This window comes from Garra rufa, chromosome 3 (assembly GCF_049309525.1).
Source record: "Garra rufa chromosome 3, GarRuf1.0, whole genome shotgun sequence".
Classification (NCBI taxonomy): Eukaryota; Metazoa; Chordata; class Actinopteri; order Cypriniformes; family Cyprinidae; genus Garra; species Garra rufa.
In genome coordinates, this window is record NC_133363.1 from 3475943 (window position 1) to 3620121 (window position 144179).

The following is a 144179-nucleotide window of genomic DNA, read 5'->3' on the forward strand; positions in this document are numbered from 1 at the left end:
AATTTTTGATTAGTAATATGCATTGTTAAGAACTTAATTTGGACAACTTTAAAGGTGATTTTCTCAGTATTTTGATTTGTTTGCACCCTCAGATTCAAGATTTTCAAATAGATGTATCTCGGCCAAATATTGTCCTATCCTAACAAACCATACATCAATAGAAAGCTTATTCATTGAGCTTTCATATGATGTATATATCTCAGTTTTGTAAAATTTAACCTTATGACTGGTTTTGTGGTCCAGGGTCACATATAGTATATTATTTCTGTAAGTATGCTAAAGTGAGCTTCTTTTTCACAAGGGTTACCAGTCATTGCATGCAAACTTTTTTTTAAATGCAACTACAAAACTGCACAGAGAACATAATGAAATTATTAAGTCTGATATTAGCAAAGTCTCATACCGTTAGCTGGAAGACATCCATGAACACGGAGTGGCCTTTCTGAGTTTTCTCGTTGATGCTGACAGGTGACCAAACCCAGTAGAGGTAGGTACCGTCCGAACAGAGACGCAGACTGGTCAAGCAGCTGCCCACTGGGAAATGATGAAGCGGCATCGCTACTATTTGAGAAACCTACAACAGAGAGAAACCTGGAGTTAGAAGCTTTCACAAATAAAGCCTAGTTACTATCCAACATCATGTCATGACAGTAGGGCTGGGCCGATAAACGATATCATATCGAATCGCGATAAAATTTATGTTACTAACGATGATAAGCTCTAGACATTTTTTGCTCGATATGGATTAATCTAAGAGCCAATCACACAGCAGAAATATGCGACAGCGGCCAATCAGCGTGCAGCATGCGTGTGCACGTCAAAGTACAAAGTTCATTTCCTACCGCACTTTGCGAAGCAACCTTACACCAGGACGACAAAAAAAGAGAGTGGAAGCAGCGACGAAAGAGAAACTAACTCGAGTTATTATCCAAAGATGTCGAAGTTGTCGACAAAAAAAGGTAGCACGAATTCCGTAAGTGGTTTGGCTATCTGAAAAGTGACTCTCAGCTCAGCTGAGAGTTTGGCGCGATTGTTAAAACTGAAACCGAAAGCAAAAAACGCACGCGCATTCAAAAGCAATTTTAATCCCCCTTGTTTAGAGAGTGACTCCGCAATGCGCGCAAATTAGGCTACATGACATATCTAGGCTGTTATCAGCATGTAGACTATGATAGGTTGTGTATGTCTATAGCTCTGTATCATGCTTGAAACATTCCGTCTCTATTTGCACTTTGAATAATGAGAGAGTAGCCTACTTTGATTATGGCTGAATTGTCTGCACTTATTACGATTAGGAAAGAGCTGTGTCGTATTTTTTTGTTATTTATACTGTAGATTGTTTCAAAATGCAGTGGTTGCCTCTAATTTAAATAGCTCAACCTATAATAGAGAAAATGAACAATTGTGTTTATAATAATAAAGAAATAAATAAATGTGTTACAAATTATGTTTTTACAATAATTTTATGTTCACATTTTGTACATTTACTCTCATTTACCATACTCTGTCACCACTTTTATTTTATTTTTTCATTTATTTTAGTGAGTTATTTTAATTTTTAAGGCCAAATCTGTAATCTGCTTTTGTTAAAAAAACTATACTTAAAAATGTAATTTAATGAATCCTTCAATTTTTGTGGCTTTAGTCATTGTTGGGATACCATTTTAAAGCTGGCAACATCAACAGCTTATATCGAAATATATATCGTTATCGTTCAATATGTGAAAAAATTACATTTTTGCCATATCGCCCAGCCCTACATGACAGACATTTTTTTTTTTTGGGTAACTGTCCAGGGTTAACTTTACTCTGTCCATTCAAAGATTACACCAGTAATGTTTATTTATTTTCATAGTCACGTTACATGATTTTGCTGATTTGCATGTGATATTAGGTTTTTATGGAAAAGCGAAGGCGCACTACTGGTAAGGGGGGTGGAATGGGGTGCGATGACCATTTCATCTTGATTACTGCATTTTCATGATCGTTTGAAGCAGAAATCGAAACCGAATTTACTTTAATTGCGCAGCCCTAATAAATACAATGTTCAAAAAATTTCTAAAGCTACAATTTATAATGTCTACTCAGGGCTCAACATGCATCTCATGCAGTCTCAGCATGGGGCCAGCATGCGAGACGCTCGGGACAGTAGACAGGATCGTCACTGCCTTGTCACCAGAGTATGTGAGCGGAGTGGAGCGGCAACAATTTCCCCTCCGTGCTCTGCGCATTTAATAATCGCTCCGCTGCAGCTCCGCTCCGGGTTCACAATTGCCCGCTCCTGCTCCACTTCTCCCTCACTGATATCAGAAACACTGCTCTGCATCAAAAAAAAAAATTCTGAAATAATGTTTGAAATATAACGGTCCTGTTCATAGCATGTATTAAAATAAAAAATACTAAAATAAAATAACAGGAGAGTTTGGGACACTAGTGTGCAAACTTTGAATCTAGTGAAATGATTCGAGTCACTTGCTTTATTCCTGAACCATGCGTTCGAACGAATCAAATGAATGATACGATTCAGTAATTTCAGTTTCTTGCCGCCACCTGCTGGCAGATCCTTTCAATTATTGAAATCTTAAATAGCAACCTCTCAGGGATTCACTCCACCAACACTTATTCATCAGCATTGAAGGGCCTGAGTTGGACCATTTCAGTGGCCAGAAAGTAGTTGAAAGGTGGCGCTCTCAGACAGAAAGGGCTCTGAGAGTATCGCTCTAGAACAGAGACAATATTTCTGATCTTCTGATCAAGACCAGGAACAATCCATCACAATAAAACTTTTAACATAAATTCTTTCCTTAATAACTCTCTGTGTACTAATATTCCTTTAATAGGAGTCTTCTATACATTTAATGCATAGTTAACTGGTAATCTGGGACCATCGACCTGGACAGACTGTTGTGCAGAAATTTAGTTACATCACAATTATAATTTCTTAAATTGTCAATTGTATTTAAAGAAAAGTTATGCTGAATAAAAAGTGTATGTATAGTTGTTTTTGGCTTTTGACACATTATTTAAAATATGTGGCTAAGAAATAACTATTAACTTTTTTTTTTTGGTGGGGCGAGTAAAAATTTTGTCAGGGGAAGTAAAAATCGGAACCACTGAGAAAAAGAAGAAAAGTAGAAAAAATCCTTAGCGTTGAACCCTGCTACTTGATACTTTCTCATTTAACACAAAATAGCTTTAAACAATCTTTTGTGGGTATTTTCACAGTCAAATTTTTTTTGCGATTAATTTGATTAATGAATCAACACACCATGTAAATAATTAGATAAAAACATTTTTAATTTAAAATGTAAAATTTAAACAGCCCTAAATATAACACTTATCTGTAATGTCAATTTGACAGTGCACTGTGAAGGCTGATGGTCATACCTGCAGTGTGAAGGGGTCGATGACCTGGCACAGCTGATGAGGTTTGGTGTCAAAAGAGGCCGGACGGTGGAGCAAAAAGCCACTACTGTGTGCCACCCACCCTGCTTCCAGTTCCTCATTCCGACAGTACACAAAACCCCTGGGAAGAAGAGCAGAGGAAAGAATTTCAGGGATTTCCCAGGACTGTCAAAAACGAGTGGAGTTGAGTATTTTTAGCAGCGGTGCTTTTAAATGGAGATGCTACTAACTATTAAACAAATACATCAAATATGGGTTAAAGGCAGGGTTAGCCATTTTAGAGAGGACAGCAATAGCAAGCTAGCTTTGAAAGCATAAGATCCCATTTTCCCAAGCCATGCCTCCTCCAAAACACATGAAACCCACACAGGCTTATAAAGACGTCAGGTTTTAAATGCTCTAGCTCTTCCAGCTCCTATCCAGCACTGTCATGGATAACTAAAATAAACCATTAAAAATGATTTGCATTAACAAATAAAAAAAAATATGTGATCCTGGAAGACAAAACCAGTCATAAGGGTCATTTTTTTTTAAACTAAGATTTATGCATCATCTGAAAGCTGAAGCAATTAATACTAATGTATATTTCCAGTGATTTGTTGAAAATCACCTTTAAGGTTGTCCAAATGAAGTTCTTAGCAATGCATATTACTAATCAAAAACTAGGTTTTGGTATATTTACAGTAGGAAATGTACAAAATATCTTCATGGAACATGATCCACGAAAGAAAAATCGATCATTTTGACCCCATACAATGTATTTTTGGCTACTGCTACAAATGGTATTTTTTTCCATGGACACATTTATAATTATATGAAAAAAATAATCTAAATAGAAATATTTTTTTTTAAAAGCACATATCAAAGTTAAAAAAAAAAAAAAAAAAACTGAGAATATAAAAACTAAAGGTAATTGAAATAATATGACAACAATACTACTACTTTAGTCCATTACATTTGCTAAGTTCTGGTCAGTTAATAATGCACAAAATCCACTCTCCAAAAACTACAGAATGTACTCACCCCCTTGTCATCCTAGATGTTCATGTCTTTCTTTCTTAGAAATTTCAATTTTTTCCTCCATATAATGGATTTATTTGGTGACCAGAGTTTGAACTTCCAAAATGCAGTTTAAATGTGGCTTTAAACTATCCCAAATGTGGTTGTAAATGATCCCAGCTGAGGAAAGGGTCTTATCTAGCAAAACGATTGGTTGTTTTCAAAAAAAAAAAAATAATAATAATAAATTCTATAATTTTTTTAAGTCAAACACTCGTCTTGTCTTGCTCTCCCTGAACTCTGTTTTCCGGTTCAAGGCAGTTAGGTTATGTCAAAAAACTCCCTACTCATGTTTTCCCTCAAGTTCAAAATCATCGCCGTTTTTCTTTTTTGTTTAGGGTGTTTTATCTTTTTTAGCGATGTTTTGAAATTATTTTTGAAGTTAAGGGAGAAAATACCACGGGAGTTTTTCGACATACCCTAACTGTCTTAAGCCAGAATATGGGTGAATGACGTGACTTTTTTATTTTTGTGTCCATATTAAATTTAATTAAATTTAAAAGGGTTAAAATTTCAAAATAAATGTGAAAAATGTTTGCATACATTCTCTTTTTGTGGACCATGTCTAAATTTTCTGGTTTTAATATATTTTCAAATAATATTTGGAGGACGATAGCAAAAATGTCAATGTGGTGTAACCGTAAAAACTTAGTAGCAAACAACTGATCTTGTTTAAAAAAGCTGAAATTCTCAATAAAACACTAGATCAGCTGCTTTGGCATAATCTTACATTAGTACCATTTAATAGCAAATAAAAGTAAACGGAGCACTATCGTTCTGAATATTATAATTCATTTGGGGAATTACGCGAGTCAAGTCCAATTCCTGAAGTGCCAATGTGGTGTAACCACCATTCAAGAAGCCATTTGAGATCATGTGACAGGAAATTAGATCACAGAGAAGGACCTCTGGTGATACTAACTGCTGCATGCAAAGGTTAGTAACTCTCTTTAAAATGTGAGTTCAGGGAGAGCAAGACAAGATGAGCATTTGAGGTTAAAAAGTATATCAATTGTATTTTTTAATGAAAATAACCAATAGTTTCACTAGATAAGACCCTTTTTGCTCGGCTGGGATCGTTTACAACCGCATTTAGGATCGTTTAAAGCTGCATTTAAACTGCATTTTGAAAGTTCAAACTCAGAGGCACCATAGAAGTCAACTATATGGACAAAAATCCTGAAATGTTTTCCTCAAAAAACATTATTTCTTCACGACTGAAGAAAGAAAAACATGAACATCTTGCATGACATTATCTATATTTTTTTTTTTTCTGGAAGTGAACTACTCCTTTAATAGAGCTGTATAGATTACAGCCAAGTGAATGCTATATATCAAATTATAGATTAAGAAATTGATTCAGATGGTACACTTTTTTGATATTTAATTAAATTATAAATTAAATTATAATTCAGATACCTTACAGTAGCTTTGGTCCTGAAATCCTTATCAATTAAATATTTATATACAAACTTTCTACAAAAAATTTCTAAGTGGTTTAACTGTTACAAACATCCAGGTCTCCCCTATTACAATGACATTTTTTTTTAAGCAAAATATGATTTATTTTCAACATGTCCAACACTTCTTTGTGAGATTCACCCATAAGATTGAGGAAGTGCCACAAGAAGTTGACATTTAAGAGAGGAAAGAAACACTGACGTTTCAAAATTTCACAGGGTCCGAACGTCTAACAAACATAGTTGCTCACAGAGCAGATATGAGAAAGACAGCAGAACAATGCAGGAGCTGTAGAAAGAGCACAATACTGCCCTCCAAAGGCAAAGCACAGTAACTACACATTTGGTCAAAATTTAGTTAAGGCTTAAAATGGACTTTGTGACAACTGTTTTGTCTCATGGCAAAGTCTCCTGGTTCAATTTTGTCCCGTTTCAGAAAAACAAGAGTGTTGTTTCAGAGAAACGAGAGTGTTTGAATAGCTGTCAAAAAACTTTAAAGGCATTTTTCTCAGTTTCAGTTTTTTACGTAGTTACTGCACTTTGCCTTTGGAAGGCAGAATAGTAGCCTGAAGGTTACTGGTACAAACAGAAGAGCAGGGCAGGAGGTGAAGTGCTGGTTATGTCGTTTTAGAGTTACCTCAGTGTCCCATGCTGCCCTGAGCCCAGCTTGCTTAAGCCCTTCCCAAAAGAGTTTGTCGTGTAGAGATAGAAACCATCTGTAGCCAGGCTGCGGCCCAGGTCTGTGTCTGAGACGGGCAAACAGAGAGAAAAAGATGACAGAGAACGTCTGAGGAGGCAAAAGACAGCAGCGCTGAGAGATGCACCAGAAATTCATTTTGAAAGGGAAAATTACTTAAGGTCTACAGCAAAATAGGAGCAAGGATTGTGCTGGTATGCTTAGGGTCCTATTAGATCCGTTTTATATTTTCCCAAATCCCCCTTTTTAAAAAAGCATTTTAATTTTTATTGATTTAATTTTAATGGTAAACTAAATAGTAACCATAAATCATGTCTAATATAATTGAACAAGAATGAATTAAAATTAAACCAATTTTTAGCCTATGAAATGTGTTTTATTTTTTCCCCAAATTCAGTTTTATTTTTTTACTTTCTTACTTTTTATTTTTGGTTTAAGAATTTAGTTAAACAAACCAAAAATAAAAACTGAAAAATAAGAAAGTAAAAAATAAAACTGAACTTGGGGAAAAATGTAACTTTTAATAAATTCTTGTTCAATTGTATTAGACATGCTTTATGATTACTTTTTAGTTTACCATAAAAATGCGTGAAACAAAGTAACAGAAAAATTAAATTTTAATAAATGGAAACTAAAAACTAAAGCAACAAACAAAAAAAACCTAATATTCCATGACCTGCACAAAATAAAATTCCCTGACTTTCAATGTCTGGAATAAGCCTTTTAAAATTCCATGATATATTCTGGAAATTCCATTATCTGTGGGAACCCTGTTTAATAGTCTGTTTGCAGATTATTATTTACATGCACTGCTCCATATCACCATGCAGTGACATTTTGGAAAAGTGTGTGCCTTCAACTCTGTTACAGCGATTGCTCAACTTTCTTAACACAGGCAGAAAAATGTGTTTATAACAATAGTATATACAGTCATTTATCCCTCACCTTTACTCTCTGCTCCAGCGGCGCTGCTCTCTGGTGTGGGCAGCATGTCCTCAAAGCCCCATGACACACTGTGTTTCCCCCCTAACAAACAGGACGGTGAACCTGGACCTCCCTCTAGAAGCAGCAGTCTGCGAATGAGAGGATATTATGCATTTCTGAGCAGCACATCAGCATATTAGAATGATTTCTGAAGGATCATGTGACACTGAAGACTGGAGTAATAATGCTGAAAATTCAGCTTTGATCACAGGAATAAATGACATTTTAAAATATATTCACATAGAAAATAGTTATTTGATATTGCAATAATATTTCACAATATTACAGTTTTCCTGTCCTTTTTGATCAAATAAATGCAGCCCTGGAGAGCTACTTTCATTTCTGTTTCCAGCCAAAAAGTCAAAAAATTCTTAAATCAAGAAGGATTTTCAGAAAAAAACAAGTCAAAATGAAGTGTGTTTTTGATTGAAACAAGCAAAATAATCTGCCAATGGGGTAAGAAAAATAACCCTGTTTTCTGTTTGAAATCAGATTTTTTATTTTTTTTTTCTTACCCCACTGGCACATTATTTTGCTTGTTCTAAGCAAAAACTCACTTAATTTAGGATTTTTACTCGTCTAGAAAATCCTTCTTGATTTAAGAATTTTTAGATATTTTGGCTGGAAACAAGACAAAAATCTAAGTAAGAAAAAAAATTTTTGCAGTGTGGCCGGTATAAACAGTCACATGACCAAAGTTTAATTTCTGTTTGCAGCTCTGAAAAATCAAGTCAATAAATCTACAGAAAAAGCAGCCAGTAAAACCTTTTATCATCCAGATACAACTCTTTCTAGTAAGGTTACAGTTTTAAAACTGGTTAATAATTGCCACCCTGTTTATTCTGTAGCATTCATAAAAGTTAACAGTTAACAGAAGCAGTGTATTTTTTTCTCTTCACAAACTGTAACAGTAGGACACATCTCACCTGTAGAGAACATCCGCCACTGGAAGCTGACCCAAGTCTGTCTGTTTCTGCAGGAGGTGGACAGTGTGAATGAACGTTTTGAGGGAACCCCTGCGAACACAGACAGAACAACAGTTTTTTGAGTTTCTTCTGCCACAGTGATACATATGGCAATGAAATCAAGAAACTCTTCCCTAGACATATCAGATCAAAAGCGGTGGAAGGAGAAGCACTGAGACACTTCAGTAAAGTGCCGTGTGTCTCAGCTTACCACTCGTGATTGACTGGATAAACTGATTGTTTAAAAGGCCCAAAATGCATTGAGAGTGCCATAGCTAACAACTGGGGCAAATGTACTGAGGGAGATTTAACTAAAAGATATCAACGTTTTCCAGTTTTGGCCCCCCAGACAAAATTTTCAGAAATGCTATGTTTAAATATGAAAATCAAGCATTAATAATTAAATATGAATGGAAATCAGAACACTGGATGAAGTCAGGCTCAAAAATCTTGTATTATTTTGCATGACACATTAAGGTTTTTACAAAGGGGATTTTGGGTCCATTTTTATCACTCTATAAACCAAAAACTTCACCTTGTTTTTAGAAATTAAACAATGTAAATCAGGTCAAATAAACCACTCTGTAAGAACCTTCAGAATAAAGACAGGAATAAAACTGAAGCAAAACTCACAGGTTTAAAGATACAAATTTTAATTCAAATCTAAAAGAGTTATAAATAAACACTAAAATGTGCATTTTGTATGTTTTCTTTCCACTAGTGTGAAAGAAGACATGTTAGGAAAGTAAAATAGCTAGTGATGCATCAAAAATGTGGCATAGTTTCGTAGGGCTGAAGTCATTGACCAAAATGTGACTTAATTAGCATTTATCTGATGGTGTCTATTTCATGCACACAACATGTAGTAACTACAAAATGTAAACTTTTTTATTTTACTCAATAGAACTCAATATCAATCTTTTAGTCTATGCTATTTCTGTTGTATCATCTGCCATCCAATAATTGCAATAAGCAAAGTGCTTTTGACTTTTAATATGAAACAAAGTAACTTCGTCCATTTTATCATGAAGTACAAAAAATGAATGCACTTTAGTTGCTCTTCAATGTGGCATGACAGATCATGGTAGCACCTCATTTCAAACAGCAAGTGAACTGATCATATCTTGCTCTTTACTGCAAGTTATAGCACAAATTAAGCATGAATGAAAATCAGAAAGTGTTAAAAGATAATGCCCAGGACAATGTCCATAAAAGAGCTTGTAAACAGCTTGTAAATGTCTTATTACCTCAGGAAAGATATTCAATGTCCATAAACATTGCAGGAGCATTTCGCTAAATATATGCACTATATTTTATTGTATTTTTACTCAACATGTAGTCTTCATTATGCAACGTATGCTTGAATAAATCTGTTATGAAAACAAGTTTTATTGTTTGAATGTTTATGTTTCAACAACAGAATGAAGTAGAAACAATTCTGTCATTAAAAAGTTTACATGAAATGGCATGGATAGTTTGTATTTGAGTGTTAAAAAGGGCCCAAAATACATTAAGAGTGCCATAGTTAACAACTAGGACGACTGTACTGAGAGAGATTAAAAAATAATAATAATAATAATAACTAAAAGATATCAATTCAAACAGCACATGAACTGATCATATCTTCCTCTTTACTGCAAGTTATAGCACAAAATAAACATGAATGAACATCAGAAAAGGTTAAAAGATAAGTTACAACTTGCCGAAACGTATCATATCTCATGTAATTGCTCAACAGTGTTTCAAGCTCAAAAAAAACTTCAATAAAACAGCTTGTAAATATCACATTTACCTCATTCAATGTATATAAATGCACTAGTCTGATAAAAAAAAAGAATATTAAAAAGAGGAGCATTTCACTAAATATATACACTATATTTATTCATTAAATTTTTACTCAATGTAGTCTTCATTATGTAACATATGCTTGAATAAATCTGTTATGAAAACAAGTTTTATTGTTTAAATGTTCATGTTTCAACAACAAAATGAAACAATTCTGTCATTATAAAGCTAAATAAAAATGGCTTGTTCAGTTTGTATTTGAGTGTTGATTCATTAAATAAATGCGATTAATTAATTGATTATTAAATACAATTTATTTTCAGTTTTGGTTTTCAGCTAGGGCTGTGCAATTAATCGAAATTCAGTTTAGTTTTCGATTTCGGCGTCAAACGATCATGAAAATGCAGTAATCGAGATAAAAGGTTTATTGCATCCCATTCCACCCTCTTTCCAGAGACGGAGCAGAACATGGACATGTAAAGTTATCTTTTAACTCAAGGTGCGCAGCTAAACGGTCAAATACACGCAAAAAATATAACGTTTTTCAAAATAAGGCGCTTGGTGATTATTCATGTAAACCCTTGTCAGTTCTGTCTTAAATGATCATAAACAGTTAAGAATGAAAATACGTGTGTAACAGTATATTGGATGCGTGTGGCTCTTAAAGCAGCAACAAATAATATTCCTTCTGCCGTCTCTGTGCTTAATATTAATAAAACGTAAAAATACAAAGAGAAAAATCACTCACTGCTCTTGAATGAAGGACTTTTGTAATTTTAATTAAGAAACAAATTATGTTTAATTATTACAGTGAAGACATTCTTTTATTTTACATTCGAATAATTACATTCAATTTCTGTAGTATTGTTAGACTACTTTAGACTTACATAAAGGTTTTCAGTATTTTCTTTAAAAAACATTTTTTTTTCTTTTTTTTAATGTTGTATTGCTATCTTTAAATTAATCACTACTATAAAGTTGTGGACCCAGTCATAATCGTGTTAAAAAATTGTAATTACAATATTGACCAAAAAATGATTAGGTCTGCTCGATTTTGGCAAAAATCATAATCACGATTATTTTGGTCAATATTGTAATCATTGTTATTTAAACGATTATGACAGGGTCCAAAACTCTATATAGTGATTCATTTAAAGATAGCAATACAGTGAGAAAAAAAAGATTAAAAAAAAAAAACTGCTTTTAAAAACTACTAAATATAAATGCAAATCTAAAGTAGTCTAACAATACTACAGAAATTGAATGTAATTATTTGAAAGTAAAATAAAACAGGGTCTTCACTGTAATAGTTTAACATGCTTTGTTTCTTATTAAAACTACAAACGTCCTTCATTCAAGAGCATTGAGTGAGTGATTTTTCTCTTTGTATTTTTACGTTTTATTCATATTAGGCACAGAGACAGCAGAAGGAATATTATGTGTTGCCGCTGTACCACACGGGTCCGATATACTGTTACACACGTATCTTCATTCTTAACTGTTTATGATCATTTAAGACAGAACTGACGAGAGTTTACATGAATAATCACCAAGCGCCTCATTTTGAAATGTTGTTGTTTATGTGCACCTTGAGCTAAAAGATAACTTTAAATGTCCGTGTTCTGCTCCGTCTCTGAGCGCAAACACAGAACAGCGCAAGTTTTCTTATGTGTTATTAAAAACACAACATCGAAGATACATTAATAAATCAAGCATGTCCCATTTTATGAAAGTCACGTTACATGATTTTGCTGATTTGCATGTGAAATTAGGCTTTTGTGGAGGAGCGAAGCGCACCAGTGGAAAGGGGGCGGCATGGGGCGCAATAATCGTTTGATTTCGATTACTGCATTTTCATGACCGTTTGAAGCAGAAACTGAAACCGAATTTCGATTAATTGAACAGCCCTACTCATGATTATAATTTTTGTCAAAATCAAGCAGCCCTATTTCCAGCTACATCAAAACTTTATTTATTTATTTTATTTATTTTTTATATTCCTTCTGCCGTCTCTGTGCTTAATATTAATAAAACGTAAAAAATACAAAGAGAAAAATCACTCACTGCTCTTGAATAAAGGACTTTTGTAATTTTAATAAGAAACAAAACATGTTTAATTATTACAGTGAAGACGCTCTTTTATTTTACATTCAAATAATTACATTCAATTTCTGTAGAATTGTTAGACTACTTTAGACGTACATAAAGGTTTTCAGTATTTTCTTTAAAAAAAAAAAAATTAATCACTAATATAAAGTTGTGGACCCAGTCATAATAGTGTTAAAAAATCGTAATTACAATATTGACCAAAAAATGAATATGATTATAATTTTTGTCAAAATCAAGCAGCCCTATTTCCAGCTACATCAAAACTTTTATTTTGGTCTCTGTGTTTCGTTAAAAAAATATTTTCAGTGCATCACTAAAAAAAAAAAAAAAGCTTTGAATGTTAAAACTGGCCTGTGCATGAAGTAACAAAGATTTTACAAACCATTGCAAAGTGACTAAAGGCTAAAAACAAACTCACCTTGCACACGACAGAGCCACAAGTGCAGCTGCTGCGTTCTGCCTCTGCTGTTGGGTCAGTAGTGGCCTCGCCTGGGCCGTTCCCTCCGGCTCACTTTTCTCCTCCAACCAGGAGCAAAGCAACCTCTCCAGGCCATTAAGGCAGTCTGCAGGCTCCTTGCCCAGGCTGAGCGGCTGGCAGTCGCGCAGACACGCGAGCAGGACCTCGGCCGTGACCCCACAGAGAGCGGGGTCGTGCCGAGTTTGCGACTGCAGTAGCGGAAAGACCAACAGGAGGCCGACACGTGAGGTAAACGGTGCCTGGTCGGAGCCGGCGGGCATCGGAGAGTGGTGAGGATGGTGGTGATGTTGAGGTTGCAGGAAGCCCTGTCGCTTAAGCAGGGCCAGCGTCTCGTCGTCGGTCCCTCCGGCGCTCCCCGGGACGACCCCGTCGTGCTCCTGCTGCTCCTCCAGGGCCAGCTGTCGCTGAGCCCCCCACAGTCCACGCAGCGCATTGAGACGGTACTCCAAAAGTCGCGTGTAAGCGTTGCTCTGGTTTCCACAGACGGCTCGCAGGCGCTCTGCAAGCTCCACCGGGTTCTTGGTCTCGAATGTCAAGATCTGCAGGAGCACAGAAAAAAACATGAAGCATATTTTGGCACAAGACCCTCATCAGGTTAATCTAAAGGTTCCCTCATTAGGTTTTTTGCTTTACCTAACATGTCAAGTAGACAATTTAAAATAAAACATTTAATAATTCAGTAATCAGAAGACTTATTTATTAACTATTATTCTTGGCCAAAATAAATATAATGGGGCTGTCAAATCGATTAGTGCATCCAAATTTGTGTGTGACGTATAAGGATTTGACAGGCCAATTTTAAAATACAAAAAATAATATCTATTGTAATTGTTCAAACAATAGAAATGTTGTGTACACATAAATACAAATTATTAAAAAAATAAAATTTAAAAATCCAAATAAATTCAAAATTTTAAATTAAGTGATGTTTGTGATTTTTCAACTAGTGGTCGAACCACATGATATTTGGTCACACCACATGAAATTTTTAATTCAGTCAAAATTTACCAGCAAAGAATTGGCCACCTAAACAAAACAACCTAGCTCGCCACAAAAGGTCACTATGAAATTTATAATAAAAATAAATACTTTTTTTTGTTGAGGTCATACCACATGATATCCAAATGTGGTAACTACATACCAGACGTTGAAAAGTTTTTTTTTTTTTTTCAAATTTGAAAGGAGTTAAAAACCTGGTTGATGCTTCCCTTTTTTTTTTTTTGCTTGCTGCATCCATGGATCCTTGGCAAATTGGTATATGATGCAACATCCTATCTTTGAATTGATTTCAACATAAAAGTCCCAAAATGGTAGTTTCTTGATAGTCGCACCACATGATATTTTATGTTTCGCATTTTTACAGGATACACATACATACACATATATATATATATATATATATATATATATATATATATATATATATATATAAAATAATGCTGTAATATTTTAATTGTTATACAGCATAGATAAAATAAAAAAATGTGACACTCCGTAGTACTTTAATAAAACAGATGCTCACCATGTTCAGAAATTCTTTTAAAAATAAATTGCATAAATCATGTTATGCAGATTTAAAAGGAAAAAAACATGAATTAAAGTATACACACGCACTAGTGGTGGGCAATACTTTATCACAACAAATTATATCACTATATCTCACAACACAATTCTATGGAACAAGTCAAACTAAAATCTCTCATACAGCATAACAGCAGACCTATGACAAATTATTTTATTTTTTTTACTTAATGAATATATTTATTTAACACCATGTTAGCACCAAGGCTATTTGCTAAGGCTAAACTATTAAAGACATCGTTTTATCTACGAGCCTTTTATCTTTCTGCTCAAAAGTTTCTTTAATTCAAGCAGTTGGGATTTGCCTTTTCTAGATCTGCATTTCCATTTGAATCTTCTCTATTAGATAATCTGCCCAATTTTCAAGTTGTGGCTCGTATACTGAAAACCTTCTTAGTAACTATATATAATTACATGATATAAATGCGTAATTAATCAAGCTATTTGCTCAGCGTGTGACAAAAGGGCCTGGTTCTCCTGGATTAAGTTACAAAAACTACACTAAACTTGCTTAATTTCAAGACGGACATTTCTGAAAGTAATGAGTCAGAATTCTATTCTGTTACTGAGATCTGACTCATTACGTTCAGTGATGCACAGCAGAAAATAGCGCATCTTTCCCTTTGCGAACCGCACACAAAAGGAACCAGTTTAGTCTCACAAAAGGAGTCAGTTTAGCATCTCAAAATTCAACATTTTTCAACTCAATTGCATAATATTTGTTTCACATTATTGTTTAAGGGCATTCTGACTTCACCCAATGATATAAGATTTATTGTGTAGACATTTTTTCAGTAACAAGTCTGTGTTTTAGTATTGTGACATCTTCATGTCTGAATAGAAGGAAATTGCATAATATACTGTATAATCGCCATTTCTAATCAAACTTTAAACTCATGTCACCTTATTCTTTCTAAAATGAACTTTTGTAGATTAGATTCAATGCTGCTACCTGTGTGGGTTTTTTTCACCTGTAGAATTTCACTTGAGGATTCAACAGACAGATGTTTTAACAACTCAGATAATATAACTGCTATTCATCAAGCTGTATGTGATCAAAATAACAGACTGGAAGTGCACAGTGACATTTGTATGGCAAACACTGAAACAGCAAGACAGCAACAAACGAGAGGAAAAACAACCAGATGGATCTAAAGGAGGAGACGGTGGTTCTGGAGATGTTTCTCAGATGGGCATGGTTCGTACTGGGAGGTTTGTAGTCTTGCTACAGTATTCAGTGCCACAAAAAAACAAAACAACAAATTAAAAATAACAATAACTACCAGGTAAAAAAACTGTGCAAAACCGCCTTCCAATTTACAAATGAGAAACTCTGATATACTTGTGACCGAGTTGTGACAATATATAATATGGATAATATCATATAATATATATGTGACCCTGAACCACAAAACTAGTCTTAAGTAGGACGGGTATATTATATTTATATATTTATATAATATATAAATACATTGTACGGGTCAAAATTATATATATATTAAAAAAAAAAAATTATGTCAGGTAAAGATCAAGTTCCATGCACAAAAATATATTTTCTACCGCAAATAAATCAAAACTTAATATTTGAATAGTAATATGCATTTGCTAAGGACTTCATATGGACAACTTTGAAGGCAATTTTCTCAATATTTAAATTTTTTTGCACCCTCAGATTGTAGATTTTCAAATAGTTGTATCTCAGCCAAGTATTTTCCTATTTCCTAACACACCATATATCAATCCAAAAATTATTTATTCAGCTTTTAGATTTATAAGTCTCAATTTCCAAAACAATGTACCTTTATGACTGGTGTTGTGGTTATATATAAAGATCAGTCCTAGGAAAGCAAGCGTGTAGCGAATGTTGTTTATTATATTGTTTATTATTAAAGTGCAATGGTCTGAACATTAAAATGTGTAAATGTACCGCTGTAAAAAACTTTACTTGCATTTTTACAACACTGTAAATGTGTCCCATCATGCAACCAGAAAGAAAGGAAAAGCATGATGTAAGTAGACCAGTAGACCAGTGGTCAAGTGCAATAACCACAAGTGTGGTATTGGGACAAGCCCTGACAGTAGATGCATCTCAATTCGTGTACTATTCTATTCTATCTTGTAGTAAGAATAGTGTGCACACACTGAAAAATCTAAAAAAGAAAAAGTGCACTTTAAACACCTGGATGGTGGCAAAAAAAACAAAGTGTGCACCAGACACTAGAACAGCTACTTCAAAACTGAAGGTCAGGTTCAAACAATGTGAAAAAAATAATAATAATAATAAATAAATAAATAAATAAATAAATAAATAAAAGGTAAAAATAAAATAAATTACAGATGGAAAACAATTAGTCACGATTAATTAAATAAAAATAAAAGTTTATGTTTGCATACTATGCGTGTGTTTGTGAGTAATGAGGGATAACCTCCCCAAAAAATATGTCTTCAAAGAAAAACTAATTTGTACAAATGTATTTAATATGTTTCTTTTTTTTATTATTTAAAAGACGTAATCAAGTATTTAAAAAAAGAGTTGGATAATAATTAGTCGTGATTAATCAATTAAGAATAAAAGTTTATGTTTCCATACTATATATGTGTGTGTAGTGTGTATGTTTATTATGTGTGTGTATATATATATATATATATATATATATATATATATATATAAACAAATATTTGTATGTAAATTCTTGTATATAAATTATAATATATATAAATATAAATATTTTACATATAAATCTAACATAATGTTCCTTGATATACACACACATGTATGTGTGTTTAATTATAGATACATAATAAACATACACACTACACACATATAGAGTATGCAAACATAAATTGTATTTAGAATCAAATAACCGCGACTAGTCATTTTTCAGCTCTAAATTATATAATAAACAGACTAATATTTGATTAAACCAAATAAGCACATAAATTAGTAATTTAGTAAATAAATAAATATCAAATAGCATAGTACTATAATCAGTAATAATGTAAATGTAATATTTTCAAAATAATATTGAATGAATTTTCACTATAAATTGGGTCTTTATGCAAGAAACTATATAGAGATCTTTTACATTTTAGAACGAGGGACTCTTGTACAAGGACGATCATATTTACGGACCTGTGGACATCTAAAAGACTAAAATCTCTGCGATGGAGCACATAGTGTGTATTTAGGACTAGATATTAAAATATAGTATATATATTAAGATATTAAAGGAAACATCTGTGTCTGAATCATAAGTTCATATTTGTCCAACAGAAATAGCAAGCCATTCTGGTTTCTATGGTATACTCGTTTCAGCATACTATTTAGGGCACACTCATTCTAATCTCGGATATCATTTAGGGTGGATAGCTTGCGAATTGGGACACATAGATACCAACCTAACAACGCCCTTTAGCCGTGACTATATGCCTATAAGCGCAGTTTAACATGGCTGTACATATTTCATAACTCTGTTGAGGAAAATCACATTGTGTGGTTAGGACAACATTAGTGTTAGAGCATTTAGCTTACTATAATAGTAAATATTACGGCAGGCGTGCTGAGGTAAATATCACTATATGCTGTCGTTTATGTTTGACGTTCTAAATCTAAATTCTAACTTACATCTATTGTCTTAAACATCTGTGGTTTCCACCTTAAATTGTAACATGAATCCCACGGACAGGTCAATAGCTGCCTGCCACACGCCAGTGAGAGATTCAACTCCTACTAACGTTAGCCTGTCTGTCTGTGCTATGCTAACGCGTCAAACACCAGAGACGCACAAAAACACTGTGGCTGTCTCTATATATAACATATACATGTACATTAACAACATTAACCTTCGTTAGCATTAAGGCAAATCGACTGCCCGTTTGTAGCAATAATAATATTCGATACTGCTCATATCGGGCTTCATAACAGAGCATGTTTACATCTACTAACATCAACAGAATGAGACGAGATGTCATTTAACACTCGTTGAAACGACTAAGTGCTTCATTTACTTTAATAAGCACAACTGGAAGCTTTTATTATTAGCATGCTGCTATCTGACAAGGCTGTTTTGGCCGAACCTCATCCAGTCCCAGCCGAGCCAAACCGAGCCGAGTTAGTTAACTTTGGTGTTAAGCTAATTAAGTTCACATCTAATGCCGCTAATCGCAAAACAGAGGGTGGTGTAAATGAAAGACATATAATAAATGCACACCTCTTGCTCGGATTCCCCTTGTTCAGACACTCCGATTTCGCTGGGCAGCTCTGCCAGGTCCGTGACCCGAATTAGTCCATCGTGAAGGAAAATAGTCTCTTCCTTCACTGACAGCCACTGGGAAGAATCCACAGCACCTGATCCCATCTCTTTCCCCTCCGAGGAAAAAAGGCAAAGTGGTCAAACATCAAATGCGACGTACTCCGGGATCTGGATCAGCTCGAGCCGGCGACAGATCTCCTGCTGCCTGCAAAACGCATCATCATTGAGCGCTCGCTCGGTCGGTCTCTCGGTCGGTGGGGCGCAGATGTACGACGCCCATGCGAGGCCTCCTGGCTTTCGCTTGAACGCTGCGGATCGATTCGCCAGCCTCTCAGCTCAATAGGCTCCAGTGTTTTCGGAAAGGTGGGCGTGACACAGGGACAAATTTCGCTCTTTCTAAACTTGACACAATTGCGCAGTTCCTCAATTGATAGTCGCGTGCACTGCGCTGACTCCAACGGAATTAACGGCCGTTCAGCGGCATAAACGGTTTCCAGCTGTCAGTCAGACGCCATGCTAAACCAAATTCAGTTACACTGCAGTGTAAGATAAAACTGATTTAATGAAGTGCTTTCAATTATTTGTATATTCAAAATTATATTTAAAACCCAACAGGTAAAATCCAAAGCATAAATGTTGGATGTTTGGATAGGTGCTCCCCTTCTTTTAAAGTCCCCATGAAATCAAAATCGAAGGCTTTTGGCTTTTAGTATAAATATGTTTGCCTTTTAAGCTAGTGTGTTTCAAAACAATTGCTGTGCTCCAATTCACAAACTATCCGTCCTAAATAGTAAAAAAGTAGAATTAGTATGCCCTAAATTGTAGTATGTTTAAAAAAAGTACTCCAAAGTTTCCCGGATGGTCACTCACACGCATGTTGCGTCCCAATTTGCAAAGTATGTACTCTTTTTGTGAAGAAAAAGTACATACTTTTGAGTATGTTGCAGAATTGTAGGCAAGCTTTGGGACATACTCACTGATCTATATAATGTTCTCTATTATAGATACGTGGACATACTACTTCGTCTTTAACGGACGAATCCTGTCACTGTTTAAACCGCCCTGTCAGTTAACATCATCTACATTTCGTTTAATTTGATTTCCTACCGTTTTAGAGAGAAATGAAGAGGCACTTTCTTTTACGAGTCTTTCTCTGCTCGTGTTTGCATAATGATGCATTTATACGTTAATGACCAAACCTATCATTATAAAAGTTCATAATGTTGCTGCACATGAAATATAATGCGGATAACATTAAATACATATTTTTATTAGGTTACACATTGATTATTTATTACTTAAACCCTTTCTCTGCCTGTCCGTTGGTCGCGCATATCCGCCATGTTTGTAGTTTTTTAACACTTTTTATGCGTGTTTGTAGTTCTAATCGAATCCTCGTTCACCGCGCAATGTGTTGTGGGCAATATTAGCCGTTCTGAAGTTAAGTAGTAGACCATCCGGGAAACTTTGGAATACTTTTTTAAACATACTACGATTTGGGACATACTCTATTTTCGAATATTATTTAGGACGGATAGTATGCGAATTGGGACGCAGCAGTCCTCTAACGGCTAATATTGCCCACAACACATTGCGCGGTGAATGAGGTTTCGATTGGAACTACAAACACACATAAAAAGTGTTAAAAAACTACAAACATGGCGGATATGCGCGACCAACGGACAGATTTTTTTTTTATTCCTCTTTCAAAAACAAACATACAAATATTCTTAATATCAGCAACAGTGGGGGATACATCATGGAGGGTAAACATTCTACATTTTACAAAAAAAATTATATATATATATATTAGACACGTTTTTATACATTTCTTGTTTCTAGTAATTGAAATCAATGAGTCATAAAATATATTAAGGTCTTTACCAAAAAAAAAAAAATAATAATTATATTCGCGTGCACCGCACTGACTCCAACGGAATTAACGGCCGTTCAGCAGCATAAACCGCTTTTAGTGCATACACAAGGTCTTGCATAGATGAACCCTAAAGTATACTTCAGTTTTTTTTATGCATATACTAAGCGTGCAGGGCGCATGAAGCCCAAAAAGTACTGCATACGCAAGCTAGGTATGCATACAGTGCACTAAACCCAAAATATAGTTCTGTTTTACACTTAACCAAGGGTATGTGTACAGTGCACACAAAAACCGAAATACTATTCATGCGAATGCTACGGCATGTGTACAGTGCACATGAAGTTCAATATACTTTGCAATTATGCTACAGATATGCATAGTGTGCATAAAGTCCAAAGTTACTTTAGTTTTTATGCAAAACTAGGGCATATGTACAGTGCGCTTGAAGCCCAAATCATACTTAGTTTTTTATGCATACACTAGAGTATGCATACAGTGCCTGTGAAGCCCAAAGTACTGTATACTTCCGTTTTACACATGCATCGTGCATGAAACCGAATGTATAAAGTGTGCTTCAATTTTCATGCATGTAAGATTAAAGTATGTTTCAGTTTCATGTGTATGCCAGGCTATGCTTATAGTGCATGTGAAGCCTGAAACAGTTTTTAAGCAATCCTAGGGCATGTATATAATGTGCGTACAGTCCAAAGTAGCATATATCTTGGTTTTTCTGTGTACGTTAGGGCATGAGCACAGTGTGCGTAAATCCCAATGCATAATATGGGCTTTACCATAAGACTATGTCATTATCTAGTGGGATTTGACCTAGGCCAAGGTGTTTCTGATTAGCATGGCCTCATATTACACCATATGGCTGCAAAGAGCATCTTTCTTGATTTACTGATAAACCTCTTAGAACTCAGATTACCAGTGCTTATTTTGCATCTCAAGAAATGCAAAAAGGGATGTCTCATTTAGACCCTTTTATAACATCCACTAAATTTTTTTTTACTTACATTTTACTTAAAAATTACAGTCCTTTGAAACTTCTAGTTTTTGTATTATCAAGACAGGACATACCATGGATGATAGAAGAAACATCTAAAATATTATTCATCCACTCTTAGAAAAAAGGGTACAAAAGCTGTCACTGGGGTGGTACATTTTCAAAAGGTACTCTTTTGTAATTTTTAGGTACTAAGATGTATTCACTAAGAAGTACAAGGGTGTATCTTTGTATTTTTTTTTCTGACATATTGTGACTAAATCAAGTTATTGTTTACATTACATTAAAGGGATAGTCTTGAAGGGATAGTCCAACCAAAAATGAAAATTGTTTTGTTATTTTCAAAAAAGTGTTTTTGCGAATGTGAGCATTTTATGTGACCAGTTGATTCAGGGACAAAAAAGAGAGATGAAAAAGATTTATGCGTTTTATCCTTCATGATTGATTTTCCTAATAGGTTGCAGGTCTTTTTTGGGAAGGATCATTCTCACTGAGAACATTTTGACTGAAAAAACAGTGAACTGATGAGATTTTTCAATTTTCCCACACTATCCTCCCTGAAGGAAAACATGCACGGACTAAAAGCCACATAATTACCAAAGCATATAATGAGTTATTAAAGCATTAGAAACTAAAAGGATTAATTTCAAAATAATTCTGTTGGTTTTGTTTTAAAATGTTTGATTTGAAAGACATTTCCGTTGACATTTTATAAGTAAAGCAGATATTGATTTGGGCCACTATTTGATGTAAAATCTTGTTCCTGAAGCAGACCATTGGAGAGCCACCAATATAAATCTTAATTTAAAGTCATCAAGTCGCTGTAAGAAGAACCACGTTCGACTAGACAGCTTTTTCTTGGATGTTTTGACATGAATGGAATGGGTTTGCTAAATCAAATTAGGGTTAAGTGGTTTAAAAGCTGAAAAAGATGATGTAGATGATTCTGGGGCTGTAATACATTTTGTAAGCTCATTCTACAACAGTAAAGGAATGAAGCTGATCATTGAACGTAATACTGTTGTGCTATCATCTGCTGCTGTCTGTGAGAAAATCCATCTGGCGAGAACTTCAAATGAACAAAGTGTTTATCCTGCTGGATGAGTAATACCAAGCATACCGCAGTAAATTGCAGCAACACTTATTTCCTGACACTTCAGGCGAGGATTACGCTTATAGTCTAGTTTACGCCAAGTTTCTGTCAGACAGCATATCAAAAGTATCAAATATTTGAGCAAAAGGAATTGCTGCAAGGCTGTTAAATGTTACCTCAAATGGTGCTGGAGATGTGACAGCAACGTCTTGGATGTTTCATAAATGTATGTCCCTGTTTGATATTAATGCCAATCGGAATTATTTTTGTTTCATATCAACTATATAACAATAATTCATTAAAAATGAACCTTTATAAGAGATCTAAACCCCAGATAAATGTTGACATCAATTGAATACAGTGTATTCACACTGCAAAAATGCTTTTCTTACTTAGATTTTTTTGTCTTTTTTCCAATCAAGAAGGATTTTCTAGATGAGTAAAAATTATTTTCTTGTTTTCAGAAAAAACAAGCCAAAATTAAGTTATTTTTTCTTAGAACAAGCTAAATAATCTGCCAGTGGGGTAAGAAAAAAAAATCTTATTTCAAACAGAAAACAAGATTATTTTTCTTACCCCGTTGGCAGATTATTTTGCTTGTTTCAAGCAAAAACACACTTAATTTTGACTTGTTTTTTCTGAAAATAAGACATTAATTTTTACTTGTCTAGAAAATCCTTCTTGATTTAAGAATTTTTAGATATTTTGGCTGAAAAGAAGACAAAAAATCTAAGTAAGAAAAGCATTTTTTGCAGTGCATATTCTAGGTTTCCACAGTTAGGCCTAGGAACTGAGTGATTATTATTAGCAATTTAATTTCTTTTTAAAATTACTGTATTTTGTTGGTTAGAATATACTGTATATGTTTCATTTTTCATGAGGACAAAATCAATCATATGTGTGAGCAAATGCACTGAACATTCATGTCAAGTGGCTCCAGCAGTTGCACTGCAAAAACTGATTTTCTTACTTTTTTTTTCCGTTTCCAGCCAAAATATCTTAAAATTCTTAAATCAAGAAGGCTTTTCTAGATGAGTAAAAATAGTCTTGTTTTCAGAAAAAAACAAGTCAAAATTAAGTAGGTTTTTGCTTGAGACAAGCTAAATAATCTGCCAATGGGGTAAGAAAAATAATATTGTTTTCTGTTTGAAATAAGATTTTTTGCTTAACCCATTGGCAGATTATTTAGCTTGTTCTAAGCAAAAACTCACTTAATTTTGACTTTTTTTCTGAAAACAAGATAATAAGTTTACACGTCTATAAAATCCTTTTTGATTTAATCATTTTAGATATTTTGGCTGGAAACAGGACAAAAAAATCTAAGTAAGAAAATCTTTTTTTGCAGAGTGCATGTACTTTATACATTTTTCAAACCTTTGCTTTATAAAATCACTGTAGAAATGGTAATTAATTAGTTAATAATAATAATAGTACTTGGCAAGCTAAAAAAAAATCAGCAATATGTTTGGGCAAATGACGTTATTAAAATGTATAAAATTATTATAAATTCACTGAACATTCATGTCAAGTGGCTCCAGCAGTTGCACTGCGAAAAATGCTTTTCTTACTTAGATTTTTGTCTTTTTTTTGTCTTGATTTTCTAGATTTTCTTGTTTTCAGGAAAAACTGGTCAAAATTAAATATGTTTTTGCTTGAAACAAGCAAAATAATCTGCCAATGGAGTAAGAAAAAATCTTGTTTTCTGTTAAAAAAAATTTTTTCTTACCCCATTGGCAGATTATTTTGTTTGTTCTAAGCAAAAATTCACTTAATGTTGACATGTTTTTTTTTCTGAAAACAAGAAAATAATTTTTACTCGTCTAGAAAATCCTTCTTGATTTAATCATTTTTAGATATTTTGGCTGGAAAAAAAGACAAAAAAATAAAAGAAAGATATGTTTTTGTGTGTGTTTTTTTTTTTTTTTTTGCACTGTGCATGTACAGTACTTTATACATTTTCAAACCTTTGCTTTATCAAATCACTGTAGAAATGGTAATTAATTACTTAATATTAAATAATACTTAATAATACTTGGAAAGCTAAAAAGAAAATCAACAATATGTTTGAGCAAATTATATTATTAAAATGCATAAAATTATTATAAATGTACTGAACATTCGTGTCAAGTGGCTCCAGCAGTTGCACTGCAAAAAAATGCTTTTCTTAAATTTTTGTCTTATTATTATTTATTTTTTTTATTTTCTAGATGAGTAGAAATTATTGTCTTGTTCTCAGAAAAAAACAAGTCAAAATGAAGTGCGTTTTTGCTTGAAACACGCAAAATAATCCGCCAATGTGGTAAGACAAATAATGTTGTTTTCTATTTGAAATAAGATTTTTTTTTTGCTTATACATTGGCAGACTATATGCTTGTTTTGACTTTTTTTTCTGAAAACAAAAAAAAATATTTTTTAACACGTCTAGAAAATCCTTCTTCATTTAGGAATTCTTAGATATTTTGGCTGGAAACAAGACAAAAAATCTAAGTAATAAAAACATTTTTACAGTGTGCATGTACTTTTTTTCAAATTTATCAAACCTTTGTTTTATCAAATCACTGTAGAAATGGTAATTAATTACTTAATAATAATACTTAATAATACTTGGCAAGCTATATAATGAAACATGGCATCCGTTCCCTGGCTTGACATTTATGATAAATGGCCTTTTCATAAGAACACACCTTTCAGTTCAGATCACCTTCATACTTGACTCTTTTATTATTTTCATTTTTAACCCAAGATTGATAACAAAAAGATAATGATACTGACATTTTAGGAGGACACACTTATTATATTTAATTAAGATTATGTTTCTCTGGGTTTGAAACCAACAAACAAAACACCTCTTGAGAAAACAAGCATGCAATTAGACTTAAATGCTTCTTTTCAAGACTAATTATTACTTACAGGACTAATTCAATTATTTTTCCTCTAGATTTACAACATGTATTTTGATGGCACCTGCTGGAAGAATCATCAAACTGCAAATATCATTTAGACTGCTCTTGGAAAGAAAGGATGTGTTTCTGATGCACAATGAACTGTTTTCTCAAATAAATTGCAAAATGAGGTTTTGTGTTCCCTTCAGGACCTTCCATATTTGTTCATAAACACATGCAGAGTTTTAACAGTTGTACTGGCTGTAAGTCATTTAAAGGAATAGTTCAACCAAAAATAAAAAATATGCTAAACATTTACTCATGACATACAAAATTAGTTTCTTCATAGAAACAGATTTGGAGAAATGTAGGATTCCATCACTTGCTCACCTTTGGAGTGAATGGGTGCCATCAAAATGAGAGTGCAAAAAGCTAATAAAACATCACGATACTCCACAATTAATCCACACCACTTCAGTCCATCATCAGTTAACACCATATGAAGAGAAAAGCTGTGTTTGAAAAAAAAATTAAGACCATTAAGACGTTTTAACTTTAAACCATAACTCATAATAATGCTTTCAGCAGTGGAAAATAATCTTGTCTGAATCAGGAGAGAAATCTACAAAGATCAAGCACTGTTTATAAGCCAAAACAACTCGAAACAAACATGTGTGTGGATTTTTTATGTGAGAGATGGAATTTTTCACTGATGGAAGTGTTACTATGGATTATGGATTTGTATTTTAGCCAGAAGCAGCGGTTTGAACTTAAAAACGCCTTAATGATGGATTTGTGTCTTATAAACATGCAGCTTTTGGCATCACAAGATGCTAACTGACTGGATTATTGGTGGATTATTGTGATGTTTTTATCAGCTGTTTGGACTCTCATTCTGACGGCACCCATTCACTGCTGAGGATCCAAAGGTGAGCATGTGATGGAATGATACATTTCTCCAAATCTAATGAAGAAACAAACTTAGCTGCATCTTGGATGCCCTGAGGGTGAGGACATTTCCAGCAACTTGTTATTTTTGGATGAACTATTCCTCAAGTCATTTATAAGTATTCTGTAATTTCATTTTTTTGTAGCAACTGTCAGATTATTGGTATACTGGTCATATTACTGAATTTGAGTCTTACAACCATTAAGCTTTTGCATTACAAGATGTTAAATGACGGACTGGAGTGTGGATTATTGTGATGTTTTTATCAGCTGTTTGGACTCTCATTCTGACGGCACCCATTTACTGCAGAGGATCCAAAGGTGAGCATGTGATGGAATGATACATTTCTCCAATTCTGATGAAGAAACAAACTCATCTGCATCTTGGATGCTCTCAGGGTGAGGACATCTTCAACAACTTGTCATTTGTGACCCTGGACCACAAAACCAGTCATAAGGTTAAATTTTACAAAACTGAGATATATACATCATATGAAAGCTCAATAAATAAGCTTTCTATTGATGTGTGGTTTGTTAGGACAGGACAATATTTGGCCGAGATACATCTATTTGAAAATCTGAAATCTAAGGGTGCAAAAAAATCAAAATACTGAGAAAATCACCTTTAAAGTTGTCCAAATTAAGTTCTTAGCAATGCATATTACTAATCAAAAATTATATTTTGATAGGTTTACAGTAGGAATTTTACAAAAAATCTTCATGGAACATGATCTTTACTTAATTTCCTAATGATTTTTGACATAAAAGAAAAATCAATAATTTTGACCCATACAATGTATTTTTGCTATTGCTACAAATATACCCCAGCGACTTAAGACTGGTTTTGTGGTCCAGGGTCACATTTTTGGATGAACTATTCCTCAAGCCATTTAAAGGTATTCTGTTATTTCATTTCTATGGTAGCAACTGTCGGATTATTGGTATACTGGTCATATTACCAAGCTAATATATTTTTAAACACCTCATTTTAAAATACTGCATGTCAGTGACATCCAAATCTGGGCCGTGGTTCAAATGCAGCCCCTACAAGTTTACCAGTGTCGCCCACCACAATCTGGACTTTTTCTTGTTTTAGGAATGTTTAAATTGTGCAGATACAACAAAACTTGCATTCACTTTAACAATATATTTATATGGTAAATTAAGTTCAGAAGCAGAATCATTTGCTTTTTATTAATCACAGCATTTGAACATGCAAATAAGTGTATGTGCATATACTGAGGGTGTTGGTCACCATACATTTAAAACACAAATGAATCATTTCTTTGTATTATTGTTATAATTACATTAATTGGCACTACAGTCTCTACAGTCTTGATAAACTTTGTGACTTTATGTACATTAAAAAAATATATTTTTCATGCATTATAGAATTGTCTCTTCACTCGTCAGTGCTTTGGAGCTTTTATTTGTTTTTTCTTCTGCGTCTTTTTCTTTTTACCTCTTTTTCTCTTATTTTGAAGTGTCCTTGCTCCTGATTTAGTTACAGACATTTGTTTGGACTGAGTGGCCATCGTCATTGCACCAACGAGTGATTTCCTTTTAGATGACCCTGAAGGGGAGCGAGTGACACTTGCTTTTGGTGTCCTGTGGGTGCTTTGAAGTACACTTTCCATTTTGAGCTTCTGAGATATCATTTTCTTCTCTTTGGATGCCTTCCTTTGGGAAGCGAGTGATTGCACAGTTTGCTTTCTTCCTTTTTGATGTCCACTTGTTTGTAGTTTCTTTCTTTTTTCAATTTGGTTGATCAACTTTTGACTTAGCTGAAATGTTTCTCCTTTTGCATAGTCCACTGGAGCGCAGGATTTTGGGTCCTTTGTCAATTGAATTCTTTTGGATTTAGAGGTTCTTTGTTTGCCAGTGTGTGACAGTTTGATTGGCACTTCATTACATGGAAGGTCAATGGTGCCGCTGTTCTCATTAGTCAGATTGGTAGAATTGTATGGTGTTGAATCTTTCAATACTGCGACAGGTGCAATCTGGACCATTGTGCACCTGCAGGGAGAGATTGAAGACCTTAGTTACACCAATAGAACAAAACTAAACATATAGCTGTCAAAAATGTTGTCAAAAATTATTAACTACGAAAAACTGACAATACTGAAAGAATAGAAAATGGATGGGGTAAGACCTGAGTTTTCAACCAGGGTTTCAAGCTTATTTATTTTGACTTTCTGCCAGACAGAACAGCCACTTTCACACATTTAACTTAGTAAATTACTATACTGTCAGATGCATCATCTGCTGTTCACACAAGCGATGACTAGTCATTTTTTACGATTCTAGTCACACATCAGCACCAAAATACCAGTAGCCAATGTGATGTCAATCATCTGAAATGACCTTTAAACAATGCACTGTTTTCTTCATCCACCCGGATGAGGACAAGCACTTGAGTTTCACTGTCTTTTTGACTTCTGAGTGACAAGCATAAGGGCTCGACCACACAAAAACAAAATGGCAAGACATCACAGAATAGCTGGATGATAATGTCCATCTGCAGAGCTGTACCGGTAATGAATGGAAAAGCTGTACTCATGCATGAGATGCTAAAAAATCTGCATTGAAACACATGCATCTAGCACATATTTACAAAGAAAAACTATTTAGAGCACCGCAGTGAAAAAAAGAAAAGAAAAAAAAAACACAATGGAGGGCGATCACTAGGATCGAGTCAGTTAGTAATATCAAGGGTTCACACAAAACAAGGGGAATCTGCTTTTAGCTATTATGCCGCCCGCAGTTGGAATCAGCTTCCAGAAGAGATCAGATGTGCTAATACATTAGCCACATTCAAATGCAGACTCAAAACTCATCTGTTCAGTTGTGCATTTATTGAATGAGCACTGTGCTATGTCCGAACAGATTGCATTATTTTATGCATAATCATTTTTACTGTGTTGATTAATTTTAAATCAATTTTTAAATCCTCTTAAATGGTCTTAAATTCTCAAATAATAATTATTAATTTTCATGATTTTTATGATATTATGATTTTAATTCCTTTCATGTACAGCACTTTGAATAACCATTGTGTATGAAATGTGCTAAATAAACTTACCTTGCCTTGGCAATTAAATGAAAGATTTTGATTTGATTTTTGAGATTTTTTTTGAGATTTTTGAAAAGTGTACAGATAATTTACTCACCCCCCTGTCATCCAAGATGGATGTCTTTCTTTCTCCATTTGTAAAGAAATTATGTTTTTTTGAGGAAAACAGTTCAGGATTTCTCTCCATGTAATGGACTTCTATAGTGCCCACAAGTTTGAACTTCCAAAATGCAGTTTAAATGCAGCTTCAAAGGGCTCTAAATGATCCCAGCCGAGGAAGAAGGGCCGAAACTAATGTTTATTTTCTAAAAAATGACAATTTATATACTTTTTAACCTCAAAAGCTCAGCTTGTCTAGTTCTGTGTGTCATGTAGGTTCAAAAACTCCCATCTCATTTTCTCTTCAAAATCTAACTTCAAAATCTTCCTAAATTGCTGCAGAAGTACTGATCCAGTGTTTACAAAGGAAACATGCAAAGAAGATCAAACACCCTTAACAGAAATGGTAAAACAGCGATGTAGGATGATTCTGAAGTTTGAGAAGAAAATGAGATGGGAGTTTTTCGACAAACCCTAACTGTCATGAACCAGAATTCACACAGAGCTAGACAAGATGAACATTTGAGGTTAAAAAGTATATCAATTTTAAAATTTGTTTTTCAGAAAATAACCAATCGTTTCTCTAGATAAGACCCTTCTTCCTCGGCTGGGATCGTTCAGAGCCCTTTGAAAGCTGCATTTAAACTGCATTTTGGACGTTTAATCTTAGGGCACCATTGAAGTCCATTATATGGACAAAAATCCTGAAATGTTTTCCTCAAAAAACAGAATTTCTGTTCGACTGAAGAAAGAAAGACATGGGAAAGAAAGACATTTACTCACCCCCTTGGATGACATAGACTGGTCATTTCTTTGTCAGTGGGCAAACGTACAAAATCAGCATGGGATCAATAATTTTTTCCCTCACTGTATATGCTTTGCTCACACATAATATCCAAATGCTCATTTGCAGGTAACGTTTCAACTTCTCACCCCACAAAATTGCCAGAACTGATTTATCAGTATTTCTCAAAACTGAGTTGTGTTCCTGATTTTTCTTGTAATGTCTAATAAGATGTTGCAAAAGCCCAAACAAAATTTCTTGGGAAATGTAAAGCCTGCATGGTACTTTGACAGTGACTTTCTCAGCAGGACTCAACACGACTTGCTTGAGGTGAACTATAGCCTTGACTTGTCTTTTTTCATTTAGTTGTGCACTGCAACTTGAGACTTGACTCAAGGATTTATTATATATACGTAACTTACTCCCACCCCTGGCACAGCGTTATTATAGAGAAACACATCCTACCAGCAGAAATAAAAAGTCAATGCCATAATTATCAAGGAATGTCCAAACAAATATAAGCAAATCTCTATGCAGGACGATTAATGTAGTAAAATTGTTACAGAATGTACAGGTCATACAGAAACTGGAAATTTAACATTGACTCTGTAAACCTGCTTTATGACTATGAGCATATTACTTTCTAATGATGTCATGCAAATAATTCTATGGAAACACTTATGTCGATGTAGACTTACATAATTACAATTTATGTGAATTATATCATTATATACAATTATGATGCAAACGGAAAAAACCTCGAAGCATAATTCCTGGAATGCATGACTTAATTTCTTGCACTCACATTCCAAACCAGTTGTACTGTGTGCATTGCTTCCTTTGGATCAGCTCAAAGCAGCGGAGCTTCAGGACGTTGAAAAAACTGTAGCCCACCATGTTGGAGATAGTGTCGTTTCCATTGAGAAGGCACTGTTTAAATCTATCAGATACAAGACAGAAATAAATATTATTTGCATTGCAGTGTCAGCAATCTGTCCCTTTTGTGTGTCAACATCAGCTAAATTTTCCATTAAGCACAATGTACATGCATTGATGCAAACTTTGTATTTATCAAGTCAAATCAATTACCACAACTGAAACAAGAGCATGGTTGCGAGTTAAAAAAAAATCATTGATTTAATTAAACTTTTTAAGTTGCAAACATTATTTTGACGAGTTCTGTTGACATATTAATGCTCATTACACAGCTTAAAGAGATAGTTCACCCAAAATGAAAATGTGATGTTTATCTGCTTACCACCAGGGCATCCAAGATGTAGGTGACTTTGTTTCCTCAACAGAACACAAACGAAGATTTTTAACGAAAAACGGTGCAGTCTGTCAGTCAAATAATGGCAGTGGATGGGCACCAGACCTTTAAAAGTAAACAAAAACATGCACAGACAAATCCAAATTACACCCTGCGACTCGTGACGATACGTTGGTGTCTTATTGTTATTCTGATTGTTCAAACCGATTTAAAGCTAAAAGATTACGTTTGCTTGCGCAAACTCATCCGGGACTTTTCACCGATTTCCCCTTACGGTGTTTGCGTATACTACGCCAGAGCGTGTTCACATGTAAAGTGCCTGATGCTAAACTGGTGCTCAGGACAGATGGACGTGGCTGTGTATCAAAGGTAAAAAATTATACGAATACTGTTCAGTTTCTCGCAAAATCCGATCGTTTCGTGTCTTAGGACATCAGTGTATCGTCACGAGCCGCAGGGTGTAATCTGGATTTGTCTGTGCATGTTTTTGTTTACTTTTAAAGGACTGGTGCCCATCCACTCACAGTATTTGGCTGGCAGACTGCACCGGTTTTCATTAAAAATATTCATTTGTGTTCTTCTGAAAAAACAAAGTCACCTACATCTTGGATGCTCTGGGGGTAAGCAGATAAACATCAAATTTTCATTTTTGGGTGAACTATCCCTTTAATATTGTGTATAATTTCAAACTTACATTTCTGAAGTTGTAATAATGTATTGAAATTTGACATCTGGCAGTAAATTTCTAGTTCATATGCTGTGCACTGAATAGGTAGAATAAATGTTTAAATTAATGCTTTTTTTCAAGAAATGGAAAGACCTCTTATGTTTGACATTTAAATAAGTTTCTGTTATATTTAGTTATATTTAATTATCATGTAATTAACATGCTATAAATAATAAATAATGCAAAATGTGTTTATGTACAAATTAAGTTCATTCGACTCAATGTAGTTTGTTATTTGAACATAATTTCATTATATGTGACCCTGGACCACAAAACCAGTCTTAAGTCGCTGGGGTATATTTGTAGCAATAGCCAAAAATACATTGTATGGGTCAAAATTATTGATTTTTCTTTATGCCAAAAATCATTAGGAAATTAAGTAAAGATCATGTTACATTAAGATTTTTTTGTAAAATTCCTACTGTAAACCTATCAAAATGTAATTTTTGATTAGTAATATGCATTGTTAAGAACTTAATTTGGACAACTTTAAAGGTGATTTTCTCAGTATTTAGATTTTTTTGCATCCTCAGATTCTAGATATTCAAATAGATGTATCTCGGCCAAATATTGTCCTATCCTAACAAACTATACATCAATAGAAAGCTTATTTATTGAGCTTGTAAAAGTTTTGTAAAATTTAACCTTATGACTGGTTTTGTGGTCCAGGGTCACATATATTCTCATAACTCAAAAAGACTGACACCAACTGTTGTCTTTTTTTTTTTTTTTTTTTTTGAGCCAAAAGATTTGTCTTTAGAGTGTTCCACATCAAAGAAAGGCCTTTATACATAAATGTGACCCTGGACACAGGTATATTTGCAGCAGTAGCCAACAATACACTGTATGGGTCAAAACTATCGATTTTTCTTTTATGCCAAAAATCATTAGGATATTAAGTAAAGATCATGTTCCATGAAGACATTTTGTAAATGTCCTACCATAAATATATCAAAATCTAATTTTTGATTAGTAATATGCATTGAAGAACTTCATTTGGACAACTTTAAAGGCAATTATCTGAATATTTGGATTTTTTGCACACTCAGATTTTCAAATAATCGTATCTTGTCATATTTTTTCAGCTTTCAATTGATGTATAAATCTCACTTTCAAAAAAATGACTTGTTTCAAGGTCACAAATGTCTTGCTGTCCCACTGAAATGTGGGCAAAAATATATTGTTTGTCTCTTAAAAATGTGCAGTATAAGTCTCAAATGAGCCATATATGGATAAAACGCATGGGGTGAATAAACAGAAAATATGAGTTATGACAAAAGGATGAGTTATTACTCTAAAGAGTCTCCCCTGAGGACCTGAAATGCCTCTCATCTGTGGAATGTGAAAGATGCTGCTCACCTGTGGTCACAGTCACAGTGGGAGATTGTGAACAGATTGGGATTGAACACACCGAAGTTCACAGAGAACGAGCGGATGATGTGCTCACAGTGATCATGTTCTCGACAGCATCTGTCTGCATGCACAAACATACCTGCATAAGAGAAATCATGTGTAATAACAAATTAATAATCAATTATTAATTGTGATTACTATTACATCTCACTAAACAAATTTCTGGAACTGCAAGTGCAAAGTGCAGAGCGATATTTTGCACAGAAACTTGACTGTCCTGTCTACACTTATGGCACACTCTGTAATAATACTGATTTATGAGCACTGATTTTACCTGTAATTTTCAGGTTATGGTGCTGGACCTCCCACATCTTGAACACATTCACAGATTTTTATTTGACCACGCCCATCCACGCGTACACACGTTGGCACAAAAATTGCATTTTCATTTATCGACCTCATGAAAATCAGTGAATAACGTGAATAAAGTCGGATATTGCTGTTAATAAAGTTTGTTATTTCTGTCATTATCCTACAAAAAAATAAATAAAATAGTGCTGTCAAATGGTTAATCGTGATTAATCACTACATAAAAGTTTTCATTTACATAATATGTGCACTGTGTATATTTATTATCTATATATAAAAGCGCACATGCATGAAGAAAAATATGTCTATAAAATATAAACATATAAAAAGACATACATGTAAATATTTTCAAAATAGCCTGTATTTACATATACATAATAAATATACACAGTGCACACACATACATTATGCAAACCAAAAATTATTTTGGATGTGATTAATTGTTTGACAGCACTAAAATAGAAAAAAACAACAACTTTGTTTTCTGCAAGTGCCTGCAACATAGTTTTACTATTGCCATCAGTAATTCAATATATCAGCTCCACTAATTGTTTTATATATTAGCCTACTTGTCTTTACTAAATTTTAACAAATGCTTCATCATAATTTGATCAAACTTTTGAGCAGTGTTGGGGAAAGTTACTTTTAAAAGTAATGCATTGAGTTGCTCCCTAAAAAAGTAACTAATTATGTTACTTTTTACAGAAAGTTCTGCGTTATGTTACTTTTGTGTTACTTCTTAAATCTGGGCAGGACTTGCTTGTTTGTTTTTAATATAAAAAGTTTTATTTTTGGCAAATGTAAAAGCCTTTTTACAGCAAAAGCCTCAGGTTTAGAGAAAAGCAAATTCAAAAACTGTCAACTCTTCACCAATAAAAAAAGGAAAACAAATGTTAGATTATCTTGAGTAATTTTTGCTTATTAGTATGGATGAATTGGATCATAGAAGGTCGGCAGCAAAGACACCGGTTACTAAAATGGGATTAAATACATAAAGGATATTAGTATTTTTAAACATATTTAATTATTGCAGGTTTGCATTGAATTTTACTGTTTTTAATCATTTTGAGGAATACTGTATCTGTTTTTTTTTAGTGAGTGAGATGAATTAATGCATGTTCACATTTATTGTAGAACTAAAGTAACATTTACTCACAATTTCTCTAACATGGGGACAGGAGAGCTTGCAATCAATAAATGAGGAAAAAGTAACTGGCGTTACTTATTTGAAAAAGTAACTCAGATATTTTCTTGTCAATTAATAAGCAATGCGTTACTTTACTAGTTACTTGGAAAAAGTAATCTTATTGCGTAACTTGCGTTACTTGCACTGCTTTTGATGACCAACATGGTTAATTTTGTACCAGTATCAACAACACAATTTCTTCACTAAATCAGTTTATATATTTTATATATATTGCAACTTTAAAAAAATGCCTTCACCAAATGATCACTGCGGTGAAGTGACAAATGGGAGTAGTTTAGTAATGAATGCACACCTACCCAACTGTTCGTAGTCATTGGCGCTGGTGCCGCGTCCACACCAAAGTGTTCCCGGTAAAACCCAAGCACGTTTATGACGACTTCTTGCTGTTGAATCCATCAGCTGGCCATGATTTACACGTTCTCTTTGCAAAGATAAACTCATATACGAGTTCATTTCACACAGACTGGCATCTTCCAGTAGCGCGCTTAAGTTGAAGTGCATTGGTAATTTCTCATTGTCGCGTGCGCGCTCTTGTTGGCAGAGTGACCAATAACGCTGAACCAAAGTCCAGTCGCTACTCATGAAACAACTTTCAAGGCGGTTCTCTGTTGTCCACTTGCTCCAGTAAAAGAGACGAGATGTTGAAGTGTCCGGTGAGTTGATGAGAAAACTAACTTGAGGATTCCCGTGTTCAGATTTGATGAGGAGACAAAATGGTGCAGGTTTTTGAATTGCTTCCCCATTGCAACTGCATGCCACTACTAACACAGTAAGAAGAATACTGATTCGTGTAAAGTGAAGATGTAGAGGCATTGCTGCAGAGACGCGTATTTGGAAGCTAGAAAGAATCCCGCTCTATTTCCTATCTAAGATAATTTTGCACAAGGCGAATAAACCCCATCAGTCTGTTTCAGTCCATGCATGAAGAAGGAATTTGCTCCGTGAATGATCTGTCAAATGAAAACGAACGAGTTTTTTTTGCCGGGTCTATACTGTGTGTGTAGTAGGCTACATGTTAAAACTTGTAACTGATGTTGAGCTGAAATGACAGGAGTCACATGACTTGGCATGAACCAAACTCTGTTTTACCGAGGATTTGCAGCACATTGACTTGATAAAAGTTAATCAAAAAGCCCATTATAGTGTTGGGGAAAATTAATTATTTATTTAGTTAATTAATTGATCTCTATAAAAGTACTAATTACATTTCTTAGTTACTTTTAATGGAAAGGAATGCGTTACGTTACTTTTCGCGTTACTTTTAAATCTGCGCAGGGCTTGCTTGATTGATTTTAATATAAAAAGTTGTATTTTTGGCAAATGTAAAAGCATTTTTACACCAAAAGCCTCAGGCTTAGAGAAAAGTAAATTCACATCGGTTCAGTCGACCGCAGAAGAAAAAAAAGTCAACTCTTTAGCAATAAAAAAACGAAAACAAATGTTCGATTATCTTGAGTAATTTTTGCTTATTAGTATGGATGAATTGGATCATCGAAGGTCGACAGTAAAGACATCGTTAATAAAATGGGATTAAATACATAAAGGATATTTGTATTATTTAACATTTAATTATTGCAGGTTTGCATTGAATTGAGTTGAATACTGTATCTTTTTTTAGGGAGTGAGATTATTTTTTTGCATGTTCACATTAATTCGAGAACTAAAGTAAAACCGGGGGAAAAAGTAACTCAGATTTTTTCTTGTCAATGTAAAAGTAATGGGTTACTTTACTAGTTACTTGGAAAAAGTTATATTATTGCCTAACTTGCATTACTTGTAATGCATTACCCCCAACACTAAAAAAGTAGCGACTAATGATATCTTAAATAGTGTATTACTAATTACTTTCTAAGAAGTGTTGCTTATTACTAATTACTTTCTAAGTTCCATATCAACCTCAACAATATGTAACCCTGGACCACAAAACTAGTCATAAGGGATTTTAAATTAATATTTCTTTTTAAATAAATAAGTTTTCCATTGATGTTTTGTTAGGATAGGACAATTTTTGGAAAATCTGCAATTTGAGAGTGCAAAAAATAAAAAGAAATACTGAGAAAAATGCCTTTAAAGTTGTCCAAATGAAGTTCTTAGCAATGCATATTACTAATCAAAAATTTGGTTTTGATATATTTATGGTAGAAAATTTGCTTAATGTCCTCATTTTTTTTTCCATAAAAGAAAAATCCATAATTTTGACCTTTACAATGTATTGCTATAAATATATAACAAATATACTGTTTTGTGGTCCAGAGTCACATATAAGGATAGACATGAAACTACTATAATAATTAATTTTAAACAATATAGGGTATAAGCAGGTATTAGAAGACAAACACATCATTAAGATCATGAAGTGGCAGCTTTTATATTGGGTTCTTGAGAAAGGAAAGGACATGAAGATATTAGTTTAGTTGTACTATTGAGTTTTGTGGGCGTTTTTGTTTAAATCACAACACGAGTGGAAGAGCCTGCATTTCACAAGGTTTGACATTTTGCTCATCAGAGATAAAAGTAATCTTGATTTAAATGATAAAATTAATATATTGGTTCACATTATATTGGTGTTGAAAATATGGGTTTCTTCTAAAACTGAGAATGCAGAAAGAGTCTTAAGATTTCTTTATCGTATAAATTAATCTTCACGGCTTTGAATTTTATTTCCTGCACATTTTACAAACACTACAAAAGGGTTAGATAAGTGTACGAGCATACTTTATTATTTAACAAGTGTAACACAAGTGCACCAGTGCTTCATGGTTGTTGCATAACCTCATCTCTTTATTTGTTTAGCATGCCGAGTTTCTTCCGGCAAACCTAATTTTTGCATTCAAATATAGGTCATGTTTTCATCTGTTATATCACTGTGTAAAAAACAGTTGATGCCAAAAATGGTCAAATAAACAGTCGCAATGAATAGTGTGATTTATAATAAACATTATGTTTGAGGTCACATTTGAGATCTCTTGTGAAACATTAGAAAAGACAAATGTGAGAGTCTATAATGAAGGAGAAAAATCTGAGTACATTGTGATTTCTTGAAACTTTAGAGGAGACTGATGTGAGTGTGTTACAGAGTATTTTTCTCAAGAGAAAATGTGAGGAGCAGGAGATTTTGTTTTTCGATGTTCATGTAACCAAATTTCTGTCAAAGGGTAACATTAGAGATTTTAGAGTGTTCTCGGCTGGATCATGCATGCACACTTTTCCTGGTATACATAGTAATGAACTGAACAGAAGGCTAAAAATCTCTTGTATTTTGTTGATATTTTTCAGTGCAGAAAGCATAACAATTGGTGTCATCAAAAGCATCCATGCTTTTTCCCACAGGCCTTCAAGCTTCTTAAACGATCTGCTTGAAGAGCCTCCCCATCGCTGTACAAGGAGTGACTCATTCTCAGCAAACTTGCCAGAATTTTCCACACTTGTCTATTTTAATGTATATATTTCTTGTCTGTTATGTGTGTGCACTGCCACTTTATGCATAATCGATTTTATGCTTTTTTATACTATGAAAACCAACCACAGTTCTACCTCTCTAACATGAAATAATGTTAGTATGGGTCTCACTTTACATTAGGTGGCCTTAACCACTATGAACTTACATTTAAATTAATCATGTGGTACAATGTACTTATTGTGTACATACATGTTTTTACATTGTACTTATCTTTAAAAAAAAAACAATATGTAATTACATTTGTAATTAATTTCTCTAATTACCAACGTTGACCCAATGAATGGCAGCATTGCACCTTTTTTGAGAGTGTAGAGTGTTTAGAGCACTAAACTCAGCTGGTTTTCTGTCTGTTCAAAGTTTTTTCCTGAAAAACAAGGATACCCAAAATTCCCTCTGTAAAAACATTTGACTCTAATATGTCAACAACAAAAAAAAGAATTATGAAACTGACTTCATCCAGTGTTTAGATTTTTGTACTAGAAATGTATGCAAATTAGAGGATATTTCATTAAATAATGCCTTAGTTGCATATTAAACCTAACATTTTAGAAAACTAGTAACTATGTTTGCAAATATCAATGTAATCAATCAATTGGGGTAAGGCGATAACTATTAGCTCATTACTTTACCTTATTCACCTGCAGTGTCTCACCTTAACCTTTGACTGAATGGTTCTTTGTGGAACCAAAAATGCATAGAATGTTTAAAGCACTAAACTGAGCTGGGTTTGTTTGGTTTTGTCTTAAAACCAGCTTTATAAGCAAGTCCGTTCAATGAGTCCTTAATATTCATAAAAGTGATTAATCAGTTTGTGTTTCTCAATGGATGACTTTAAAACTTGCATTTTGTGTGCAAACCCCTAAATCAGTTTGCTACATCTCACACTGGTTTCATTTGAAAAAGTGGTGCAGTATCTTGAATACAGATCCTGAACCGTATTTGGACAGGATTTAACTGCCTAAAGCTGTCCTAAAAAAAAAACGCTCTTCAAATCTTTTTCTCAAAGCTTCTGAACGCATCTCAGCACTGACAGTGTACTGGGGTTTCCACAGCTAGGTAACACGGGCGTGGAATAAGTAAAGAGGGCTACACGCACAGCTTACAGGCGTCTGCTGAAAGGAAAATCAGGAGAAGAGTGAGTGGATTTTGATGTGCACAAGGCTTTGAATGAACGCTCTCCTCAAATGCGCAGTCGCTGATTCCGCTCACTACTGACCTCACTCCGATAGTCCGCATTGTTTGCAGTCGCCTTCCTTCATAAGTGGGCGGTTGTTATCAGGTAAGAATATTCCAAATAACATTTTCCTCACTTAGGTCTATTGCAAAGATATTCATTAACACAATGCATGCGAAAAGCATCATTTTCCAATCGACAAAAATGATGCATTCTGTGGATAACGCGCGCATTTGGGTCTCAAACCTGATGAGTTTAATACAGAAAAACCCTGCATGAATAAAAGGAGTGGTGTCTTTAGCTATATTGACTCTCTGTGCGAATGCATTCAGCCCACAGTCGTGCATAAACAGGCTGTATGAAGTCATATCGACATGATGGCTGAACAATGCTTGCTGTAAAAATATGAGCTTTAGGTGAGGAATATCTATCGAGTGTGTTTTAGAACTGGAAGAACCAACATGCTGCTGTCTATTAGAAGATAAGCGGAAGGTGTGTCATCTCAATGCGGGTTTTGCTTCTGCTTTCCATTGAGAGAAGCAAGGTGCGTTCAGCTGTAATGGTAATAAAGACAAGATCGCGAGTGGTTCGGCTCTTATTGCGCAGCAAGGCAGCGGTCTAGATTTTTTTGCTTTGTGCATTTTAGAGTAATTAATACACTACAACATAGTTTTTTTTTCAATGGGAAGATATGAGCATGCACTCGCTTTCAGGGGTATGTTTTCTGTAGAGATTTCTGCAGATATGACCTAGTTCCACTCATCACATATTTAGTCATTCTGCTTGTTTGCGGGTGGAGTTTCGGAATGGATCGATCCGCTGCAATTTTATTTCAGTGAAGAATATTTTATGTGCGGTAAAACTCAAAAGGAAATTGATGAAGGCGTGGATTCTTGCAGTCAAACGATTATGCACATTTTAATAATAATACTGCATGAGCTGTATTTGATTGCTGTTGATAATAGATCAACAGAAAATAATCTTTATAATCAGAAAATGATCTTGTGTTACTGTAGAGCAGTGGTGTGGAAAAACATTATTAAAAATGAATGTGTAGCGATAGATTTGTATTTATTGATTGAGTAATTGTTTGCACACAGAGTGTATAGGATAGCTACCTAAAGAGCAAACCTAGTACAGTGTTGCTGATTTGTTATATGGATTTTGGACATCTTGGGACTCTCCATTGCTTTGGTCCCAAGTCCAGGAAATCCTAAGACTGGATGTCTTAAGTCCATATAATAAAACAAAATGAGCTAAATTTGATATAAGGCCAACCTGTAAGTGAAGTGCTGACGCATTTATACTCAGCGTTCAAATATTTTTAATTGTGTTGGCAGATATACACTGTATAATACACTGAGTAAGATAATGAAAAACGTTACACAGCAAAAAGGTTTTCTTTGAATATATTTGCAGGAATGTAGTACACTACGCTTGCATTTGTACAGTTTGAATTTAAGAAGTGAAATATTGGCAGTGTTATAACTCTCAATCTATACTATACAGTACATGCATGCAAATACCATTTAGCATTTTTTGTGGAGTTTAAATGAGATCTCTAGCTACAATCTGAATGATACATTGTACACACTGTAGCAGTGCTATTTGTGACATTGTTATGCCCACACATTTTGCTTGTGCTCTTATTCTGAATGAGATTATTCTGATTATTCTCAAATCTGAATATGGTCAAAGTGTAATACTGCTTTAAATTGTTGTTGTATATATATATTAAAAAGATTTCTGTTTAATTTAATTGCAAATAATCTTGTCAGGCATATTTTTACTTTATAAAATATTTTTCAAATAGTCAAATTACTTTCACCCTAAATACGAATTAGTTGTAATTTTACATTTTTAAAATTTGCCACTTTAAAAAAAAATCTGTTTAATTAAATTGCATTTTTGTTTTAGTTAATATCATGCATTTTCCCTAATTTACAGAAAACACCCACTAAAATGGCATTCAGTGTCATTCAATTTCACCCCAAATAATAATTAGATGTAATTCTACATTTTTAAAATTTGCCACTTTAAATTGTTGTTTTTCCCAAAAATATTAATAAATAAATATAATACATTTTTCTCTAATTTACAGAAGACACCCACTAAAATGTCATTCAGTGTTACAAGCTTGTCAGGTATATTTACAACAAAAGTCACTTTATAAAATATTAAAAGACAAATTACTTTCACCCCAAATACTAATTAGTTATAATTCTTCATTTGTAAAATTTGCCACTTTAAATAGTTGTTTTCCAACCAATAAATAAATAAATAAATAAATAAAAAGTTTTCTGTTTAATTTAATTGCGTCTTTGTTTTCATTTTTCCTGAGCAAAAAAATAAATAAAATAAAATAAAAAAATAAAATAAAAAAATATATATATCATACATTTTTCTCTAATTTACAGAAGACATCCACTATAATGTCATTCAGTGTTACAATCTTGTCAGGTATATTTACAACAAAAGTCACTTTATAAAATATTAAAAGACAAATTACTTTCACCCCAAATACTAATTAGTTATAATTCTCCATTTTTAAAATTTGCCACTTTAAATAGTTGTTTTCCAATAAATAAATAAATAAATAAATAAATAAATAAATAAAAAGTTTTCTGTTTAATTTAATTGCGTTTTTGTTTTAGTTTTCCCTGAGCAAAAAAAAAAAAAAAAATCATACATTTTTCTCTAATATACAGAAGACACCCACTAAAATGTCATTCAGTGTAACAATCCTGTCAGGCATATTTACATTACAAAATATTAAAAGACAAATTACTTTCACCAACAAATACTAATTAGTTATAATTCTTCATTTTTAAAATGTGCCACTTTAAATTGTTTTCCAAAAAAAAAAAAAAAAAAAAGTTTTCTGTTTAATTTAATTGCGTTTTTGTTTTAGTTTTTCTGAGCAAAAAATAAATAGCATACATTTTCCCTAATTTACAGAAGACACCCACTAAAATGTCATTCAGTGTAACAATCTTGTCAGGTGATTTTAAAACAAAAAGCACTTTATAAAATTAAAATATTAAAATACAATTTGCCACTATCCTAGATTTTGCCCCTCTGTCAATATTTTTTTTTTTAAATAATTTAAAACACAATAAAATTTAATAAGCTCCCTTATTCTTTTATATATTTTAATGTGAACAAGTCAGAATAAGCATGCCGCTTACATTTTTACATAAATATTGCTACACTGAATGACAAAGTAACATTATTTCAACCAAATCTTGACATTTTATTCTCCAAAAACTTATTTTAAACCTTAAAAGTAGACACTTCCACTTAATGGACATTCTATGGACATAAAATCACTTTTTGATAAATTTCTTCTCATCATCATTTGTTCTTTACGTCTGCAGTGTTTGTATTTGCAATTCCTTTTTAGAAAATAGATAAGCCTAGATAAGCCGTATGCACTAAGAAGTGATTTTTCTGCCAGACAAATTTGCTTTCAACACAGACAGCGTCTCAAATAGCTCCTGCATTTCTGACCGACGTGAGAATCAGTGGATAATATTACAGTAAAACAATCGAAAAATCCACCCCTGTACAGAGACATGAATAACTGTTTATTGTTTCACTGTTTGCTGTTTTTTATGCTGTTGTTGTATTTGTCCTCACCCTTATTTATGTATGAATTATTTTCTTTGTGTATTTGTAACTGTTACAGTGTCAAATGTGTCTACACTAGATTTTGTAAAAATGCCTCATTGTGTTCAAGAGTTATGTCCATTTAATTAAAGTTGCAACGCCCACCAAGAAGAGTTTGGCTGGATGTGATCAAGATGAATTACACTTCAACAAGATTTTAATCACTTTCGAGAGCCAAAAAATAATAAAAAATAAATAAATATATAATAATAAAAAAAATAGCCCACCTAATTATCATACAAGATAAAGAATGTATGAATAAATAAAAGAATAAATTAATGTTAAAATAAATAAATGTGAGATTTTTTAAACAAGAAAGTTAAAATGAATGAATAAATAATAAATACAATAACTTCACAAATTAATTGTATTTATTCATCTTTAATTTATGCAAGATTTGGGCCTCCATAGAACACTAAAATAATCATTTTATTCATAGTAAATATAAAAGTATATATAATTTAAAGTTGTTCTGGTTGAGTAGGTCTATCATCTTACATAAATTACTTGTGAATTACTTTTGGTACAGATTTGAGTTTTCATGGTAATGCCCTCTGTTGGTGGTTTGGAGTCGCTCCATCCCAATTTTAAGTCTTGACTTCACATTTAATACATCACCCAAACACATCAGATTCAACTCATCAGCACAGACTATGGATGTTGACAGTTCATGCTCATTTTGTGGGATGGAGGATGAACCACTGATTCATTCATTTTTTCAATGTGTAAAGACTCAAATCCTTTGCAATAGTTTACATTTTTATAAAGGTAAGCACCTTGATTCTTCCAGCTCCTTTCAGTTAAAAGATGTAATTTGTTACTATAAAGGTAAAACTAGTATATCAGAGAATCACCTAAACAAAAATTCGGCAAATCGCAGCCTTCTTTTTCTCACTTTTCAATTAAAATCGATGCTTTCCTTAAATCTCTTAGATCGATTAAAAACAAGAAGTGATATAATTTTGAAATATTATGAGGATTGTTTTGGTGATACCACTAATGCATAAGGTTTTTCCTCTGTATGTGTTTGTTATTATTATCTTATTTGATTTATTTTAAGTTATTATTATTATACATATATTTTTTTTCTTTAGTTATTCATCTGTATGTATTTATCTTTGTATGTGAAGTTTTACAAGATGTGATGTTTTATCTTATTATTAATTTTTCCTGTATAAGGTTTTGTCTGTTAAACGTTTGCATTAGGGCTGTCAATCGATTAAAATTTTTAATCGCGATTAATCGCATGGTTGTCTTGAGTTAACTCGCGATTAATCGCACATTTTTATCTGTTCTAAATGTACCTTAAATTAACACTTTTTAAAGTTTTTAATACTCTAATCAACATTGGCATGGTTGCTTTAAGCAAATATGGGTTTATTATCAGTGAAACCATACTTGACTAGACTAACTTGTTTCAAATGTCATAGATGTTTTTCAAATAACTTGTTCATGTCTATTAGACACATGAAAAAAAGAACATAGAAACACCAGTTTCCCATTACTTCTCTTTCTTTGCACTGAGCAATTTACTTACACAAGCCTGTTTACATTATTTGCAGGACGGGGCAGCTCACTTCTTCTGAACATGCAAAATCTACATTTATTATTACATTTCTTTGCCTCTCGGTGCCCACATACTGTCATTTGATGCAGCCAAGTTCTCAACAAAACTGTTTCCATTGTTTTGATGTAATATTTCTGTTATCAGACAGCCAAAGTAATATGAAATAATAACTGAAAAAAAATCCTGAATTATGATCATTATTCAATCACTGAAAAGAATCACTTACCGGCATCTGGACATAAGTCCCTGCATTATTATCGTTGTTTTTAACTTCCTGTTTGAATGCCTTCAGGATCCTTTGACTTTTTAGGAGTTTAGCCATTTAAAGTTATGTGATCCCCAAAACCTGCTTCTTTTATGTTTTAATGTATTGTTTTGGTTATAATGTACTGATTGGAGAGCCTGGTCTCATGCAAATGCGCATTAGCACGACTTTCTGTTTCTATTTGGCGTGCTATTAACAAGCTGAAATTAACTTTGGCGTACATATGATATGCAATTATGCATGTGTTTGACGTGCATTTAATACGCCGTTTTCGCGTGCATACTCGTATGTGGCTTTACGCATCAACCCCACAGCACCAATCCTAACGTAGCCCGACTCCGCTTGCGTTCATTAAATATGGCAGAAGTGCCGGTGCACGCAAAAGGATAAAATACAGAAGTACCTGCGTACCGGCCCACTTCAAGCACTGGAATGAACATAACATCTGTTTTAACCGAAAGCGCTGCTCCACTGCCGCTCGCTGAACAGAGCAGACGCAGATATGAAGAGAGGGAGGTGCGCGCGCATTCATTGGGAGACCTCGCGCACGTTCAGCAAAACCGAAGAGCCTCAGAAACTATATTGGGTTTGTCCAATTATGTGTTTATGTATTGTTGCTAGACACTTTTCGCTAGGTTGGCAGCACTGCATCCATTTCTTTAACTATGGGCTACGTAGTGGGTCAAACAGAAATGCGCGCTGCGTTAATCGCGCGTTAATAAAATTAGTGCCGTTAAAATGAATTTGCGTTAACGCGCGATTAACGCGTTAATTTTGACAGCCCTAGTTTGCATATAAAAAAATCAGCACAGAGTTTTAAGACCTGAGCTGCATTGCTTCATAGGGTCCCTTTGGAGTGTTCACTGTTCCTTACTCACTTATTAGGGGATATATATTAAGGTTCACTTCACTTAGCCATTTGGAACACATTGCAACATCAGCAAACACAGACTAAACTTTGATTTCTACGTTTGTTTCTAAGACTAAATATACTTGTAAATTACTATATTACATGCATTTGTATTATATAAAATATTAATTATGAAAGTACCATGATTTTTATATTTGAAAGCTCAAAACACAGTGATAAGGGTCATTTTGTTGTATTAAATGTTATAAATCATTATTGTAGGGTTAATCAACAAATATATGGGGAAACTCTGCACTTTTATTGATATAGCTGTTGTTTCTTTTTAATCAAAATAAAGTTACATTCCCACACATGCTAATTTATTTGTACTTTTTAATTTTTCGTTATTTGTTATTCATTTTTGCATCACAGGCTCCAGTGATTTGACCATGACAGACGCGGTGATGGGCACGAAAGGTGTCCATGTGCAGTCTGGACCGTGTCTCGGTGCTGAGCTGACTGATGAGGAGAAGGAGATCATCAACAGCGTCATCGTCCGCGCTGAGAAAATGGAGGCAATGGAGCAAGAGAGGATCGGGTAGGAGAGACATTATTAATGTTTATCGACTGTCATCACCACCTTGTAATGACTTATGTTTCACTTTGTGAATTTAACTTATTTTGTCTACTGTAGCCTTGGAAGGGCAGTACTAAATGAGAAAAATATGATATTGAGGAAAAATAAGAAAAATGTGCACATCTCCATTCAGTTCAAAAGTTTTCACCCCCGGCTCTTAATGCATGTTTTTACTTCTGGAGCATCAGTGAGTGTTTGAAGCTTCGGTAATAGTTGCATATGAGTCCCTCAGTTGTCCTCAGAGTGAAAAGATGCATCTCAAAATCACGCAGTCATTGTTGTAAACAGTGCTGGGGAAAGTTACTTTTAAAAGTAATGCATTACAATATTGAGTTACTTCCTAAAAAAGTAACTAATTACGTTACTTTTTATGGAAAGTTATGCGTTATGTTACTTTTGCGTTACTTTTTAAATCTGGGCAGGACTTTCTTGTTTGTTTTTAATATAAAAAGTTTCTCTTTGCAAATGTAAAAGTCTTTTCACACCAAAAGTAAATTCACGTCTTTACAGTAGACTGCAGAAGAAAAATGTCAACTCTTTAGCAGTAAAAAAAGGAAACCAAACGTTAGATTATCTTTAGTAATTTTTGCTTATTAGTATGGATGAATTGGATCATCGAAGGCGGCAGCAAAGACATTGGTTAATAAAATGGGATTAAATACATAAAGGATATTTGTATTATTTAACATATTTAATTATTGCAGGTTTGCACTGAATTTGACTGTTTTTATTCATTTTGAGGAATACTGTATCTGTTTTTTTAGTGAGTGAGATTATTTTTTGCATGTTGAAATTTATTCTAGAACTAAAGTAACATCTTACTCACGATTTCTCTCAACATGGGGACAGGAGAGCTTTCAATCAATAAATGGTGGAAAAATTAACTGGTGTTACGTATTTGAAAAAGTAACTAAGATAATTTCTTGACAATTAAAAAGTAATGCGTTACTTTACTAGTTACTTGGAAAAAATATTATTATTAGATAACTTGCGTTACTTGTAATGCGTTACCCCAAACACTGGTTGGAAAAGGTTTAAATGCACAAAAATGCTGGAAAACCAAAGAATTTGTGGGACCTGAAGGATTTTTTCTGAAGAACAGCAGGCAGTTTAACTGTTCAGGACAAACAAGGGACTCACTAAACAAAAAACCCAGCTGTCAATCATTCAGGTACAGTAAGAGCACAGTATTAAGAATCAAGGGGATGTGAACTTTTGAACGGGGTAATTTTTCATGTGAAATATCTTATTCAGTTCAGTGCTAAATAAACAATGCATTTTGTATGATATATGCAAGGATCTATGATGCAATTTTTTTTTCTTTAATTAGATGTTACTTTATTGTAAGTACTTTAAAAGAAAGATCACTGCAAAAAATGCTTTTCTTACTTAGATTTTTTGACTTGTTTCCAGCCAAAATATCTAAAAATTCTTGAATCAGGAAGGATTTTCTAGACAAGTAAAAAAAAGTATTATTTTTAGTAAAAACAAGTCAAAATTAAGTGAGTTTTTGCTTAAAACAAGCAAAATAATCTGCCAATGGGGTAAGAAAAATAATCTAGCTGTCTGCATGAAGTAAGATTTTTTTTCTTACCCCATTGGCAGATTATTTTGCTTGTTTTATGCAAAAACTCACTTAATTTTGACTAAAAACAAGAAAATTATTTTTACTTGTCTAGAAAATCCTTCCTAATTCAAGAATTTGTAGATATTTTGGCTGGAAACAAGACAAAAAATCTAAGTAAGAAAAGCATTTTTTGCAGTGATGATAAGCAACAGCAATAAAATGCAGTATTTTTTGCTTGCATTTACTAACAGTGCCAATATAAGTGACCAATTTGTACTCTCTGTCGTATGACAGACGTCTGGTGAATCGTCTGGACAACATGAAAAAGGCCGTTTGTGGGGACGGAGTGTCTCGCTGCCTTTTATGTGGAGAGCAGCTGGGAACAGGAGTCGATAGATCTGTGGTTTGTGAGGACTGTAAGAAGGTAAGAAACTAGTCTACATAAAATGAACCAAAACAATCTTAAAGGGGTTATCGGATGCCAATTTTCCACAAGTTCGTATGATTCTTCAGGGTCTTAATAAAAAGTCTATAACACACTTTGGTTAAAAATTCTTAATAGTAGTTTCAAAAAATCACCCTTTTACCTTGTCAAAATCAGCTCTGCAAAAACTCAACTTATTTTATTGCATGGATTATGAGCTGTAATGTTTACTTTAGCTGCATTTAGCCGCGAAACTTGCCAACAAGCACATTATTGAGAAAGGCCATTTGCAAAGATGCTTTAAAAAACCTTTATACTCACTTCTGCTGTGGGTGAAGCTGCATCACTAATGATTTGCACGAACATAGACGCATATGTAGATCGGGATCGGCGCTTTCCTTTTAGAAATGAAAGTAATGTTAATTCGTTGCGTCTTCAGTGGCTCAGATGTCGGTAGTAAATGACGACTGCTATGTTCATTATTACATCCAACAACAGAACACCTCAGTCGCTCAATTAGAGACATTCCTGTCTTCCTCTGCACCTGAGTCACACAATGGCGATCGTATTTGGACTGTTTCAGCTCGGTGAGGGCGGGTCTAAGTAGGGCTGGGCGATTTGGCCTAAAATCGAAATCTCGATTAATTGAACATTTTAACTCGATTACGATTAATGAATGATTATTTTATTTAATAATAAAATTATATTTATATAATATTTATTTTTTTGCCCTCATAGTTCACTGACAAGTTTTGTACAGTAAATATGCTCACATAGTACAAGTGAGAGATTTTTGAATGAAGGGTGCATTACTTGATTTTAAAATAATTTTAAAGGAAACACACACTATTTACTATCAATGATTATTAATTAAACACCAGTGTTGAACAACTGAAATTAAAGCACACATTGCTTAAAACGAAAAGTCACATTTTTCTTAAATTAGTGAAAATAAATAACTTGCACTTTTGGAAACAAAATAAAGTATTTTCAAATGTTTTTCATATTAAAAGTTGAAAATAAGCACTATCTACTGCGGTAGTATTTTTTAAATGGAAATAATTGAAATAATCGACCTGGAAAAATGTGATCGATTATAGGTTCTGAATGTCGATTTCGATTACTTTTCGATTAATCGCCCAGCCTTAGGTCTAAGGCAAGGCGCTCATGTCAATCAACTATTGTGGGAGTGGCCTCTGTTGTATGCCGTCACACCCACAAGAATCTGAGAATGAGCTGATTTTAAAAAGGGGATGTTACTTTTAAAGATTCAAAAAACACCACTGGCTGGATTTATATCATTGTAGGATGGTTGTGTACACAAACTGCCAACACACATTAATGTTCAAAAATGTTTTGCATCCGATGACCCCTTTAATGAAACCTTATGTTTAGATCTGGCCCACGAGATCAGCTCTAACCCGAATCAAACACACCTGGGCATGCTAAACAATGTCTTCAGAATCACTTAATCAGGGTTGGAGCTAAATTCTGCAGTGCATTGGGTTTAAGGAACCTGTTTTGGTTCATTTAAATTCGTATGAGACTGCTATACATTTTATACATGCAGCAAAGTCATGAATAAATAACTAATACAGCAAAAGGGCTGTTGATGGAATTTGATTCAGAAACACGAAAGCACATTTTGAATAGTCAGCAATGCAGACGCGCTGTTCTTCCTGCTCGAAATGCTGCATGAAAGTCTTTTTAAATTCTTTTTACAGTATAATACTCCTTTTAATGAACTGATTTCAAAACGGCATCCTGTCATTCCCCTCAGAACATGTGCACCAAGTGCGGAGTGCAGACGAACGCTCGGCCGCGATCTGTGTGGCTCTGCAAGATCTGCAGTGAGCAGAGAGAGGTGGGGGAATAACAAGTATCGTAACGGAAGTGATCTGAAGTCTAACTGTCTGTAAATGTCGACGTCATATTTGTCTATTGAAGGTGTGGAAGCGATCTGGAGCCTGGTTCTTCAAAGGTCTCCCTAAGCAGTTCTTACCTTCACCTATGGCCGTTTCCAGACCCAGAGATCCCAGTCCTCAAAAGAGCCATGCAGCAGCTCCGGTGGCTATGCAATCTCAAGCACCGGTCGCAGGTGAGCTGGACAAACTGTAATGTTAGCTTTTCCTTCATCAAACCAATTGGTTATTGCCACCATGTTGTAACCTCAGATAAATCAAAGGAAGAGTTCAGCCAAAACTGAAAATTTTAGGCCATTCAAGATGCAGATGAGTTTGTTTCTTCATCAGATTTGTAGAAATGTAGCATTCTATCACTTGCTCACCAATAGATCCTCTGAAGTAAATGGGTGCCGTCAGAATGAGTATCTAAACAGATGGTAAAAACAATCCACAAGTAATCCACACCACTCCAGTCCATCAGTTAACATCTTGAGAACCAGTGTGAAACCAATTCATAAGGCATTTTATATTTTTTAACCGTCAATTCTGGCCAATATATCAATAATCCATAATGACATAACGGACTCCAACGACAAAGTCCATCTCCTGTTGCCTCTGACATCAAAATCCACATATATTTGTTGTTTTGGACTGTTTTTGGCTTGTAAACGGTCCTGGATTTGTGCAGATTTCTCCTGTGATTCAGCCAGACAACTTTTTCACTGGAGAAAGCAATGTTATGAATGGATGAAGCAAAGTTAAGACCATAAAAAGAAATTTGAATTCAAATCTGTAGTAGACCACAGAAGAAAAAAAAAAAAAATCAACTTTTCAGTAATAAAAAAAAGGGGAAACAAATGTTAGATTATCTTGAGTAATTCTTGCTAATTAGTATGGATAAATTGAGTTATCGAACGTCGGCAACAAAAACATCGGTTTTATAAAATGTAATTAAATATATGTGACCCTGGACCACAAAACCAGTCTTAAGTCGCTGGGGTATATTTGTAGCAATAGCCAAAAATACATTGCATGGGTCAAAATTTTTGATTTTTCTTTTATGCCAAAAATCATTAAGAAATTAAGTAAAGTTCATGTTCCATGAAGATTTTTTGTAAAATTCCTTCTGTAAACATATCAAAATGTAATTTTTGATTTGTAATATGCATTGTTAAGAACCTAATTTTGACAACTTTAAAGGTGATTTTCTCAGTCTTTTTGATTTTTTTGCATCCTCAGATTTCTGATTTCAAATAGATGTATCTCAGCCAAATATTGTCCTATCCTAACAAACCATACATCAATAGAAAGCTTATTTATTGAGCTTTCATATGATGTATAACTCTCAGTTTTGTCAAATTTAACCTTATGACTGGTTTTGTGGTCCAGGGTCACATATAAAGGATATTTGTATTGTTTAACATATTTAATTATTAAAAGTAACTCAGATATTTTCTTGTCAATTAAAAAGTAATATGTTTACTTGCGTTACTTGTAATGCATCTTGATGAATGCAGCCTTGGTGAGCACTTTTGCCATTTTTTCAAAAACATGTATAAAAAAAAAAAAAATCAATCATTCCAAACTTTTGACTGGTAGTTTATAGCCTGTGTATGAAGTTGTGTGTTTGTTGTTTAAGCTCCAGAACCAACAGTGGAGCCACCGATTGCCCCAAAACCACCTGTGGCTCCAAAACCTGCCCACCTGACTCACAGTTACTCAGAGGCAGATGGAGATGCAGGAAGCTCCCAGAATACTCCAGTGATGATGAAGAAGACGATGAATGTCCATGCGGCCAGACCAGCCCCATCAGGCACATTCCAGCCAGGTACAACGAACACGCACAGTGAAAAAACAAACAAACATATTATTATTTCTTTATAGTATTTTCTTCAAGAATGTGCATCAAGCATACATGTTTTGTTTTGTGCATTTCCGATTCTTTTTCTGAGGTTCTTCTGAGTCTCTTAAGGCGAGACACTGCAGGTGAATAGGGTAAAAAAATTAACTTATAGTTATTGTCTTACTTACTCAATTGATTACATTGATAATTGCAAACATTTTTTGTATTAGTTTTCTAAAATGTTAGTTTTAAACATGCAAATGAGGCATTATTTAATTGACTATGCACTAATTTGCATTTATTTTTATAATCTAAACACTGGATGAAGTCGGTTTCAAAAGTCTTGTTTAAATTTTTTGACATACTAGAGTCAAATGTTTTTATACAGGGAATTTTGGGTATCTCATCTTGTCACTCCATAATTCAGAATAAACTTAGAACAGACAGAAAACAATGTTGTTTTTAATATTTTGGCAGAATAAAAGGTATAAAATCAAGCAAATTATATGTGACCCTGGACCACAAAACCAGTCTTAAGTCGCTGGGGTATATTTGTAGCAATAGCCAAAAATACATTGTATGGGTCAAAATTATTGTCAAAAATCATTAGGAAATTAAGTAAAGATCATGTTCCATGAAGATTTTTTGTAAAATTCCTACTATAAATATATCAAAATGTAATTTTTGATTAGTAATATGCATTGTTAAGAACTTAATTTGGACAACTTTAAAGGTTATTTTCTCAGTATTGTGATTTTTTTTTTGCACCCTCAGATTCCAGATCTTCAAATAGATGTATCTCGGCCAAATATTGTCCTATTCTAACAAATCATATATCAATAGAAAGCTTATTTATTGACCTTTCATGTATGTATATATCTCAGTTTTGTAAAAGTTAACCTTATGACTGGTTTTGTGGTCCAGGGTCACATATATGAACAAATCCCTCTGTAAAAACCTCTAGAACATTGAGAGGAATAAAAATGTAAAGTCTGGTGTGTGTAAGTGCTACTGAAGTGGAGATTTATGGCTTAGTGTAGGAGAAAAAAACGGCCTTTAAAAATATGTATTGTAATTGAAATCTATTGACACAAATAGATAAGGTGCTATAAAAGAAACACTTAACAGTGTCTTTTGGGTTTTTTCTTTCCACTAGTCTGGAAAAACAGTTTATAAAACATCAAAAAGGCCAAAATCTCAAATTTGACAGTTGCATGAAAAAACAGTGTTTTTGCCTGCATTGTCTGCCCTTAAGTAGTCTTGCAACTAGTCTTTTAAAACTATACATTTAAGATTTGATGTACACTACAAGTGCACATACAAAGTATTTAATAATAAACTAGAATTTAAAGAGATATTTTGCCCCTACCAGCTGCTCAGGAGCCAGAGAGAGGAGTGTATCAGTCCATTAGTGCTGCGTCTCATATGCAGGACAGAGCCCATCCTGCAGAGAGAGAGGAGCAGAAACCTGCTGTTGGTCCTCGACCCGTCCAGCATCAGGCTGCTCCGTCAGTGGACGACGAGGAGGAAGCCAACAGCTATGACTCCGATGAAGCGAGTAAGCAGCTTTTCAGTGACTGCTTGTTCCTATTTGTGTCTGGAAGATACACATTTAAAGATTATGATGAATAAAATAATCATCATTGTGAGACTTGCTGTGCATTTTTCATAGTTAGCCTTGTGGGATTTTACAATAATCAGTCATACACGGTTCAGTTTTATTCTATAATCACATTGATGGATAAGGGTGTGTAGTACCAAAATTATTAAGCAGACTTTAGAGTTAATGCAGAATTTGTTAATATTGAGATCTTGGATTACTTAAACTATCACATCACTATTTTTTACATTTCATTGTATAATTAGGTTTGTATTTATTTTTATTAATTTTTTTTACACTGCAAAAAATGCTTTTCTTACTTAGAATTTTTGTCTTGTTTCCACCCAAAATATCTAAAAATTCTTGAATCAGGAAGGATTTTCTAGACAAGTAAAAATTATTGTCTTGTTTTTAGTAAAAACAAGTCAAAATTAAGTGAGTTTTTGCTTAAAACAAGCAAAATAATCTGCCAATGGGGTAAGAAAAAAATCTTATTTCAAGCAGACAACTAGATTATTTTTCTTACCCCATTGACAGATTATTTTGCTTGTTTTAAGCAAAAACTCACTTAATTTTGACTTGTTTTTACTAATGTCACACCAGGCCAGCAGATGGAGCCTTGCCCCTCACAGACTGTTGCTGCTCCCTCTGCTGCTTCGCTGGTTACTTCCTGTTTGTCTGCAATAAAAGCCAGCTCAGCACACACACACTCTGCGAAGTATTGATTTGCATTTACGGACTTTACCAAGCGTTATTCCTTGCTCCCAGGTTTTCCCAGTCTCCTTGTTGTTTTCCCTAGCCATAGTTCTGTTTTTGTTTTTCCCAGTCTTAGTCATAGTTTTCTAGTTTCTTGTTTTCATTTCATTGTTTCCTTTGGACTGCCCACCTGGATTTTGACCCACGCTTGTTTATTGGATTACGCTATTGGATTATCTTTGCTGTTCATGTTTGCTGGTGTTTTCGACCCTGTCTGCCTGTCTACGATCATCAAAATAAAGCCTTGCATTTGGATCCTCACTCTTGGTCGTCCCGTTTGTGACAGAATACTTCGCCACACCCGGATCCAGCGGCTTTATCCACCAGCAGTTCACCATGAACCCAGCCACCCAGATTATCCGTCTCCGTCAAGGTGAGCGTCCCATTGAGGAGTACATTTTGGATTTTATTACACTGGCAAAGGCTACTTCAATGGATGAGGCCTGTTTAATAATATTTTTTCGTGGTGGACTTTCCGAGCCATTCGGTTCCCTGATGCCACTACACCAGCCTGGCTGGACCCTCCAGCAATACATTTATTTAGCACTGCAGTTGTTTGGCTCTCCGTTCACTATGGGTGTTTTAGAGAAGCCTCAGCACAAGATGTCTGCTAGCCCAGAACCACAGCACAAGATGTTTGCTAGTCCTGAGCCACAGCACAAGATATCTGCTAGCCCCGAGCCTCAGCACAAGATGTTTGCAAGCCCAGAGCCACAGCACCAGTTGTCTGCCAGCCCAGAGCCCCTTCACAAGATGGCTGCCATCCCAAGACCCGTTCACAAAATGGCCGCCCATCCAGATCCTGTTCACAAGATGGCTGCTCTTCCAGACCCCGCTCACAAGATGGCTGCCTTTCCTGAGCCTGTTCACAAGATGGCCGCCCTTCCTGATCCTGTTCACAAGATGGCCGCCCTTCCTGATCTTGTTCACAAGATGGCCGCTCTTCCAGACCCTGCTCACAAGATGGCCGCCTTTCCTGAGCCTGTTCACAAGATGGCTGCCACCCCCAAGCCTGTTCACAAGATGGCCGCCATTCCCGAACCTGATCACAAGATGGCTGCTGTTCCTGAGCCAATTCCCAAGATGGCCGCCCTTCCCGAGTCTGTTCACAAGAAGGCCACCGTCCCAAAGCCCGTTCACAAGATGGCTCCCGTTCCTGAGTTCCTGGTCAAGATGGCCGCCACGCCAGAGCCTGCTGCAAAGATGGCCGCCACGCCAGAGCCTGCTGCAAAAATGGCTGCCACGCCAGAGCCTGCTGCAAAGATGGCCGCCACGCCAGAGCCTGCTGCAAAGATGGCTGCCACACCAGAGCTACCACACAAGATGGCCGCCACGCCAGAGCCTGCACCCAAGATGGCCGCCACGCCAGAGCCTGCACCCAAGATGGCCGCCACGCCAGAGCCTGCACCCAAGATGGCCGCCACGCCAGACCCACGTCAAGCCATAATCCTGATGCCAACGCCTGCTAATGCTACGTCAGCCAAGCCAGCGCCTGCCCACGCCACATCAGCCAAGCCAGCGCCTGCTAACACCACATCAGCCGAGCCAGCATCTGCTAACGCCACGTCAACCAAACCATCGCCTGTTAACGCCATGTCTGCTGCTCCTGTACAGTCAAGTCACGACACAGCTCCTGTTCTTGTCAAGTCAAGTCACATCGTGGCTGCTGCCTCTGCAAGGTCAAGTCAAGTTACAGCTAATGCTCCTGTCAAGTCAAGTCAAGTTACAGCAGTTGTTCCTCCTGAGCCAAGTCAAGCAGCACTTCCTGAGTCAAGTCAAACAGCACTTCCTGAACCAAATCAAGCAGCACTTCCTGAGCCAAGTCAAGCAGCACATCCTGAGTCAAGGCAAGACACCCCAACACTTCCAGAATATAAGCAAGTTACCACAGCGCTTACAGAGTCACATCAAGACACAGCAGTACCTCCTGAATCATGTCCAGCCGCCGCTGTCCCAGCAGAGCCAACTCAAGTCACAACCACTCCCTCAAAGCCATGTCAAGTCACAGCTGCTCCTGTCACGCCAAATCAAGTCACAGCTGCTCCTGTCACGCCGAGGCAAGTCACAGCTGCTCCTGTCACGCCAAGTCAAGTCACAGCTGCTCCTGTTACGCCGAGTCAAGTTACTGTTGTTCCTTTCACGCCAAGCCAAGTCACAGCTGTTCCTGTCATCCCAAGTCAAGTCACTGCTATTCCTATCACGCCCAATCAAGTCACAGCAGTTCCTTCCAGGCCAAATCACGTCTCGCCCGAACATCCAGAGCCGGGACATGTTTCGTCTGATCTGCCAGAGCCTTCGCTCCCAAGCCACGCAGAGCCTTCACTCCCAAGCCATGCAGAGCCAACGCTCCCAAGCCATGCAGAGCCAACGCTCCCAAGCCATGCAGAGCCAACGCTCCCACGTCACGCAGAGCCAACGCTCCCAAGCCTCACGCCCACTGACCCGGAGGGCATTCCTCTGCCAACTGCGCTACCTGCTATGGCAATCGCCATTTTGAGTGTGTGGGCTGTACACTGCGCCCCAGTGCCCTCTTCTGCCCATGAGTCCGCCCACAAGTTTGCTCTGGAGACCTCATCTACACGCATGTCCGCTGCGCCTATACCTCTTTCGGAGGTGGCGTACATAGCGGAACTTCACGCTCTGCCCGCACCGCCAAGACTTCACGCTCTGCCCGCACCGCCAAGGCTTCACGCTCTGCCTGCACCGCCTATGCCCCCTGCTCTGCCAGCTCCGCCAGGGTTCCCTGCTCTACCTGCTCCGCCAAGGTTCCTTGCTCTGCCTGTTCTGCCAAGATTCCGTGCTCTGTCTGTTCCGCCAAGATTCCGTGCTCTGTCTGCTCCGCCAGGACTCCCTGCTCTGCCTGCGCCGCCAAGGCTTCACACTGTGCCTGCACCGCCTAGGCTCCCTGTCATCTCTGACACGACCACGAAAGCCATTCCTGAAGTTCTCATCTGCCTAGTCACGACTATGGAGGCCACCTTCCCCCATGAACTCTCTACCTCTCTCCTTGCTCTGTCTGCCTCCTCTGTCTCTGCTCTCCCCAGGTCCCAGTCCATGATGCGGCCTCCTGTTCCGCCCTGGAGGGCTTCTGCGCCTCCTGTTCCGCCCTGGAGGGCTTCTACGCCTCCTGTGCCGCCCTGGAGGGCTCCTGCGCCTCCTGTTCCGCCCTGGAGGGCTCCTGCGCCTCCTGTTCCGCCCTGGAGGGCTCCTGCGCCTCCCGCTCCGCCCTGGAGGGCGCCTGCTCCGCCCTGGAGGGCTCCTGCGCCTCCTGTTCCGCCCTGGAGGGCCCCTGCGCCTCCTGTTCCGCCCTGGAGGGCCCCTGCGCCTCCTGCTCCGCCCTGGAGGGCTCCTGCGCCTCCTGTTCCGCCCTGGAGGGCTGTTAAGCCTCTTGCTCTGCCTCCAGCTCCGCCCTGGAGGGCTTCTACGCCTCCTGCTCTGCCCCGGAGGGTCGTTAAGCCTCCTGCTCCGCCCCGGAGGGCCGCTCCACCTCCTGCTCCGCCCTGGAGGGCTCCTAAGCCTCTTGCTCCACCTCAGAGGACTGCTCTGCCTCCAGCTCTGCTCTGGAGGGCCTTTGCCCAACCTGTTCTGCCTCAGTCTCCTGGCCCCCCCACCGCTCCCCTGGACTGTTTTTTTCCTGTTGTTTTTGGAGCGTCTGGAAGCCGCTCCTTGGGGGGGGGGCTATGTCACACCAGGCCAGCAGATGGAGCCTTGCCCCTCACAGACTGTTGCTGCTCCCTCTGCTGCTTCGCTGGTTACTTCCTGTTTGTCTGCAATAAAAGCCAGCTCAGCACACACACACTCTGCGAAGTATTGATTTGCATTTACGGACTTTACCAAGCGTTATTCCTTGCTCCCAGGTTTTCCCAGTCTCCTTGTTGTTTTCCCTAGCCATAGTTCTGTTTTTGTTTTTCCCAGTCTTAGTCATAGTTTTCTAGTTTCTTGTTTTCATTTCATTGTTTCCTTTGGACTGCCCACCTGGATTTTGACCCACGCTTGTTTATTGGATTACGCTATTGGATTATCTTTGCTGTTCATGTTTGCTGGTGTTTTCGACCCTGTCTGCCTGTCTACGATCATCAAAATAAAGCCTTGCATTTGGATCCTCACTCTTGGTCGTCCCGTTTGTGACAACTAAAAACAAGACAATAACTTTTTCTTGTCTAGAAAATCCTTCCTGATTTAAGAATTTTTAGATATTTTGGCTGGAAACAAGACAAAAAATCTAAGTAAGAAAAGTATTTTTTGCAGTGTATGTATAGCCTATAGCCTTATTTTTATTTTGTAAAAATAATTAAGCAAACTTTAGAGTTAATGCAGAATTAGTTGATGATTACTTTAACTTAAATTTTCTCTTAACTTAAAGCTTAATTAATTTATGTTGCTTGGATAAATCACTGCACTATTTTTAATTTGTTTGTATATTTAGGTTTGTATTCATTTATTTGTATTACATTTTGTTGTTCATGTATAGCCTGTATTTATTTTTTATTTTGTTTACATTTTTTATATATTTAATTATACATATATATATATATTTTTACATTTTTCTTTAAGAATTTAATTATGTATTTAATTATGTGGTACCAAAAAGTAATTAAGCATACTTTAGAGTTAATGTAGAATTTGTTGATGATGAAATCTTGGACTATGTTTTATTTATTTATTTTTTGTTTATGTATAGCCTATATTTATTTTTATTTTGTTTACATGTTTATATATACAAATTATATATAAAATAATTTATACCAAATTATACCAAAAATAATTAAGCAGGCTTTAGAGTTAATGCAGAATTTCTTGATCTTGGATCTTGGATTTCTTTAACTTTTTTTTTTAATGTATAGCCTATATTTATTTTTATTTTGTTTATATATATTTTTTTAAATATTTAATTATATATTTCCTTTTTTTTTTCTTTGAGTATTCAATTATGTATTTAATTATGTAGTACCAAAAAATAATTAAGCAGACTTTAGAGTGCAGAATTTTTTGATGATGAAATCTTGGATTACTTTAACTTTAACTTAAATTGTCTCTGAACTTTAACATTAGTTATTTTTTTTATAATGCTTGGATAAGTCACAGCACTATTTTCTTTTTCTTTTCTTTTTACATTTCTTTGTATATTTAGGTATGTATTTATTTATTTTTATAATTTTTTTTGTTAATGCATAGCCTATTTTTATTTAATTATTACATATATTTTTTTTCTTCAGTATTTAAGTATGTATTTATTTACTTACTGTTATTTTCATTGAATATTTATTTATGTTTTTTTATTCAAACTGTATTCCCTTTAACTGCGGTTCACACCATATTTGAAATAAATTTTGGTGTGTGGGTGATCACAAAAAATACTGTGTGTATAACTTTTGTATTTGGCAAAACAACTTGTCTTATCACCATTAGATGACACTGTTGCATTAAACTTTTAATACATAATAATACGTGTGTGGGGACTTAATCCTTAATGCACAGACTCATGGGGACTAAACTGAGGTCCCCATCGGGAAACCAGTTTATAAATCATACAAAATGAGTTTTTTGAGAACTTAAACATGCAGTAATTTTTCTGTGAGGGGTAGGATTGGTTTACAGGGATAGAATATACTGTATAAATACCATTACGTCTATGGTGAGTCCCCACAAGAATATCAACCCAGACAGCATTGTGTGTGTGTGTGTGTGTTTCAATTAAATGAAGTGCAACAGGGAGCAGAACATAGTTATTTATAGCACACACTGAAATGAAGACTGTGAGATTAGATTCTCCTACTCATGCATTCAAACATAATGAAATGCTTGTGTCTAATGCAATAAATTGCCTTTGTTTCAGCAACTCTGGGATCACTGGAGTTCACTTTACTGTATGACCAAGGGAACAGCAGCCTCCACTGCAGCATTGTTAGAGCAAAGGTATCTTCAGTGTTTTTTAAACATTAACATTAAAAGTCAAAGTCTTGCACACAAACATAAATAACTTGATTGGTTCATTCTCATGCATTTAAACGTCTAAAGTTTTTCACAGGCGTATAATTTAAATGCTATATTAGTAACATTGCACTGTGCTTGATTTGTGTTGTGACAATTTTAATTTATTGTAATATTTTCTTGTAGGGTTTGAAGCCGATGGATTCGAATGGACTGGCGGATCCTTATGTCAAACTTCATCTATTACCAGGCGCAAGCAAGGTGAGATTGTGAGGCATTTAGTGGGCTGTTTGTACTTATGAGGCTATTATTCTCAAAAATGAATCATTTTGAATGATGTCTGTACACTGTAAAACGTTTTCACCAGATTCAACTGAAAAACCTAATTTTAGCAGGTGCCTTAAGTTAAATCAGCTTAAAACTACAAGTCATTTTAACTTATTACAATAAAAATGAGTTGATATAACTTGTAAGTTTAAGTTGATTTAACTTATAATCTTAAGGCAGCTGATAAATTTAAGTTTTTAAATTGAAACTGGTGAAAACTTTTTACAGTGTAGTGTTTATTCAAGTAAGAATTCAAGACAGACTGTAAATCTATCTAAAAAACATTTTAATGCACATTTATAACACTATATTTTGTGTTTTACTACCTTTACATTCAACGACAGAAAACTGGTTAACGCATTTCTAGTATTACATATATAACGGCTGGGGAAGTGATGCCAAATTTAACATCTTTCTCTATTCCAACCAATAAAATCAATTTCTCAATATTTTTGGATTTTGAAAAGTCATAAAAATGCTGTCAGATTTTGTTCTTTTGCTATTAAGGCAAAATAGGGAATGCAAAAATGTGTCATTTCTATTCACCAATATACAAGTTTACCCAACTATGATGACTTTTGTGAAAAGGGTCCATAAGGATTTTTTCATTTTTGTGCATGTTTGGTGATTTTTGGTAGAAATTACTGCAAAATACTATCAAGCTATAATAAAACTGTAGAGGCCAGTTTCATGAAGTAGGTTTAAGTAGCTTTCTGGTTAACTTTGAGTGTAGTTTTACAGTCTCGTGACGTTTGATAATTTTTTTTACCAGTGTTCACAGAAATAAACACACGACTAAACATTGCAGGTTTAGTTCTGGGTAAAAGATTGTAAAACAAAACTGGACCAATCCAACAATGTTCCTGAAACAGATTAAACCACACCCCTTTATGTGAAAAAAAGCACACTTCATAAAAACACGCTGATTATTTGTTAGATTTTATGTAATATTTACATTTTGCTTCGTTTATATTATATTCTGACATTTAAGCTGCAGGTTTCGTATATGGTCATAACAAACCTGGAGAATTCATGCAAGTTTAAAACAGCAATTTCCAGGCCTGGAAAAGTTTTGGAAAAATAAGTAAACCCAGACAGTTTGGAAAAGTCCAAGTCAAAAGTGAAATTTACAAATCTCTATATTATATTTAATCAGTTCCTGAATTTCGGTGTGGGATTGCGCATATATCGCATTGTTCGCACAGTTTTACTAATTTTTGCGGCTTGCGAGTTTGAAATGAGGAAACTTCCTGCATTTATTCAATTTATTCGAGGTTAGATGAGGTAAATACATCTGTGTAAGTAATTCAGCTGTACTGCATCTTCTCTCTTTCACTCTTTCAAAGTGACTTCACATCGGTGCATTTTGTCTGCACTACAAGAGCTGATTCACACTGTGATGCAAGACTTTCGGGACAGTTGACAACTGTCACTTGCCTAATCGAGTCATTCTTGCATTGTCACAGAAATGTCATTTGCACACCTTTTCAAGTCTTTTTAAGCCATTCAGTCCTTGTGCGCTCACTGTCACAGCGTGCACATATAAAGTGCCTTGCGAAAGTATTCATACTCCTTTTGTTTTGGTACGTTTTGTTATGTTGCAGTCTTATGTCAAACTGCTTTAAATTACTTTTTTTCCACATCAATCTACATCTCATACACCATAATGACAAAGCACAAAACAGGTTTGTAACAACTTTGCAAATTTATTAGAAATAAAAAACTGAAAAGATCCCGTTGCATAAGTATTCATACCCTTTTCTGGGACACTCGAAATTTAGCTCAGGAGCTGCTTCTAGACGTTACTACACTTGGAGTGGAGTTAAACTGTGGCAAATTCATTTGAATGAGTCTGATTTAGAAAGGCACACACCTCTCAGAAAAGGTCTAACAGCTGAAAATGCATATCAGAGCAAAAACCAAGATAACTGCCTGTAGAGCTCAGAGACAGACTTGCGTTAAGGCGATGATCTAGAGATGAGTTCAGAAAAAAATCTGCTGCATTGAAGGTTGACAGAAGCATTCTTCATAATGGAAGACGACTGGAACAACTAGGACTCTAGAAAATGTCTGCCAGAGGCAAAGAATGGCAGATAATTGCCAAATGCTGATGTGCAAAGCTTGTAGCTTGTTTAAAGATCAGGAATTAGACAGTAATTAATGGCTAATAACTGCATTTGTAAATGACTAGTTATGGACTTGTATGCCATTACAAGCTATTTATAAGGCCTTTATTGGCTGTTGTCTTATGGTGGTCTTATAGACCCTTTATATTTGTTTCTGTCCTAACAGTGTACTAATTAGCTAAACATAAAACAAACTAATAGCTTGTATTGTGCGAATTACAAACTTTATAAGTTCTCAGTACACTATGCGAATGTGTAGCTTATAAGTATGAAATAAATATAGAATAGGAATTTCATCAGACATTTAAATTAGCTGAAAAACAGTTAGACAAAAGCAGTCTTCTAGCAGTTGTTCCATAGTAATAAATGATTAATAAACAAAATATTCCCCATTCCCTTAATGTATTAACAGCTAACAAGCACATTTCTCACTAATACATGCTGTATTACTTCAGATTATGTTCCCTGTTCTAAAGTAGAAAAGAGACATGAAAGATTGCAGTGAAGAATTCTGTCTTTATTGTTTGATGGTTCAACAAGAGAACAAACTAAAGATGAGACACATCTGCGAACTTTCATGTCACTTTTCTACTTTAAGTACTGAAGTAATACTGAATGTATTAGTGAGAAATTTGCTTGTTAGCTATTAATAAATTCAGGGAATGGGGAATATTTAGTTTTTAAATCATTTGTTAGTATGGAACAACTGCTAGAAAGACTGTGCTTTTGTGTAAAAGTGTTTTTCAGCTAATTGAAATGTCTGTGATGAAATGCCTATTCTATATTTATTTTATACTTATAATCTACACATTCACATAGTGTATTGAGAGTTTATAAAGTGTGTAAATCACACAATACAAGCTATTAATTGTTTTATAAAATGTTTTATGTTTAGCTAATTAATACACTGTTAGGACAGAAACAAGTATAAAGGGTCTATAAGACAAAAATAAGACAACAGCCAATAAAGGCCTTATAAATAGCTTGTAATGGCATACAAGTCCATAACTAGTCACTTACAAATGCAGTTATTAGCCATTAATTACTGTCTAATTCCTGATCCTTAAAATAAAGTGTTACCGAAAATCTTGTACATTTTACAGTTAAATTCATCTCTTTGGTGCACTTTGAGAGTTCACAATTAAGAACTCCAATACAGTTTCAGTGTGCAAATAAACAAAGAAAACAGCTGGTCAATTGACTTGATCTTGAGGTTTAAAGGGGACTCGATCCTCTTTTTAGTTGTGAAATGGTGTCTCAGTCTAAATTACTCTCACACTGGTATATTTAGAAACCAAACAAATTAGAATGAAAAAATAATTAGAAAGAATAATAATAATAATAATAATAATAATAATAATAATAATAATAATTTTATATTAACGACAGTAATATTGAAAACAATTCTGTAAAGTAAATAAAAACAAGTATTTCACCGGTATGTTATTTTACCTTTTTCTACAGTTTTCTACATTTTTTGGTGACTTGAGAAAATTTACCAGCCATAAATATTTTTTCCTGGCCATGAAACTGTTTTTGCAGAGGCTGCTACTACAACAACTAAACAGTTTTTAACTAAAATAAAAATAAAAATAAATTGAAAATTAGAACTAAACACTGCATTAATCTTGATACAAACAAAGATGCTACACATGTTCGCATGAGCATTTTTTTTTTTATTTTTTTTTTATCATTTAGACATTTGAAGCAAAAAACAGGCAGTCTGACAGCATTGTGAACTTATTTTATATATATATATATATATATATATATATATATATATATATATATATATATATCTCATAAAATGATGTAAAGTAACTGTTGCAGTGCTGAAAAACTGATAACTTTTTACCACAACAAGAAACGCAATGTACAGTGAAAGAATGACAAGATTTAGTCATTATACTTTTATAAATAATTGTAAATGTAAACAGTTGAGAAAGAAAACGCATGTGTATCAGTATTGGATCCATGCAATTGCTCTTGTGACAGCAGCATAAACAAGCTGTGTATGTAATCAAATGTAATCAAACAACAAAAGACAAAATCACTCAATGCTTTTGACTGATTAACTTTTAATTTACAGTTCATTCAATTTTTGTACATTTTTGTACCCGAATACTACTGGAAACTTTCCAAAACGAAATTCAGGTCTAATTTTGGTTAAAAAAAAATTACAATATTCAGTGATGTGATGATATGTACACTTACAGCTTGTACTTCTTATTAAAACAAACATTACGCAAACAAGTAGCATTAATGGTCATTAATTTTAGTTCATTTTAGTCATTAGGTACTGAATACTGTCTCAAAAGTCATGGAGAAGTCTTGGAAATGCATTGGTAATAATGTATACAAACCCCGAGGCTGCATGAAACTGTATCATCGCCAATCTATTTTTGCATTTCTTTGCAAGTTACATATTAAGAACAAGGACATATGAATAATCGAGTGATGGAGATTAGTCCACAAATGCATTACCCATGAGCCATTACATTTTGACTATATATTTTAAACTATATAGTGGTGTTTTGTAAGGAAGCCCAGTTCTGCCACAGGTTAAAATAATAAAAAAGGTAATTGCAACTATTTAATCTTACAATTCTGACAGAATTCTCAGAATTACGTTTTAATTGCAATTGCAATTTGCAAAGTCAGAATTGAAAGGTATAAACTTGCAATTATCAAATCAAACACCAGAATTATCATTTTTTTTTTGCCACAGAAGACAGCTGCAACTTGCAATTGCTTTTTATATCTTAATTCTAAGAAAATAAGTCAGAATGGTGGGATGTACACACACACAAATTGTGAGGAACTCGCAAAAGTTATTTTTCATCCAGTGGTGGGAACAGGCTTCTGTTGTTTTGAGACTACTGATCCAAAAAGGTTTGGCCTCAATTATGCACAAGTCTTATTTTTTAAAGCTTGTTTTATGGTCAAGCAAGAATTGTTAAACAACGCATATTTGCTGTCATTGCAGTCAAATAAACTACGCACCAAGACCCTACGCAACACTCGCAACCCAACCTGGAATGAGACGCTGGTGTACCACGGGCTGACAGATGAGGATATGCAGCGCAAGACACTCAGGTTTTAGTTTAATTCAGTTTAATGACACACACTGCACTCTAGTATAGTTGTTTCTTTTCTTATGTTAGTAACACTCCAGAAAATATGGGACGCAATGGGTCCAAAAGTCTAATACTACTTTGAAAATATGGGGTTCAAAATCTTTGATTGATTTGGGTGAGTGTGGGAGAAAACATTTAGTTTTATACACTCATTTTTTAAGGGGATAATGGGAAATATCCTATACATTCAGCTATTGAATATTCATTTGGTGCTTTGCAAATGCTAGTTTGGGTGCATGTTTACCGGTTTTATTACAGGTAAAAAAGTACATTTCATCTAATTGAATTCTTGCACCACAGTAAACCAAAAGCCCAATACTGGATGCATCGAGACTGAATTAAAGGCTTTATCTTATTGGTCCCAAAATGGATTAAGTTGATAATATAACATTAGTGGAGCATTACTGCATATGTGTGTTATTATTTCAGATTCCATTTTAATTTGCCTTGATGCATACATTTATTTTTCAGTTTTAATTTTAGAACTTTGTTCAACTATTTCTAAGTTTTGTTATTAAGTTTGTTTGTTGTCTAATATTTATATTCAAATTCATTTCAGCTCTACTTAAATTCTCAAAAACAATTTTAACCGCTTTAGTTTTAGTTAACAATAACAACAATGCCAATTATTTGCTATTCGTAGACTACAGATATTATTGCAAATTATGCTTTATGTATTGTGCATACAGTACACTCTTAAAATAAAGGTGCTCCACAATGCCATAGAAGAATCCTTTTTGTCTAAATGGTTCCATAAAGAACTTTTAACATTTAACATTCTGTTTCTTTGTGGCGAAAGAAGGTTCTTCAGATTATAAAAAGGTAAGAAAGAGACGATTCTTTGTGGAACCAAAATGGTTTGTCTATGGCATCGCTGTGAAGAACCTTTTAAAGCACCTTTGTTTTAAGAGTGTATTCATGGATTCATATTTAACCTTTTAAGGCATTGTGTTTGTGTCCGTGCAGAATATCCGTCTGTGATGAAGACAAGTTCGGTCACAATGAGTTCATTGGAGAAACCAGAGTTGCGCTGAAAAAACTCAAGGTCAATCAGAAGAAAAACTTTAACGTGTGTCTTGAGAGAGTTGTGCAGGTGAGTGTTTTATACACATATACATCTCTCACAGACATTTTCTGAATTCACTGTATATATATTCCTTTCAAATTTATGAGACAAAATTGCCTCTCTCTTCCCCTAGACAAAAAGAACATCAACTGCAGGAGGTGCACGAGGAATCACCCTCTATGAGGATGAGGTTAATGTTTAAACTTATATTTATAAGAATATACCAAAATATTGACATCATCTAATCAATGTTGGGGAAAGTTACTTTTAAAAGCAATGCATTACAATATCGAGTTACTCCCTAAAAAAGTAACTAATTAACTAATTATTTACTTTTTATGGAAAGTAATGCGTCATGTTACTTTTGCGTTACTTTGTAAATCTGGGCAGGGCTTGCTTGTTTGTTTTTAACCCATAAGGACCCACTGTGACGCGGGTGTCACAAACAATTGTGATTATCTGGAAAGGTCTTTTTAAAGTATTATCCCTCATTTTCAACTCAGGAAATCCCAAAGTGACACATAAGTAACATCCAGGTTCAGTCACATGAAAATCTGTGCATTTTTTGTTGTCATGGCAACATTTCCAAAATGGTGGACTGTATGGTGAGCACATGTTGCAGTGTCAGCAATTTTTAAAGATGCTTGTTTTTGTTACTAAAGGTATGTTTCAACCCATTCAACTATTCTAATGTTTTAATAACACATCCTAGATTACACTTACCCTGATTTTAATACATTTTTTGAACAAACTGATATAAAACAAGTTACGAAGATATTGTGGTGACATATATGTCACATCGGGCTGTTAGCCTTAAAACAATAGGTGGAATTTTGATGTGACATATTTGTCATATTAAGAAAAATGCTAATGAACTGCTCAATTAATTTGGCTGATAAATTTTTTTTAGTGTTATATATTTTCTACTGCTCATTTCAAAGAATATACACATTAAATAAATTGTTAATGAATTTTGAAACTATTTTTATAGTTACAGTTTTATTGCACAATATACAAATTATTGCAATGTTTTGGCATGTTTGACATGTTGACCTCCAGTGTGAGGTAGTTATTTATTTTTATTTAGTTCAAGTTATGAAAAAAAAACATGAACAACCATATACCAAAAAAGGTAGAATTTTGATTTTTCGAGAGAGTTGTTGTAAAATGTAATGGTCACAGTTATGTGGCTTTGAAATATGTTATGGAAAAGCAAATAAAAAAATAAAAAAAATGTTATGTAGCAAATAAAACTGACAAAATGTACTTTTTTCAATTCTGAAATAAATGCCCAATGTGACACATGTAACATGAAAAATTTATTATAAACGCCCATTGTGACATATATGAAACATTACAGATCTTTCACAAAGAAGGGTTGCATTTCAAAAACAACTGCAGAAACATGTTATAAGTGGTCCATTTGGTCTGTATTATATGCCTCATAATTTTCCTAAAAGGAGAAATCGGCCCAATATAAAAAGTAGTGGTGGGCATAGATAAATTTTTTTAATCTAGATTAATCTCACTGTAATCCTGGAATTAATCTAGATTAAAATGGCTAATTTGAATTCTGCCGAAGGCATTCAGAATATGTGTGCTACCCAAATAATGACTAAAAGTAAGTCTTTGAGAACGGGTTTCTCAAGTCAGGTGGCGCATTAGACCAGGGGCTCACCTCCCGTTTCCAAAATGCATCACAAACTGCTTGACAATTGCATTTACAACACAATTAACTACACAAACTTGTGTAACCAACTATTCCTACACTGCATGTACTTCTGCATAAAAGGCTGTGCGACGTGCGCGTTGCAGTTAAATACACAGATGTGCACTGGCATGGATATCTGCATGCATAGTTAAACTGCGTTGCTTTTAGAAGCGTCAATTCAGTTGTTGCATATAGTTTAATGTCTTTATTTCGGGATTATCAAAGTAAATTATAACTCAAATTTGAGATTAGTAAAAAGGGTCTAGCAACGCACCTGCCCTGAAGCAAACCCGGCGGCTTCATAGCTGCATCCATGTTAGCACGTCTCGTTTGATGTGGTAATTTCACAGTAGGCATACACACAGGTTTGAAGACTCGTTCTCGCCCCCTACAGTGCAATTCAGCTAGGTATACATCTGCGCTAAAATATCAAGGTGAAAGTCATCATAGCTTGCGTAGTATAGACCCAGCTTCCAACCCAACTTTGAGAATAGATTAACGGCGATATTTTTTTTATCGCCCGATAAGAGTCTTACAGTCTTATAAAAAAGTTATATTTTTGCCAAATGTAAAAGCCTTTTTGCACCAAAAGCCTCAGGCTTAGAGAAAAGTAAATTGACATCTGTACAGTAGACCGCAGAAGAAAAAATGTCAACTCTTCAGGAATAAAAAAGGAAAAAAATGTTAGATTATCTCGAGTAATTTTTGCTTATTAGTCTGGATGAATTGGATCATCGAAAGTCAGCAGCAAAGACATTGGTTAATAAAATCGGATTAAATACATAAAGGATATTTGTATTATTTAACATTTTATTATTGCTGGTTTGCATCACATTCTAAGTTGAATTGCACTGTTTTCTCTTCAATTTTGAGGAATACTGTATCTGTTTTTTTAGTAAGTGAGATGAATTAATGCAAGTTCACATTTATTCTAGAACTAAAGTAACTTACTCACAATTCTCTTTACATGGGGACAGGAGAGCTTTTAATCATAAATGGGGGAAAAAGTACCTGGCGTTACATATATGTGACCCTGGACCACAAAACCAGTCTTAAGTTGCTGGAGTATGTTTGTAGCAATAGCCAAAAATACATGGTATGGGTCAAAATTATTGATTTTTCTTTTATGCCAAAAATCATTAGGAAATTAAGTAAAGATCATGTTCCATGAAGATTTTTTGTAAAATTCCTACTGTAAATATATAAAAATGTAATTTTTAATTAGTGATATGCATTGTTAAGAACTTAATTTGGACAACTTTAAAGGTGATTTTCTCAGTATTTAGATTTTTTTGCACCCTCAGATTCCAGATTTTCAAATAGTTGTATCTCGGCCAAATATTGTCCTATCCTAACAAACCATATATCAGTAGAAAGTTTATTTACTGAGCTTTCATGTGATGTATACATCTCAGTTTTGTAAAATTTATCCTTATGACTGGTTTTGTGGTCCAGGGTCACATATATTTTCTTGTCAAATAAAAAGTAATGTGTTACATTACTACTGACTTGGAAAAAGTTATATTATTACGTAACTTACGTTACTTCAGATGCGTTACCCCCAACATAGCATCTAATGATGTATTTGCATTGAAATTATGATTAAGGTCACATGTGGCCTTACAGATTGGCACCTGTCTATAATGGATGCATTATTGTATATTCTATATAACCATACCAGCTAATTATATACCCTTGTGAAACAGTAGTAAACTCCTTATCTTAAGTCATTATAATCCATACTGCTTTGTTTCTGTATGTGAATAGACTGGGAAGGACGGCGCCGAGATGGAAGAAAGAGGACGTATCCTGATATCCCTCATGTACAACACTCAGCTGAGTCGTCTCATTGTAGGGGTTGTACGCTGTGTTCACTTAGCAGCAATGGACGCGAATGGGTATTCTGATCCTTTTGTTAAAATGTAAGTTTTTCTCTTTCAAAACCAACATTTATATACATTACACTCATAATTTAAACCAATAGCTCACACAAAAAAATATATAAAATCTGCTGAAAATGTGCTCACCCTCAGGCCTTCCAAGATGTAGATGAGTTTCTTCATCAGATTTGTAAATTATTCCATCACCTGCTCACCAATGGATCTTCTGTAGTGAATGGGTGCCGTCAGAATCAGAGTCCAAACAGCTGAAAAAAACAGCACATCCACACCAGTCCAATCCATCAATTGACCATATGCACAGATGTTTTAGCCAAGCCAGCAAAGTCATTTCCAGCCAACTGTTCTATAATAGGAGTGTACTTTGCTGTTTTTTTCTACATAATCCATTCACAATCAAACTAAAGTTTTGTTTGTCTACAAGGACCAAACGTGCATTGCGTTTCAAGAGTAAATCGGTTAAATATGGGCGAGTCAGTGCAATGATTGACAGTAACCGAACAAAACATCTGACAAGGCAATGTCAAAAAACAGCTGTGCATTAAATGATTCAGACTAAATTCAGAGCAACAAAACTACAGCAGTAACAAGTTTGTGTTGGTTAAATACAGGCTGTTTAATAGCTTTTACAGTTTAAGATAAAGCTCTAAAGATGTAGTTATTAAATTATATAAAATATTTCAAATTCATATAGATTCATATTCAGTGCATTATTTAATTATTGTATCATTATTATTTAACTTATTTAATTTGTAGTAAACTATATATAAGTATTTAAACAATTCACTCTTATAGGCTGTTTGTGTCTGAGCTTATTTATTTGTTTTAATTTATTTATGCATTTATTTATTTTAATGACTGCACTTGCTATACTATATACTTCAGTGCGGTAAAAGTACTACAATTTATTACACTAGTAATTTTATAATAAATGGAAAAGCAAGACGTCTTGAAAAAACTAGAGAGTTGAAATGGCAGCTGCAGCCAATGATTGATCCTCTGCTGCCATCTTCTGGTTGTATGAGTAATTTCATGTCATTTTCATCTTAAAAAGACATTGTTCTCTGTGAAAAGACATTTTTTTTTTCCATGTCATCTTTATGAATGAAAAGTGAATCTTTGAAGTGAATTTTACTGCACAGCTGTAGAGTTGGAAAATAATAAATAAAGGCTTTAAAATATTACAAGATTTTAAAAATGTGTTCATGGCTATGAAGACAAGTTACTGATTATCAAGAATACGATTAAGATGTCGTTGAAGAGGACTCACTAGCTAGCTAACGTTAGCCTAAATATGTTATGATAGTGTTTAGCTGTCAGCATTTAAATGTAAAACTACTGTATGCAGGTACTTTCCTGGGACTAGCGGGCTCTGCATTTAAATGATATGTTGTTAAATAATATGAAACTGAATGTTCATGCCGCTATCATTTACGATGTTGCAGTTATTATTTTTCCCAGTTTCTGATAAGAATGAGGCAGTAGAAGAGTCTCAAGAGTGTTCTCCTATATATATATAACACATATAAAATTTGCTTCAGCGGAAGTTTACGAGCTGATTTATCATTATGCGGAAGTTCTAAAGAACACTCCATGCATCAGGTCAATTAGCATATTAAGATGCCAAAAGCAGCGTTTGTAATAAACAATTCCATCCTTAAGATGTTTTTAACTTCAAACTGTTACTTTTGACTAAAATCTGAAATAGGAAAAAAACATAGTATAGTTGCAAACATCTTGAATAGCCTGACAGTGAGAACATTTTCAGTAAATTTTCAAGTCAACAGCTCAATTTTTAACAAGCAGTATTAAAAGGTATATAGTTCTTAATGAATCATTGGTTACTGTAATGGGACTTACAATTAGATTTATAAATATTTAAAACACAAACAAATTTTAATCTGTTTTAAAAATAACTAAAAAGAAAAATAATGCACTGCAAAAAAATGCTTTTCTTACTTAGATTTTTTTGTCTCGTTTTCAGCCAAAATATCTAAAAATCCTTAAATCTAGACAAGAAAAAATCCTGTTATCAGAAGTGAAACACAAAAAACAAAAACAAGCAAAATAATCAGCCAATGCGGTAAGAAAAATAATCTTGTTATCGGTTTGAAATAAAAAAATATATATATTTTACCCCATTGGCAGAATATTTTGCTTGTTCTAAGCAAAAACTCACTTAATTTTGACTTTTTTTTTTTTCTGAAAACAAAAAAATAATTCTATTCGTCTAGAAAATCCTTCTTGATTTTAGAATTTTTTGAAATTTGGGCTGGAAACAAGACAAAAAAATCTAAGTAAGAAAAGCATTTTTGCAGTGCGCTTGAAAATTTTTATGTCTGATTATTTCTATGGATATAGATGTCTGAAACCTGATATGGGGAAGAAAGCAAAGAACAAGACGCAGATCAAGAAGAAGACACTCAACCCAGAGTTCAATGAGGTATGTTGTACATTTGTAACGCTGACACATATTTGTTTATTCATTTCTCAAATAGTTGTTTATTTTTAGGTTTGTACACTCGATGTACAATAATACAGAGACATGCAAACACAAATAGTTTGATGAACAAGAGTTTGACCATTTTATTCAAACACAACTACTAATTACTTAGTGATTTGGCTAATTTGGTTCTGCAAACGCATTTTTGGAACTTTATAAGAAAAGTTGTATGATTTTCAATTTTCATTATTTCTAGCTATTCAACAGGCTTCACTTTTTTTCAGAAGCTTTTAATGTAATGAGCAATTGTAAATTTTCCCTGCAATGTGGGTTAGCTGCTTGATGGCATAAATTATGTGAATCCATTGTTAAATGAAATATTAGCTTAAAATATAATTCTACTGTCATTCATAACTCCACTGCAATGATGGCTTTCCTTCCACTTGTCTCTATCATTGGCATTGATGGTTCCATGAAGAACGTCTCAGGTTACGTAGGTAACCCTAGTTCCCTGAGGACAGGGAACGAGACGCTGCGTCCTGGTGGACACTATGGGAACTGCCTTCAGCATGACCGGTTCTGAAACAAATGTATGAAACAACGACAGTGAACTTGACACTGGCCGGCGCCAGCCTATGACATCATCATCAGGCGCCTGCTAGTATAAAAGCAGGTGCCTGAGAGCACATTACCATCTTTTTGTCTGACGGAGGTATGTGCAGGGCCCGAGGCATGGCCACGAGACGCAGCGTCTCGTTCCCTGTCCTCAGGGAACTAGGGTTACCTACGTAACCTGAGACGTTCCCTTCCGGAGGGAACTCTACGCTGCGTCCTGGTGGACACTATGGGAACGATTATACCAACACCGCCATGCCGAGGGATAGGTGATCAAACTGACTGAATGAGGAGTCAAGAAGGAAATCACCCCTGCATCAGCGAGAGTCGCTGGGGCCCAGTGACCTGCCACGGCTAGCCCGGCTACCTGTGCACGCAACTCTCAAGCGTGGAGGCCAAGAGGAAGCCTACTACACTTAGCTCTCTAAGTGAAGGAGCTCATAAACGCCCTGACCATAAGGGGCGGAGTTTAGGGAATGGATGTCTCGGCAGGGCGGACGCCTGCTCTAGGGACCTGACAACATTCAGTGCTACAGGTATAGATGGGGAAGCGGAGCTTCTGGAGAATGGAGGCTTCATAAAAGACTCTCTAAAAGAGAGGAAGCCTGACAACATTCAATCCACTAGCTCTTAGGAGTGGAGGTCTCAAAATAACCCTCCAGTGAGGGGAGACCTGGCTACACTCACGCTTAGAAGTACTGGAAGCGGAGCCTCTGGAGAATGGAGGCTTCATAAACGACTCTCTGAAAAGAGAGGAAACCTGACAACATTCCATCCACTAGCTCTTTAGGAGTGGAGGTCTCAAAATAACCCTCCAGTGAGGGGAGACCTGGCTACACTCACGCTTGAAAGTACTGAAAGCGGAGCTTCTGGAGAATGGAGGCTTCATAAAAGACTCTCTGAAAGAGAGGAAACCTGACAACATTCCATCCACTAGCTCTTAGGAGTGGAGGTCTCAAATAACCCTGCCGTGAGGGGAGACCTGGCTACACTCACGCCTAGAAGTACTGGAGGCGGAGCCTCTGGAGAACGGAGGCTTCACAGAAGACTCTCTAAAAAGAGAGGAAACCTGACAACGTTCAGTCCACTAGCTCTTAGGAGTGGAGGTCTCACTAGCCCTTCAGTGAGGGGAGACCTGGCTACACTCACGCCCGGAGGAAAAGCCTATACTCGACACTGGGTGTATTCAGTGAGGCTGCATAGCCTATGCAACCCGAACTACCCGAGTGGAGCTTCTGCTCAGAGGGAATCTACAGAGTGGAGGTCTCATGACCTAACTACACTTAACACTGACGACGGCCTGTGAGGCTGAATAGCCTGTGCAGCAGGCCTGTCTAAGTGGAGATTTCCCGAGGAGTGGAGGCTTCCGAAAGGAAGCCTGGCAACACTCTGTGAGTAAGGCTGGCAATGTTCTGCGAGCAGCAGAAGGACTCTAAGAGTGGAGGTCCCAAGACCTACTACACTTCAACACTGCAGGCGTTCATCGAAGCTGAACAGCCTAAACGACAGTACTGCCTGAGTGGAGTCTGGAGAGTGGAGGCTTTCTGAAGAGGGAGCCTAACACACCTCCGTGCTTAGCAAGGAAGAACTCTGAGAGTGGAGGTCTCATGACCTAGCTACACTCTAGCCTTGAAGGTCATCCGCGAGGCTGACTAGCCTGTGCGACAGAAATACCTTCATTTTGGAGCTCTTCTGGAGAGTGAGGCCTGAGGAGGCCCGACACTCGATCCTGCTAGCAGCGCTATCTGGATTAGAGAATGCCCAAAGACTTCGCGTGAGCAAACACCACAAATGTGGTTTTGAGTAGGTGTCCTGAGCATAGCGAGGATCACCAGATTTGCAGTCTCTAGGCGATAGCGGAGCCTGAAAGCGGAGCTTCTGGAGAGGGGAGGCTTCAGCAGAAAGACTCTCTAAGCGAGAGGAGGCCTACGACGCTCTCCCTAGGAAACTCTTCAGAGTGGAGGCCTCAGGTAAAACCCTCTAGGCGAGGGGAGGCCTGACTACACTCGACGCTCAAGAAAGGCAGAAACTCACAGTCAGAGCCAATAATGAAAAATTCTCATTTATCATCTAGCTCTGTGTAGTGGAGGCTCCGAGACTGCATCTCCAAGGAGAGAAGCCTACAACACTAGTTTTTGGTGAGTGGAAGACTGCACTCCCCCAAAAGATAGTCAGCGAGGCACTCATGGGCCTGCCAGCTGCTATAACTGTGAGAGTGAAGGTCTCAGTACTGTTGGCTGTGACAGAGGGAGACCTATTACACTGTGCTATCGAAGGAGTTGTAAAACTTAAGGGTTTTGGAACCAACTCGAAGAACGGGCACGGAGGATTACCTGCGTGGTCCGTAGGAGAAAGGAACCTGCCTTTACGGGAGGAACCTTACCATAAGTATGGATTTTAGTTAAGTGCCTGGATTAGTGCACTCACCACTCGCGTGGATTTCAGAGAGTGCTCAAAGACTTTGCGTGAGCAAACACCACAAACGTGGATTTAAGAAGGTGCTCTAAGCGTTTCGCGAGAAAGACACCTGTATTAACCCGGGTGATAGCAGAACCCGGAAGCGGAGCTTTCAGTGAGGGAGGCTTTAAGTTCTCGAACATAACAAGCCTGACGACGCTCAACTGAGGAAGCTCTATCGAGTGGAGGCCTTGGAATACACGCCCTCTCATAGAAGGGAGGCCTACTTTGTTTTACACTCAACGCTTGTAGTGACAGGTCCACGGAAAGAGTTCACAAGCTGCCTTAACCTTGTGTTCTCCCGGCCTGTATTTCTGGGAAGTGGAGGCTTAACAGAAACCCCTCATGTAGAGGGAGCCTAGCAACACTCGACCCAGTAAAAAGCTCTCATGAATGGAGGTCTAAAAATGACCTGCCACATTCACCGCTAAGAAGTATTCTCTTTATGTCTCTCTTCACAGAGGACTTCGCAGAGAGGAGGCCTCCTAGGCCTGCTACACTCAATTCTACTTCAAAGCGGGGCTTTTTAAAGAGAGCGGAGGCTCCAGTAAAACACCTCTCTCTCAGAGAGGGAGCCTTGACAACACTCTATTCACCCTAGCACACAAACTCCCAAGAGTGGAGGTCTCACATATGTGTATATGAAAATACACAGGGAAGGTACCTGACCACACTCATGCAAAAAGAGTATTACTCTTAGCAGGGTTTGAGTGAGCGGAGGCTTCGGCAGAGCGATACTCCGCCTGAAGCAGCTTGACAACGCTCAAGAGGGTTATTCTCGTATGTATATGTATGTTGGATCATGTCTATACCAAGCTCACTCTAGCGGAGGTTTCAAAACCTGACAACGCTTAACCCACGAGGGGGTTTCTACGAGTGGAGGTCTCTACACACTGTTTTCTTTTATAGAACGAGGGGAGACCTGGCTACACTCGGCACTTGGTGGCAGTAGAACTCAAGAGGAGCTCGAAACTGCAATAGTAATCACCCAAGCGGAGCTGGTAGACAAAGGAAAACATACACATACACGCTTGAATATTTTATTAAAGTGTCTTTACTGTTCACATACCGGGCCAACAGACGGAGCCTCAGTCTCATCGTTGGCCCAGCCCCGGAGTCAAGGGGAAAAGGGAGGGGCAGGTAGCCCCACACTGGCCTCGTCTCTGGCCCTTGGGCCAGGACGGGCCTGGTTTCCCCCCGGTGTTTAGGTGGAGGCGTGGACCGGCAAGGGATGCAAACCCCCGGGGCTCGGTCCAGATCTTTCAGCAGATCAGCCTGGTGCGCCTCTGCAACACTGCCATCGTGTGCAGAGGAGCACCGGCCACTGCCGCATATGCTTTGGAGCCTTCAGGGTCGATGTCCCTCGCTCTGAGAGATAGTTCGCAACCGTCAGCGAGAGACATCGTCACATATCCGCGCCCGTGCATTCCCTCGACATCAGCATGATTCACATGCCGATGCCTGTGAATGCGGGCTGAATATGGCCTGTCCCATTCCCTCTCGATCTCTTAAGCAGATCAGGAAGGAATGGGAGGCTCACAGGAGTTGGCTTTGTCATGGCCCGGAAGAAGCCGCTCGTCTAGTCTGCCGAGAGCGGCCTCTTCCCTCGCGGGCTTCCACTGTAGATACAAGCGGGCAGCCGCGCGGTCCATAACAGACATCAACTCTTCATATGCGGGGCAGAGAGGCTGCATGGGCTCAAACGAGCTCATATTTGTTCCATTTCAACCTCCTGCTCGCCCTGGCTTGAAGCCAAAAGAGCACTCGCTGCAGAACCGGAGGATGTGAGAGACAACACATCATCCGCTAGCAGCGCATACTCGTCTCCGGCTGACGTGCGCGAGCGATTAAACGCTCTCTCAAACTCGTCAGCCAGCTCCACCCGTGAGCCCCGCAATCTCGGCCGCCGAGCAGCCTCAGCTGTGGCGGGACCGGAGCAGCGTGGGGCAGATGGATGGCCCGATTCCCTCGAGAAAAGGGCCAGACGAGAATGGAGTTTCTTCAAAGTGAAACTCTCACAATGAACGCGCTCCGCTCTTCTAGAGCCGAGCACGCGTGCTCTTACACCTAAACACATCAAACAAAAGGTCGTGTGCGTCATCAAGTGTCAGATTTCTCTGACACGGATCCGCACACTTCCTACAGTTTTCTTTCTCTAGGCATCGCTGTACTCACTCGTTTAGAACAGAGGACTCTGAAGACAAAAAGATGGTAATGTGCTCTCAGGCACCTGCTTTTATACTAGCAGGCGCCTGATGATGATGTCATAGGCTGGCGCCGGCCAGTGTCAAGTTCACTGTCGTTGTTTCATTCATTTGTTTCAGAACCGGTCATGCTGAAGGCAGTTCCCATAGTGTCCACCAGGACGCAGCGTAGAGTTCCCTCCGGAAGGGAACCTTGAACATCCTATGCAGAAAAGGTTCTTTATAGTCAAAAAATCTAAATGTTCTTCCAATTGTTTTTTTTAAAGAACCATTCTCTGAAAGGTTCTTTGGGAAACCAAAAATGGTTCTTCTATGGCATCACTGCAAAAATACCCTTTAGGAAGAGTGTAGCTGTATTTAAATAATCTGTTCCAACAGTTTAGCAATGTGAAGTCTTGTTATTTTCCTGCTGCTTGGATCTTTTTATCACATTTGTTAGATTATTCATACTGTGCCATGTGTACTGTTTCTTTTGCAGGAATTCAGCTATGAAATTAAGCATGCAGAGCTGGCCAAAAAGACCCTTGACATCTCAGTATGGGACTATGACATAGGCAAATGCAATGATTATATAGGTATTTACTTTTATTTATATATATGTTATTGTAAGTCATTTTATCCATGTTTACACCTGGTTTTAACATCTATCTCGGCTAATCCGATCAGAGCTGGTCAGATGAGACAGACTATGGCAAGCCATTTTAGCCTAAAAGCGTTACGCGTCGTAATTGCATTTTTACTAGTAATAATTAAATTAGAGAGCTCTCTAATCGGAATTGTTACTAGTAAAAACTGAATTAGAGAGCTCTGTAATTGGAATTATTACTTTTAAAAAAATTATTTAGAGAGCTGTCTGAAATTGTTACTAGTAAAAAATCATTTGTAGAGCTCTCTAATTGGAATTACTAGTAATAATTATACTAGTAATAATCGAATTAAAGAGCTCTCTACTTACAATTGTTACTAGTAAAAATGCAATTACGACGAGTTTTTACAGTTCTTTTTTTTTACAATTTTTTTTTTTACAATACGACGAGTTTTCTACAATTCAGAGCTTTACAATTCAATTTTTACAAGTAAAAAAACACATTACAGATGTTTAATTGCAGAGCTCTGTAATTGAATTAAAGAGCTCTCTAATTCAGATCTTACTAGTAACAATTGAATAAGAGAGCTCTCTAAATGGAATTCTTCCTAGTAATAATTAAATTGTAGAACTCTCTAATTAAAATTCTTTAATTAGAGTAAAAATGACTAGTAAAAATTCTGTTGTAGAGCTCTGTACTAAAAAATTAATGGAAGTCAGTGGAGACATCTGACTAGTAAAAATTAATTATAATTTTTACTAGTAATAATTAAATTAGAGAGCTCTCTAATCGGAATTGTTACTAGTAAAAACTGAATTAGAGAGCTCTGTAATTGGAATTATTACTTTTAAAAAATTTATTTAGAGAGCTGTCTGAAATTGTTACTAGTAAATAATAATTTGTAGAGCTCTCTAATTGGAATTACTAGTAATAATTATACTAGTAATAATCGAATTAAAGAGCTCTCTCTACTTACAATTGTTACTAGTAAGAATTTAATTAGAGAGCTCTCTAATTGAATTGTTACTAGTAAAAATGCAATTACGACGAGTTTTTACAATTCTTTTTTTTACAATTTTTTTTTTTACAATACGACAAGTTTTCTACAATTCAGAGCTTTACAATTCAATTTTTACAAGTAAAAAAACACATTACAGATGTTTAATTGCAGAGCTCTGTAATTGAATTAAAGAGCTCTCTAATTCAGTTCTTACTAGTAACAATTGAATTAGAAAGCTCTCTAAATGGAATTCTTCCTAGTAATAATTAAATTGTAGAACTCTCTAATTAAAATTCTTTAATTAGAGTAAAAATGACTAGTAAAAATTCTGTTGTAGAGCTCTGTACTAAAAAATTAATGGAAGTCAGTGGAGACAAATGACTAGTAAAAATTAATTTGTAGAGCTCTCTAATTATAATTGTTACTAGTAAAAATTGTATTAGATAGCTCTCTAATTAAACTGTTACTAGTAAAAATTCCATTACGATGAGTAACGCTTAGTATATTTTAGGCTAAAATGGCTTGCCATGTGAATGAATATGTACAAACTTTTCCAGCTATCTCACTCTGATGACTTTTTTCCCTTTTAGAGCTGTATTTCTAAAGTCTTTTTTTAGATGTTAGTGGTTGATTGATGGCAAAGTAGGCAGTCCTTTGTGACAGAGCGCTGCAGTTGTGATGCATTTTTGTAGGCCAACCTAGAAACTTGCATCACCTTGTTCCCTCAACAAACACCCAACAGAATTCTTCCATTGGCTTTAAGCTTTTGCAGAAAATAGGCTCTGGGACCTACAAAAGTTTAAGATTTTTACATGTTTATTCTTCACAACAACAACTTTTATCAATTTTGAAGCCTACATTTCCAAGTTCATATGAAGCTGAGAATGACCTGATTTTAAAAAGGGGATATTACTTTTAAAGATTAAAAGATACCACTGGCTGAATTTTTATCATTGTAGGATGGTTGTGTACACAAACTGTCAACACACATTAATGTTCAAACAACATGGAAAAGTGAGTTTTGCATCTGATGGCCCCTTTAAAGATGATTCAAGATTCAAGACGATGGACCTAGAAGGCCTAAAATGCATCATCCCTGTAGCACTCGATAGTCACTTTTTGATCTCATTTAAACATATACTGGAGTCAAAATCTGCTAAGGGCTAAATGTAACAAATCATGTGAAACTTTTTAAACTGTTCAAACTTTTTCAAACTTTCTGGTCCAGCTTTCTCAAGCCAACTTCAAAGTTTGTCTCGAACCTTTTTATCTACTTTAAAACTGTTGCTCCATTATAAGCACATTTTGACTCATTTAAAGGGGTCATCGGATGCAAAACTAACTTTTACATGTTGGTTGAACATTAATGTGTGTTGGCAGTTTGTGTACACAACCACCCTACAATGATCAAAATCCACCCAGTGGTATTTTTTTAATCTTTAAAAGTAATATCCCCTTTTTAAAATCAGGTCATTCTCAGATTCTTGTCATTGTGACACATTTGATTGACATGAGTGCCTTACCTTAGCCCCGCCCTCACCGAGCTGAAACAGCCGAATACAATCCTCACTGTGTCGACTCAGGTGCAGAGGAAGACTCTAATTGAGCGATCGAGGTGTTCTGTTGTTGGATATAATAGTGAACATAGCAGTCGTCATTTACTACCGACATCTGAGCTGTTGAAGATGCAGAGGTTTAACGTTACTTTCGTTTTTAAAAGGAAAGCGCCGATCCCGATCTACATATGCATCTATGTTCGTGTGAATCAATCGTGATGCAGCTTCACCCACAGCAGAAGTTAGTGTAAGGGTTTTTTTATGCATCTTTGCAAATGATCTTTCTTAGTAATGCGCTTATTGGCAAGTTTTGCCGATAAACGCAGCTAAAGTAAACATAATCCCAGAGAGGGGTGGGGCGAGCAGAGCTCAGTGGCATTTAAAGCGGCCATGTCTTAAAATGAGATGAAATTTCGCAGAGCTGATTTTGATAAGGTAAAAGGGTGTTTTTTTACACTACTACTGAGAATTTTTAAACCAAAGTATTTTAAAGACTTTTCATTAAGACCGTAAGAATCATATGAACTTGTGGAAAATGGGCATCCGATGACCCCTTTAACAGTGTCCACTTGTTATCCTTAAAAGCCATTGAAACCAGGTGTAAACATGGTCTAGATTGACATAATACTTCAAACTGACCACAATGACATATTTTCATCACTGACGTTCATTTCATTCCTCTATTCAGAATCAATGTTTTAGTAAAATATTAAATGTGTATTGTTAATACACATTGAATGTTTTAACACAACTAATATTTCACGATCAGGAGGCTGTCAGCTGGGTATCACTGCCAAAGGCGAGCGTTTGAAGCACTGGTACGAATGCCTCAAGAACAAAGACAAGAAGATCGAGCGCTGGCATACTCTGCACAACGAGAATCACGTCTCCAGCGATTAGGCTCTTTAAGCGTTCTGCATGCCTTTAACACGTCCTTAAGTTGTACTCGGCCCAGTTTGCAACTCCATTCCCCTCCACTAACTGCATATCTTGGGCTAAACGGATCTTGCTCTTGTCTGGCTGACACATGATATGCTTTCGAGAAACAAAATGTGATGTCTGGAGCTCTTCTGTTCACTGTGACCCACACAAACAACGATAGGTTAGCACTGGAAGTGTAAAAGAACTGCACAATTAGGTCATGTTCTCCAATCTGGCCACAGTAGCATTGTGTTTTTAAGTTATAGTTTACAAATGTAGAAACTCCAAATATTTATCTTGTCGTGGGAATGCGTTAATATCACGTCTCTTAGCAATCTCTCTTACTAAGAAGCATTACGAAAGTCTTTTTCCTTAAAAAATAAAAATAAAAGAGGCCGATACAGAATGTATAAGCCCTATTTTAAGCAGTTTTAACCAGTCTAGGAATGTTTACAGGCCATTTAGAACGTCAGGTAAAATTAGTTATATTTCGCAACTTATTTAAACACCTTCAGTCAGTGTTAGTTTAGATTTACTGATATTAGAATTTATTTTTATAATTTTAATTTATATTTTTAATTAATTTTAGCAGCATTTTTCTCATTTTTGTTATTCTAAAAATAAGTCTGTATAGTTTTTATACATTTTTAATCTATTAGTTTTCATTTTTTTATTTGAGTTTTTTTAGTAATACAAGTTAAACTAAAAGAAAATGAAAAATGTTATTATAATAATAGTTTTTATTTGATTTGATTTGATTTAACGCTGTTTATTTTATTTCAAGTTACTTTTTTGTGGTTTTAGTTTTAGTTAGCTATACACTGTAAAAAGTTGCCACCAGTTTCAACTTAAAAACTTAAGTTCAGCAGCTGCCTTAACATTTTAAGTTAAATCAACTTAAAAATGCAAGTCATTTCAACACATTTTATTGTTGTGAGTTGAAATAACTTGTAGATTTAAGTTGATTTAACTTAAAATTTTAAGGCAGCTGCTGAACTTAGGTTTTTAAGTTGAAATCTTTTTACAGTGTAATAACCCTGACATGAAGTAAAAAAAAACAAAAAAAAACTGGCTAGTGATTTCAAACAAATCGGAAAGCAACATGTAGGGATGTTTACACAGCACAGATAAGACTAAATCCAAAGAATGTCCAAACTAGAACATTTTAAGTCATTATCTGTTCAGCAAAGATACATTTAGACTTAGGTTAGTTAGTCTTATAGTCTTTATAACACATTGCTTGGTACGTCTTGTTTACAACAACACTACTACTGTATGTAAGCACACTATTCCACTAAACCCTTCAAACACGCATTCTTTTTATGGTCTGTAATGTGCTGAAAATACAATTGCCTTGTGTGAAGATGACCATTAACAACTACATCCATGGACAAACGAAATAGGGCAGACTAAAAATAGTCCCTTGACGAAAGCCAAGAATACTGTAATAAGAAAAAGTACTGCAGTCCAATCACATGAGAACACTGAAAGGAAAGCACATTTACAATGGAACGACCTCAACATTTCTATTCTTTGCTGTTATTATAACCAGCTCTTATGCATGAGAGTGTCTTCGATCATGGTGCACACATTTCATTTGCTTTGTATAATTTACTCCCCGTAGATGAAATTACTGTTTACCAACAAACACTTGGCGCCGACACTTCTGGGTTTTTCGAGAAATTCAAATCAGAGCTGCTTTATTTTATATAACTTCAGAGCTGAAAAAGACTGAAAGTGACATTTGTGTTGGGTTGAAACCCCACAATTTCAAAGAATTTTGGGGGCTTTGAAGAATTTTAACAAACTTAAATACTCTAATTATGATAATCTGCTGTAATACAGGATTTTTACAGGTCTTAAATGTTTTTTAACAAAGGTCTTAAAAAGGTCTTGTGGCATTAAAATGTTGCACGCATTGCATATTCTTCCTCAGAACTTTGTTTGTTTTCCAATACAAACGTCTAATGATTTTTAAATCAAAATGCATTTACTTGAGATGCAAATTGAGCATGTGAAGTCTTGTTTTGTAAGAAACTAAACAGGGTGAAGTCAGTTTATGCTTAAATTAAGAAATAATATATGTCAATGATCATGAAAACTTGTTTTCCCCTTTGAATTAAGTTGGTCTTTCTAAGCCCACTGGCAGATACTCTTTGTTTAAATCATAAACTCAGTATGATCAGTTTCTCAGAAAACAAGACTTATCTTATGTACTTTTGGTTCTCAAGTAAATGTATCTTTAAGATTCTTTAGATTAAAAAAAACAAAAAACATAATTTTTTACATTTAGACATTTAGATTTAGTCGTATTGTCTTACATTTCATTTATTCCTTAAATTTTCCTCACTTGTCTTAAAAAGTCTTAAAAACTCATTTACATATACCTTCATAAATCCCAGTTGGCCCACAGCTGCTGTTAGTAGATTTGCATTTCACTGAGGCATCATACAAATATTCAAGTTACAAACAAAATCTTTTGAACCATAATTGTGGTGACAATATATAAGGTATTTGGTCCTATAACATCAAATGGCCATCAATGATTGGGAAAGGATTTTAAAACGTAAAAAAAATGTAAATGCTGTAATTAAAAAAAATCTGATCAGTATAAAATATTAATATTTATGCAGTCAAACACTGTAAAAAGTTTGTACCAGTTTCAACTTAAAAACTTAAGTTTAGCAGCTGCCTTAAAATGTTAAGTTAAATCAACTTAAATCATTTAAACTCACAAGTTAAATCAACTAATTTCGATTGTAATAAGTTAAAATGACTTGCAGTTTTAAGCTGATTTAACTTAAAAACTTACAGCAGCTGATGAACTTAGGTTTTTAAGTTGAATCTGGTGAAAACTTTTTACAATGTGTGTACACTCTTAAAAATAACGGTTCTTTATTGGCATCAATGGTTCTATAAAGAGCCTTGAACATCCATGGAACCTTTCAAATGCAGAAAAGTTTCTTTATATTTTTAGAATCTTTTAGGAACTGTTCACTGAAAGGTTCTTTAAGGACCTAAAAATGGTTCTTCTATGGCATCACTGCAAAAACACCCTTTTGGAACCTTTATTTTTAAGAGTGCATTTAAGCAATAAAGATTTCTGCTTAAACCTTTATTTGTTACTTTTAGAAGTCATGTCTCTTTAGAAGACTTTAAGCTATAGACTAAAGCTAAGAAAAAGACACAGCTAAAACTATATAATGCTAAAACAGCTCTTATAAGTTACTAAATAAAATTGCTCACGTGAAGAACCTGGAAGTGTTTTCGCCTGTTGTTTGACATCACAGAAAATTTAGGTTTCATGCCACAAGAAATCACATTTTCCTTTATATTTTCATTTAGAAAGGAGATCACTGTATTATAAAAAAACACTAAGTTTCAAAACACAACACATCCTCCAAAAAGACTATTTTATTGTTACTACTTTGAAAAAAAAGAAAAAAGAAAATGCTAAAGATTGACAGCTTGGGTGGATTGGACTGAAGTATCAAAGGGTAAGCGTCCCCAAAAGGGAGCGATCTGATCGAGACTGGTGGACAATGCTCACATATTAATTAACAAACAAACAAATTAACAAAAAAATATTGCAAGTATTATAAATAAACCTAAAGGGATATCAGAATTCTAAAAAAAAATGCATGACACGACCCCTATGATATTTTATAGTCCAGATCAATCATTTAGGTCTTCAAAATGATGAATGTGATCTTGCTATATTTTTTCACGACACTTTATTGACACACAGAGCTATCTATGATATCTGTAATTTGCAAAAAAAAAAAAACTAAATATAGCACACCAGTCTGAAATTTTAACACCACTTTTGCCATTTTAGTTTGTGAATGTTTACTGGTATAAATTTGTTCTTATTTCATTAATGATGCAATTGTATATATAGTGCATGTACTTGCACAGCAGGGAAGTGTTTACTGTATGTCTGAACTTTGCATGTAAAGATTTTACTTGGAGTTCAAAACACAGAGGCCAATAAAAGTCGATATGAACTGCAGTCATTTGTTGACTTCATTTGTGTGCGCTGTAAAGTTATTTTGCTTCTTTTATCATGAAATGTCAATATACTGAATTATAAATGAATGCATGGATACTAAACATTATTGCAGTTTTGTTTTGTTATTCTGAATCCATCCCAGCGGGAGTGGCATAAGTTTGTGAACCCTTGGATTTCGGCAATTAATTAAAGACAAACACAATCTGATGTAACTAATATCATAAAAGCAGCAACTTTTCACATTTAATTTCTTGTAGATCCTGCTTTAACAGAAAAATCTACTAAACATTTTCTGTAGCTACCCATTAAACTTCTGACCAATTTTGGACCATAATTCTACACAATTCTGTTTCAGTTTATTAGTGTAAAGGTTTGAATTTATGCCATATTAAATTCAAGGTGTATGAAAGATGATAGAGTTACAGTATTTACAATGACACACTGTATAAAGGTCCTGATCATGTAATTTTTACAACTTTTAAAACTGTTTTATGAAGTTGTCTACTAAGGTTTTTTTTTTTTTAATCAGCACAGGTATGTAGTTAAAGAGCAGCAAGTTTATTTCTGTGAAGTCCTTCACAGCCTTGCTTTCATTCCTGTCAAAAGTAAAATATGGTGCTGTCTATTTCTGGGTTGTTTTGATATTAAAGCCCTCTTTAGGTTATGACACAACATCTAAATTGACTTAAGGACTTACGAAAACATAGTGTGAGAAAACTAGAACGTTCTGTTTTGTTTCTTGCAATTCATTTAGGAGTTTTCAAATATTTGCTAAAGAAAGGGCTGCATAAATATTGACATACTGACGTCTAATTGCGCTGGCAAATATTTTAGCGCACATGCCAGACAATTAATTATCAGACTGACAATATTAGACATGAGTCTACCCATTCTCTGGATCACGAAAATAGAAATGGACTTTAATTGATACATTTTCATAATGTTAGTTGTTCATAAATGTTATTTTATATATATTAAATTCAAACAATTCATTCATTGTGCTTATATTTTAATTATAATTTTTTTTTTATTTAATTCGTGCCTAACAACGCCCTTCAGCCGTGATTTATTCATGATACAGCACGGCCTCAAGTACCTTATTGCTTTTATAAAACGGTTACCACACAATAAAAATATTAAAATCAAAAATATATATTAATTTATATATATTAAGTTGTACATTTTCATAAAGTAAAATCATTAACTGCCTTCCGCTGTAAAAAGTAGTCCCTAACTGCTGCAGCTGTGTTTACGTTGCTAAGGGTGGTTGCTAAGGGGGTTCAATGATACACAAAACCGTTGAGTGAAGCGGTCATAGCCGTGCCGTATCATGAATACGACACAGCTGCTGACCAATCAGAATTGAGGAATGGTATGGAAGTTTTTTGGAACTTGAATGGAACTAACCAGTTTAATAATTAAAAATATGGTTGATATTATTATGCATAGAGCCATTTGTCTTTATCTTTTTATCTATCCATTTATCCATTTTATATTTAGGCTGTTTATTTATCAGGTCATACAAATATTAAACAATTTCTAGAATATGGTATCTCTCTAAACACAATGTTTCTTTACAAATAAACATTGAGCAAACTGTGGCCTATAAGACAAATATAATAAACTTGTAATTTAAAGAAAAACGGAAAAGACTGATTTTATTTCAAAAGGAGATCTTTAATTATTAGATCAATGCCATCATTATAATAGAGTACATGCACACACCTAGTTTCCTGTGTGTGAATTGTTTAATTTTTCTTTCATTATTTTTTTTTACCTTTTTCCATATTTATGTTATTTATGTAACATAGTAGCCACCATTTGAAGTGGATCAAAACCTTTCATCAAATTTGTCCAAAAACCAAAAAAAGAGCATTCATTCTTATCTTTGATGAACCTTTGATCCGATTCAAATGTTGACTAAGTTTAAACACTACAAACTGACAAGATAGTATTACCATAGTGTTATTCACACTTTATTAACTGTAAATTGAAGTTATTTCCTTTAAGAATTGATTGTGCATGAGATGCAATTATTTAATTAATTTAGTGTTTTGTAAACAATAACAAAACAGAACATTAATTAATAATATAAATGTATTTTCCTGTCTTGTGAGATCCACACACACTGATGCAGTATTTTGTCTGCTTGATCATACTGTAACAATGTCTAAACATACCTGTAGAAACATGGTAGTTGATCTCAGCCTTCTTCTCATGGTAAACCCATTTCTCATTTCTTGAATGTTATTGTATGTGATGTAACAGAATGGAAGTTAAATGGAAAGTAGCAGAAAATCTAAAAGAAAAGAAAGGAAAATAAGTATTTTTGTCTTGTTTTCCAATGCAAATGTCTAAAGATTCTTAAATCAAGACACATTAAGAAGCAAAATTTACTTCAGTTAAGAAAATAAACACAATTTTTCAGAAAACATGACTTCATCTGTCTTCATTTTAAATTTTAAGTAAATGTTTTTAAGGATGTTCAGATATTTGTATATTGTATCTGTATTTTTTTTTCAGTGTATGCAACATGTAATGCCATGACTACAAATTTAAGACTTTTTGCTCTGATTTTTTGCCTTAATTTATGTCAGGGTGATTTTAAAGACTTTTTAAGTCCTGCAGCAACTATACCCTGAAACTATACTGAACAGAAATGATAAGCATGTTTGTGAGATATGATTAATTTGCAGTTTTATTTATTACAAGTCTGATATATCCTGGCAGGCATCTTTGATTGGATGGACCAGTGGTGATCAATTTTAATCTGTTTTTAGTACAAAGTGATTTTGTTGCTTCAAAAGACTTGAAATATATCAGTCAAGTCGCACTAGTGTTCAGCAGTAAAAAGAAACAGTTTTGGAACAAAATGATATATTATATTATAGAGTTACATGTAAACACCTAATGCCATTTTTTACTGCTGTATGGATTGCTTTTAACATAAGCATGTAAAATCAAGGACAAAATCAAGGAATGCTTGCGATTAAAAATTAGGTTAATATTTGAAAAGAACATAATCATTTAACACTTTGTGTGAATTCTTTAAATTGGGATCTTTTGGGATTTTTTACTTCCACAACTATAAAACTCATATGTGACCCTGGACCACAAAACCAGTCTTAAGTCGCTGGGGTATATTTGTAGCAATAGCCAAAAATACATTGTATGTGTCACAAGGAGGAGTCAGAGACGTGCGGATCCATTTGCAAGGCTTTATTAGAATAGTCAACAAGCAGGAGTAAACGCCAGGAAACAGGAACAACGTAGGTAATCCGGGAAACAGTTCAATAATCAAGCAGTGGTCGCAAATGGCAGGCAGCAGGAATCAAAAACGGGGTACACAGTCCAGAGTCATACACAGGCAATCCAATCCAGAGAAACACGCTTAGAATAATGACCATTGGAACAATTAGACTTCGCAAGGTGGCTGTGTGTGAGAGTGGCTTAAATGCAGTCAGTAAATGTGAAACAGGTGTTTGCAGCAATCAGATCAGTGGGAAATGAGGAACAGATGTGTGCAGTGATTGGTGCAGTGGCTTATGGGGATTGTAGTCCATGAAGTGTGGTGCAAGAGTTCATGATGACAGGGAAGACCAGATACGTTACATAGCCCCTCCGCAAGGAGCGGCTTCCAGACGCTCTAACCACCTTAACCATCTTGAGGGTGGTGGAGCGGAGGCGGAACAGGGGGAGGGATGGAGGGCCAGGTCCATGTAGTGGTACTGGAACCACGAAATGAGGCGGAGCCGACGGAGGGAGAAGCCATGGAGGAGGAAGGGTTGGCTCCTGCATGGGGCCGACCGACGGAGGTAGAGCCGGTGGAGCCCGAGGCGGAACCGGAGAGTCGATGGTCCTGGGCGACACAGAGGATCCGGAGGGCCAAGGCGGAACCCAAGGCTCTGGCGACCCCGGCGGAGATGGAGGTCCGGAGGTACGCAGCGGAGCCGGAGTGACAGAGGATCGAGGCTGTGCCCACGGGAGGGAGGAGGTCCACAGAGCCGGCAGGACGGAGTGACGAGGCGCAGCCGGAGGAGTAGAGTCCAGAGGCGAAGGTGGGGTGACGACTGACCGGGGCGGAGCCGGAGAGACGATGGAGCCCGGAGGAGCTGTTGGGCCGACGGCCGACAACGGAGACGAGGGAGCACAGAGCCGGGGTGGAGCCGCAGGGTCGGAGGACCGAGGTGGAGTCCAGGACTCTGAGACTGGAGGTGATGGTGAGGGGTCCTTCAGTCTGGACACCGATGGCGACTGGCAGTCCCACGGCAAGTCCTCTGCCACGAAGGTGGGATGGGGGTGAGTAGAGGGACTATCAGGAGACAGAGGTGGCAGGACTGGAGCAGCAGGGAGGGTGGGTGGGAACAGTCCATGCTTGAGCTCCGTGACCAGAACCGGGCAGACAAGAATCTCAGGACGACTGGATGTAACCAGCGGAGTCTCTGGAAAGCTGGGCGGAACCAGCGGAGGCTCTGGAATGCAGGGCTGAACCAGCGGATTGTCTGGAAGGTTGGGCGGAACCAGCGGAGTCTCTGGAAGGCGGGGCTGAACCAGCGGAGTCTCTGGAAGGCTGGGCGGAACCAGCGGAGTCTCTGGAAGGCAGGGCTGAACCAGCGGAGTCTCTGGAAGGCTGGGCGGAACCAGCGGAGTCTCTGGAAGGCTGGGCGGAACCAGCGGAGTCTCTGGAAGGCTTGGCAGAACCAGCGGAGTCTCTGGAAGACTGGGCGGAACCAGCGGAGTCTCTGGAAGGCAGGGCTGAACCAGCGGAGTGTCTGGAAGGCTGGGCGGAACCAGCGGAGTGTCTGGAAGGCAGGGCTGAACCAGCGGAGTGGAGCGGAGCTCTTGTGAAGCGGGCTCTGGACGACGCTCTTGTGAAGCGGGCTCTGGACGACGCTCTTGAGGAGCGGGCTCTGGAGAACTGGACGACCCCAGCGGAGATTCAGGAGGGCTGGGCGTCTCCAGCGGAGACTCTGGAAGAGCAGGCTCTGAGCGAGCGGTCACTGGAGGGCGCTCTGGCGGCGCAGTCACTGGAGGGCTGGTTGGGAGACCAGCTGCTCGAACCGACAGCAGCGGTGGGTCCTCCACGCTAGAAATTAGCCTTTTCCACCCCGTGGTAAAGTGTGGCTGCTGTGGTTCTGGGCTAGCAGACCTCTTGTGCTGTGGCTCTTCTAGAGCTCTCACAGTAAGCGGAGAGCCGCATAACACCAACGCATAATTCATAAAGTCCTCCACCGAACACTTAAATTCCCCTCCAGGCAACAGCGATTTAATGGGTTCATTGAGTCCAAAGCGGAATAAGTCCCTCAGCCATACTTCATCATACAAAGGTACTTGAAGTGATAACCTACGAAACTGTAGTAAATAATCCTCAATGGGAAGATCTTCCTGTCGGAGGAGCAGAAGTTGGTCGACTGGGTCCATGTTGTGATGCTGGTGGTTGAATAAAGCCGCTGGATCCGGGTGTGGCGAAGTCTTCTGTCACAAGGAGGAGTCAGAGACGTGCGGATCCATTTGCAAGGCTTTATTAGAATAGTCAACAAGCAGGAGTAAACGCCAGGAAACAGGAACAACGTAGGTAATCCGGGAAACAGTTCAATAATCAAGCAGTGGTCGCAAATGGCAGGCAGCAGGAATCAAAAACGGGGTACACAGTCCAGAGTCATACACAGGCAATCCAATCCAGAGAAACACGCTTAGAATAATGACCATTGGAACAATTAGACTTCGCAAGGTGGCTGTGTGTGAGAGTGGCTTAAATGCAGTCAGTAAATGTGAAACAGGTGTTTGCAGCAATCAGATCAGTGGGAAATGAGGAACAGATGTGTGCAGTGATTGGTGCAGTGGCTTATGGGGATTGTAGTCCATGAAGTGTGGTGCAAGAGTTCATGATGACAGGGAAGACCAGATACGTTACAGTATGGGTCAAAATTTTTGATTTTTCTTTTATGCCAAAAATCATTAAGAAATTAAGTAAAGTTCATGTTCCATGAAGATTTTTTGTAAAATTCCTACTGTAAACATATCAAAATGTAATTTTTGATTCGTAATATGCATTGTTAAGAACCTAATTTGGACAACTTTAAAGGTGATTTTCTCAGTCTTTTTGATTTTTTTGCATCCTCAGATTTCTGATTTCAAATAGATGTATCTCAGCCAAATATTGTCCGATCCTAACAAACCATATATCAATAGAAAGCTTATTTATTGAGCTTTCATATGATGTATAAATCTCAGTTTTGTCAAATTTAACCTTATGACTGGTTTTGTGGTCCAGGGTCACATATTCAGACAAAAGTCAGTTTGGTAATATTAGTCCTTCAACTACACTTCGGACATTTCCCTCAGAAGAATAATATCTATTCTATCATATTCTACACTGACAAAAAAAAAAAGAAAAAAAAAAGAAAAGAAAAAAAAAAGTAGATATAAACAATGTTACTCAGAAATTGCAAGTAAATTGCAAACATAATGGTAATTCTATAACCCATTAAATTAAATATGAAATTTAGAAGTAAATTTAGAAGTAAATATATATATATTTATAAAAAAAATTAATGTCAAGGCAAAGACCATTTATTTAAAATAGTGAAACTTGTATGTTCTATTAGTTCACTACACACAAAGTGAAATATTTCAAGCCTTTATTAGTTTCAGTTTTGATGATTATGGATTAAAGACAAAAAAAAAAAAAAAAAAACAGTATTTCACAAAATTAGAATATTTCATGTGACCAATTAAAAAGGACCTTAAACACATGTTGGCCTTCTGAAAGGTGTGTTACTGTATTATGTCCTCAGTACTTTGTTGGGTCTCTTTTGTACTAATTCCAGCATCAAGATGGCGTGGAATGGAGGCGATCTTTGACACAGTTGAGGTGTTTTGGTAGCCCAAGTTGCTTTGATATTGGCCTTCAGCTCTTTAATCCATAATCATTCAAATTGAAACAAATAAAGGCTTGAAATATTTCACTTTGTGTGTAGTGAACTAATAGAACATACAAGTTTCACTTTACAGAACTAAATGGAATTTCCCTCGATATTCAAATTTTTTGGCACATACTTGTATATATTTGAAAATTTTGACTTTTTTAACAGTGGAATTACTCATAACCATGATATTACAAATCTTGTGTAAAAAAAATGAGTTCACATTACAATATGCACTTAAGCAGAAATGTGAATGTTTTCTTAAAAATAATATAAAATTATAAAATTCATAAATGTATTTAATCAGCCAGTTACAGACATTTTGACGGACAGCATTGTTCAGCCCCACCTAGGCCTTCACACAAAAGCGGGTGGTATAAAACGGAAAACACAAGCGCTTTCCATCCTCAAACACCTGTGGAGGATCCACAAATCCACAGGGCAAGCATGGGGAGACGCACCAGAACAGTCATATGGATGCTTGACTGGATAATAATATACTTTGGATTAAGCGCCACACAGACAGGTAAAAACATCTATTTGTGATTCCTTTATGAATATTGTTAAGTGAAGTGAATGAAAATACAGAATCTGTTACGTGAACATGATTGTTTGATCAGAATGGGACCTTTTTCAATTCCCTGCCCTGCTTTTTCAGTTTTACGCCTTCTATTGTGACCATAAGCCAGAGATACAAGTCATGGTTAAGCAATCCTTGAGAAAGGCATTAGGATTTCCATGAAATTGTAAGAAGGTATTGTGTTAGATAATCTCAGTTTGACATTGATCAGTGATCCCGGCCTGATAGTATTCATCAACTGACCACAATACGTACAGTCTCAAGAGTATTCAGTATATTATTGTTCTTTATTTAATTACACATATACATTTTGTATTTTGTTAATAGATTATTTGATCCTGTGGTTACAAAAATAAACAAAATGCATATGTCACTAAAAGGAATTTCTTGAAAAATGAATGTTATGCATTTACACACTGAAAAAATTTGGTGCAAACAATTTTCACTCAGAAATTGCTAATACATTTCGCAAATAATTAAAATCATTTTAATAGACAGGGCTTAGCCTAAACCAGGATTAGGCTATAGCTCAATTAAAACATTTAAGTAATTTTTATAAACATGCCTTAGAAAAAAAAAAAAACATTACTGGTGTGCATCTTGAGACAAAATAAAGGCACTGATATATTTTAAGATCTTTCAGTTGAAACAGCTCTTACATTTTAGTCTAGGACTAGGCTTAAGCCATGTTTATGAAACCAGGGGTGAATTGAATGATATTTTCAAGTAGAAACCCGAATAGAAGAGTATTTTCTTGTAAAAAATACTCCAATAATCATTGTTGTATTTACAACTTCAAATATCTTCATGCTTTAAAATTGTATTGCCGTTTTTTAAAATGCCATTATATGAAAACTGTATAATAGATCTTATAGGACATTGCATGTGATTTCAAAGAGAAGTACTGTTTTTGAAAGTGGAAAAAAATACAAGCCTTATAACTTATAGTGGAAAAGTAAAATAATTATTTTCAGAATTCCCCATGTGACACATTTGATGCTTTTTCATTTCAATAACTGTCGTTTATTGTTATTTATTTCAATAATTGTTTATTTTTAGTTTTAGGGTTTTATGTTCCATCTTATGTTGTTTAATTAAACTATTGTAGTGTCATGTGTGTTATCATGAATATCTTCATGCTTTAAAAAGTTATCAACGTTTTTAAATGACAGTAAAAGACGGTAAAATGATGCAATAAAAACCTGTGAAGTTCCCTAACTATATGAAAAGTGTAATAGATTTTATCGGACATTTCATGTAATTTTATAGAGAAGTACTGTTTAAATGTAGTTTTTGAAAGTGAAAAAAGCCTTATAATTTATAGTGGAAAAAGTAAAAAATTTCCTATATGACACTTAACATTTGATGCTTTTTCATTTCAATAATTGCTGTTTATAGTTTTTTATTTCAATAATTGTTTCTTTTTAGTTTTAGGGTTTTATGTTACATCTTATGTTTTTAAATTAATGTTAAATGGACTATTGTAGTGTCGTGTGTTATCATGAATATCTTCATGCTTTAAAATGTTATCGCCATTTTTAAATTACAGTAAAAGCCGGTAAAAATGATGCAATAAAAACCTGGCAAGTTCCCTCACTATATGAAAGCTGTAATAGATCTTATCGGACATTTCATGTAATTGTATAGAGAAATACTGTTTAAATGTACAGTTTTTGAAAGTGAAAAAAAAAAGTCTTACAATTTATAGTGGAAAAAGTAAAAAATTACATTTTTTAGAATTTCCTATGTGACACTTAACATTTGATGCTTTTTCATTTCAATAATTGTTGTTTATGTTTTTTTTATTTCAATAATTATGTATTTTTAGTTTTAGGGATTTATGTTACAAATGTTAATTGGACTATAGTGTCGTGTTATCATGAATATCTTCATGCTTTAAAATGTTATCGCCGTTTTTAAATTACAGTAAAAGCCGCTAAAAATTATGCAAAAAAACCCTGTGAAGTTCCCTAACAATATGAAAAGTGTAATAGATCTTATTGGACATTTCATGTAATTTTATAGAGAAATAGTGTTTAAATGTAATTTTTGAAAGTGAAAAAAGCCTTATAATTTATAGTGGAAAAAGTAAAAAATTACATTTTCAGAATTTCCTATGTGACACATAACATTTGATGCTTTTTCATTTCAATAATTGTTGTTTATAGTTTTTTTATTTCAATAATTGTTGTTTATAGTTTTTTTATTTCAATAATTGTTTCCTTTTAGTTTTAGGGATTTATGTTACATGTTATATTGTTAAATTAATGTTGTCTTTTTAACACCTGTACTTTTATAATGGTATATTATAAATGTAAAAAAAAACAAAAAAAAAAAACAACAGAAAACAAACAAACAACAACCCCCTCTATATTAATAATAATTGTAGTATTTTGAGATATTAATATTATTCCAGTCTCTTAAAAAGTACAAAACTGCTACCATATCTTTTACGGTAGATTCTTGCAACCACAGCTAGCATTTATTTATTTTGTTACAGTTCAAGAATGGAATTTAGCTAATAAAAAACTTTGCTAATCACTTATTTTCAGTTATTTTTTTTACATTTTATATGAAATTATGTTGTCCCTCCTATAGGTGCCCATAACAAACAAGTCTGTAGCACATGGGGTAACTACCACTTCAAGAGATTTGATGGAGACATTTTCCACCTACCATCCACTTGTAATCATATCATGTGTGCAATGTGTGAAAGCAGCAATGAGGATTTCAACATTCAGATGAGACGCCAAGTAATAAATGACCAACCAACCATCACTAACATCACAATGAAGTTGGACAGCACTGTAGTGGAGCTCACCAAAAACTCTGTCAGGGTAGACGGAAGAGAGTAAGGGAAAGTCATTTGTGAATGGTCAGAATTATATAGATTGTTTTGAAATGCTGTGATTCAATGCATATGTTTCCTGTTAGGATGAATCTGCCGTTTAGCCACTCTGGTATTCTTATCTATAAGAGTTCCTCCTACGTCAAAGTCACTGCTAAACATGGATTGGTGGCCATGTGGAATGAGGATGACTCTTTCACAGTGAGTATGATTTCATTATGCAAAATACCCGATGTTTTTGCAAGAAAGTAGCTGTAATTGCTCCTTTTAGGTTGAATTGGACATGCTGTACCAAAATAAGACCTGCGGACTGTGTGGAGATTTCAATGGCATCCACAATGAGTTCATCAAAGATGGTAAATAACACATGCAATAAACACATACTCTATTTTTAGTTATATAATGCAGACATCTGAGGTGTATCCATAGATACTAATTTTCAGCAATTTTCAGTGGCTGATATAAATTTTATAAAACAACAAACCTAAAACATGTCTTTTATGCATAATTATATAAAACTCATCTTTAATTAAGATGCTGACAGATCTCCATATGACTACGGATATTTCACAAAACTGGATAGTTCAAAAGAGAGTTGTATGGAACAGATGAGTTCAACAAAGCCGTGCAAAAAACTGGTAGGTTCTTAATGGATCTTCACTATTTTATATCCTATACTAGATTTCTTCTATTTTTGTATTATTTTGTCTTCCCCAATGGACAGCAACAAATAAAAATAAAAAATCACTATTCTTGCCACCATTTTCAATTTATTAATTTCTTTCATTTTATAAAAACTTTATTTTTTTAAATGTGACATTAATGTTTTGGCTACTTTTTCCTACAAATCTTGTCTATAGTGTCTCCAGGCCAAGCCGCACAGTAAAACACTGAACAAAATTAATATTTTTGCCATGGTTTAGAACCTACAAAATTGCAAACAGATGTAACGATAATGGTCCAAAAACAGTATGGCTAGTGATTTCACACACTTCAAATTAGTGTAGAATTGCTTATTTAGATTAGTTTAGAGCTTTATTAACCTACTTGGGCCAATTAGTTTTGATTTTCGTGGTGCTTCACATATACAAATACACCAAATTCATAAGAAATAAAGAAAAAAATACATAAATTAAATAAATAGATCAGCTAAATCAACCAAATTTATTATAGACATACTAACACCCACCCTTTGAAGTGCGAGGGTTTTCTTACTAAAACCACCTCTTTCATTTTTGACACATTCAGATCTAATTTCATCCTATTACACATATTCCTGATCTGCATGTGAAAGCAAGAACGGCGTCTGCATATTTTACCAGATGACTATTGTCCTATAAACTTTGACAATCATTTGTATATATAAAAAGAATAGGAGAAAGTACAGCACCTTGTGGTAAACCTATAGCCATAGTTTCCTATGTGTTAAAAAAAAATCACAATCCATTAAAACGAAACCATGGTTACAGTAAACTGACTACTACATTTCTGCCTTAAAATAATATAATTAAATGCAGACGAAAAGTCCACAAACAAAATGTGAAGTGGCTTAGAAATGTTTAATGATATTATCCACCTTATTCTAAAATGTGTAAGTAAGTGGGACATCTGGTTTATTAGCTGCTATAGGGAAATAACGAGAAGAATAACAACGTGCAGTAAAATACAAACCAGTGTGTTCATAATTAAGATAATACATTAAACTAATATGGTAAGACAAACCAATTTGCAATATCAAGCAGCAAAACGAGCTGTTTTGTACAGCTAAATATAGCTGGACGTGGATAAGACCAAAAGATTTACAAATGTGCAAATGGATGCGTCCTCTCTTTCAGAAATAAGGTGGATTGAAGAGTTTAGTATGAAGCACTTGGAAGTAAAAGACATGAACATAAAAGAGATGGTAAACAGATGCATTTTTTTTTTTTTCATATTAGGGGTGAGCGGGGCACAACCTAAGGCGGGGTTGATTGTAACACACATGGTTTAAATATTTCCACACATGCCAGCATAACCAAATTTACGGTATTTACTAGTTGCCATAGCAACACTATGCAGAGAAAAAAGAACGCCAAAACTCAAAAGCCTTTTGAAGATATCGCTGAATATTTATTTTACCATAGTAAAAGTACATTTCTGGCTGTAGTAAACTTTTAATTTCAGTTTTTAGTATTCATTTAAAATTAGACAAATCTGCTATTATTTTAATCTCCAATTTGTTATTTATCAGTTTAGATAAAGTTTAGACCAGCAGAAGACACTAACCTGTTTTAAACTCCAGTGGCGCAGATGGGGAACGTGGTAACACTGTGTGACAATATGCCCCGCTGTTATTAAACGATGGTATTCTATGACATTAGCGATTCAATTTACACTATTTACTTCTAAGGATTTTGATAAGAAACCACAAGAAACAGGTGAATAAAGGCTGACAATCAATGTTTAATGTTCAGAAGTTATTATTTCAAGAAATGTAAAGCATTTTGGCTCGTTTGTGTGTGTGGTGTTCTATAAGAGCTGTGTGTGGAGGGAGGGGAGTGTTTTTCCTGAATGTCTAAATGTGTTTCATCTATTTGTCCACATTGTTTTGAACTACTGTACAGCTGTGTGTTGCGATTCAGGGTCGTTCAAAGCATTGTTGATGTGTCCATTGTCAAACTCCAAAATTAAATTATTATCATTATTTTTTTTTAAAACCTCATTACTTCATTTGAAAAAGTTAGCACATGTATGTTTACTGACTAAATATTTTAGTTTGTTGTGTATATTTTTTTCATTCGATCAGATAACATTTTAAGCTGTCATATAGTCGTTTTACAACGTACCCCTCCGATGTTACAATGTACCCCACCTACGGGGCATGTTGTCACGTTTCACTTCCTTTCTTTTTAGGTAAATAATGAAAAACGTATACACTGTAAATATGAAACAACGTGATATATTTGTACTAGACAAGTGTGAAAATAATGTGGATAAATATTGTACTCTGAACCCCAAGTCGATTTACATAAACCGGGAAATTCAAAAAGTGTTAGGTGCCCCGCTCTCCCCTACACTTTTTTCAAGTATTGCTTGGCCGACTAAGCGTTTGACAGCATCTTTTATTTATCCTCCTCTCCCTCCAGTGTCAAGTTTACATCTACTTCATCAATGGAATTCGATAAAATATAAAAAAGAAATACAATGAGATCATTTTACACATTTATATTTGTTTCTCCCTGAGCGGAAGTCAGGTGATTCTTACCTGATTTCTGGGTTGTGGCTCTCGTGTTCCAAAAAAAAATAAATACGTTCCATGAAAACCTCTATTCTAATAGACACTTTAATCTTAAATAATTCATGAAAGTGAACTGGGCAGCTTGCATCTCTGATATCACTATCATAGATATATATACGAATCCTATCCGCGTGAACCAGCAAGACGACCGTTGTTTTCCAAAAGTCTTCCGGTATTAAACATTCAAATCAGACGCCATTGACGTTACACGCAGAACCAATAATGTGTGCGCGCTAATTCTTACGTTATGCGCAGAACCAATAATGTGTGCGCGCTAATTCTTACGTTACGCGCAGAACCAATGAAGTTTGCGCGCTATTTATTCTCCTCGTCGGTGTTATTGAATAAGTTCTCGCTACGGCAGGCTTGGAGTCGACATTTTAATAAAGAATACCGATAATATATATATTTTTTAGATATTTACCGCCGATGTACCACCAATGTAGCTATTCACTCACGTTGTGTGGTAATGAGATACTGTTTTACTATGGCAAGCCGTTTTAGCCTAATATATTCTAAGTGTTTCTCGTCGTGATTGCATAACAATTCAGTTAGAGAGCTCTATAATTCAATTTTTACTAGTAACAATTCCAATTACAGAGCTCAACAAATTATTTTTTACTAGTCATATGTCTCCATTGACTTCCATTCATTTAGAGAATGGAAGTCAATTAGCTCTCTAAATCAACTTTTACTAGTAATAATAACAATTACAGAGCTCTCTAATTCAGTTACGCGCAGAACCAATGAAGTTTGCGCGCTGTTTATTCTCCTCGTCGGTGTTATCGAATAAGTTCTCGCTACAGCAGGCTTGGAGTCGACATTTTAATAAAGAATACCGATAATATACTTTTTTTTTTTTTAGATATTTAGCGCTGATGTACCGCCAATGTAGCTATTCACTCAGGTTGTGTGGTAATGAGATACTGTCGATTCGTTTTGGGCAATCCACTTCAAGAGAGCTGTTTTACTATGGCAATCGTCGTGATTGCATTTTTAATAGTAACAATTCAGTTAGAGAGCTCTATAATTAAATTTTTACTATTAACAATTCCAATTACAGAGCTCAACAAATGATTTTTTACTAGTCATATGTCTCCATTGACTTCCATTCATTTTTAATTACAGAGCTCTACAATTCAATTCTAAGTGTTTCTCGTCGTGATTGCATTCTTACTAGTACCCATTTCAATTAGAGAGCTCTCTAAATCAACTTTTACTCGTAATAATAACAATTACAGAGCTCTCTAATTCAGTTTTTACTAGTGACAATTCCGAATAGAGAGCTCTCTAATTTAATCATTACTAGTAAAAATGCAATTACAGAGCTCTACAATTCAAATTTTACTAGTAAAAAAAACACATTAAAGATATGTTTAATTGCAGAGCTCTGTTATTGAATTGAAGTTCTTACTAGTAACAATTGAATAAGAGAGCTCTCTTGTTGTAATTGTTACTAGTAATAATTCAATTGTACAGCTCTCTAATTGAAATTCTTACTAGTAAAAATTCTGTTGTAGGGCTCTGTAATTAAAAAAATAATGGAAGTCAATGGAAACATATGACTAGTAAAAATTAATTTGTAGAGCTCTCTAACTGGCATTGTTACTAGTAAGAATTGTATTATAGAGCTCTCTAATTGAATTGTTACTAGTAAAAAAATGCAATTACGATGAGTGACGCTTAGTATATTTTAGGCTACAATGGCTTGCCATATTTTACAGCGTTTACAAAGCACTGACATGACATTGGCTTATAAATTTGTCCCCATGACTTATTGATTCGTTCCCTCGTTTTAATCTAATTGTGTCAGAGTTATACTAGCCTATGTTTGCTTGTTTTAATTTAGAGACAGAATTATTAGCCACGGTGGGAAGAAAATAACAAATGTAGTGGGAACTAAAGTGTCATTTTAACATTGTAGTTTAATTTTGGACGTTTAAAATAAAAACTATAGAAAATAGGTTGAGATATAAGTCTGTGTTTAGACTTATAGAATAAGTTCCATCATGTCTTCTTGCTTCATGCTTTTTCTAGACATCAGTATGCGAGCAGCTGCTTTCAGGCCCGTCTTTCAGCAGTTGTAAGGACCTTGTACCTCTTGACTCCTTCATCAAAGCCTGTGAATTGGACATGTGCTACTGCACCAACAGGACCGGATCCGTTTGTATTTGCAAAACCATCTCAGAATACTCTCGGCAATGCATTCAGGCGGGTGGAAAGCCTGATCCGTGGAGGACTGAACAGTTCTGTGGTAAGTAACTTTTTAGCAACCTGTTCCTAATCTGTTTAAGTTGAAATTACAATGGCTTCAACATTATTTATCTATTTTTAGATAAATCGTGTCCTTACCACAATATGGTGCATCAAGAGTGTGGAAACCCTTGTATCAACACTTGTTCAAACCCTGACAGAAGTCATATTTGTGAGGACCACTGCATTGATGGCTGTTTCTGTCCTGAAGGTATAATCATATTTTAAATGTACAGTTTGGTTTTATATTTTTTTTTCCCGTCATGCAAATGAAATTACTCAAATGACTATGATTATAGGATACCTGTTTGATGACCTCACTCATAGAGGTTGTATTGCCAAGAATCAGTGTCCCTGCATCCACAATGGAAAAATATATGAACCTGGACAGACTTACAGAAGTACCTGTAAAGAATGGTGATTATATATATATATTTTTGTACTTTGGTCATTTGTACCTCATAACTGCCTTCAGGTTGTTTTTCTCTGAAATTATACTGCTTTCTGCAATGCTTTCTGCTTTTTTTCTTTGGTTCTCCACAAAGAAACATAACACTTTATTTACACCTAACATTTTATTTACCATGAAGCACTTGTGTTGATCATCTATGGAGCTGCGAAGACAGAAATTGCCCAGGGACTTGCTCTGTAGAAGGTGGTTCCCATATTACCACTTATGATGGGAGGACATACAGTTTTCATGGAGACTGTACTTACGTTCTTTCTAAGGTGAGTCTTTTCTGACAGTATAGCCCACTATCCACATTAAATTGTCAGCTCTCACTCATATATCCAAAGTATACGAAAGATGCAATGCAATGAAATAATTTACTTTAAAGTTTGTTGTCATGGCTTGCTAATAATCTTGCCCTCCACCACTATCTACCGTTAATTCACATCTGCTTTCCCCTTTAAAACCCCTGGTTGTATGGTAAGAGATGTGTTTATTTGTGTGTTCTGCTGAAAAAATTACATGTTTGGACAGTAAATATATTTATAAGGATGAGCAATTTTCATTTTCAGGGACCTATAAAGAGTGGTTCTCCATAGAATCCAATAGGTTTTTGTGTTAACCTGTCATTTTTATGGAAGCCAGTTTCCACCACAAAAAAAAAAAAAGGTTATTGCAACTTAACTCACAATTCTGACTTTTTTTTCCTCAGAATTCCATGATACAAACTCACAATTCTGACTTTTTTTCTCAGAATTGTGAGATATAAACTCACAATTGCGAGTTAAAAAGTCAGAATTGCGTGATACAAATTCACAATTGCAAGAAAAAAAGTCAGAATTTCAAGGTTATATCTCACAATACTGACTTTTTTTTCTCAGAATTGCATGATACAAACTCGCAATTCTGACTTTTTTCTATGATTCAATGAACTGTGAGATATAAACTCACAATTACGAGAAAAAAAGCCAGAATTGCAAGTTTATATCACAATTCTGACTATTTTTCTTAGAATTGCATGATACAAACTCGTAATTCAGATTTTTTTTCTATAAATTGTGAGATATAAACTCACAATTGCGAGAAAAAAGTCAGAATTGCAAGTTTATATCTCACAATTCAGACTTTTTTTCTCAGAATTGCGTGATACAAACTCGCAATTCTGACTTTTTTTCTTATAATTGTGAGATATAAACTCACAATTGCGAGTTATAAAATCAGAATTGTGAGATACAAACTCGCAATTGTAAGAAAAAATGTGAGTTTATATGATACAATTATGAGAAAAAATCATAAACTTCCAATTCTCACATTTCTGATTTTATAACTCGCAATTGTGCATTTATATCTCACATTTCTGAAAAAAAAAAAAACAAGTCAGAAATGTGAGTTTATATGATGCACTTATGGGAAAAAAAGTCATAAACTTCCAATTGCAAGAAAAAGTCAGAATTGTGAGATAAAAAGTGGCAGAAATGGGCTTCCATACATTTTTGATAATCACATGTTTGCATCAGATATAAATTAGTCTTGGTTTAATTTCAAAGCACACTAAATGTAGGCAATTTTATGCACATTAAATTCACAGTGTTTTATTGCTGCAACGCTTGCGATGCCTTCAATGCTGCATTGTAGAGTATTTTGTTATTATTAATAAGTTGACCTTAGAAATGGACCTGAACCATGTTTGCATGTTTTAACATTTCTGGCAAAATGTCACATCATTATGTACTGGTGTCACATCTGTGTTTCAGCAGACCAGCGACAATGAGTTTACAGTTTTGGGGGATCTGGTGAAATGTGGTTTCACTGACATTAATACATGCCTCAAGGCAGTAACTCTTTTACTCCCAAACAAGAGCACAGTAAGTTATTGCAAATTCAAATACATTACATTTTTTTACTTTAATTAATCATTACAGTTCATGTATTTTCAAAGTATGTTTTTAATCATTCTCAGAGAATCTCTCTGTATTTAAATCTTTCCTTCTAAATGAATGTTGTGAATCTTAGGTGTTCAGCATCCAGTCTGATGGAAAAGTGTTTGTTAATCGAACGCATTCACAGCTCCCTCTCTCCATAGGTAAGTTATCAATTGTGTTTAATTGTCTTGCATATATTTTACAACACATATTTTTCCAAAGCAATGCAAGAAAATAATTATTTGAGAAATTAGAAGAGAAAAGGAAAGGAAAATACTGTTTGAAAACTGGATGAGAAATATTATTCAGTAACTCAGGGAACATACAGTTCAGGCAGTATCTGATAGAATATGTGTCTCTATGTGATCAGCATGCATTCTGTGAAATTTTAATAGGAATATTATGAAGAAACCAAGCAGACTAAAATTAATTCTTTTTTCTGTAGCTGATGTGATGATTTTCAAACCAACCACGTTTTTCATCATCGTCCAGACTTCTTTTGGGCTTGAGCTGGAGATCCAACTCATACCTATAATGCAGGTTTACATAAAAGTTGATGTGACTTACAAGCAGAAAACAAATGGTAAGAAATGTTGCATATTAAAAATGGTTTTGCAGTTCCAAAACTACAACATTACCAAAATTGCTTCTTCATTTGAATCAAAGTTTGTGAATTTTATTAATAATTGAATATGAATATGTATGGCCAGTACATTTTCAGTGGACTTTTCAACTGAAAATGTACTGGCCATACATATTCATTCCGAAATTAATTAGATATTCTAGTTTTCTTTTTTGTTTAAAGTTAAATAACTTTTTGCACAATTTATAAACAATATTGAATATATAGCTGCTACCAGCGATTACTGGGGTTCAAGCGCTTTAAGGCATTTAAACATATATTAAAAAAACATTACATATTGTTTAGCAAGCCTGTAACCACAAAATACAGGTAATTTGCCATAGAAATATGATGGTTCACTGTTATAGTGTCAGGTGTGGTCAATCTCCCTAAAACTTTGCATGCTTGTTTAAAATCACCTGTTGCGTGAAGTTTTGAGTTTTAGTTTAGGCTTTATAGGCTGCAGTACTGCACTGTTTTTTTCCAGATTGACTAGTTTGCAAAAGTAGGTTTTCTCAATCTTGTCAATCATTTAACTAGTTTGATTGACAATAGTGGTTCTAAAAGTTGCTCGGAACGAGGAGGTCTATTGTATGATACGAATATTGTGTAAATACAATTGTTAACGCCATTTGAAAATGGGCTATTGCCTGCCTCAGTGACCGATTAATTCTAAATTTCTCACAGAACTTTAGGGCCATGAGTCAAACAGGCCCACCAAGTTTCGTTCCAATTAGCCTTTGTTAACCTTGTCTAATAGGTGCTCAAAATTCATCGACTTATGACAGCCATGGTTTTTTAGATATGCAAATGTCTGATTTTCAGATCAACAAGACAAACAGTTGCATAGTTGCATAGACATTTTTATCATTTTCCCTCTTATATTGCCACCAAGTGGCCAAGCATAAAAGTTGATGTGACTTACAAGCAGGAAAAAACTGGTAAGAAATGTTGCATTTTAAAAATTTGGCTTTGCAGTTCCAAAACTACAACATTACCAAAATTACTTCTTCATTTGAATCAAAGTTGTGCGTTTTAATAATAATTGAATATGAATGTGTATGATAGTACATTTTCAGTTGACTTTCTGTGCATTCAAAAATGAGAAATATATTCTAGTTTCCTGTTTTGTTTAAAGTTAAACAACTTTTTGCACAATTTATAAACAAATGACTAAAATTATGTCTATTTATTTTTTTTATTTATATTTTTGCTAGGTTTGTGTGGGAACTTCAACAGTATTCAAGCAGATGACTTCATAGCTGTTAGTGGATCTCTTGAAGCTACAGCAGTTGACTTTGCCAATGGCTGGAAAGCACGAGCCAACTGCCCTGATGTTAAAAACAGCTTTGAGCATCCCTGCAGTCTCCGCTTAGATAATGGTATATCTCGATTCACTAGTTGCACTGGTGGTAGATGGTAATGAGGTAATAGCTCCTATGCTGTCATGTAATAGCTCTTTGCTCTTCTTTATTGCAGAGAGATATGCTAAGAAATGGTGCTCTCTGCTGTCAGACCCTAATGGGGTGTTTGCTCCGTGCCACAAAGAGATCAGCCCTGATTTCTATCAAATGGTGAGTTTAAAAGTCCTGCTGACAAATCTAAGCATACATTTCTTTTGAGATTAGTCCAACATTTTTTAACCCAACAGACCTGCATGTATGATGCCTGCAATTGTGAGAAAAGTGAGGACTGCATGTGTGCCGCCTTGTCTTCATATGTACACAACTGTGCTGCAAAAGGAATTCATCTTCCTTACTGGAGAAACACTGCATGCAGTAAGTGCATTCAACATAGAAATTAAACTGAAGTGAGGATTACTCATTGTTTTGGACATTAATACCACATGTAGATACCAGTGTTAGGGGTAACGCATTAAAAGTAACACATTACATTTTAATTGACAAGAAAATATCTAAGTTACTTTTTTAAATAAGTTACGCCAGTTACTTTTTCCCCCATTTATTGACTAAAAGCTCTCCTGTCCCCATGTTGAGAGAAACTGTGGGTAAGATGTTGCTTTAGTTCTAGAATAAATGTGAACATGCATTAATTCATCTCACTCACTAAAAAAAAAAAACAGATACAGCATTTCTCAAAATGAATAAAAACAGTGAAATTCAATGCAAACCTGCAATAATTAAATAATACAAATATCCTTTATGTATTTAATCCCATTTTATTAACGCATGTCTTTGCTGCCGACCTTCACAGATCCAATTCATCCATACTAATAAGCAAAAATTACTTATCTTAAATTACTTTAACTCTAAAATGTTTGTTTTCCTTTTTTCCTTTACTTCTACAGTCGTGGCCAAAAGTTTTGAGAATGACACAAATATTAGTTTTCACAAAGTTTGCTGCTCAACTCTACTTTGTTTCAGTTGTTTCTGTGATGTACTGAAATATAATTACAAGCACTTCATATGTTTCAAAGGCGTTTATCGACAATTATATGACATTTATGCAAAGAGTCAGTATTTGCAGTGTTGGCCCTTCTTTTTCAGGACCTCTGCAATTGGACTGGGCATGCTCTCAATCAACTTCTGGGCCAAATCCTGACTGATAGCAACCCATTCTTTCATAATCACTTCTTGGAGTTTGTCAGAATTAGTGGGTTTTTGTTTGTCCACCCGCCTCTTGAGGATTGACCACAAGTTCTCAATGGGATTAAGATCTGGGGAGTTTCCAGGCCATGGACCCAAAATGTCAACGTTTTGATCCGAGCCACTTAGTTATCACTTTTGCCTTATGGCACGGTGCTCCATCGTGCTGGAAAATGCATTGTTCTTCACCAAACTGTTGCTGGATTGTTGGAAGAAGTTGCTGTTGGAGGGTGTTTTGGTACCATTCTTTATTCATGGCTGTGTTTTTGGGCAAAATTGTGAGTGAGCCCACTCCCTTGGATGAGAAGCAACCCCACACATGAATGGTCTCAGGATGCTTTACTGTTGGCATGACACAGGACTGATGGTAGCACTCACCTTTTCTTCTCCGGACAAGCCTTTTTCCAGATGCCCCAAACAATCGGAAAGAGGCTTCATCGGAGAATATGACTTTGCCCCAGTCCTCAGCAGTCCATTCGACATACTTTTTGCAGAAGATCAATCTGTCCCTGATGTTTTTTTTTGGAGAGAAGTGGTTTCTTTGCTGCTCTTCTTGACACCAGGCCATCTTCCAAAAGTCTTGGCCTCACTGTGCGTGGAGATGCGCTCACACCTGCCTGCTGTCATTCCTGAGCAAGCTCTGCACTGGTGGCACTCCGATCCCGCAGCTGAATCCTCTTTAGGAGACCATCCTGGCGCTTGCTGGACTTTCTTGGATGCCCTGAAGCCTTCTTAACAATGCAGTGGAAAGTTTTTTTCGGGATTAAGTAAATTTTCATGGCAAAGAAAGACTATGCAATTCATCTGATCACTCTTCATAACATTCTGGAATATATGCAAATTGCTATTATAAAAACTTAAGCAGCAACTTTTCCAATTTCCAATATTTATGTAATTCTCAAAACTTTTGGCCACGACTGTACTGTACAGACATGAATTTACTTTTCTCTAAGCCTGAGGCTTTTGGTGTAAAAAGGCTTTTACATTTGCAAAACTAAAAAAATATATAATATTTAAAAACAAACAAGCAAGCCCTGCCCAGATTTAAAATGCAACGCAAAAGTAATGTAACGCATAACGTAATTAGTTACTTTTTTAGGGAGTAACTCAATATTGTAATGTATTACTTTTAAAAGTAACTTTCCCCAAGACTGCTAGATACCACATGCTTTGGTGGTTGTTAAAGTAAAATAATTAAATCAATGCTTTGCTGTTCACAGGTACATTTTCAACCAGCTGTCCCGGGAACATGGTTTATTCTTACACAGTTCAAAACAACAGTCGTTCCTGCCATTGCAACAGTGACCCAGACTTCATTTGTGGTGTCACATTTGAGCCTGTAGATGGGTGTATCTGTGCCGAGGGAATGTTCCTTGATGAAGAAGCAAAATGTGTGCCATTATCTAGTTGTCCTTGCTACATCAAAAGCACAGTGATTCTCCCAGGAGAAGTTATCAACAGGGATGGCACCATGTGGTATGAGTTCCAATCTCTGTTAGTAAGGCTGTGACGTTTATAACTTTAAAATTATGTCTAAAATCTTAGGTCACATTTTGCATGGGTAAATTTTTCACCCTCACACGAAACTTCAGATTGTGAAGATGGGAACAAAAGTATTTATGTATTATGCTTGCAAAATATTGGCGAGCAATCATAAATGTGACACCACCTTCATATTTAGACAGCAATGAAAGCACAAATGACCAGGATTTCTGAAGGGGCTTAACGAGGTCTTAAATTGGAGCAGAAAGCCCTAAATTCGTAAAGTCATGGCATTCATTTTGCATGCAGTGCAAAAAAATCTTCAGTATTTTTGACTTGTTTTCCAGTAAAAATATCTGAACATCCTTTAATCAAGATACATTTACTTGAGATGCAAATTAAACATATACCCACGGTTTCACAGACAAGGCTTAAGCCTAGTCCTAGACTAAAACACAAGTCTGAGCTGTTTCAACTGAAATAAAATTGCACTGATTGATCTTAAAATATATCAGTGCCTTTGTTTTGTCTCAAGATGCACACCAGTAATGTTTTTTTTTTCTAAGCATGTTTATAAAAATGACTTAAATGTCTTAATTGAACTATGGCCTAATCCTGGCTTAGTCTAAGCCCTGTCTGTGAAACTGGGCCATAAAGTTTTAAAGTTCTTGTTATCTGAGAAACTGAACACAGTATATTAAGTTTATGCTTAATACAAGAACGTCTGTCAGTGGAGAATGAAAACCTGTATTCCCTTTGAATTAAGTTGAATTTTCTGAGAATAATCTCAATTAATTTTTCATAATGTTATCCTAAAAAAAGACTTCTTATTTGATGTCATTTGGCTTCTCAAGTAAATGTATCTTGATTTGAGAAGACTTAGACATTTGCACTGGAAAGCAAGATAGGAATACAGAGGGAGAACTTCACAATTTTGCAGTTAGAACAGAAGAGTAAAAGTTGTTTGAAAGTTGTAATTTCAAACTTTAAAGTGTTGCAAATAGAAGACATTTACATAGAGAGCATACTGGTGTATTTTTATTTCATTCTATTTATTCCTTCACATTTCTTTATGTGGTAGAGGATAAAACCCTGCAGATTTGTTTGATTTTTATTTGATGTGATAATGATTTGTTTCAGCACTTGCAAGGATGGGAAGCTCAGTTGCATTGAACAGAAAACTAGACAACAATGTGAGTACTCCCACAAACTAGTCTACTTGCTAAAAACTATTGCATTCTATTTAAATTCATGCATGAAGTTAATCTAACATAAACAGTGATTTGAGCTGGAGAAAACTAACTGATTCTGAGGTTTTTAGTGAAACCCAAAAGAGTAAATTTATGTAATCGTCTGGTCACCCTCATTTTGTTCATACCCGTATGATTTCCTCGTGACACATAAAATACATACATAAAATGTCCAGTCTACTGTTTTCCATACATTGGAAGGTGATAGTAACCATTTATGAATGTGTCATTAGATGGCTTTAAATGAGGAACTGTTCAAATAATTAAGTCATTATTCACTATGTTTGCATCTAGTCAAATCAGTTCCTGTTTTTTATCCTGATATCTTAGTAAATGTCTTGTCTATACCATCAGCTTGTCCCAAACCTATGGTGTTCTTTGACTGCACCAGTGCTGCTCCTGGATCTACAGGATTAGAGTGCCAAAAGAGCTGCGGTACTATAGATATGGCTTGTGTGAGTGTTTAAAATTGGTTCCTAAACACTCTCCTAAGGCTAGTAGTTAGAAAAATAATTGCATGAAATATATCATCATTTTAATATAACGTAACTTTCCAAATCAGGTTAACACTGAGTGCATCTCAGGCTGTATGTGTCCGTCTGGACTGGTATCAGATGGAAGGGGTGGCTGCATCAAAGAAGACCTTTGTCCTTGCATTCACAATGGCATTGTACACCAACCTGGGGATACAATCAAAGTGGACTGCAATAGCTGGTAAAATCTCATTTTTAAACTATTCTTCTGACCCATTCTTTGCATTTCAAATCATTTATTGTGTTTGATAGCATCCTGTGGGATGACTTTTTAATGTATAACATATTCCCCAAGTGCTATTTTCTTAAAAAGGTTTATTTTTTCTAGCATGTCTTTTTTCTATTTGTATGATCTGTTAATGCCCACTTAAGGGTTAGGTTTAGGCGTAGACCGTTTACTTAAAAATCATAAGCTTAAAATCACAGTTATAGCATACAAATTCTGACAAAACCATGAACTCATATAATACTTACCATATGAATACTTACATTTTTAACTTACATCTTTGTATGCAGTACCTGTAAGGATAGGAAATGGGAATGTACCACAAACCCATGCCATGGAACCTGCTTAGTTCATGGAGATGGCCATTACATTACATTTGATGGAAAGCGGTACACTTTTGATGGAGAATGTGAATACACATTAATCACAGTAAGTACAGAATAAATATATACAATACACCTTGATTTCATTTGTTTACATGAAACAATATTAAACAATTAATAACAATAATAAAAACATAGCTGCAAGCAGAGATTACTGGGGTTCTTTTCTAAACAACTATGTTATAGCTTCACAAAGGGTAAATTTAACTTTTTTTTTGATAATTATTGACCTAGAGAGTCCAGATAATTGTACTGCAGTGTTTTTTTCCCCAGATTGACTAGTTCACAAAAGTAAAACATCTTCTTAATCATTTATCTAGTTGTTTGATTGACAGCAGTGGTTCTAGAAGTTGTTCGGAATGAGGAGGTCTATTGTATAATACGAATATTGTGCAATATACAATCATTTACGCCATTGGAAAATGCGCTATCGCCTCCCCCAGTGGCTGATTTATTCTAAATTTCTCAAAGACCTATGGAGCCATTGCTCAAACAGGCCCACCAAGTTTCGTTCCAATTAGCCTTCGTTAACCTTGTCAAATAGGTGCTCAAAATTCATCGACTTATGTTTTTTGAGATACGCAAATGTCCGATTTTCACATCAATAGGACAAACAGTTGCGTATTTATGGACATTTTTATCCTTTTCCCTCTTATACTGTATTGTCACCAAGTGGCCAAGCTCCACGACTTTTTTCATGTGACCTCAGATTCAGCTCTTGGCAAAGAAATCTCATGTTTTTTGAGATACGCAAATGTCCGATTTTCACATTGATAGGACAAACTGTTGCGGCAAGTAGTTATGGACATTTTTATCCTTTTCCCTCTTATATTGCCACCAAGTGGCCAAGCTACATGACTTTTTTCATGTGACCTCAGATTCAGCTCTTGGCAAGAAATCTCATTCCATTCAACAGTTATAGCCATTTTAGTAAGGCGGCCCTGCCTCTTTCAAGGAGAGTCAAAAAATAATAATTTTTTATAATTTTTGATATTCACTCAATAGTGAATCTTTCTGCACTGGTTTGGATTTCCAAAAAAATCCCAAATACCCAAACATTTCACAGGATGACATTCGCAGGGTGAAATCCAGCATGTGTTTTGTCCGGCATGAGCCAAGGGTTTCAACAACATAAGACTCTTGAGCCTGTGACAAATGGTTTAAGAGTTATGAGCGATTCTGTACATTTGAACGCTGTAGCGCCCCCTTCAGGCCGATTGGGGCGAGCCTTGGTGACATTGTAGATGGTGTGAGTACTACCATCTCTCCAATTTTTAAGTCTCTATGACTAATGGTTTGGTCTGCACGGCCAGTTTTACGTGGAGGTTGCAGATCCTTGGCCATTCTGTTACAATTGGGTTTCAGTGCTATTTACTTGAACCCCTAATGATAAAAATCAAATCTGCAATTGACTTGTTACCACTGAAGAGACTGAGTGACAGACCACAAGCTTAGTCTATGGACTTTTCAGAACTCCACAATATTATTAATAAAGATATTAGCAAGACAAAAAATAATCAGTTTTAATATGAAATCAAATTTGTGTGATTTATACAGGATTATTGCGGACATGCCAATGCAAGTGGCACTTTTCGAGTTGTCACTGAAAACATACCATGTGGATCTACTGGCACCACTTGCTCTAAGGCTGTCAGACTCTTATTTGGGGTGAGAATGCTTTTACATATATGTGATAAATACTGAATTTAGCAGATCACAGGTGACTGATAAATAAATGTCTTTTCTTATTTTAGAACAAGGAGCTCAAACTGACAGATGGAGGTCATCAGATTTTTCACAGAGATGAGGGAGAGGACATTCCTTACCAAATTTTGATAAGAGGACTTTACATGGTCATTGAGGCAAATGGACTAATTCTCATGTGGGACCAAAGGGCAAATATGTTCATCAAGCTCAGTCCAGACTTTAAGGTGAGAAATAAATCTACAGTGAATCACTGAAAAACTGCCCCAGATACAACTGCAGAATATTATTTAGATTGAAAAGCTGTTGGATCTATTTGTTAAATTTGTTAGTTAACATGCATTTTGTTGTACCACAGGGTGCTGTCTGTGGTCTTTGTGGGAACTATGATGGGAACGCGAACAACGACTTCATGCTGAGAAGTCAGGAGGTGGTATTTAAACCCTTGGACTTTGGAAATGATTGGAAGGAGTCTTCTAGCTGTCCTGTTACAATGGAAATTAGAAATCCCTGTTCAAATAACCCTTACAGGCAATCGTGGGCTCACAAACAATGTAGCATCATTACAAGTGGAGCTTTTTCAACATGTCATTCTCAAGTAAGTTAACATGCAGCATGGTGAGCTTGTACAATATCCTGTTGTTCTTGTAGGGATAATCAAATTGCATTTTTCTTAAGGTGGATCCCAATCATTTTTATGATGCTTGTGTGAGAGACTCTTGTGCTTGTGATAGTGGTGGGGATCATGACTGTTTGTGCGCTGCAATAGCAGCCTATGCACAAGCCTGTAATGAGGCTGGAGCCTGCGTTGCCTGGAGAACACCTAAAATATGCCGTGAGTCACTGCTAAAATTCTTGGTTTAATTTGAATCACTGAAAGTGACCATAGAAAAAGGATCATCACAAAAACTTTTTTTTTAATCTTATAGCGTTGTTCTGTGATTATTACAATAATCCTGGGAAATGTGAGTGGCAGTACAAACCTTGCGGAGCTCCTTGTCTGCAGACCTGCAGAAATCCAACTGGGCAATGCTCAAATCAGATACTAGCACTTGAAGGTAAAAAAAACCTTGTTTACATAGAACAGAACATACTGAGTAAACATGCCAAATTTCATCAAATTATGTTTCTAACTTTTGCCCTGTGTGTTTACATTTACCCCCAATAAAACTGCTGGGCCTGTTTCTTCATATTTTATCAATTTAATACATTTTCACATTATGGAACTCAGTAATTAAAGTTCAAGTTTGCTGCCTGTGACTGTATTTATGGATTATAATTATTGGCAGAAATTATAGTCTTTTTTGGCTACAGAACCTTGAGACGTTTTCATATTTCGTATTCGTAAATTCTTAATCAATTCTGTTTTGTTTTTTTATTTCCATTTTATAAGGTTGTTACCCCAAATGTCCCCCTGGACATCCTTACTTTAATGAGGATACAATGAAATGTGTTAAAAAGGAGCAGTGTGGCTGCTATGATAAACAGGGGAAATATTATGGTGATCAGGAGAGAGTTCCATCAATAGAAAACTGTCAAATTTGGTATGCTATCATTACATGCAAACAAATACAGCCAACTGTGATGAAATCCAGTTTTAATTTGAAAACTGTTTGTTCTTAAAGCTATTGCAATTCCACGAAGATCAACTGCAAATACAGTGCAAACGGTAAGAATTTTTTTTACATATTCCTTCATCTTTACTTTATCAGAACTTCATATTTCCTTCATTGGCACTTCATTATTTAAATGTCTTTATTCCTAAATTTGTAGCTTGCACCTGCACATTTAAAGGGAACAAATATATATATGGAGATACAATATATAATACTACAGATGGGCTTGGTATCTGCATGACAGCTGTCTGTGAGGAACATGGAATAATTCAAAAGACTTCATACACTTGTCAAACATCACATCAAACAACAACCTATACTTCAACTACTGTCTTTGACTTTGCCAGTAAACCACCAGGTAACAGTTTTACTACTATCTTCTCAAGTAAAAATTTTTTTTTAGCTTTTTACATATATGTTTTTTTTTCTCTGAGATAAAACAAGTACTTAAATGAGTTCATCCTTTTAAATCTAGACATAGACTTTGAATAAAATAATGATTTAAATGGGAATTAGAAGTTTTTTTTTTTCAGGTAAGTTTGAAAGAGGGTCATGTGTAGCATTAAAAAAGTTTGTATACAAATTATAGAAATGTTTTATCACTGAGTGTTAGGAGTGTATATAACCTGTAACTTCTGAAAAAGTTTCTGAAAAAAGTGATGTTGAATGCTCATGGTGATTACTAGTTATTAATGATCTTTGACAGTGAAAAAAGGACCTGCTTTTTTATATGTAAATGTTGACATTTCACATATACTAAATTGGCTATTAAATGCTAAATTATTGTTAAAGTAGGATAAAGTGTAATTACTTGATTATTTTTGGATAATCAAATGTTCTTCTCACAGTAAAGAATTTAATTTTTAATATTTATTGTAGAGACAACTTTGTCAGGTATGACAGCCAAATACACTACAGAAACTTTTCCAACAAAGACGGTACTTTCATTCACTACATCTACCACAACTACAAGCTTAAGCACAACTCCAAAACCAACTACAACATCCACTTCTACTCCTTCTCCAAGTTTGTCATCTAGCATGCCTGGACCACCCACAATAACACCAACAGTCCGAACTTCCTCCACTGTTAAAAGTAAATCAACAACTCTGTCAATAGCATTTACTACAACTGCCTCAGCATTTTCTCCAAAATTGACAATAAAAACAACCACCCTTACTCCTACCCCTGGATGCATTTGCCATTGGTCAGATTGGAATGACTTTGGGAGCCCAACAACAGGCCCTGATGGTGGTGAAGTAGTGCCCATTAAAAGATTAACTGACTATCCTACCATATGTTCAGCACCAAAGGAATTACAATGCCGTGCAAAACGTTATCCTGGAGTCCCTCTTTCACAGCTCGGACAGGTTGTGAAATGCAGTACGAAAGATGGACTAGTTTGCTTAAACAAAGACCAAGGTCTTGCACAGCAGTGTTATGACTATGAGATTAGAGCATTCTGTTGTAATGAAAACTGTAGCAACATCACAACACCACCACTAACTACAGCTGCTACAACAACGTATTCAACCAGCATGCCTCCACCACCACTTACATCAACTAAACTTATTTCCTCAATAAATACAAGCGCACTGACAACTACAGAAACAACTTCCTCATATTTTTCTGCTACACCTTCAATATCTTCAACAAGCAGATTTACACAAGAGGTTACCACACCACCAGCCCAGAGTTCCCCCACTGGTAAAAGCATACCCACAACTCCATCAACAATGACAACATCTTTACCAGTGTTTTCAACTGGCATCACCTTACCACTGACTAAAACAACTTCGGTCCAAAATTCCTCCAATAGTATAGGCATATCTACAACAACAGCAAAAACATCTACATTTTCAAAACCCTCAACACTAAAAACAAGCACTGTTACTCCTACTACTGGATGTATTTGTTATTGGTCAGATTGGAACGACTTTGGGATCCCATCAACAGGCCCTGATGGTGGTGAAATAGTACCTATTGAAAGAATAACTGACACCTACCCTAACTTGTGCTCAGTACTGAAAGAAATACAGTGTCGTGCAAAACGTTATCCTGGAGTTCCTCTTTCACAGCTGGGACAGATTGTAAAATGTGATACGAAAGATGGTCTAATTTGCTTGAACAAACACCAAGGCCTTGCAGAGCAATGCTACGACTATGAGATTAGAATGTTCTGTTGTAATAAAAACTGTAGCAACATCACAACACCATCACTAAGTACAGCTATACCCGTGTCATCAACAAGCATACATATACCACCAACTACAACATCAGTGTTACAAAGTTCCTCCACTGTTACAAGTATATCCAGAGATACATCAACAATTTCTACTGCTACACCTTCAATATCTTCAACAAACAGGTTTACACAAGAGGTTACCACACCAACAGTCCAAAGTTCCCCCACTGGAAGAAGCATACCCACAACTCCAACAACAATGACAACATCTTCAACAGTGTTTTCAACTGGCATCACTACACCACTGACTAAAACAACTTCAGCTCAGAATTTCTCCAGTATGACAAGTGTATCCACAACTCTAACAAAAACATCTACAGCTTCATCAACAATGTCTTCAACACTGAAAACAAGTACCCTTGCTCCTACCCCTGGATGTAATTGTTATTGGTCAGATTGGATCAACGTTGGGAGCCCGACAACAGGACCTGATGGTGGTGAAATAGTACCTATTGAAAGAATAACTGACACATATCCCACTTTATGCTCATCATTATTGGAAGTACAGTGTCGTGCAAAACGTTATCCTGGAGTTCCTCTTTCACAGCTTGGACAGATTGTAAAATGTGATACGAAAGATGGTCTAATTTGCTTGAACAAACACCAAGGCCTTGCAGAGCAATGCTACGACTATGAGATTAGAACATTCTGTTGTGATAAAAACTGTAGCAACATCACAACACCATCACTAAGTACAGCTACATCAGTGTCATCAACAAGCATACATATACCACCAACTACAACATCAGTGTTACAAAGTTCCTCCACTGTTACAAGTATATCCAGAGATACATCAACAATTTCTACTGCTACACCTTCAATATCTTCAACAAACAGGTTTACACAAGAGGTTACCACACCAACAGTCCAAAGTTCCCCCACTGGAAGAAGCATACACACAACTCCAACAACAATGACAACATCTTCAACAGTGTTTTCAACTGGCATCACTACACCACTGACTAAAACAACTTCAGCTCAGAATTTCTCCAGTATGATAAGTGTATCCACAACTCTAACAAAAACATCTACAGCTTCATCAACAATGTCTTCAACACTGAAAACAAGTACCCTTGCTCCTACCCCTGGATGTAATTGTTATTGGTCAGATTGGATTGACTTTGGGAGCCCAACAACAGGACCTGATGGTGGTGAAATAGTACCTATTGAAAGAATAACTGACACATATCCCACTTTATGCTCATCATTATTGGAAGTACAGTGTCGTGCAAAACGTTATCCTGGAGTTCCTCTTTCACAGCTTGGACAGATTGTGAAATGCAATATGAAAGATGGTCTAATTTGCTTGAACAAACACCAAGGCCTTGCAGAGCAATGCTATGACTATGAGATTAGAATGTTCTGTTGTGATCAAAACTGTAGCAACATCACAACACCATCACTAAGTACAGCTACTACAAAGGTGTCATCAACAAGCATGCCTATACCACCAACTACAACATCAGTGTTACAAAGTTCCTCCACTGTTACAAGTATATCGAGAGATACATCAACAATTTCTACTGCTACACCTTCAATATCTTCAACAAACAGGTTTACACAAGAGGTTACCACACCAACAGTCCAAAGTTCCCCCACTGGAAAAAGCATACCCACAACTCCAGCAACAATGACAACATCTTCACCAGTGTTTTCAACTGGCATCACTACACCACTGACTAAAACAACTTCAGCTCAGAATTCCTCTAGTATGACAAGCGTATCCACAACTGTAACAAAAACATCTACAGCTTCATCAACAACGTCTCCAACATCCACAACACTGAAAACAAGCACCTTTACTTCTACCCCTGGATGTAATTGTTATTGGTCAGATTGGATCGACTTTGGGAGCCCAACAAAAGGACCTGATGGTGGTGAAACAGTACCTATTGAAAGAATAACTGACACACATCCCACCTTATGCTCATCATTATTGGAAGTACAGTGTCGTGCAAAACGTTATCCTGGAGTTCATCTTTCACAGCTTGGACAGATTGTGAAATGCAATACGAAAGAAGGTCTAATTTGCTTGAACAAACACCAAGGCCTTGCAGAGCAATGCTATGACTATGAGATTAGAACATTCTGTTGTGATGAAAACTGTAGCAACATCACAACACCGTCACTAAGTACAGCTACTACAACAGTGTCATCAACAAGTATGCATATACCACCAAGTACAACATCAGTGGTCCAAAGTTCCTCCACCATTACACGATTATCCACAGACGCATCAACAACAATTTCTAATGGTACACATTCACCAACTTTATCAACCAGCATGCCTATAACATCAATTAAGACATCAACAAGCCTTACTTCCTCCACAAGTACAAAGATCTCAGCAACAACTTCCACTATGCGGTCTGCTACAAGTTTAGTTCCTTCAACAAGCAAATTTACCCAAGAAGTTACCACAACAACAGTACGGAGTTCCCCCACTGGTAAAAGCATACCCACAACGACAACAACTTCACCAGTGTTTTCAACTGGCATCACTACACCACTGACTACAACAACTTCAGTCCAAAATTCCTCCAGTATTATAGACATATCTACAACAACAGCAAAAACATCTACATTTTCAACACCCTTAACACTAAAAACAAGCACTGTTACTCCTACTCCTGGATGTAATTGTTATTGGTCAGATTGGAAGGACTTTGGGATCCCATCAACAGGTCCTGATGGTGGTGAAATAGTACCTATTGAAAGAATAACTGACACCTACCCTAACTTATGCTCAGTACTGAAAGAAATACAGTGTCGTGCAAAACATTATCCTGGAGTTCCTATTTCACAGCTTGGACAGATTGTGAAATGCAATACGAAAGAAGGTCTAATTTGCTTGAACAAGCACCAAGGCCTTGCAGAGCAATGCTATGACTATGAGATTAGAACATTCTGTTGTGATAAAAACTGTATCAACATTACACCACCATCACTAAGTACAGCTACTACAACAGTGTCATCAACAAGCATGCGCATACCACCAACTACAACATCAGTGGTCCAAACTTCCTTCACCATTACAAGATTATCTACAGACGCATCAACAACAATTTCGACTGGTACACATTCACCAACTTTATCAACCAGTGTGCCCATAACACCAATTAAGACATCAACAAGCCTTACTTTCTCCACAAGTACAAAGATCTCAGCAACAACTTCCACAATGCGGTCTGCCACAAGTTTAGTTTCTTCAACAAGCAAATTTACACAAGAAGTTACCACAACAAAAGTACAGAGTTCTCCCACTGGTAAAAGCATACCCACAACTTCATCAACAATGACAACACCTTCACCAGCGTTTTCATCTGGCATCACTACACCACTGACTAAAACAACTTTAGCTCAGAATTCCTCTAGTATGACAAGCGTATCCACAACTCTAACAAAAACATCTACAGCTTCATCAACAATGTCTTCAACACTGAAAACAAGTACCCTTGCTCCTACCCCTGGATGTAATTGTTATTGGTCAGATTGGATCGACTTTGGGAGCCCGACAACAGGACCTGATGGTGGTGAAACAGTACCTATTGAAAGAATAACTGACACATATCCCACCTTATGCTCATCATTATTGGAAGTACAGTGTCGTGCAAAACGTTATCCTGGAGTTCCTCTTTCACAGCTTGGACAGATTGTGAAATGCAATGAGAAAGATGGTCTAATTTGCTTGAACAAACACCAAGGCCTTGCAGAGCAATGCTATGACTATGAGATTAGAATGTTCTGTTGTGATAAAAACTGTAGCAACATCACGACACCACCACTAAGTACAGCTACTACAAAGGTGTCATCAACAAGCATGCATATACCACCAACTACAACATCAGTGTTACAAAGTTCCTCCACTGTTACAAGTATATCCAGAGATACATCAACAATTTCTATTGCTACACCCTCAATATCTTCAACAAATAGATTTACACAAGAAGTTACCACAACAAAAGTACGGAGTTCTCCCACTGGTAAAAGCATACCCACAACTTCATCAACAATGACAACACCTTCACCAGTGTTTTCATCTGGCATCACTACACCACTGACTAAAACAACTTTAGCTCAGAATTCCTCTAGTATGACAAGCGTATCCACAACTCTAACAAAAACATCTACAGCTTCATCAACAATGTCTTCAACACTGAAAACAAGTACCCTTGCTCCTACCCCTGGATGTAATTGTTATTGGTCAGATTGGATCGACTTTGGGAGCCCGACAACAGGACCTGATGGTGGTGAAACAGTACCTATTGAAAGAATAACTGACACATATCCCACCTTATGCTCATCATTATTGGAAGTACAGTGTCGTGCAAAACGTTATCCTGGAGTTCCTCTTTCACAGCTTGGACAGATAGTGAAATGCAATATGAAAGATGGTCTAATTTGCTTGAACAAACACCAAGGCCTTGCAGAGCAATGCTATGACTATGAGATTAGAATGTTCTGTTGTGATAAAAACTGTAGCAACATCACGACACCATCACTAAGTACAGCTACTACAACAGTGTCATCAACAAGCATGCCTATACCACCAACTGCAACATCAGTGGTACAAAGTTCCTCCACCATTACAAAATTATCCACAGAAGCATCAACAACAATTTCTACTGGTACACATTCACCAACTTTATCAACCAGCGTGCCTATAACACCAATTAATACATCAACAAGCCTTACGTCCTCCACAAGTACAAAGATATCAGCAACTACAGCAACAACTTCCACATTTTTTTCCGCTACACCTTCAATATCTTCAACAAGCAGATTTACACAAGAGGTTACAACACCAACAGTCCAGAGTTCCCCCACTGGTAAAAGCATACACACAACTTCATCAACAATGACAACACCTTCACCAGTGTTTTCAAATGTCATCACTACACCACGGACTAAAATAACTTCAGCTCAGAATTTCTCCAGTATGGCAAGCATATCCACAACTCTAACAAAAATATCTGCAGCTTCATCAACATCTCCAACATCCACAACACGGAAAACAAGTACCATTACTCCTACTCCTGGATGTAATTGTTATTGGTCAGACTGGATCGACTTTGGGAGCCCGACAAAAGGACCTGATGGTGGTGAAATAATACCTATTGAAAGAATAACTGACGCCAACCCCAACTTATGCTCAGCACTGAAAGAAATACAGTGTCGTGCAAAACGTTATCCTGGAGTTTCTCTTTCACAACTTGGACAGAGTGTGAAATGCAATACGAAAGATGGTCTAATTTGCTTGAACAAATACCAAGGCCTCGCAGAACAATGCTATGACTATGAGATTAGAACATTCTGTTGTGATGAAAGTTGTAGCAACATCACAACACCGTCACTAAGTACAGCTACTACAACAGTGTCATCAACCAGCATGCGCATACCACCAAGTACAACATCAGTTGTCCAAAGTTCCTCCACCATTACAAGATTATCCACAGATGCATCAACAACAATTTCTATTGGTACACATTCACCAACTTTTTCAACCAGCATGCATATAACACCAATTAATACACTGACGAGCCTTACTTCCTCCACAAGTACAAATATATCAGCAACAACTTCCACAATGCTTTCTGCCAGAAGTTCAGTTTCTTCAACAAGCAAATTTACACAAGAAGTTACCACAACAACAGTCCAAAGTTCCCCCATTGGTAAAACCATACCCACAGCTCCATCAACAATGACAACACCTTCACCAGTGTTTTCAACTGGCATCACTACACCACTGACTAAAACAACTTCAGTCCAAAATTCCTCCAGTATTATAGACATATCTACAACAACAGCAAAAACATCTACATTTTCAACACCCTTAACACTAAAAACAAGCACTGTTACTCCTACTCCTGGATGTAATTGTTATTGGTCAGATTGGAAGGACTTTGGGATCCCATCAACAGGTCCTGATGGTGGTGAAATAGTACCTATTGAAAGAATAACTGACACCTACCCTAACTTATGCTCAGTACTGAAAGAAATACAGTGTCGTGCAAAACATTATCCTGGAGTTCCTATTTCACAACTTGGACAGATTGTGAAATGCAATACGAAAGAAGGTCTAATTTGCTTGAACAAGCACCAAGGCCTTGCAGAGCAATGCTATGACTATGAGATTAGAACATTCTGTTGTGATAAAAACTGTATCAACATTACACCACCATCACTAAGTACAGCTACTACAACAGTGTCATCAACAAGCATGCGCATACCACCAACTACAACATCAGTGGTCCAAAGTTCCTTCACCATTACAAGATTATCTACAGACGCATCAACAACAATTTCGACTGGTACACATTCACCAACTTTATCAACCAGTGTGCCCATAACACCAATTAAGACATCAACAAGCCTTACTTCCTCCACAAGTACAAAGATCTCAGCAACAACTTCCACAATGCGGTCTGCCACAAGTTTAGTTTCTTCAACAAGCAAATTTACACAAGAAGTTACCACAACAAAAGTACAGAGTTCTCCCACTGGTAAAAGCATACCCACAACTTCATCAACAATGACAACACCTTCACCAGTGTTTTCAACTGGCATCACTACACCACTGACTAAAACAACTTTAGCTCAGAATTCCTCTAGTATGACAAGCGTATCCACAACTCTAACAAAAACATCTACAGCTTCATCAACAATGTCTTCAACACTGAAAACAAGTACCCTTGCTCCTACCCCTGAATGCAATTGTTATTGGTCAGATTGGATCGACTTTGGGAGCCCGACAACAGGACCTGATGGTGGTGAAACAGTACCTATTGAAAGAATAACTGACACATATCCCACCTTATGCTCATCATTATCGGAAGTACAGTGTCGTGCAAAACGTTATCCTGGAGTTCCTCTTTCACAGCTTGGACAGATTGTGAAATGCAATGAGAAAGATGGTCTAATTTGCTTGAACAAATACCAAGGCCTTGCAGAGCAATGCTATGACTATGAGATTAGAATGTTCTGTTGTGATAAAAACTGTAGCAACATCACGACACCATCACTAAGTACAGCTACTACAACAGTGTCATCAACAAGCATGCCTATACCACCAACTGCAACATCAGTGGTACAAAGTTCCTCCACCATTACAAAATTATCCACAGAAGCATCAACAACAATTTCTACTGGTACACATTCACCAACTTTATCAACCAGCGTGCCTATAACACCAATTAATACATCAACAAGCCTTACGTCCTCCACAAGTACAAAAATATCAGCAACTACAGCAACAACTTCCACATTTTTTTCCGCTACACCTTCAATATTTTCAACAAGCAGATTTACACAAGAGGTTACCACACCAACAGTCCAGAGTTCCCCCACTGGCAAAAGCATACACACAACTTCATCAACAATGACAACACCTTCACCAGTGTTTTCAACTGTCATCACTACACCACTGGCTAAAACAACTTCAGCTCAGAATTTCTCCAGTATGGCAAGCATATCCACAACTCTAACAAAAACATCTACAGCTTCATCAACAACATCTCCAACATCCACCACACTGAAAACAAGTACCATTACTCCTACTCCTGGATGTAATTGTTATTGGTCAGACTGGATCGACTTTGGGAGCCCGACAAAAGGACCTGATGGTGGTGAAATAATACCTATTGAAAGAATAACTGACGCCAACCCCAACTTATGCTCAGCACTGAAAGAAATACAGTGTCATGCAAAACGTTATCCTGGAGTTCCTCTTTCACAACTTGGACAGAGTGTGAAATGCAATACGAAAGATGGTCTAATTTGCTTGAACAAACACCAAGGCCTTGCAGAGCAATGCTATGACTATGAGATTAGAATGTTCTGTTGTGATCAAAACTGTAGCAACATCACAACACCACCACTAAGTACAGCTACTACAAAGGTGTCATCAACAAGCATGCATATACCACCAACTACAACATCAGTGTTACAAAGTTCCTCAACTGTTACAAGTATATCCAGAGATACATCAACAATTTCTATTGCTACACCCTCAATATCTTCAACAAACAGATTTACACAAGAAGTTACCACAACAAAAGTACGGAGTTCTCCCACTGGTAAAAGCATACCCACAACTTCATCAACAATGACAACACCTTCACCAGTGTTTTCATCTGGCATCACTACACCACTGACTAAAACAACTTTAGCTCAGAATTCCTCTAGTATGACAAGCGTATCCACAACTCTAACAAAAACATCTACAGCTTCATCAACAATGTCTTCAACACTGAAAACAAGTACCCTTGCTCCTACCCCTGGATGTAATTGTTATTGGTCAGATTGGATCGACTTTGGGAGCCCGACAACAGGACCTGATGGTGGTGAAACAGTACCTATTGAAAGAATAACTGACACATATCCCACCTTATGCTCATCATTATTGGAAGTACAGTGTCGTGCAAAACGTTATCCTGGAGTTCCTCTTTCACAGCTTGGACAGATTGTGAAATGCAATGAGAAAGATGGTCTAATTTGTTTGAACAAACAACAAGGCCTTGCAGAGCAATGCTATGACTATGAGATTAGAATGTTCTGTTGTGATAAAAACTGTAGCAACATCACGACACCATCACTAAGTACAGCTACTACAACAGTGTCATCAACAAGCATGCCTATGACACCAACTGCAACATCAGTGGTACAAAGTTCCTCCACCATTACAAAATTATCCACAGAAGCATCAACAACAATTTCTACTGGTACACATTCACCAACTTTATCAACCAGCGTGCCTATAACACCAATTAATACATCAACAAGCCTTACGTCCTCCACAAGTACAAAGATATCAGCAACTACAGCAACAACTTCCACATTTTTTTCCGCTACACCTTCAATATCTTCAACAAGCAGATTTACACAAGAGGTTACCACACCAACAGTCCAGAGTTCCCCCACTGGTAAAAGCATACACACAACTTCATCAACAATGACAACACCTTCACCAGTGTTTTCAACTGTCATCACTACACCACTGGCTAAAACAACTTCAGCTCAGAATTTCTCCAGTATGGCAAGCATATCCACAACTCTAACAAAAACATCTACAGCTTCATCAACAACATCTCCAACATCCACCACACTGAAAACAAGTACCATTACTCCTACTCCTGGATGTAATTGTTATTGGTCAGACTGGATCGACTTTGGGAGCCTGACAAAAGGACCTGATGGTGGTGAAATAATACCTATTGAAAGAATAACTGACGCCAACCCCAACTTATGCTCAGCACTGAAAGAAATACAGTGTCGTGCAAAACGTTATCCTGGAGTTCCTCTTTCACAACTTGGACAGAGTGTGAAATGCAATACGAAAGATGGTCTAATTTGCTTGAACAAACACCAAGGCCTTGCAGAGCAATGCTATGACTATGAGATTAGAATGTTCTGTTGTGATCAAAACTGTAGCAACATCACAACACCACCACTAAGTACAGCTACTACAAAGGTGTCATCAACAAGCATGCATATACCACCAAGTACAACATCAGTTGTCCAAAGTTCCTCCACCATTACAAGATTATCCACAGATGCATCAACAACAATTTCTATTGGTACACATTCACCAACTTTTTTAACCAGCATGCATATAACACCAATTAATACACTGACGAGCCTTACTTCCTCCACAAGTACAAATATTTTAGCAACAACTTCCACAATGCTTTCTGCCAGAAGTTCAGTTTCTTCAACAAGCAAATTTACACAAGAAGTTACCACAACAACAGTCCAAAGTTCCCCCATTGGTAAAACCATACCCACAGCTCCATCAACAATGACAACACCTTCACCAGTGTTTTCAACTGGCATCACTACACCACTGACTAAAACAACTTCAGCTCAGAATTTCTCCAGTATGTTAAGCATATCCACAACTCTAACAAAAACATCTACAGCTTCATCAACAACGTCTCCAACATCCACAACACTGAAAACAAGTGCCCTTGCTCCTACCCCTGGATGTAATTGTTATTGGTCAGATTGGATTGACTTTGGGAGCCCAACAACAGGACCTAATGGTGGTGAAACAGTACCTATTGAAAGAATAATTGACACATATCCCACCTTATGCTCATCATTATTGGAAGTACAGTGTCGTGCAAAACGCTATCCCGGAGTTCCTCTTTCACAGCTTGGACAGATTGTAAAATGTGATACGAAAGATGGTCTAATTTGCTTGAACAAACACCAAGGACTTGCAGAGCAATGCTACGACTATGAGATTAAAACATTCTGTTGTGATAAAAACTGTAGCAACATCACGACACCATCACTAAGTACAGCTACTACAACAAGTATGCATATACCACCAAGTACAACATCAGTGGTCCAAAATTCCTCCACCGCTACAAAGTTATCCACAGACACATCAACAATTTCTACTGGTACACATTCACCAACTTTATCAATCAGCATGCTTACAACAATAATTAAGACATCAACAAGCCCTACTGCCTCCACAAGTACAAGGATATTAGAAACCAATTCCACAATGCGTATTGCCACAGTTTCAGTTTCTTCAACAGGCAGATTTACACAAGACTTAACAACAGCAACAGTCCAGAGTTCCCCTGCTGGTAAAATCATGTCCACAACTTCAACAACAATGACAACACCTTTACCAGTGTTTTCAACTGACATGACTGGACCACTAACTAAAACAACTACAGATCAAAATTCCTCCAGTATGACAAGCGTATCTACAACTTTATCAACAAAAACATCTATAACTCCATCAACAATGTCTTCAACATCCACAACCCTTGGATGTAATTGTTACTGGTCAGAGTGGAATGACTTTGGGAGCCCAACAACAGGTCCTGATGGTGGTAAAATAGTACCTATTGAAAGAGTAACTGAAACCTACCCTACCATATGCTCAGCACTGAAGGAAGTACAGTGTCGTGCAAAAAGTTATCCTGGAGTTCCTCTTTCACAACTTGGACAAATTGTGAAATGCAATACAAAAGATGGTCTAATTTGCTTAAACAAACACCAAGGCCTTGCAGATCAATGCTACGACTATGAGATTAGAATATTCTGTTGTGATGAAAATTGTAGCAACATCACAACACCATCACTAAGTACATCTGCTACAACTATGTCATTAACAAGCATACACATTCCACCTAGTACAACATCAATGCTCCAAAGTTCCTTCACCGTTACAAGCATACCCAGAGATACATCAACAACAATTTCTACTGGTTCACCTTCAACGTTTTCAACCAGCACATCTCCACCACCACTTATGACATCAACAAGTCTTATTTCCACAAATACAAGCATATTAGCAACTACAGCAACAAAGTCAGTTTCTTCAACAAACAGATTTACACAAGAAGTTACACCACCAACAGTTCAGAGCTCCTCCACTGGAAAGAACACACCCTCAACTCCATCAACAATGATAACACCTTCACCAATGTTTTCAGCTGGCACGACTACACTACTGACAAAAACAACTTCAGTCCAAAATTCCGTAAGTATGACAAGAATCTCTACAACTCAAACAACAAAAACATCTACATCTTCTCCATCAACAACTTCTTCAACATCTGCAACATTGGAAAAAAGCACCCTTACTCCTATTCCAGGATGTAATTGTCATTGGTCAGTTTGGAATGACTTTGGGAGCCCAACAACAGGTCCTGATGGGGGTAAAATAGTACCTATTAAAAGAATAACTGACAACTATCACACCATATGCTCAGTGCCAAAGGAAGTAGGATGTCGTGCAAAACAGTATCCTGGAGTTCCTCTTTCACAGCTGGGCCAGGTTGTGAAATGTAATATGAAAGATGGCTTAGTTTGCTTGAACAAACACCAAGGCCTTGCACAGCAATGCTATGACTATGAGATCAGAGTATTCTGTTGTGATGAAAACTGTGGCAACATCACAACACAGTCCTCAACTGCAGCTGTTACAACAATGTCATCAGCAAGTGTGCATTTACCACAAAGTACAACATCAACGGTCCAAAGTTCTTCCACTGTTGCGAGCATATTCACAGAACAATCAACAATTTCTACTGCTATACCTTCACCAACTTTTTCTGCCACCATGCCTACACCAAGTGAAAGCATGTCGACAACTACAGCAACAACTTCCACAAAGTTTTCTGCTACACCTTCAATGTTTTTAACAAGCAGGTTTACAGATGTAACAAGACCATCAATCCAGAGTTCCCCCACTGGTAAAATCACATCCACAACTCTAACAACAAACTCTACTGCTACACCTTCACCATCATTCACTACAGTCTGGAATTTCTCCAATACTACAAGCATGACAACACAGTCTTTAACCACAACAGCTACAAGAATGTCATCAACAAGCGTGCATAAACCACTAACTACAACTTCAACAGGACATAGTTCCTCCACTGTTACAAGCATATCTACAGGTCCGTCAACGACAATTTCGACTGGTACGGCTTTGCCAACTATTTCAACGAGCATGCCTACAGCATCAAGTACCTCATTAACAAGCATTACTTCCTCCACAAGTAAAAGCTCATCAACAACTGCAGCAACAGTTTCAACAAAGATGACTGCTACACCTTCAATTTCTTCAACAAGCACCTTTTCAGAACAAATTACAACACTAAGAGTGCAGAGTTCACCAACTGTTAAAAGCATACCTACAACGCCAACAAAGCTGTCTACAGGTACACCTTCACCAACATTTTCAACTGACATAACTACACCACTGACTGAAACATCAACACTCCAGAATTCGTCCATTATTACAAGCTTTTCTACAACTCCAAGAAGAAAAACATCTTCTGCAACAACTTCTCAAACAACCACAACATTGAAAACAAGCACGCTTACTCCTACCCCTGGATGTAATTGTCATTGGTCAGACTGGAACGATTTTGGTACACCAACAACAGGCCCTGATGGTGGACAAATAGTACCTATTGAAAGAATAACTGACACCTATCACACCATTTGCTCAGTGCCAAAGGAAGTAGGATGTCGTGCAAAACATTATCCTGGAGTTCCTCTTTCACAGCTGGGTCAGGTTGTGAAATGTAATATGAAAGATGGACTAGTTTGCTTAAACAAACACCAAGGCCTTTCACAGCAATGCTATGATTATGAGATTAGAATATTTTGTTGTGATGAAAACTGTGGCAACATCATAACACAGTCTTTAACTACAGCTGTTACATCAGTGTCATCAGCAAGTGTGCCTTTACCACAATGTTCAACATCCACGGTCCAAAGTTCCTCCACTGTTACAGGCATATACACAGATCAATCAACACTTTCTACTGCTGCACCTTCACCAACTTTATCTGCCACCATACCTACACAAAGTAAAAACATATCGACAACTACAGCAACAACTTCAACAAAGTTTTCTGCTACACCATCAACGTTTTCAACAAGCAGGTTTACACCTGTTACAAGACCTGCAGTCCAGAGTTCCCCCAGAACTCTAACAACAATCTCTACTGCTACACATTTACCATCCTTTACACATGGCATGACTACAACACAGACAAAAACAACTACAGTCCAGAATTCCTCCAGTATTACAAGCATGAAAACACAATCCACAACTACAACAGCTACAAGAATGTCATCAACAAACATGCATTTATCACCGACTACAACTTCCACGACACATAGATCTTCCAGCATTACAAGCATGTCTATAGATTCATCAACATTAATTTCTACTTCTACTCCATTACCAACTTTTTCAACCACCAAAACTACAACATCAACTATGGCATCAACAAGCCTTATTTCCTCCTCAAGCATATTGAGGCATACAGAAACACCTTCAACAAAGTTTTCTGATACACCTTCAGTTTCCTCATTCACAGGGTTCAGTCAAGTTACAACATCAACAGTCCAGAATTCCCCCACTGCTAAAAGCTTATCCACAACTCCAACAACAATCTCTATTAGTACACGGTCACCATTGTTTTCAACTGCCATGAACACATTATCGACTAAAACACCAACAGTCCAGAATTCCTCCAACACTACAAGCATGACAACGCAATCATTAACCACAACATCTACAAGGATGTCATCAACAAGTGTGCATATACCACTAACTTCAACATCAAGAGTACATAGCTCCTCCACGGTTACAAGCAAATCTACAGGTACATCAACAACAATTTCTACTGCTATGGCTTTGCCAACTATTTTAACCAGCATGCCTACATCATCAACTACCTCATCAACAAGCATTAGGTCTTCCACAAGAAAAAGCTCATCAACAACTGCAGCAACAGCTAAGATGACTGCTACAACTTCAATTTCTTCAACAAGCACCTTTTTAGAACAAATTACAACCCTAAGAGTCCAGAGTTCCCCAACTGTTAAAAGCATACCTTCAACTCCAACAAAGCTGTCTACAGGTACACCTTCACCAACATTTTCAATTGCCATAACTACACCACTGACTAAAACATCAACACTCCAGAATTCCTCCATTATTACAAGCTTATCTACAACTCCAACAACAGAAACATCTTCTACAACTTCATCAACAACTTATCTAACAACCACAAGATTGAAAGCAAGCACGCTTACTCCTACCCCTGAATGTAATTGTCATTGGTCCTATTGGAACGATTTTGGTGCACCAACAACAGGCCCTGATGGTGGAGAAATAGTACCTATTGAAATAATAACTGACACCTATCACAACATTTGCTCAGTGCCAAGGGAAGTAGGGTGTCGTGCAAAACATTATCCTGGAGTTCCTCTTTCACAGCTAGGCCAGGTTGTGAAATGTAATATGAGAGATGGACTAGTTTGCTTAAACAAACACCAAGGCCTTGCACAACATTGCTATGATTATGAGATTAGAATATTTTGTTGTGATGAAAACTGTGGCAACATCACAACACAGTCTTCAGCTACAACTGTTACATCAGTGTCATCAGCAAGTGTGCCTTTACCACAAAGTTCAACATCAATGGTCCAAAGTTCTTCCACTGTTACAGGCATATTCACAGATCAATCAACAATTTCTACTGCTACACCTTCACCAACTTTATCTGCCACCATGCCTACACCAAGTAAAAACATATCGACAACTACATTAACAACTTCAACAAAGTTTTCTGCTACACCATCAACATTTTCAACAAGCAGCTTTACACCTGTTACAAGACCAGCAGTCCAGAGTTCCCCCACTGGTAAAAGCACATCCACAACTCTAACAACAATCTCTACTGCTACACCTTCACCATCATTTTCACATGGCATGACTACAACACAGACAAAAACAACTACAGTTCAGAATCCCTCCAGTACTATAAGCATGAAAACACAATCCCTAACTACAACAGCTACAAGGATGTCATCAACAACCAATCATATATCCCCGTCAACTTCAACAACACATAGTTTGTCCACCATTACAAGCATGTCTAAAGATTTATCAGCATCAATTTCTACTTATACCCCTTCACCAATTTTTTCAACCAAGACTACAGCATTAACTGTGGCATCAACAAGCCTTATTTCCTCCTCAGGCATATTGAGAACTACAGCAACACCTTCAACAAAGTTTTCTGTTACACCTTTCGTTTCCTCAACAAGCAGGTTCAATCAAGTTACAACATCAACAGTCCAGAATTCCCCCACTGCTAAAAGCTTATCCACAACTCCAACAACAATCTCTATTAGTACACGGTCACCATTGTTTTCAACCGGCATAAATACATTATCGACCAAAACACCAACAGTCCAGAATTCCTCCAATACTACAAGCATGACAATGCAATCTTTAACCACAACAGCTACTAGGATGTCATCAACAACCGTGCATATACCACTAACTTCAATGTCAGGAGTACATAGCTTCTCCACTGTTACAAGCATACCTACAGGTACATCAACAAAAATGTCTACTGGTACGGCTTTGCCAACTATTTCAACCAACATGCCTACAGCATCAACTACCTCATCAACAAGCATTACGTCTTCCACAAGTAAAAGCTCATCAACAACTGCAGCAACAGCTTCAACCAATATGACTGCTACACCTTCAATTTCTTCAACAAGCACCTTTTCAGAACAAATTACAACACTAAGAGCCCAGAGTTCATCAACTGTTAAAAGCATACCTACAACTCCAACAAAGCTGTCTACAGGTCCACCTTCACCAACATTTTCGACTGCCATAACTACACCACTTACTAAAACATCAACACTCCATAATTCCTCCATTATTACAAGCTTATCTACAACTCCAACAACAAAAACATCCTCTACAACTTCATCAACAACTTCTCTAACAACCATAACACTGAAAACAAGCACGCTTACACCTACCCCTGGATGTATTTGTCATTGGTCAGATTGGAATGATTTTGGTGCACCAACAACAGGCCCTGATGGTGGAGAAAGAGTACCTATTGAAATAATAACTGACACCTATCACACCATTTGCTCAGTGCCAACGGAAGTAGGATGTCGTGCAAAACATTATCCTGGAGTTCCTCTTTCACAGCTGGGCCAGGTTGTGAAATGTAATATGAAAGATGGACTAGTTTGCTTAAACAAACACCAAGGCCTTGCACAGCAATGCTATGATTATGAGATTAGAATATTCTGTTGTGATGAAAACTGTGGCAATATCACAACACAGTCTCCAGCTACAGCTGTTACATCAAAGTCATTAGCAAGTGTGCCTTTACCACAAAGTTCAACATCAACAGTCCAAAGTTCTTCCACTGTTACAAGCATATTCACAGATCAATCCACAATTTCTACTGCTACTCCATCACCAACTTTGTCTGCTACCATGCCTACATCAAGTAAAAACATATCGACAACTACAGCAACAACTTTAACAAAGTTTTCTGCTACTCCATCAATGTTTACAACAAGCAGGTTTACACACGATACAAGTCCAGCAGTACAGAGTTCTCCCAGAACTCTAACAACAATCTCTACTGCTACACCTTCACCATCATTTTCACATGGCATGACTACACCACATAGAAAAACAACTACAGTCCAGAATTTCTCCAGTACTGCAAGCATGAAAACACAACCCCTAAATACAACAGCTACAAGAATTTCTACTTCTACACCTTTACAAATTTTTTCAACCACAATGGCTACAGCAACAACTATGGCATCAACACCTTCAACAAAGTTTTCTGTTACACCTTCAGTTTCCTCGACCAGCATATTCAATCAAGTTACAACATCAACAGTCCAGAATTCCCCCACTGCTAAAACCTTATCCACAACTCCAACAACAACCTCTATTAGTACACGGTCACCATTGTTTTCAACTGGCATGAATACACTATCGACTAAAACACCAACAGTCCAGAATAACTCCAATACTACAAGCATGACAACGCAATCTTTAACCACAACATCTACAAGGATGCCATCAATAAGCAGCACTACACTACCAACTTCAACACTAATAGTCCCAAATTCCTCAATCCTTACAAACATATATACAAATCCATCTAAAATAAATTCTACTAGTACACCTTCATTGACCTATTTAACCAGCATGTCTTCAGCACCAACAACACATTCAACAGGCCTTTCTTCCTCAACTAGAATCAGCAAATCAACAGCTACAGCAACATCTTCAACAAAGTTTTCTGCTATACCTTTAATATCTTCAACAATCAGGCTTACACAAGTTACAACCCCAACAGTCCAGAGTTCCCCCACTAGTAAAAGCATATCCACAACTCTCCCAGCAATTTCTACTGGTTCACCTTCATCAACCTTTTCAGTTGTCATCTCTCACAATGTAACAAGCATATCTCCATCTCAAATTACAACTACATCTTCTACAACTCCTTCAATAACTTCTCCATCTTTCACAACATCAAAAACAACCACCTATATTTCTACACCTCTATGTATTTGTCATTGGTCAGACTGGAATGACTTTGGTGGCCCAACGACAGGGGTTAAAGGTGGTGAAATAATACCTATGTCTACCTTTTCTACCATCTGCTCAGCACCAAAAGAAATCGAGTGTCGTGCTAAACTTTACCCTGGAGTTCCTCTTTCACAGCTTGGACAGGTTGTAGAATGTAATGTAAAACAGGGACTGGTCTGCTTGAACAAAAACCAAGGCCATGCACAGCAATGCTTTGACTATGAAATTAGAATATTCTGTTGTGACAGAAACTGTGGCAATTTCTCAACAAAGTCACCGATTACAACTACTTCTAGAATGTCATCAACAAGCTTGCCTATGCGATCGACAACATTGCCAATGGCCCAAAGATCCTCTACTAGTTCAAGCATATCTACAGTTTCATTAACTATAGCATCTACTGCAAGTTCCTCAACAATTTCTTCAACAACTTCCACAACACCAAAATCAATGACCCTTTCTCCTAACCCTGGCTGTGTTTGTAATTGGTCAGAATGGAAAAATTTTGCTGGCCCAACAACAGGACCTGATGGTGGTAAAATAGTGCCTATTAAACAAATAACTGACACCTTTCATACCATGTGCTCAGCACCAAAGGATGTAGAATGCCGTGCAAAACTTTACCCTGGAGTTCCTCTTTCACAGCTTGGACAGATTGTGAAATGTAATGTGAAAGACGGGCTGATTTGCTTGAATAAAAACCAAGGCCTTGGATTGCAGTGCTTTGACTATGAAATTAGAGTATTCTGTTGTGTTGGAAACCTTAGCAGCAACACAACACAATGTCCAACCACCACTATGGTTTCAACAGCTACCATGACTGTATCACCAAATACAAAACAAACTAATGAAAGTACAGTCACATCCATAATTCCAACACCGGCTTCGTCACCTATCATGTCTGTCCTACCGTCTACAACTCCAACAGTGAAAAGTTTCTCTAGTGGTACTACCCTGCACACAACTCCAGTAACTTCATTATTTCTATCAACTGCTTCCACAACTTCTCCACTGTCCAAAACAGCCAAACATACTCCTAACCCTACCTGTGTTTGTCTTTGGTCAGAATGGTTAGACTTTGGGGGTCCAACAACAGGTCCCGAAGGTGGCGAAACGATATCAATCAAAAGAATTTTGGACAATTATCCTACAGTCTGCTCTGCACCAAAGGAAGTTGAATGTCGTGCAAAACATTACCGCAGATTGTCTCTTTCCCAGCTTAACCAGGTTGTGAAATGTAATGCCAAAGATGGCCTAGTGTGCTTGAACAAAAACCAAGACATTACACATCAGTGCTTTGACTATGAGATCAGAGTATCCTGCTGTGATAGAAACTGTGGCAGTACCACAACACCGACACCAAAAATCCCTTTGCTCACCCCTACCCTTGGATGTATTTGCCAGTGGTCAGACTGGATGGACTTCGGCAGTTTAACAACAGGTCCTGAAGGTGGTGAAATAATTTCCATCAAAAGAATAACTGGTACCTATCCTTCCATCTGCTCAGCACCAAAAGAATTGGAATGCCGTGCAAAACTTTACCCTGAATTATCTCTTTCACAACTCGGCCAGGTTGTGATATGTAATGCAAAAGATGGACTCGTGTGTTTTAACAAAAATCAAGATATTACCCAGCAATGCTTTGACTATGAAGTCAGAGTATTATGCTGTCATGGACAATGTGGCAGTTCCACACAGACAGCATCCACCTCTACCAGGTTGTTACTTTCAACAACCAGCACACCAGCAACAGCTTCTTCAGAAATTACTTCTGCAAAACAGAGACCATCTTTCATAACATCAAAACCAGTTCATTCGACCCCTAAATGTACTTGTCATTGGTCAGAATCATTGGACTTTGGTGGCCCAACACTAGGACCTGAAGGGGGGAAAGTAATAACAATCAAAAAAATAACAGATACCTATCCTTCCCTCTGTTTAGCCCCAAAGAAGGTGGAATGCCATGCAAAACATTATCCTCGACTTTCCATTTCACAACTTGGACAGGTTGTTATTTGTAATGCAAATGATGGGCTCTTGTGTTTGAACAAAAATCAAGATATCACACAGCAGTGCTTTGATTATAATATCAGAGTATTATGCTGTCGGGGAAAATGTGACAACTCAACACAGACACTAACAACTCCTTCTAGGTTGTCAGGTTCCACAACAATTTCTTCAAGTACGCCTTCGGCAACTTCAACACCTTCCAAAACAAAAAAAACATCCCCACTTATTCCCACTCCTCCATGCATTTGTCAGTGGTCAAAATGGTTGGATTTTGGTAGCTCAACAACAGGTCCTGAAGGCGGTAAACATATACCAGTCAAAGTCATCACTGACACCTATCCAACCTCCTGCTCAAAACCACAGGGAATTGAATGCCGCGCAAAACGTTATCCCCGACTTCCTGTATCAAAGCTTGGCCAGGTGGTCAAGTGTAATCTTAACGATGGATTTGTTTGCCTAAATAAAATACAAAATATTACGCAGCAGTGCTTTGACTATGAGATGAGACTGTTGTGTTGTCATCGGGATTGTGTTAGCGCAACTTTATCAGCAGCATTGACTCTAGCTTTATACAATTCCTCCACAAGTGTAAGCACAACAGCTGTACCCCCAACAAGAGCTGTGACTACAACCATTTCAAAAACATCATCTTCTGTATGTACTTGCCAGTGGTCAGACTGGATGGACTTTGGCAGCCCAACAACAGGGCCTGAAGGTGGTGAAATTATACCTATAAAAGCAATAATGAACACATATGTTAACATTAGCTCTGCACCAACTGGGGTTGAATGCCATGCAAAACTTTACCCTGGACTACAACTTTCACAGCTGGGCCAGGTAGTAACATGCAGTTCTGAGGATGGACTAGTTTGTTTAAACAAGAACCAAGGTGTTACGCAACAATGTTTTGATTATGAGATTAAAATATTACATTGTCATGGATTGTGTGGAATATCATCCAGAATTACACAAACAAATCAGTATTTATCAAACAGCACAAGAAGTTTGCCAATTATCACAGGTTCAACAGGAGGTCACATCAGTGCAGATCAAGATTGTGTCTGTGAAATTAATGGCAACATGTTTAAGCCGGGTAATTATTTCTTCTCTACTTGTCTATCTCTCTAAGGGTTTTGTTTGTTGATATTTATGTTTATGTTTACATTTATTATTGATTCTGTTGTTGTTTATTTTGGCTTCACCTCTTAATGGCATATTTTTCTTATTCCACAGAATCAGAAATTTACAATAAAACTGATGGTGATGGATGGTGTTACATTGCAAAATGCATCAAAACAAAAGACAAGAAGTGTAATGTGATCAAATTATCAGTACCCTGTTTAACAACAGTGCTACCCTCAACCTCCATGCCATTGACAGGCAACTGTGATAAACATATGCCTCCCCTTAAAGTATGTACTTTCATAATTGAGGCTCATGTTATACATTTTGTTGTCCCAATCTTGATATTGTTTTCTCTATATATATATTTATTTTTTTAGAATGGTGAATCTATCCATGTGGGAAATTGCTCTATAAGCACATGCATAAATGGTACAATGGAGCGTAAAGCAGTACACTGTGATCCTGTCCAGTATCCTGTGTGTAAGAACAAATCTCCACCATTGAAAGTTGCTGATGAGTCTGGATGCTGTTTTAAATACGAGTGCAAATGTGAGTTAACATGTATATCTTTTTCCCCTCTTCAATTAACCAGTTACTGTCTCACAATATGTTTTTAGACTGAAAATGAATTGTACATTTTGTTTCAGGTATCTGCAATGGCTTTCACGACCAACGTTACATTACATTTGATGGATTATATTACCCTTTTAAAGGAAACCTCACTTATATGCTTGTGCGAGAAATTGATCCGAAGTATAATTTCAGTGTTGTAGTTGATAATGCCTTCTGTGATGCTGAAGACGCCTCAAGAGCCTGCCCTAAGTCCCTGATGGTTAGCTACAAATCTTCTGAGATCTTCATGTCTCAGAGGATTTCTGGTGGAGCTGTAATGAATTTGGTAAATAAACTAAAATTTTAGGTGTCTTTTAATGAAGTACTTTAAAATGCTTTGTAGTGCATTACATTTATCTGGACAATTTAGCAGTATGACTCACCCACCATCCTCAAAATATTAATAGCTTTTACTCTAAATCACAAAATGTGCGTTCCTGTAATTATGCTGTGACCCCCAAAATGTGGCTTGGAACTCAAAGTTACATACACATCTATTAATTAATTAATTAATTGATAATTTATTTATTTATTTTGGTGGATATTTATATAAAATGGATATTTAGGAAACCTGAAGGCAGGGAGAGCTTTTAGTTTTGTAAGTGGTTATGGCGAAATGGTATATATTAAATAAGTGCCTTTTTTTGTTTTCATTGATTTACTTTTTAGGAAACTGAAACATATTTTAGATAAGTGCTACAGTACACTGTAAAAAAAAGTTGTTTCAACTTAAAAAAGTAAGTGTTCATGCTGCCTTAAAATTTTATGTTTACTCAACTCAATTTTCATGCAGTACAACTTAACATTTCATGTTGACTAAACTTAAAATTTTGAATCAACTTTTTTTTACAGTGTATGAAATGGAATATTCTTCGCATACAAGATTATGTTTGTTTGTGTGTTTGTTTGTTTTTTAGATTTATGTGAATCAAAAGAAAGTCAAGTTGCCATTTGAAAATAAAGATGTCCGTGCCACAGAGTCTCTTGTGGTCATATCTGAGATTGATGCACACATCTCTTTTACTGGCACAATGTTTTCTATTCATCTCCCATGGCAAAAGTTTCATGGTAACACAGAGGGCCAGTGTGGTAGGTTCAGTGTCTTGTTAAAATTATGATATGCTGATTAAATTAACAAAATAATCCTGTGAACTTTTGTCCTTCAGTAGGTTTACATTTCCAGTTATATTTAAAACAGAAATGAAAGACATTTTATTATGCTGTGCTATCTCAAAATTAGTTAAGAAAAGTTATTCTGTTCTGTTTTTATGTTTTTACTCTGATTTTATGTTTTAGGTGTGTGTGATAATAACCAAAGGAATGATTGCCGATTGCCAAATGGCACCATTATATCATCTTGCCAAGACATGGCTCCATATTGGAAAGTTCATAATAACAACAACAACTTTCTGTCACCAAGACCTGAGTCCATATCAAAGCCATGCCCTTCTTCTGCAATATGCAAAATAATGGAACACAAGTAAGCATGTCATTAAATTATTTTAGTCATTAAAATAAGAGGAATGCCACGCACGACGAAAGGAATAAACAAATGAAGTTAAATTCAGTTAAATCTGGCTAATTATAATGGACTCCACTGATGATCTCCACAGGCTTTTTGAGAAATGCCATAAGTTTGTCGATTTTGAGCCATATGTGTCAGCCTGTAACTCTGGTGTGTGTAAAATGAACAACAAAGCCATTGGCTGTGCCAGCCTGCAGGCCTATGCTAGGGAATGTGCTATGGCAGGAGTCTGTGTAGACTGGAGAGGTGTCACTAATGGAGTGTGTGGTCAGTATATGCATTGGATTAGTATAATTTTGTAATTGTTGTTTTTTACAAACACACCTTACCATTTTTGTTCACTCAGATTTTAAATGTGATAAGCCACAAACTTATAAAGCTTGTGGTCCTCAAGTGGAACCAACCTGCAATGGAAGGTAGAAAATATTCTGAACACTTAAAGGAGAAGTTCACATCCAGAACGAAAATTTACAGATAATTTACTCACCCCTTTGTCATCCAACATGTCCATGTCTCTCCTTCTTCATTTGTGAAGAAATTATGTTTCTTGAGGAAAACATTTCAGAAATTATCTCCATATAGTGGACTTCAATGGTGCCCCCAAGTTTAAACTTCCAAAATGCAGTTTAAATGCAGCTTCAAAGGGCTCAAGCGAAACGATCGGTCAGTTTCAAAACAACTTGACAATTTATATGCTTTTTAACCTCAAATGCTCATCTTGTCTCGTCTCTGCGATGTGTAGTCTGTGAAATCTGGGTCAATACCGTTAGGGTATGTCGAAAAACTCCCATCTTCAAAATTGTCCTATATCACTCTTTTAGCTTTTTTTTTGTTTTTGTAAAGGGCATTTGATCTTCTTTGCATGTTCACTTCGTAAACACTGCATTGGTACTTCTGCAACGATGTAGATTGATTTTGAAGAGTGGGAAGAAAATGATATACTGTAGGAGTTTTTCAACATACCGTAACTGTTTTGACCCGTATTACACAGACTAAGCATGCGAGATAAGATGAGCATTTGAGGTTAAAAAGTGTATCAATTGTCAATTTGTTTCTAAAATGACCGATTGTTTCGCTAGATAAGACCTTTCTTCCTCAGCTGGGATCGTTTAGAGCTCTTTGAAGCTGCATTTAAACTGCATTTTGGAAGTTCAAACTTGGGGGCATCATTGAAGTCCACTATATTTAGAGAAAAGCATAAACATCTTGGATGACATGGGGTGAGTCAATTTTCTGTAAATTTTTGTTCTGAAAGTGAACTACTCCTTTAAAAATGTTTGTATATTTATAATAAAGTGAAATTGGAAAGTAATGATTAATCATTATTTTTGTGTATCTTTTTAGATTGAATCTAAATTCTTTAAATGGCAATAATCCATTCAGTAATCAGGAATCAATGCTATGGGAGGGATGTTACTGCCCGAGTGGTACCACACGTTTGCGACCCAATTCTAATGTATGTGTTACAAGCTGTAAGCAAGCTGGGTTGAAAGCTGGTAAGTGTAATTTAATATTTATTATGTCGAAGATGAACTTAATGACATATTTCACACTTCTATATATAATAAGGATTAAGGAATATAACGTTTTACACCATATGGCCAAAAGTTGACACCCTACTATCAGTAACAGGGATAAACTTGAGCTATTAAAGTGAAAACAAATCTTAATGCTACACAACAAGCACATTCTTCTGAATTCTGTTATGTCTCATGTACTCACTGTTTTAAACTGCACAAAGACGTCAGTAAAGCAGCTTGTAAACAATGGGTCACACTTTATATTAGGTGGCCTTAACTATTATGTACTTACATTAAAAAATAAGTACAGTGTACTTAATGTGGTCATATTGCATTGCAAAACACTTTTGCTTCTATTAAGGTGAGATATGGGTAAGGTTAGGGACAGTTTTGGTGGTATGGGCAGGTTTAAGGGTGGGTTAGGGTGAAAGGGATGGGTCAACAGTGGTAATTACATAAATGAATTACAAATGTAATTACATATATGTTTTTAAGAAAAGATAAGTACAATGTAAAAACATGCATGTACACAATAAGTACATTGTACTAAATGATTAATTTCAATGTAAGTACATAGTAGTTAAGGCCACCTAATGTAAAGTGGGACCAAACAATGTGTCAAATAACGTTGCATTTACCTCATCTCAGCGTCGTCAAATTGGTGCATTTATTGAATGAAATAAAGGTTTGTATAGGTTGTATTTAATTTATAATGTCTTTACTATGTTCTCAGAAATCCTCAACTCTCAGAAACGCAGGGCATCGGTCTGAAGTTCGCAATTCCTCCGCTGAAAAGCAGCGCAGCACCGGTTCAAATTTTGGCAACACACCGGCACAAGAACCATGATGATTTCATTGGGAAAAAAGGATAAAAGTCTTATTACTTTACTATACTAAATGTTAATTTAAAAAAAATGATCGTTAAATGAGTTTAAATGTAGGTAATCAATAAAACTGTGTAATATATATGCCGTATTTAAAACTGTATTTATCCCAAATAATATAATAATAAACAACATATCATGTAAACACAGTGATTGTGTAATGATTTACAAAATTGTACATGATTTAAATGAGTCTGGCAATATTATCCACAAATGAGGTAAAAAAAAAAAAAATAAGCCAGTATTTCTGTAAAACATGAGCTAGCATAAATGTTCTTTATATGTGACCCTGGACCACAAAACCAGTCATAAGGTTAATTTTACAAAACTGAGATGTATACATGATATGAAAGTTCAATAAATAAGCTTTCTATTGATGTATGTGTGTTAGGATAGGACAATATTTGGCCGCGATAGTTAGACATCTATTTGAAAATCAGGAATCTGAGGGTGCAAAAAAAAAAAATACTGAGAAAATCACCT

The 144179-nt window shown here is 36.1% G+C and overlaps 3 protein-coding genes across 3 annotated transcripts in view; 2 read left to right on the forward strand and 1 right to left on the reverse strand.

The window, feature by feature from the left end:
• LOC141331836 (probable E3 ubiquitin-protein ligase HECTD4) overlaps nt 1-18881 on the reverse strand; it is a 112914-nt gene extending 94033 nt beyond the window's left edge. The window contains exons 1-7 of the mRNA XM_073836872.1: nt 18735-18881; nt 12883-13481; nt 8532-8621; nt 7567-7694; nt 6562-6670; nt 3388-3526; nt 404-574 (exon numbers count right to left, since the gene is read on the reverse strand). Of these exons, the coding sequence (XP_073692973.1) occupies nt 404-574; nt 3388-3526; nt 6562-6670; nt 7567-7694; nt 8532-8621; nt 12883-13481; nt 18735-18881 (1383 nt within the window). The remainder of the gene's footprint in view (nt 1-403; nt 575-3387; nt 3527-6561; nt 6671-7566; nt 7695-8531; nt 8622-12882; nt 13482-18734) is intronic.
• Nucleotides 18882-40058: 21177 nt separating this feature from the next.
• Nucleotides 40059-83751, forward strand: rph3ab (rabphilin 3A homolog (mouse), b). Its single transcript, XM_073836809.1, has 16 exons — nt 40059-40202; nt 46881-47046; nt 48947-49076; nt 50857-50940; nt 51024-51174; nt 52620-52808; nt 54196-54381; nt 61016-61095; nt 61297-61371; nt 66550-66659; nt 67667-67793; nt 67900-67956; nt 71245-71399; nt 73737-73818; nt 79573-79669; nt 83007-83751. Exons 2-16 carry the CDS (start codon nt 46898-46900, stop codon nt 83135-83137), a joined length of 1803 nt encoding a protein of 600 aa, XP_073692910.1. The 5' UTR covers nt 40059-40202; nt 46881-46897; the 3' UTR covers nt 83138-83751.
• Nucleotides 83752-94543: 10792 nt separating this feature from the next.
• LOC141332543 (mucin-5B-like) lies at nt 94544-119777 on the forward strand. The gene is made up of 32 exons (XM_073837667.1): nt 94544-94622; nt 97275-97527; nt 97611-97725; nt 97796-97880; nt 98059-98162; nt 102839-103055; nt 103137-103265; nt 103354-103471; nt 103645-103783; nt 105260-105370; nt 105519-105588; nt 105873-106010; nt 107267-107431; nt 107529-107623; nt 107701-107827; nt 109876-110131; nt 111278-111330; nt 111742-111842; nt 111950-112101; nt 112437-112575; nt 114087-114197; nt 114284-114460; nt 114592-114831; nt 114912-115068; nt 115163-115291; nt 115627-115777; nt 115859-115902; nt 117776-117939; nt 118050-118311; nt 118490-118653; nt 118764-119027; nt 119478-119777. The coding sequence occupies exons 1-32, from the start codon at nt 94544-94546 to the stop codon at nt 119775-119777; spliced, it is 4809 nt and encodes a 1602-aa protein (XP_073693768.1).
• Nucleotides 119778-144179: the final 24402 nt, after the last annotated feature.

Bases quoted from the DNA above. Each gene is read 5' to 3' on its own strand.
- rph3ab (XM_073836809.1), top strand. From the start codon at position 46,898: ATGACAGACGCGGTGATGGGCACGAAAGGTGTCCATGTGCAGTCTGGA. The intron at 67,794-67,899 runs GTGAGTGTTTTA...CTCTTCCCCTAG, and splicing joins GTCTTGAGAGAGTTGTGCAG to ACAAAAAGAACATCAACTGC. The intron at 73,819-79,572 runs GTATGTTGTACA...TTTCTTTTGCAG, and splicing joins TCAACCCAGAGTTCAATGAG to GAATTCAGCTATGAAATTAA.
- LOC141332543 (XM_073837667.1), top strand. From the start codon at position 94,544: ATGGGGAGACGCACCAGAACAGTCATATGGATGCTTGACTGGATAATA. The intron at 114,832-114,911 runs GTAAGTTAACAT...ATTTTTCTTAAG, and splicing joins TTTCAACATGTCATTCTCAA to GTGGATCCCAATCATTTTTA. The intron at 119,028-119,477 runs GTTTTCAACTGG...TCAAAACTGTAG, and splicing joins ATGACAACATCTTCAACAGT to CAACATCACAACACCATCAC.